The 144,179-nt window shown below is 40.6% G+C and overlaps 3 protein-coding genes and 2 long non-coding RNA genes across 10 annotated transcripts; 4 read left to right on the top strand and 1 right to left on the bottom strand.

The window, feature by feature from the left end:
* The first annotated feature begins 70,038 nt into the window (after nucleotides 1-70,038).
* Nucleotides 70,039-72,721, top strand: LOC120952915 (uncharacterized). Of its 2 annotated transcripts, none has more exons than XM_040372504.2 (4): nucleotides 70,039-70,513; nucleotides 70,586-71,000; nucleotides 71,115-71,422; nucleotides 71,478-72,721. In XM_040372504.2, exons 1-4 carry the CDS (start codon nucleotides 70,333-70,335, stop codon nucleotides 72,665-72,667), a joined length of 2,094 nt encoding a protein of 697 aa, XP_040228438.2. In that variant the 5' UTR covers nucleotides 70,039-70,332; the 3' UTR covers nucleotides 72,668-72,721. The 2 variants fall into 2 exon arrangements, with proteins under 2 accessions (XP_040228438.2, XP_040228437.2); XM_040372503.2 differs by having other exon boundaries at nucleotides 70,583-71,000.
* LOC125906605 (uncharacterized) lies at nucleotides 71,761-75,643 on the bottom strand. 2 transcript variants are annotated; one of them, XM_049606212.1, is made up of 12 exons: nucleotides 75,479-75,643; nucleotides 74,986-75,096; nucleotides 74,787-74,894; nucleotides 74,674-74,727; nucleotides 74,560-74,613; nucleotides 74,387-74,500; nucleotides 74,043-74,156; nucleotides 73,930-73,983; nucleotides 73,808-73,855; nucleotides 73,694-73,750; nucleotides 73,457-73,513; nucleotides 71,761-73,391 (listed from the first exon to the last, which is right to left on the bottom strand). In XM_049606212.1, the coding sequence occupies exons 2-12, from the start codon at nucleotides 75,092-75,094 to the stop codon at nucleotides 72,856-72,858; spliced, it is 1,305 nt and encodes a 434-aa protein (XP_049462169.1). In that variant the 5' UTR covers nucleotides 75,095-75,096; nucleotides 75,479-75,643; the 3' UTR covers nucleotides 71,761-72,855. The 2 variants fall into 2 exon arrangements, with proteins under 2 accessions (XP_049462169.1, XP_049462170.1); XM_049606213.1 differs by lacking the exon at nucleotides 73,808-73,855.
* A 15,024-nt stretch (nucleotides 75,644-90,667) lies between these two features.
* On the top strand, nucleotides 90,668-91,412 carry LOC120952324 (uncharacterized). Its single transcript, XR_007451977.1, has 3 exons — nucleotides 90,668-90,869; nucleotides 90,977-91,067; nucleotides 91,133-91,412. It is a non-coding gene; the product is annotated as an uncharacterized LOC120952324 (long non-coding RNA).
* Nucleotides 91,413-91,571: 159 nt separating this feature from the next.
* Nucleotides 91,572-92,199, top strand: LOC125906612 (uncharacterized). Of its 4 annotated transcripts, none has more exons than XR_007451965.1 (5): nucleotides 91,572-91,619; nucleotides 91,696-91,753; nucleotides 91,835-91,892; nucleotides 91,968-92,025; nucleotides 92,098-92,199. It is a non-coding gene; the product is annotated as an uncharacterized LOC125906612 (long non-coding RNA). The 4 variants fall into 4 exon arrangements; XR_007451963.1 differs by having other exon boundaries at nucleotides 91,576-91,619; nucleotides 91,696-91,739; XR_007451964.1 differs by lacking the exon at nucleotides 91,696-91,753 and having other exon boundaries at nucleotides 91,575-91,619.
* Nucleotides 92,200-122,100: 29,901 nt separating this feature from the next.
* LOC125908359 (uncharacterized) lies at nucleotides 122,101-122,883 on the top strand. Its single transcript, XM_049611073.1, has one exon. The coding sequence runs from the start codon at nucleotides 122,101-122,103 to the stop codon at nucleotides 122,881-122,883; it is 783 nt and encodes a 260-aa protein (XP_049467030.1).
* The last annotated feature ends 21,296 nt before the right edge of the window (nucleotides 122,884-144,179 follow it).

The raw sequence follows: 144,179 nt of genomic DNA, 5'->3' as shown, positions 1-144,179 counted from the left end.
GGTCCTTAAAATTCCACTGTCTCATATGCGACCCTTGCACCCAACGTCAACAAAAATGAAATTGCAGTCAGCATCCGCAACACAATACTAAAAAAATGTTTGTAGTTATAACATCCCGTTCCACTTTTGGCAGCAGCTTTGATGGCAACACGCTTTCCATCGATGGCACAAATAGCATGGGGAATCTTCCATTTGGCATTGAATGCATGCGACACCGTAAGCCATTCTTGCTGTGTCGACGGAAGCTGTAATAAGACATTTAGAAACATAATTTAAATTAGTTTCAAATTAATTAGCAACAAATGTAATAATTATTTTTTTACGAACCTTTACGTATTTGCGAAGATAAATTAGCAAACTGTTGCACACTTCTGAGATGAACAATGATATCGATTGTTCAGATACCTATGATGTGATAAAAATAGATTGCAACATTAATTAATTTACTCTTTTCCGCAATATTCAATCAATAACTTACTCGACAGGCGTATTCCAAGCTTTTGAAGCTATCACCAGAAGCCAGAAATCTTAGTTTTATAATAAGTTTGTTTTTTGGTGTAATCCTGCCTACGGATGCGGAGTGTTATAGCCGTCAACAGATAAGCAAAATCCCATCTCACTGGCCGCATAAAATTAATAACGGTATTGTCGAGCTCTTCCTCCAGAATCGCACGCATTAACTGGCTTGCATTTTGATTTAGTTCCAACAGCATTGGTCTTGCCCAAATGCGTGTTCTCGGTCTTCTTTGCTGGAGGATATGAAAACGAGCGAAACTGGCAAACACTTCGGTTCAATTTAACAGCGCTATTCTGTATCGCTCATCCATTTTTGATAGATTCCGCTATTTTTTTTTTTTGCGTGGTGGAGCAGTCTTCAAAAAATCTATACGTTTAATCTAATATTCAAAACTCATCCGCGTTCTCAACATAATTTGTAAAACTAAAACTCACCTGAATACGGTTTTCTTCAATTTGATTTTGGTTATGTTTATTTAACTGAATGACAGCACCGCATAGACCGCGTATACCAAGATATGTGATACAATCAAAGTGAGTAGAAAGGAGGTGAGCTTATCGAAAGATTTAGATCGACATGACGATTGTCAAATTTAACACTTTATAACCGGTATTGTTTATCTTTTCTTCCTGTGCATAACATCGTCGCTCAATCAGTTTTATTTCTAAAAAAGGTATTGTAAGGATTGTTTTATTATTTCAGTATTCTAATGTAAGTCCCTCATCAATGTAATTCCTTATCTTCATCGAATAGTTACGGGTTTGTATTATTTTCAGATATTACAAACAATTCATTACGGAATTCTGATATGCTGTTTCGCATGTTACTTTCGTCTTTAAAATATCTAATTTTACAATATACAGTCTCCTGGGATTCAGTTGAATGTGCTGCTTTGTGAACCCCAAAGAGATTGGCCCCTGCTGCCGTCTCATTGTTGGCGACTGCATTGGCCAGGCGGCTTCACACCACCCGCTGCAGCCGCACATCAAGGGAGGAAGTCATTCTCCCTCCCTTAAGCGCATCACCTTCTGCATCGGCGTCGGCGTATACCCAAGTACCAACCGAAGCTTTTTTCTCCCAGTTTCAACCCCCTCATGTCCAAAAACTTCCTTCGCTCACTATTCCTATCCCATTTCTACATTCCACAACATGACGAATTTTTATCATCTAATTGTTTGGGTAAGTGTCCTTTTCTAAGTGTCTAGTGCTATGTGACATTTATTTTTATTCTAATATTATTCTAATATGCAATGTTTTGCACATTACAAGTTTCAGATGTGTGCTGCTACCGCTAGCTGTTCCTCAAACTACCTAAAATGTGTGACACTGTGTGCACAGGCGTTCAAGTTTCAAGTGATCCTCAAGCACAAAGGTAAGTTTGTCACATCTTTAAATGAAGTGTAATCTTTTTAACAAAGTGTATCAATTAATTGTGTATTTTCATCAACAGCCTTCATACAACACCGCGGTTGAGGCGCGCGAAATCTGATGACATCTTTCCGGAACCAAGCAGGCTGAACACGCGCACCACCATGGGCTCCAGCGCGGTGTGAAGAGGGAAGAAGAAAAGACAGAATTGGAAACAGCCGCACCAGGCTTCCAATCACCGTGTGTGTGTATGTAAGTATGTGAGAACACATGTGTGAATCCTCTTGTGGGAACTGCAAAAAGAAGAGAATTAAGAATGTGAAGCAGCTAGACTGCCGCAACCAAATCAAGAGAGTGAATTCTCATTTCAATCCGAAAAACTGGGAGAGAGTGATGACATGCGAGAGAGAATAAAACTAGAAACACGAGAGAGGACACGAAGCGCTTTCGGGTTTTTTTTCGCCTTCGCGCACATTTTGCTTTATGCGCGCGAAAAAGTGAGCCTTGATGAGCGCGATGGCTCCCATACAAAGGCCTTCGGCTTTGCTATCTGGGACATTACGCCTCGGCTGCAGAAAGGAAGTCCCGCATCAAAGGCGACGAAATATTCCGACGCATATGCAGCACAGAAGCTTGACTGTAGTCTTACGAGCTTGATGATACTAGAAGTCCTTCATTTCTTACATTTCTATACAACTCATTTTTGGAATTTTTCCAGGCCAACAATTGCAACTAAACAGTTTAGGCAACGTAAACATAAGCAAAATCTAACACTGGAGCATAAGAACATAATAAGATAGCATAACCAAACTCTTACAATGCAACGATACCAAATGGTGATTGGAATTACATACGTTATTTGTTGAAAAAACAAGTGCATCGGTACAAGCTAGTGCTACTCAAAAGAATCATCAGAAGCAAAATACTATGCTCACAAACATTATTGTCACAAATATACTCAACATAGTTTTCTGAATTGGTCGCCGTACCAATCGTTTAACACGTTCAGCCCGATGGCAGGTTCCATGGCCTGCCAGTAAACTTTCCCACATGCCGGTGGCAGGCCCTGGCCTTTTGCTAGGGAAACAAACAACATTGTGAACAACTACATTTATTTATTTATATGGTCTAGTCAGAATAGTTATATTTAAAAAAATGTGCTTATTCACTAATATATACATTTATAATTTATACATCACCAAAAGTAAATTTATGTAATTCATATTTCTGTCTGTTTGATACATCCGTTAAACAAACAAAATATACTTTATTAATCCTCCAATATAGCATTGAAATGAAATTTAAGCAACTAATTTGTAATTTTTCGCATTTTTTCGCAGTTTTGGGATGTGATGGTTCTTTTCGTTTGTTAAAAGCCCTTTTTTCATTAGCTATTTTCATATTGAGAAATTTTATACGTACATTTATGCGATGTTTAGCAAATAGTTGTAGAATGATTAACGGTAACTCGGGGAATCCTTTTTAAGTCGCTTAGCTAATCTCTTTGATTTATAACGTTTTTTGTTAAAATTCCCATTTGGGTGCATTCTCCATCTTGTATCCTTGTTTCAAAAAAGCTTCTGAAGGAACAAACAAACCAGCAACCAACAAATGTTTTACAAATGAAGGTGGATGGCTATACGAATGGTCGCTATTCAAATTAAGACTGAGATTACCCAAATTAAAATGTGGAACCCATAATATACTCGAGTCCATCGCTGTCTTGTTCAGGAAGCTCGATAGGGGAATTGCTGACGGAGCTAAACATTTCATTGATTCTCGAACTCAGGGTATCGGCTTGTATGTTTTGTTTAACTGGGGGTAGATTTAAGGCCGAGGTAATGATTGATGCTGAAATTATATCACCGTCATTAGCCTGTTCAGAACCTTCATTTTCAATCTCAATCGATGTCCGAATTTGCGATGAGATATATTCAGCTGTACAGGAAAATGTAGATGGCTTCAGGTCTGTTTGATTTTTTAAGAACGTAGGTGCTTTTCTTAATATAATCATCTTAATACGATGAATGCAGCTCATTGGTGAGGGATGATCATATACCCCTCCTATATGCCTTAGCTGTGAGAAAAAAATCTCTAGTATATCTTGATTGAGCTAAATTAAAAAGGATGGTAGATAAATTTGAATATATGCTTTTTTTATGTCATTAATTACCTTGTGAGTGGATATGAAGGAAATGTTGTGTATTTTATGATGATCATCATAAAGCATTTTAAGAGACTTTATCAGCATCAGCATCGACTTTTGAAAAATGTGCAAGCTGTGTTTACCAATCACGGTCATATTTGAAACTAATTCGAACATTTCATCTAATGCTTTTATCTGATCATCGCTTGCTGTATAAGATTTTTATAGTCTAATTTGGCGAAAGGACTATAGGAGTTCGATATGCTGAACCATAAGTCTACTTTTTCTATGAAATTCGCCAAGACCGCAGCTTCAGCATTATTTTTAAAATAACGGCGCAAGGAAATAGCAGTAGTATGTGAGAGCAGCTGTGCGGCACGTCGAACATTCTGACGCTCTTGTGGCGTCATAACTAAATGAGTTTTAGGCGGCGCTCTAGCAGCAATCGAACACGACATCCGACACGAACAAACCCATATAATCATATGGAGGTGCACTTAGACACAAACAAACAAACAAGACAAACGTCGAGTCGAACATGTCAGTTGATTCTGTCTGTGATGTTCGATACCCACCTGTGCTGTGAGTACCTTGGCTGTCAAACGCTTCACAGCTACAGTAGATAGAATTCAATTCGGGACATTTTTAAGTTTGTTTACGTAGTTTGTCTCTTTTTCTTCTTAAAATTGCGTGCAAAATATTTAAAATAGCTATCAATAATTATTGTTAAACTTTTCAATCAATTATAACATCAAATATAAAGGATTGAAACGTATTAAACTATTGTGTGTACATAATCCATGTGTATGCACTGTAGGTGTTTTGGCATGGATGTTTGTTTACATTTTTCAATATTAAATTTGAATGATTTCTATGTTATTATGGGTGTGAATAACTAGTAAATTATGAGTTGAATCTTCCCCCTGTAGGTGGATATTCATTTAAACTATGAAAATGCTTCATTTTCGAGACGAAAAGAAAGGCGTATTGCAGTGGATCATGACAGGTCTATAAGACATCGAACAGCTGACAGAGCACCTATCGAACAGAGTCGTGTTTGTTTGTCTCGTTCGATTGGTCCCAGAGCGCCGCCTTACTCAACTTATGTATATCAATGGTTTTTTTTAAGACATTGCAGGCTTTATTTGATAACATAACCACGTCAAACCTACACTCTTAACGTACTGCGTTGCCCGCCAGGGATTTGCCCTACGTAAATCGACCCTTTCGGATGTCGCTATCCCATTTCTTTATTTTCGCTTATATCTACTTCCCACTTGTTAAAAAGGGACACTTCCCGAGTCCGCATGACTCCCTCGTGCTTAATTGAAATTGTCTCTCTGCTTAACGGTCCGACCATTCCGCCTCGCTAGCGGAAGCCTCCTCCGCAGGTGTCTATCGCCGACCTGCAGCCGAAGCTCGACGGCGTCCTTCGTTCTCACGTCTGTTCCGTCGTGACCGAATCAAGTCCGCCTCCGTTGGAATGGACCGACGACGGCGCGTTGTCGAAGGACCCTCTTGTTGAACACGAGCTCTCCACGCTCGCTGCATGAACAGACGCCGTTCGTGCCGAACCCTCACCGTCTCCGGGGAAGGTGGTCCACCCCTACTTCGTCGAGGAATTGGAGGGGGAGTTAGGCCCTCGCGCTCTGCCTCTACTGCCGCCCGCAGTATTTCGTCATCGCGGGCTTCCAGCGCTGCTGCGACGTCTGCCGCCAGACGCACTCTTGCCCGATCCTCAGCTCTGCCGCGACGCCGTCTGTTGCGGGCAGACCGCTGACGCGCTGCTCGGGATTCATTCACACGCCACGTGACGTCCATTATGACGTCATCTCCTATCTCTTCGCCGAAGAGTGAGGCGACTTCGGAAGTGCGACTTCGTCATCCTCCGCGAAAGCCGCCTCCGTTCGTCCGTTGGCGAGCGCTTCCTCATTGCATCACAACTGATGTAGCACTGTGGTGATGATCTTCGCTGCTCGTTAAATGCGGTCCCACCACCCCGCACTCTCCAGCAGCTTCTCGGCGATGTTATCCAGCCGGACTGCCTCGGGTGTCCCCCAGCCCAGCAGCTCGCGTCGCGTGTCGTCGAACACTGGGCTCTCAAACATGACGTGGGCCACAGACTCGGCCGACCCTGCGCACCGTGGACACTCCGGGGACGAAGCAAACCCGCATACGCTCAGATACTCGCGAAAGAACCCATGTCCGCTAAGCACCTGCGAAAGATGGAAATCCACCTCACCATGCCTCCGTCCCATCCACCGATGCACGTCGGGAATCATCCCGTGCGCCCACGTCAAGTAGCGGCTGGCCGATGGTGTTGCCGCCGCACGGTCCCACTCGTCCTGCCACTCGATCATCGTGGCCGCTCGCTCCATCGCTCGTACTTCCTTCCTGCGGGTATCAGGTTCGGCCAACAGCCACTATGGCACCTTGCGTCCTCTTGGATGACTAGACGGTAGGGTACAAGACCGGCCATCACCACTGCCACCTCGTAAGACACGGAGCGAAACGAACTCGTCACTCCACGTGCCAACGGTCTCTGGACTTGGGCGAGTTTCCTCCGTCACTACTGCAGGTCCGTTGCCTTGGCCCAGATGGGGGAGGCGTAGCGGATGACGGAATCAGCCACTCCAGCCAGCAATCCCCGCTTGGCCACCTGGGGGCCGCTGTGGTTTCTCATCACCGAGGTGACAACCGCCACCGCACGGAGGGCCTTGTCCGCGGCCGCTTCCACGTGCGGTCTCCACGATAGCTTCTCTTGAAGCTGAACCCCCAGAGAGCGAATCGATCTCCTAGTAGTGCAGGTCACCTCGCCGACGCGTACCGGAACCTCCAGTCGTCCTCGTCGCAGGCTAGAGATTAAGACCGCCTCGGTCTATGTATATTAATGGTGATAAATAAACGGCTGTTACCACGGATTCACACACAACACAGCAAACGATCACATACAACTTAGCAAGTAATGGACTCGAAACAACCGCTAATCACAAATGTAACCACGGAGCGTCAATACGAGCGTCTACTTCCAGTGAATGTTCCATTAGCGAATGCGGGCTAAGAGGAAAAGAACATTTTTTTCACTGAGAAGGAGTCCTGGGATAAAAATAGCCTGAGCGCGATCACATCTGCTTTCAAGTGATTCTAGGACCAGCATACGACATCTGACTACATAAGTAGGCAACTGGGCAGTGCGACCAAGGAATCGCCTGAAGACGATTCTGGTGGAGCAGCGCTGAACTCGTTCAATTTTTGCCGTCTAGACTTGGGCAAAATGATTTCAGACAACACAGCCATATTCAAGAATCGGGCACACTAGGGCGCAGAATAATCCCTTTAAACATTTTGGGTCAGTTATTAGGTTGGTAAATCTGCGGATAAGCCCAAGCACCTTAAACGCACTAGAAATGATTTGCTCGTATTGTGACGAGAAGGAGAGTTTTGATTCAAGGATCACTCCCACGTCGCGTATCACATTAACACGGGATAGTTGGAAGGAGTTAAGGAAATAGCACCAACAGAACAGAGAGTTGAGGATAGATTGAAGGTTGGAGCCTTGAAAATCCTTGGACTTGGTGTTGTCCATAGGTCGCAAATTATGTACTTCTTGGCATCTAGGCAACTAGCTTTTTGAAGCACAACAGTAACTCCTTAGCCGGCCCTGGACTGGTGGAGCCGGTGGTACGGAGTCGCTAAGACGAAGCCGGGTAAGGAGCCGGTCAGAGCCTGCTCCGAAATTGTGTTGTATTGCCCATCACTATTGGCAACAGCAACCAAGTATTCCTCATCTATCAGCTTCTGGTAGACAAGCGTTTTGCAGTAGCTCGTCGTGTACAGTCGGTAAACCTCTGAAATGGGTAGTTGTGCATTCGGCCGAACGCCCGCCAGTCGCACACATACGTTGTGCAGAGGTCCTTCTTAAGGAAGGCAACGTAGACGACACGCACAGTATCATGTACTTCGTCCACCTCTTCCACGATTCCCCGGTAGTACAATCCGTCACCACTATACCGAGCAAGGCATGGTGTTCCTTGCTTGTATATGTCTGCCTGCTGCTCGCCTACTACCTCTCTTGCTCCTACATTGCCTCGAGTTGCACTGCCTGGCTTATCTGATCGATCTGCTCCGCAAATTTCTCCACGCTGGGACAGACGTAGAGTGTCTGTTCGTCGCCCAATCGAGTGAAGTCGGCAATGAACCCTTCCACAGATGACGTGATAGTTAGAAGGTAAGGATGATGTCGTGATATAACTTCACCCTGAACCGTAACCGTCGACTTGTGCTCGGAGGACTCGTACTGCATCAAGATCTCCAGGTCTCTCTCTATCGCTGCACTGGGAGAATTGATTCTCATCATGCGCAACAGACTGGTTGAGTCAACAGACCAGTCCGCTCGTTATCAACTTTAGGTTGATGTTCGTGTAATCCGTTTCTTGCGGTTACAGCGCATGTACCATCGTCTGGCCCCAAAGCACAACGCAGCGCCCTCGCAAATCGTTGTTAATTGCTTGGCGGGTTGATTCGCATATAATTCAAACTGAATAAAAACGAGATGTAAACAAACTAAATTTGAAGATGGTTATTCTTTTCAGAACGATTAATTTTTTTTATTATAGCGCGAGAAAAACTTTATTAGAAGAATTGATTTACAAGTAGAGCTATGTTCCACACATGCACCACAGCAATTTAACTGCGTTATTAATAATTACAGGGTATTAAAATTAAGCGGTCACACATTTTATGTCAAACTTGCAGATTTCAGCTGAAAGTAACGCAATGAACTATCCGATTTTTGCTTTACACGGCGAATTACAGAATTTTACAAGTCGAATGTAAACATAAAAGTTAACCGCCTGCTAGATATTTTTCAACAGCTGTCAAATGGTGTATTTGCTTGCTAATGAAATTTCATTTTTACGTATGATTTTCAACAAATCGCAAAGAACTGTCATACTAAATTCAGCTTGCGAAGTGTTGAAAATCATGCTGAAGAAATTAAAATTTATTATGATGGAAATGAAACGTTAGATAGATGTGAAATAACATATTGACAATAACAACAAAAATAATGGAGCATTTAATATTAATTATGAAATTATTGTACAAACCTTGTTGTCATGCGGCATCAAAACCCCAAGAAAAAACGATGGCTTTATCCCTGTTGGAATCATTTGTAAGGTTCCAACATCTGTCAGACCAGGCGATGTTTTGATTCGGTTTCAAAACATATAAAAAGGGAGAAAAACCGCGAAATCAGCCCTTAACGACAAAAGCGAGCGAATTGTCCGTGTACAAACGATTATAAGAGAGAGAATAAAAAACACTATTTTTTTGGCACCGCGTTGAAGTAGCCTAAAGAATTTAATTCTCTCACTTTTTTACACGGGAAACAAACGTTTTCCAACATTCCAAAAAATTACTTGTTTAACAGTTTACAAGCTAATTCGTCGCGAGTCGTATATCCGAATCGATAAAGTACCGCGTAAGTGAGTTACACCCGCGTCCGCGTATTGAAAACAATAAAACTTAGTGGGAAGTTAACGAAGGTTGAGAACCGAACAATGGATCAAGCACGGAATTTGCATTACGATGTACAGGAGGCTTATTCCACTCCTGTGACGAGTCATGCGACAGGGCACAACGGCGTTCCAACTCCAAGAGCGTCGTCAAGCTCGGTTCCGGAACGCGATGCTGTGAAGAATATTCCGCTGGAAGCAGGCACAAGCCGGTGCGCTACGGGCGGTAATGCAATACCGGAAAGGCAGGAGCGGGACGAGACAGCGTTGGATGCAAGATCAAGGACATCGACCGTCAGTATCGGTGAGTCAGTGAAGGGCAACGGCGTTTCGAGCCAAAGTGTGGTCAAGGAGGTGCGTGAAAAGCCGCGAATGTCGTTCGAAGAACGACGGCAACGAGCTGCCGACATTAGGCACGAGCTTCAAGAGCTGCTAGAAATGCATGAGCTCGAAAAGGCGGAAGAATGGTGCCGGGAAACTGACCGTTTGGGGGCACCAAGATCAGCACCGCTAGTACACGAGCATGGTAGGGTACGCGAACCTGATTTCGACGAATGGGTTCGCGGAATGGAAAATTCGTTGCAAATCAGTGATAGGAGAGAAATCGGACCGGCTCGGGTTCAAAACCCTCCGATACAGGTTCACGACCCAAACAATGATGGCGTGCGGATGACGTACGGCAATGGCGACTACGCTGCACAGACGGCGTCATATGGCAGGCGTGGCGAACACGCAATATACAGAGAACCAGCAATGTACGAAGAATCCGGTGCTTACAACGAAGGCGCGGTATTGACCGAACGTTCGATGCTAGGAAAACGCACATTGCACGATGAACGCGTGATGTATAATGAACGCACAGGGTTTGATGAGCTGGGAATGTACGACCGAAGGGGAAGCGCACACTATGCCACAGGACGCTCTTCGTATGCGCCACACACCACTGCACACACTTACACACAACGAACACCAGCGAACACATTTCTTAACCAAAGCCAAGTAACAGCTCGAAACGGTTTCCCACGGGATCTGTCGAGTTTCTACGGATCCGTAGATGAGTGGCCACGATTCATATCGACATATAATCGAACCACTATTTCCTGCAACTACACTGATGGCGAAAACCTTGAGAGGCTGCAGCACTGCCTCAAAGGTACTGCGTTGGATATAGTCGGTCACTTGTTACTGTTTCCGGAAGGTGTGAAAGCGGCTATTAACACTTTGAAAGCTCGTTTCGGAAGGCCGGATTTGATTGTGGATCGGATGGTGGAGAAAATACAAATGATGGCAGCACCCAAAATGGAACGACTAGATACCGTTGTTGAGTTCGGTTTTGCGGTGAAAAGGTTGATAGCAACGGTGCAGGCTTCTGGATTGGTGGATTACATCCACGACGTTATGCTGCTGAAGGAGCTGGTAAAAAAGTTACCACCTGTACTGTGTATGGAATGGGCACGACTCCGAAAGCGATTGCGATCGGTGAACTTGTGCCAGTTCGGAATGTGGATCGGCGAGCTTGCGGATGATCTGTGCGCGGTTATCGACATGCCCGAAGCCAGCACGGAGCAAGCTGAGAGGAGCGCACCACCCGTGCGTCATAATGTGCAACGGCACGCGCCACATCGACCCACGGCAATGCAGCCTCACCGTACCGTTCCATATGTACGTACTACTCCTGCTTACTGTAACGCCGTGGTACTCCAGGATAAGTCCAGCAGCGGTGCACCGGTGAGCAGCCACCCGGAGTCATCGTCGTGTATCCTCTGTGGGGGGACGTGCGTGTCGTTGCGCGCCTGTGAGAAGTTTCTCAGGACTACGGTAGCTGCCAGGAGGGCGTTCATCAACGAACGCAAACTGTGTCGCAGATGTCTCGAATACCACAACGGAAGATGCAACATCACAACTCCTTGTGGCGTAGATGGGTGCAGTATCTTGCATAATTCACTGCTGCACCAGGAAGGCACCCATGGTAACTCCGGTATGTCTAATGAAACAAATAATAATTATTTTAATACACATTCAGGAGTGAACGAGAGCGTGCTGTTGAAGTACGTACCAGTGACGCTGTACGGACCACGAGGAAAGGTGGAAACATTCGCTTTCATCGACGATGGCTCAACGTCAACGTTTATGGACCATGGGTTGATGGACGAACTTGGTCTTGAAGGCACGCCCCACCCTATCCAGCTTCATTGGACCGGCGACGTTACGAGAGAGGAAAGGGACTCGGTACAGCTCTCGGTTAAAATATCGGGTAGACAGGGTTCGGCCACGCCGTATCTGCTAACCGATGTTCATACCGTGAAGGAATTGGCTCTCCCGAGACAATCGGTCAACACTTCCCAGCTTGCGGCAAAATATCAGCACCTACGGGGACTTCAGCTGCCGTCGTATGCGGATGCAGCACCACGCATCCTCATAGGGATAGACAATTGCATCCTTGGGCGTTCGTTGAAATGCGTTGAAGGGAAATGGGGGCAGCCGATCGTCTCAAAAACTCGCCTAGGATGGGTAGCGTATGGGCCCTGTCCGATAGCGACCAATACACCAGGAGTTTCTTTGCAAGCTTTCCACACACGGGTACGCGAGAGTTCCGTCGATCTCGTGGCTGTTGAGTTGAATGCACGATCTTCGCCGCGAATCATTGACGTCAAAGGTGCAGAGCGTAGAAAGGTCGAAATTAGGGAACCAATTCGAGTGACAGCGGTACCGTGTATAGAAATGCGTTTTATAGAAAATACGGTATTTGGTACTTCGCCGCGTTGTACATATCTAAGGAAAGACAGGATTGTTGTCTTAGACGGTTCACCAGGATGTAGTAGAAAACACTATACTCACTTGCCAATAGAAACGGCCAAAGAAGACGGTAAACAGGATAAACACCGGAGCGCCGATAACAATGCGGATTTGATGAATGTGGTGCGGTTGATTGAAGATAGCTACACGCATCGAAATCTTACTCAAATAGGCAGAATAGATGCGGAAAGGTCGAAGCGAATTACGAAAACACCAGCTGAAAAGAATTAGCGAGATAATTAACTGAACCGCGTATGAACTTACCTTTAGAAGCGTCGGCCGGGTAGAACCGCGTGTATGCACATTTCATTGTAGCGCGGAAGTAAACAAAGCAACGGAACAAGAGTCTGACAGATATGCGAGAGTGCGACAGCGATAGCTTCACACTCGGGGGGACAATGTTGGAAACATTTGTAAGGTTCCAACATCTGTCAGACCAGGCGATGTTTTGATCCGGTTTCAAAACATATAAAAAGGGAGAAAAACCGCGAAATCAGCCCGAAAGCGAAAAGCGAGCGAATTGTCCGTGTACAAACGATTATAAGAGAGAGAATAAAAAACACTAATTTTTTGGCACTGCGTTGAAGTAGCCTAAAGAATTTAATTCTCTCACTTTTTTACACGGGAAACAAACGTTTTCGAACAATCCCGTTTAAGTGTTGAAAATCCTGTTGACGGAATTGAGAATATTGTGAGAAAATATTTGACTGTTAAATTTGATGTAAAAGAAGAGAAAGCTTTAGAAATTTAAGAAGATGTTCCTGTTTCTGTGGATGGGCTGATAGTATTGAATCTATGTTAAAGTCAAGAGATCAATTATTCCTTAGAAGTGAGTAGCCGTGGCATTCAGTCAAAAGGTGGAAGATTGTTATGTCGGTACCGCAGAATTGCCATAGAGGAGGGCTGGATCATCCATGAGATGACTGTGGGTCAGTCTAGTATGGCCCATTCTTACTCGAGTAAGGATCTTCTGGTCTTGATTCTTTTCTACAGATGGCCATGATGTCGTTGTTGTTTTCACTAGACGAAGGAAGTTGTTCTAGGTTTTAAACCATTCCTTTTCCAATGATACTCTAATTACGCCGTTAATGAATTTGATTGCATCTCTCTTAGGCAGTGAGGTGTTGAAGGAAGATGTTTTTCTTCTGCCTTTGTTGGCGAGGCGGTCGGCGATCTCGTTGCCTTTGATTCCGGAGTGGCCAGGTATCCAGTAGATGATGAGTTGCTGGTCTTGGTTGATGTGCAGGCTAGTGAGCTGGTAGAGTTTTTGGATGTTCGGGTCTTTACAAGATCCATGCTCTAATGCTGAGAGCACACTCGCACTGTCAGTAAAGATGACGTTCTCTAGAACGGAGCGCAGGGAATCTTCTACTGCTTGGATTAGTGCCATTGTTTCTGCTGTTAAGATGGAAGTGGGATCCGGTAGTTAGGCCGCTGTTTTATCGATGGTCGAATAAATGCCACATCCTACCGCTGGTCCATCGACGGATCCATCGGTGTAAATTTGGTTGTGTTGAGGGTATTTGTTATCAATATGTTCTTTGAAATGTTTTTGGGCTATTGTGCTATTGCAACCTGCTTTTAGTATGTGCTTGAAATGCCAGTGTATTGTGGGGAGTTCATGGTACCACGGCCGAGGGCCGAGGTGTAAAAGTGTGGTCATATCCTTGATATTGCAGTTTGTCAGAGATAAAAATTCGGAATTGGTTCGATGGAGGAAAGATGGTGCCTGGATTAGTGTTGGGTAAAATAGCACAATTAAGTGTGCTGAGCGCACACGCACGCACATCTCAGTGTGCAGTGCACATTTCGCACTGTGCGCGCTCTACGCATTGTGCGCGCTCTACGCACTGTGCGCACACTCCGTACGGTGCGCGCACTCCGCACTTTTCGCATACTTCGCACAAGGCGAGCACACTTCGTCAGGAAAATATAATCACAAAAAATCCCGTCATCATTCTCCAGAACACCGCTTTATAGACAGGCTTTTTAAATTTATTACTTGTAGTCATTTTTGTTGTGTTATTCATTTTATTTTGTTGGCTTCATTTATGTACAGTTTTTGCCTACTCTAATTTGTTTTATTTATTTTTTATAAACAACATCTTGCCTAGCTTGCTGGGTTTCAAGTGCTATCTTTTACTAGTCTCCTACCTTGGATAATATGTATCCCAGCTACCTCACTTCCTTGCGAGCGTATAACACCCGAAGCATGATTTGGTAAATGTTTGGATATTGTAATTTGTGTAGCTTCCACCATCCCAAAGGATCGTCGTTTCTATGGGCCAAAGGTTCTGCTACGTAATTATCCAGTTCTTTTTGGTTTGACGTACGTGCATGAAGTACGGTTTGTGGGTGAACTACGTTCAAATCAAACTCTTCCCAGATATTATCTATTGAATTTTCTGATTCTATTACTACCGGGTCGGAAATATTTTCTTGATTGTTATTGCTATCTAAAACAATTGAATCCATTTCAATTAAAATGTTATCGCAACACTCTCTGTATAAATTTGCATTTGAAAATCCCTTTAGTTTACATCGCGGATCAAGGACCGTAGCTCTGGACATTATATAAGTATTTTCATAGTTAAATCTACGTTTTAATCCTGCTATCAGTTCTTTTAACATATTTTGAATTTGTAGCAAAAAAGCGTAGTTAAACATCTTGTTATCTAGTCTATTGAGTAATAATGTATTTAAAACACGTGCTTTTGAGAGTATCACATTTCTTCGGCAGATATTTCCTTTTTAAAAGATCAAAGACTTTTAAAATAATACAAGATTGCTCCATAATGGTCCAATCGTTTTCATTGAGCTTTGATTCTGTTCCCAGAAGAGCGAGATCAGAAATGATAGGCTCTTTGTTGGCTCTGAACCGGTCCAACGTGAAGTAAATGAAGTTCTAGCGTGTGGATTCATCTAGTGTGAGCTTCAGTTCTTATTGTTTAGATTTTTCTGCATTTAATTTTGCTTGTACAACGCAGTCGAACTCTTTATGAAATATTTCACTATTTTTCTTACTTTATTAACCCGTCAAACATTGCGAGGGTTGCAAGTGGTATTATCTGCTAGAAATCTGAATATCTTTTAAAAATATTTATGTTTTATTCATTAATTATTTTTTGCTCTGTTATTTCAGGATTTGCGAGGGCGCGCGAGGGCTCGCACGCCATACAAGTTCACAGCCCTAAAGCCCTCGCATTAAAGAGCTTGCGAGCCTAGGCAGATTTTTCGTCGCTAGTTTTAGCAGTTATAATTATAGCACCCCGAGAACAGGTATAACAGTGCAAATTGTAGCATACTAAACACCTGGATTTTGTCATTATAGTTTACAAAAATAAAAAAAAATGGAAAAGGGATCTTTTCGACAACTAAAACAGCTACAAAAATAATTAATGAATAAAACATAAGATTTTAACATGATCTCTTTGATGAAAAGTGAAAATTCATGAAAATTGATGAAAAGTATACGCAGGAAAAAACAATATGTGTAAAACAAAAATGGGGTTAGGATCATACATATCTGTCGAACTAGCTAGCAACCTAATGCATGAAGGACGTACATTATACATCGACCAATTTTTTACAAGCTACGAGCTCGCTATTCAGTGCTTGAAAAACAAACTCATGTTGTTGGTACTTTACGATACAACAAAAAATATATGCCAAAATGCGTCATGGATAAACCGCTCAAGAAAGGAGAAATGGTATCAAGAGAAGATCCGAATGGAATAGTTGTTTTAAAATGGAAAGACTCTAGGGATGTAAGAATGATTTCGACCAAACACGTTCCTAGGTTAATGCCCGTAAAAAGTGCCAAAAATCCTAAATCCAAGGAGAAAATGAAACGTTTGGCAGTCATAGATTATAATTTAGGAAAATGCGGTATAGACAAAAGCGATCAGATGGTATCTTATGCTACACATATAAGAAGGAGTCGAAAATGGTACCACAAGTTAGCGATGTACCTTCTCATAGGAACTTCCGTTGTGAACGCTCACATAATTTACCAAAAAATAAATAGTATATCCATAACTATTAGAGAATTTAGGGAGCTTGTGGTTCAAGAATGGTTGTGCTTAGAAAATCTGAAGCCAACACCGAATGATATCGTAGAAAATTTTGTAGATAATTATGTAGTTGAAGAAACGTTTGTTCCAGCAGCATGTATGGAAGAAAATGGAAGTGAAAATGTTATGTTTGAGCTACTCAAGCAAATAATTGAAAATTCAAGGCATGTTCTGCAACAATTGAAAATTCAGCCAGAAATTTTTTTCTTCAATGGAAGCAGCTCAGTACAAGTTCCAAGAAGAAATGAGATAAACATTAAGAAAGCAGGCATTGAACATTTTAGAAGTGCAAGTGATTTCCGAAGCAATATCATCTGTGAAATGCAGTGGAAAAGGAGTGTATCATCCTTAGTGATGAGTCAAGTACCACTTTTCACTGTGGTGTGCTGTGGTACCACGCACAGTCTACTGTGCTGTGTGCGCGTGGTACACCGCTGGACATAAAAATAGGAAAAAAATTGTGTGTGTTTTTGTTTTTTGCTCAATGCATGCGCTAGATGTGTCATCGGCAAGAGTGCGAGACGTACTGAAGTTGCAATCGCCAATTTTTGCCTTTTATACTCCCATTTTTGGTGCGCTACTAACCTGAGTTACGAGTGCCGATAACGTGTCGCGGCAGTATAAAAGGAGAGCCAAATCGGTTTGCACTTCATTCTTCAAGGTCAGTGGTCAAGGTTTAAGGTTGCTGTTAAAAAATTCCAAAAAATCATCATGGGTCGCGGTAAGCACTGCACACCAGAGGAGCGAAAACACATTCAGGGGCTGTTTCGTGAGAACGTCCCAATAAAAACAATCTGCAAGGCGTTCGGCCGTTCGCGGACGTTTGTGGACAACGCCATTCGTAGCGAGGCTACGGGTAAGTCGACCGGTCGTCCGCGAAAAACTACGGCTGACGTTGACGCGCAGATTATTGAAAAAGTCAGGGCGGACCCTTTCACTACGTGCACTCGAATCAAGCAAGAGCTTGGATTGCAAGTATCGTCGAAGACGGTGTCTCGCCGTTTACGAAAGGCTGGGTTTTGTGCCCGGAGACCACGAAAGGTTCGGAAGCTGCAGCCGCACCACGTAGAAGCGCGCATTCGGTTTGCCGAAGAACATCTAATTGCATCCATCACTTGGTGGATGAAAATAATCTTTTCGGATGAGTCCAGAATCAATCTGGATGGTTTGGACGGCATAAAATACGTCTGGCACTTTCCCAATGAGGCGTATCATCCGAAAAACACGATATAAACCCTTAGTCACGGAGGCGGCCACGTAATGGTGTGGGGTTGCTTCTCCTGGCACGGCCCGGGTCCTTTGTTCCGTATCATCGGGACACTGAACTCGGAAGGGTACAGAAAAATACTTAGTCGTAAGATGTTGCCATACGCTCGACAAAAATTCGGCGACGAAGAGCATTACATCTTTCAGCATGATAACGACTCTAAGCACACATCACGAACAGTTAGATGTTATTTAGCAAACCAGGATGTGCAAGTTCTACCGTGGCCTGCGTTGAGTCCTGACCTCAATCCAATTGAAAATCTGTGGTCAATTCATAAGGACAAGCTCAAGAACCAGCATGCATCCTCAGCCGATGACCTATGGGCACGCTGCGAGGATTTGTGGAAACGCATTCCTCCAGAAAGATGCCAGAATCTCATCCGCGATATGGCTACTCGCTGCAGGCAGTGAAAGACAATAATGGTCAACACATTGACCGTTAGAATGTGTTTTCGCTCTGTGGAACACCGCAACACCTCCTCCCAACCACCACTTAATCAGCTCTTTTCAGGGCTACCAAACAATTATGAAAAGAACTATCTATTTCGGTCAGAAAAAAAGTTCCTATTTTTATGTCCACAGGTGTACCACACTTACCCATATAACAATTTTCGCCACAAATTCACCTCAAAACCTCTTGATTTCAGCAAAACATGAGGTTAGCTGTCATTTTGAATGCATCAAGGTGAACATAAACCGAGGTACGTTTTTACCAAGGATTGTATAGTTTCACACATTCGAAATTGTTTTCGAATGTCATGTTCGATTCGAAGATTGCATAAAAAAGCCGCGCTTTTATGTACGCGCTTTGTCAATGTGGATATGTGTGTGTGTGTTACTGTGCGCACCCGGCTTGGCTTGCCATCTTTATTTACTTTTGTGAGTGCTGTGATTTGTAGGCGGATCTTCTCGCATCTCATCTGCCATGCTGTGATTTTGCTTGCTTGATTGCTGTATTTGGAGAAAAGACAGAGAAGACTGTAAGTAGAAATTAGAAGTATTAACCTTACCGGTGTTGCGCTGTTCCCGTGGTCATTGTTGTCGGCTACTGGGGGGCACACATCTTCCTACGCTATCAGTGAACAAAATAATGTTACATGTTTTTCGTTTCTTTTAGATATGGATTCTAAAACCATTGAACCACATCATGTGCCAGTTGCATCATCCAATGTCATTTCGCGAAGTGATAAAATAATGCCATCAAAATCGCTTTCCTCCTCCTGTTCCAGATCTGGCACACTAACTACATCCCGACTTCCTGTGCTGGAAATCAGCGAAACCAGCCCTTTAGTACAAAATGCATGTGTACCCCGTCCGTTAGACAATTTGCTCGACGCTGGTGCTTCATCGAAAACCCGTCTTGCTACTAGGCAAACAAACTCATCTGCTTCCTCTAGTTTTAAGGCACCCCATAAGCCCCTTCCGGTCCTTCCCACAGTCTACCGACCAATTGTGGAACCTTTGAATTTGCCTCAATCTTCTGGATCGATTTCTAATACCAGTGATTTGTCGAAATCCCGTCTTCCCGTACTTCCATCTGTACAAATAGAAACACCTAAAACGAATATGCCTTCATCTACTACTCCCTTTTCCGTGGAAGCTTTGACGGAGATTATGATAGAAATGTCCATGAAGGTAGATTTAATTTACGATACAATGTATCACAAAAATGCCACAGCCAGAAAAGTGTCAATTAAAATTTTTTTTGATGAAGCAGGATTGATTAATTTTAACGAAAGGTTAAAATCTGATAGAATCTTTATGTTAGAAACTGCACAAAAACTTATATTTTATGTTACAAGTGCTAAAGATATAGAAGGTAAACTCAACTTAGTTTTAGAAGTAATGTTCGATCGCAAATTTTTGTCCACTTGTAGTTTGTCAGGGAAAAGTAGTGTAGGTGCACGTAAGATAGATTTCAATCGATTTATATACGTACTTCACTTATTGAGAGTTGTAGGAGGTAACAATTATCTTGAGGCTACGGATACATTAGTAAAAAAGTTTCTTATGAAGAAACTAGGGAATGCGTTGACTGCAAGCGAAGCAAAAAAACGAAAAACCGAAGAATTGCTGTGATTTTGTGTTATTGTTAAAGGATGACAAAGATGAATTTCTTAAAAGATGTGATGGTTTGTTAACTAGTTATGTAAGTAATAAGAGCTATATAATTGAATAACAAATGAACTTTTACAACAAACGTTTACTTCGTTCTAATGAAACCATGATCTTTCATACCAATTGGCGCATATTTTATTAATGAAAATCACCCAACTGCCAGGTTCCAACTAGCTCCAATTATAGAAAACCCCTTTCTTTCAATTGTTAAAATCTAGTAGCAATAAGTTTAATGAAAAAACCGAACTGCTAGTATTTATATGGTTGACATGTTGTAATCATCGTTTATTAGTCCTTTATATTACCAGTTTTAAAAGCCCCCTTCCCTATTAGTTTATAAAAATTGCAGAATTAATGAAACAAATTCTGCAATAAATATAATCCAGCTAGCACCACGTGGAGGTTGGGATAGGAGTTTAAAGATGCATAAAAGCGTCAAAGCATTTGCTAGCCAGCTGAAAAAGAAAAAAAAAGGAAAATTGTCGAAGCATTGCTGCCTTGCATCGAACAATTAAAACGTCTTAAGCTATCTTAATGAAATCCTATCTAACCTATTCAGCTAAAGTATGTAGTAATGGACTGAAATGATACCCTATTCCTTCATCTAATGAAATTGCTACAAGCTTACACATCACACTATCTATAGGAACCCTACCTAATTCTTTTGATAAATCTGCTATTTCACCTTCGTAATTAAATATGATATCTGAACTACACGGAGTACTAAAGCTGACTTTCTTCTTCTTTAACAAATGTCCTATTATGTAAACCTTTCCAGATTCTTCTAATGCTGCACTATACCTGATGATCTCCCTATCCATCGTCAAAAACCATCCATTCCTATTACCTTTCCTTAACGAATAAAATGACTTCCTCTCCTCTGCATTTGAAAATGGGATACTGTTTTTCCTCCTTTCTAACTGCTACTTGTGTTTCCCTAAGCTCAGCAAGCCTGCAAACTATTTGATTTAATATTCTCGGTCCTGGTCTAGCTAGCCTTTTCATAAACTGCAGCGTATTCTCACAATCATATGTTGAAATTTCTGGAAGGGGACCTAAATTTTGAACATCTTTTGTGACGTGTAAAAGGTTATGGACATTACTAGTTAAATTATATTTGGTGTATATTGAGCTGTAGTCTAAAACAAATTTTTCTAATAATTGACCAGCGTATGTCCAATATTGTTTGAAGAAAGAATGCGAAAGGAAAGTATGAGCTACATAAATAAGTTTAAAATGATCATACGCTGAATCGTGGATTCTTCCTAAGAACGAAGGGATACTTATATGATTTAAAAAAGACCGGAATTCGGTCCCCTTCCAATAATCCACATATTTTAAAGACCTAACACCTCGATGTATCTCTGCTGGCAATTCTATTCTAGCTAAAATCTTGTTTATCTCTTCCTGCTCTGCTGCTGACCATGCTGAAAACCCTTTATAACCTCCTTTATAACCCTTAAGCAATTTCTTCAATGCCCCTAGATGAAACAAGTGTAAATCGTCTGCAATTGACATCTGAACTACTATATTAAATTCTTTTAAGTCTAATAACGGAGTATGGTGCTTCTGGTGTCCTATTGGGTAGTTTCCATCGCGAAAATTATCGTCGATCCTCTCCTCAGCAACGCTTTCAAATATCATCTTCCGTGCGCTCTTGTCAAATTTTCCTACGATTTTGCACTTTATGCAACCGCAAGCGCCGTTGAAGTATGTTACACCTGGAAAAAAGACACATAAATATTGTTAACTTATTCAGCTCTGTATTATTCTACATTGCTTACCTTTGATGAATGCTCGTGCTGGAGAATCTGCCAGGAAAGCTTTAAGGGTAATTTCGTTCACCGTAGGAGTCAGCTTCCTAAAATGAAACACAGTAGATGTTACCTATGCATTAGTTATTTACATGGTACATGTTATCAAGCAAAGCACAATCTGTCTTACCGGAAACAACTTTGCATACTTTTCGCAATGCCATGATACCACATTTCACCGCCAGCTACCGCGTATATTTCCTTGCCCACAGCAACCGGTGTCTTAAGGAGCGTTCTAGAATCGAGAGGAAGAGGAATGTCAGTTGTTTCGCGAACCAAGCGAAGAAGATCATTCAATACTAAATTAGGTAGCTTTTGAGATAAAGCCCAAACTCTCAACCGCTTGGCCATCAGATGTTGAGCTGGACTATTATTTTCCTCATTCAGTAGATGATCTTCTTCATCTTTATCATCCAATTCGCTCTCGTTCTCGATGTATTCGATTATTTCATCCTCATCTTCATCATCGGATAAAATGAATACATCCTCCTCCTCCGACAATGGGAAATCCATCAGGCACTCCTCAGCAACGCCATCAACCACAGCTTCCGGACCTGAAACTAAAAGACTTTATTACTAAATACGTCCATAAAAGCGTACATAAATTAGTGCATTTGTGATTTGTGCGTTCAGCAAAACACTTATGAGTTTGCGGTCTGACGCAAAACTTAAAAACGGTCAGAAATGTTTTGAAAAAACTCGCACGGTCACTGGCCCAGAGCGTGCATCAAAATGCACAAAAAGTATACGCACTTCGTAAACTCAGAGCTACACACAGCTAAATATGGTTTCTTTTTAAAACAACTATTCAAATTAAACTTGATACCGAGTTTAGCGTGCGTAAAACATGATGAAAATCGCTTACCTTGCACTTCCATACTCGTACTCGGACCGGGTTGATTTTCAGCCACCCATTTCTTCTTCATTTCACCCATCCTTGCCAGTGCTCGCTTCCTTAACAGCCCACTCTTCTTCAACTGCTTTATTTGGTCCATTTTCTTCTCTGAAACACTTTAAATCACAAAATATAATTTTCACAAACACCAACTCGCTAAGCGTCCTCGTTTGTTTTGAACGTGTTTCGAACGGTTTGTTTTGACATTTCTCGCTCTCCGTATGTGAGGCTCTTCGTTTCCCCCTTGGTTTCATTCCTCTCACATCAAAAATATCCTGCTTCTCCCTCGTCGCAACCTGTTTCTCTTTACCTCACACCCCGTTTGCCCTAGAAATAAATCCCCATTGTCATATGGGTAATGCGTGGTCGCACAGTAGCTGTGTTTCCGCACAATTTTTGCACAGTTACTGTGTTATCGCACAGTTAGTGTGCTTTGCACACTTTTTGTGCTCCGCACAGCTACCACACAGTTTGCACAGTTTGTGTGCTCCGCACAGTTTGTGTGCTCCACACAGTTATTGTGTGCTCCGCACAGTTTCTGTGCTCCGCACAGTTTTTGTGTGCTCCGCACAGTTTCTGTGCTCCGCACAGTTATTGTGTGCTCCGCACAGTTTCTGTGCTCCGCACAGTTTTTGTGTGCTCCGCACAGTTTCTGTGCTCCGCACAGTTATTGTGTGCTCCGCACAGTTATTGTGTGCTCCGCACAGTTTCTGTGCTCCGCACAGTTACACCGCGCTCTCGCATCAATCGAAACAGACATCATACGGACGTCACACGAGGCGTAAACTTCGACGTAAACTGGATTTAAGCCATACAACTCTATAATATTTTGACGGGAAGTTTATGCTCTCCCATACAAATCAAGCGTGAACTTTTTGAGTTTACGCTTCGTGTGCCGCTGGTATAACCAGCAAATCAGAGTCGAACAAACGTGAGGATTTCCCGTCAGAAATCTCGAACAAACAAGACAAACATCGTCTCGAACCGATCAAATCCACAAACAAATGTGGTGTTTTGTTCGATTGGTGTCAGAGCGCGGTGTAATTGTGCGCGCACAATAACTGTGCGGAGCACACAATAACTGTGCGGAGCACACAATAACTGTGAAGAGCACAGAAACTGTGCGGAGCACACAAACTGTGCGGAGCACACAAACTGTGCGGAGCACACAAACTATGCGGAGCACAGAAACTGTGTGGAGTACAGAAACTGTGCGGCGCACAAAAATCGTGCGGAACACAAAAAATGTGCGAAGTGTGGCACCACAATTTTATAAAATGTGCAATTATGCTCGCACATTTTACTGTGCTGTGTGTGCGTGGTGGCACAGTGCTACTTAACTCATCACTAATCATCCTCCCTCGGTTTAGTCAAAACCTGTTTCGACGAAAAAGGAACTCGATGAGCTGGAAGAACGATTGAATGACACAGAATATTTCAACAACATTACCCAGTGGCTGAATGAAATCAACACACGATGTGATAGCAAACATAAAATGCACGAAGCTCGAGACATTGTGTTTGATCCCATGTTTTTTTTTTTTTTTTTTTTTTTTTTTTTGTGCAACGTATAGTTGGCAATGTGGACCACCAAACAACCTTAAAATACCATTTATGAAGTGTAAAAAATATTTTTAATCTTTTTTAAAATATTGGAATTACTGAATATAATCAGCCAAACACAGATAATGTGGAAGCATTTTTTAAGCTGAAACTGCGATATGCTTGGGGTTGCATGAGTTTAAAGGGAATAAAGAAAACTAGTTGTCATGATCCTGTAAAATAAGAAAAAAGATTGTAAACATTAAAACACGGCTGTGATCGTGCATGTATTATTGATGCTTGAGGTATTGATAATTTAGTATTAAAAATGTACTTTCTACTACTGTACAGAATTACACCGGGTGTGAAATGAGAGGAAAGTTGTGATGTTTTGGGAATATGATGAAATAACGTGTAGGCGGTTGAACTTTCACTTCGCTAATGTGTATTCAATTGTCCGTTTGAGTTCATTTGTACACGCTATAATTCATTATGTAGTTCATCTAATCCTCATCTATTTCCCTGTTTATATTCTAGCCTTTAACTGTTGTCTGGTCCTAATCCCGTTAGCATAATCCCGTTTGTATAATAAAAAAACACTAAAAAATAAAAAAAAAGATTAAATGTTAATTATATAATCCACCAGTACGGTGTTATTTATATTCAACCAGATTTATTAATGAATTACAATCTTCTTCTTCTTCTTCTAGAAGAATTCTTCTTGCACGATCATATGATCAGTAAGATAACAAATTTAGGGTACTTTAATAAATAAGCAGGAATAATAAATATTATACTTAGTTTGCTTTAGAATCTATATCCTTATTTTATCTTCTAACCTTCTAATCGAACCTTCTTAACTGGCTATAAATACAATGCAAATTAGCTAAATTTAATTTACGCAACAAATGAGTGAAATGATATTAATAAGAATTGGATCGTGGAATTTTCATAGCCACCATTTTGCATTTGATATCTTGTATGGAAACTCTGCAGATAGTAGATGAAAAATCAGGCTCACATACATCGAAGTTCAAAATGATGTTTGATGATCATTATATAGTAAATGCTTCACATTGTTTCAGAAGCAAGTGTCCATAAATATGAAACGAATCAGCTATCATTACAGCTTCTACATAAATAAAAATGCTATTCTTTTTGGTTTAAATTCAAAAGTCCTCTGAATTGTTATCCGTAATAATAATCCTTCTCTTACGAATGTTATAACCTGCTCATTTTTTATCTTTACCCGGGAAAATTCTAGATTTTGATATTACCTGTCTACCTCAATCTCTAGAAGCAATAGAATTTTACCAATTGCCTGATATAAACTTCTATACCCGTTTTGAACATAATAATGTACAGTCTGTTCCCGAGTTACGCGGTTTCTGCGTTCCTTAAAATGAGCGTAGCTCGAATATCAGTGTAAGTCGAATTTCGCGCTTGTGACCAAAATGTAATTGTTTACTCGGTATTTTTTTTTAATTGAATTTAGTAATGGTATACACTTAATCATTTATTTGATCCGATTTTTGCAGATCATTATGATATTCATTACTCTTAAGTGGATTCAATTTACTGCCAAAAATGCAATTTACACTGCATTGGACAATTCTTGATGGAAATTGTATTGTTTTAATATTTGATCATTTAACAACGTATCTCCGAATCCACGTTAGTCGAGAACCGCGTAACTCGGGAACAGACTGTATTACCGCATGTATTTAATAAGTATTTGTAATTTATCTTCAAAAGGATATGTACGTTACTAACTAAATGATTACGATGATAAACTATGCTGTATCTTTTAACAGGCCAAGACCGCAAAGTGGTTGCAGCGCCGGTTAAACAATAAAATCTTTTAACAAAGTCCCTTTATCGAAGAGAAAATCCCCTGCATACTCCCAATATGATTTAAAATGATTTGAAGATAAAATAATAATTGCACAGATAAACAATTTGAAATATTCGTATGCTACTTTACCTATTATGTCCTTTAGTACTACCATACCTCCATATTTTTAAAAGTATCCTTACTCTGTAGCCTTCCAGAAATGCAACGAATCCAATGACCAAAATCGCCTGAAGGGAGTTTGATATTCATAAGCTATGCCGAAATTTCCTGCCTGTCTTCTTTAGACCACTTCTTAAAAGGCGCTTAAGTTCCTCTATCCCATTCTAATAACAGTTTAAGAACATTGCCTTTTTGCACCAGATGCATTTCTTTACCCATGGGAATCCTTATCACTACGACAAAGTGCTTCAAGTCTGTCAATGGTGTTGGACCTCTACGATGACCGGTAGAACCCCATTTTTCAGTTTGAAGATTTTGTCAGTGTTAAGTTCAGGAGTTAAATCCTCTTAAATTGATTTACGTGGATTGTCTGATGGAACAGCTTAGCATCTGCACTTCAAAGATTAGTGGACCATTAAAGTAACAAGCATCTTGAAATGCAGAATGATTTATGTTAATTTTTCCTTATTGTATATATTAATCAGAGCTTCTTACGTTCTATGAAAGCTCTTGCCGGAGAATCAGCTATGATGGCTCGAACTGACATCCCGTACAAGCTATTATTTATCATTAGCCCGTTTTCCTGAAGCTTATTAAGTTCTTTTATTAGCGGTAGCAAGAACGTTTCTACAACGGGTGGCTTTGTCGATCCACTGTAAATTCTTACAACCATTACCGGAATATTTGGAATTCCGTACAGCTGTATTAAAATGGGCCATATTTTATTGTATAGAGCAGCGATCGGCAAACTCCGGCCCGCGGGCCAAATGCGGCCCGCCGCAACATTCAATCCGGCTCGCGAAAGGTTTTGACTGATTTTGAAAGTTGGAAAGAAACTATTCGTATACAAATTACTGAATATCTTTTAGAATAACATTTTATAGCATCGTACTCTTTCAACTTTAGTTAAAGTACTATGGAATGTCGGATCGTTTGGTATGTTCGAACTCGTGATCAATATCCCCGTAACGTTTACATGGAAACAATTGACATTTTTTCGGCTGGCTGTAGAACAAAAACTAGGAGAGATAATTTCTTTACATGTACATCATTTAAGCTAATTTAAGCTTCCTTGGACAAATAAATTTAAGGCTTTGGGAGTTGCTGTTCATCAATTATTCGGAATTTTTCGCCAAGATGGACGAATACATGCCTATAGGCACCCTAAGTTTTCGCGACAGAATTGTTAGAGTAGAGCTAGGGTTTCATGTCGAAATTTTGTCGAAACTCACATAATACGAACACATTAAGTTTTGGCGTCACTGTTTGTCATTGCGAAATCAGTGGACGCGATTTCTGCTTCCTGATATATGTGTTTATGTTTCTCAAGTACTATTTCACTGTTTGGCGGGTTTCATCGATCTCCCGGCCCAGATAAGCCAGTAATGTAGCCACTAGTACCTCTGTCTTCATTTTTAGCGTTTTTGGACCCTCAAAAATTAACCTGGGCTCCCTTGCCATGCTTTGATGGTTGCCTAATAGTGTCAAAATGTTGGTAACCAAAACGCAGAAACGTTCTCCTGCAACGAAAAACTTCTGTACGCAGTCCATTTAAGACGCTACGTGTCATTCGTTCATCGCGCACGCTTCTAAGTTGGTTGGTTTACTTTTTTGGTCATCATGGTTAGAGTTTGACTGATAGAGGTGTCAAGGTGAAGTGACTGATAGAGGTTGCCTGTTGTTTCATGGGATACTACTATTCAAAGTGCAATCAACGATTTGTTAAAACGGGTGAAGATAATCCTGTGATAAATTTGACAATTTTGTAAATGCAACCGTTAATTACATAACGGTTAACATTGCTTCAACACGACAATAAGACTTACGGAATGAAAGAAATCGCACACGAAATTTTATATTGATGAGATGCACTAAAGACTGGTTGCAATAAACGTATTTAAAGTTTTGCATGCGACTTTGCAATGGGAGAGCATTTGACTTTCGCCAACGCAAAATATGCAATAAAAAGTTTTAAATATAGTGAAATTACATTTTTTTAGATATCTTGTTGTTGTTATGATTTAATCTTTCCTCTTAATTTCACACAAATCAGTTGGTTTCCCTTTAAATTAGTTTGGAGATATTTTCGATCTTATTTGAAAGCAAAAACCAATATTTAAAACACCTGTTGGCACGATATCATCCTTGTGCATATTAGATGCACCAAACAATATCAAAACAACGAGCTGTCAGCTGACAGCTCGAATAGCTATAACAAATAACAACAGATGGCGCTAGGAAAGGAGAAAAGGATGAAAAGATAACCCTTAAGGCGAGACAACAAGCTGATCAAAAAATAGGGCCAATGAGAAACAAGTTCGGCAGCGGTCACAAAACAGGGTAAAGCGGGGTCAAGACGGATCAGCTGACGAAGAATAGGCGCCATCGAGGAAGTTAGTAGCAAAAGTCAAGCGAGAGAAAACAGACCAATTTTTAAACATTGCGGCGAAAATTGATAATACGCGAGCGCCAGTTCTAAGAAGGTCTAGAACACTACTCAAATAAATAGATTGCTACAACCGTGGCAACAACACCCCTGTTGTTTAAACGAGAACGACGATTCTACACTATTGCTGTTTACGAGCACGACGATTTTCAATGTGCTTTTTCATAAGGAATCAGTTATCAATTGATCTGACATGGCGTGACTTGTCCATAACGCATTTTTATAATTACTGAATATGTGTTTGCTTCGATAATTTTTCAGCCTTTCAGACTTTTGTATCATCCTCGGAATATCTTCAATAATTTTTTTTACGGTGTGGGAAGAAGGGGTCTTCAAGAAGCTATATTGATCCTTTTTGTAGTGTTTTGACTGATCAAAATTTTTGCCATCTATTGCTGATTCTAAAGTGATTAAAGATTACAATTAGTTTTTAAAGAAGGTATCTTTAATTTTGAACTATACTTGGATGATATAATTACAGAAAAACAACAATAATACCTAAAATGTTTCTAAAAGATTAAAATGTAATAATTTAGGCGCAATAATAAAAAAAAACGCATTCTCCTGGCCCGCGGCACTCGATCATTTACTAACGTAGGCCCATTGCCTCAAAAGATTGTCGACCGCTGGTATAGAGAAATGCCGCCCAAGACAAGTTCAATTCGAAAGACTCTACGTTTGGAGTAAGATAACTAAAAATAATTGAAGATAAATTAATAAAACCTTGAACATATTTATTACAATAAAAAAAGTAATAAAAAATCTATGAACTCACCGATAAAAATGTTGAAGGCATGTTGCAACACCATGGTACCACATTTGACCACCCCCTGGAACAACGACAATTTGTTTTCCTACATTTTAACGGAGGTCAGTAGTGTTCTCACATCTTATGGAAGAGCGCAAGACGCATCTTGGTGCCAAATTTTCAATAGCTCGTAGGCAATCTTTCCAGATATTTTGCTGCAAGTGTTTCGTCTGGCAAGTTGATGAAGTACGAATGCTTTGCATCTTTGTGAATGTTGACACTGGTTTGATCGGACAGTAGTTGATTTATTGGTATAAGTTGGTGAAAATAGCCTAACTGTGACATACCCAAGATTATGGTAAGCGTTCTTGATGGTGTACTTTGCCGTAAGTATTTTTCGAATAGACGGAGAACCTGAAACTGATCCAGCGCACTAAGTATACGATTTTGATCAGATTCTTCCGATATGTAGCGGTCTCGATGCTGCCAATGGAAGTTTTCGCACAGATGATTTATTATTATTATTAGTATTTATTTAATCTTCAACGGGCCGTATGGCCTTATTAAGATGCACACTTTTACGTACCTACTGATTAGTCGGGTTAACCCAAACTCGCTGCACCCACAGGTCAAATTTGATTTCTAATGTGATCTAGCAACCCTTACTGCAACCATGGTTCGGAATCGATTCCCTCAGACTCCGGATCGTATCGTAAAATTAATCGTATGACCCACCCCAAGTATAGCTGAACCCACGAGAGCAGTAAGGACAGTTTAAACTTTTGTTAGAAACCTGGTTATGAATGCCCGCCTGGCTGGTTGAATGCGGTCTACAAGATGAGGGAGCATTACCAGACTCCTTGTTTCGTAATCTAGACGCTGATGGCAATTATGAAGAGCAAGCCGTGTTGGCCTCCGTCGGATGTACTCGAGTCACACCAAAGCCTGAATATTCAAGCGAGACCACAATACAATGCATGCATAAATTATATTATGGTATTACATAAACGATCAAATTTTATTATGAGCGTGATTATTACAATCTAAATTAAAACAGTTCGATCTGGATGTGATATAGTAAACTTTTAATAAATAATTTGAAATTTAACAAATCCTGTTTTCCATACAATCGCATGCTTTTAAATTGAACTGTCAACCAAGTATCAAGTGTTCAATTAAAAAGCATGCCAACGAATAAGCGTTCAACTACAGTCCGAATTCAATAGTTCAATAGAATGTTTTTTTTTTAAGTTGGAATGCTTTTTAGTTGAACGCTCGATAGTTGGCTGACAGTTCAATTTAAAAGCATGCGTTTGTGTGGGAATACCAGTTTTTGAAAATTTCACAAAATTCTCATGGCCTGCTGAAAAAAAAATCATTATTTTTTGTATGGAAAAACGTGCCAACTAAAAAGCACATATTCAACAGTCAGGATCCACGTATAGATCCATAGTATGCAATGATAAAAAGCATCATGCTGAATTGATTTCAGAGAGTAGTGAAGCTGAGTCAAGTAATATGCAGACAGCAACGTCAAATGTAAAGTTTAGTGAACACCCGCATTGTGGTAAGTGCAAAATTAAAAATTTAAATTTGTGACCAATGCAAATTAAACACAATTATAATACTTATTTTTTATCTACTCATTGCAGAGAACCATCCTTGTCCATTTGATGAATACATCTTGCAAGAAGAATACGTCAGTGATTTGGTTACTATCGATGCATTCGACGATACGGAAGAATATGAAGAGGCCGACGAAGATTAAGATGAAGCTGAGGAAACTATTCACAGTACACAAGAGTCTCAAAACGAGGAGGAACCATTTGATGAGCTTATTCGAAATTGATCATTAAAAACATACCAAACACATCAAGCTCTAAATGGACTATTAGACATTTTACGTAAAAATCGGACTATCAGCTGCCGAAAGATGCGCGCACGTTGCTTAAGACAAGGTAATGTGGAAAAGAAACGTACCTCCTATAGCAGGGGGAGAATTTTGATTCCCTGGGGTACGATCGGTTCTAAAGGATTACTTTCGGTAAGAAAGCAATAGTATTAAATACGATGGTTACTTTTTACTAATATTATATGTTTTATTTTCTGTATTTTGTATCTTTACAGCGATGTACCACCAAGAGTCAGCAAATTTTTGTTGAACCTTTTCGATTGATGGACTTCCACTGCACAAGAGCACTGGCAAACAGTTTTGGCCCATATTAATGAGCATTCAAGAAATGCCGGAAGTTCCAGTATTGATGTTTGGCAACTTTTTTGGTGAATCGAAACCAAAGATATGAAGTGTAAATTAGTAGCTAATTAAACAGGTAATAGCAGTTTAGTGTTTGTTCCATATCTTAGAACATTAACTAATTAGAGGTAAAATGTAATTTAATCTTTTTTTTATTAGAAATAAAATCGAGCATATGTAATTGTGTCACGCAAAAGCACAGCTGAAGCCAACGGTTGCTGTTGGCCGACAATACCAGTCGGTTCTGGTTGTGCAGCAGACACCGTCGGCTCGTTCTCGTTAAAACAAGCCGATGTGTTTTGCAATTGTGAATCAGCTTTCGCATCAATACTCATATCATCTGACACGAGTGAATCGAGCAGCTGTGCCACAACGGCATCATCACCACCGGAAGCCGCCGCTTGCAACGACGAATGGGCAGTTGAGCTCGGCTGCAGCTCCCCGATGCGTCGAGCGATTCCGGGCGGTCGAGCCGCAACAGCAACACCACCACCGGCAACCGCTTGCATCGTTGAACGTGCAGCTGAACTCGGCTGTTGTCCGTCGTTGCGTCGAGCGATACCGGGTGGCCGTGTCACAGTAGCAACTCCAGCACCGGAAGCCGCTTGCAACGACGAATGGACAGCTGAACTCGACTGTTGTCCTTCGATGAGTCGAACGGTACCGTGTGGCCGTGTCACAACAGCAACACCTACACCGGAAGCCGTTTTTGTGAATGATGCGCTGTCAAACAAATAAAAAATGGAAGTGTAAAAATGACACGCATACTATTACCTTAGCATGCGGCTCGAAAGAACACGAACACATTGACAACTGCAGAGCTCACTGTGCCGTGCGGGTGGGGTAGGGGAGTGCTCACCCACGCAAACAATGAGACCCTAAATTTTGAGTGATTCAGGCCAAGGGGTATGAGGAAGCTTGAGGAAGCAAGGAGAAACGCGCTGCGATGAGAGTTCGCATTCTGTTTTACACGCGCGCTTCACTAACACCAATACTGTTGTGGACAGACCGCTGCCTCATCCTGAGGGCTCACTGTTGACAGCAAGGCTGTCATCCTGTGACGTCCTCAGTGAGGATCGCGTCGCGAGCAGGACCAGTCGTCCTCTCCCCGCATTACGTGCGTGTGTTTAATGTATTACATATACCAAAGATAGTTGTTAAAATACATATTCTGTTTGTACCGTACACACCGTCTTCATGTCTCATTTGTGCGGACACAACAAATACAAATGCCGTGCTTTGTCGAGCCGTCTGTGAATGTGTGAGGCCACGGGGCTTTCTCAAGCTGAGAAAACATTCTCAAGCACTCATTTAAGTTTCTCAAGCACTCACATCTTGTTCTCAGACGCGAGCCCGTGGCCGTCGTCAGTTTTTCTCACTTTGAGAAACTGATAAAGTCACTCATGCTTTATTTGGAGCTTTAAATAGAAAATATATTTTTGATCGCATTTTTTTTTTCAATTACAAACATTGCATACATTTTCCAAAGTGATTACCGAAAAACAAATAGCACAATTGCTCATCTTTCAGTTAGCCGATAGCTGCATCGTCAACTTTCTCAAAGATTCTCAAAGATTCTCAAAACCGATTTTGTTCCGATTCAACAAACGCTGAGAACGAGGATTTCTCAAAAGCACTAATGAGTGCTTGAGAAAATGAGTGTTGAGAATCCCCATGACCCCGCGGCCTGAGTCTTCTTTCAGCGAGCTCAACAACTGGAGCTGCTCGTCACATCGTGTTGTCTCGCTTACACTACAGAATCGAACCATCGCTCTGTATGTCCCCCCTCCTACGCGTACAAAACTACCAGTACAGCGCGACACTTTGCCGGAGATGGTTTTGCGCGTTTCGTTCTAACTCCTGCGCGCAGTTTTTGTGCGTTGATGCGCATTTCGTTCAAACCCACCAAGCAATTTGACCAAGAGCCGACTGAATTGAGCGACCTTTTCCATACAAGCAACTCACAGCTGCGGCGGCTTACACACACATTCAAGCAGCGCTTCAGCGACTCCTATCGAAACCGATGTCAACCTTGGTGCTCAATCATTCTCTCTCGTTCTTTTATCAGTTTTATTCTCTCTGGCACAACTGGCGCACGCACCATTTTGAAAAAATCCGTTTGACAGCAGCACGAAGCAACACAAAAATATTTATTTTTTACCGTGATCAGTTAATTTTGGAAAGAAAACTAAAACTTTACGATGGCAGCACAGCGGGATAAAAAAACTGGTTCCTCGTACCGGAAGCGTGATAGCTTGTTGAAGCAATATGCAAGGGAATGAGACATGGATGTGGAGGAAGCAGGATGTAGCTACCAATATTCGGCACCGACTGGTAAAGCTTGTGTAAAGACGGACCGTGGCGGACTGATGCTAATATTACTAACCAAAAATGCTTACAGCAACACCAGAGCCACTTGCTCAATCAGCTGCTCCAGTGATTGAGCATGATATTCCATTGCCGGGGGATGAATTAGGTATTGTTAGCTATGATTGGATTTGTTGTAGTGTTTTTAATGTTGCTTGTTTTCAGCTGCACACTGTTCCGATAGTGATGCGTCTTTTTCGGACCCTGAGCATAATAATGCAACGGAATTTGACGATGGAGATGACGAAGGTGACCAACCTTTCCTTACCGACGATTTGTCTTTCAAGGATGCTCTTCGCGTATGGGCGTTGGAGGCCAATATTTCGCATCGCCGCACAAATGTGTTGCTAGATTTGCTTCGCAAACACAACCATCCTGAGCTGCCGAGCGATGCAAGAACTTTTTTAGAGACTCCCTCAGCGAATACCACACGGAGTCTGGTCTCTACTATCTCGGGTGGTCAATTATGGTATCAGGGGATTGCTAGCAGCCTTAAATCGTACTTTAGGTAATTATAATTGTTGTAGCACAAGCGACTGGTACGATGAGCCCCAAAATGGCACATTTGTTCAGTTCATATAACATGAATCCGGTTTCTTCGCTGTTTTAGACTTGTGACACCGGATGTCAATGAAATGGAGCTAATTTTCTTTGAGTTAAACCACTTCTGTGAAGTGGTGCCCATCCACAGTTTTGGCCCATCATAATGAGAATTCATGACATGCCTAATGTACCGGTAATGATGGTGGCAATTTTTTGTGGGGAAAGTAAGCCGGGAAGCCTTCAAGGTTACTTGCAACCATTTGTCACGGAACTAAACTACTTGCAAGCCAATGGACTACTGATAAACGGTCGCCCATATAAAATATGGTTCCGGGCCATGATAGCAGATACACCAGCTGGAGCTTACATCAAAGGTACGAATAGTTAGCTTCTACTTTCGCAACGATTATTCATGGCTGTATATCACATTGCAGGTGTTAAATCATTCAACGCTCGTTACGGGTGCATCAAATGCAAGACCCGTACCACAAAGGATCCAACAACGAAACGCACCTACTACGGGCAGTTTGGTGCTGCAAGACGGACCCATGAAGAGTTCTGCAATGGTGTATACGTCGACCATTACAAAACCGCTACACCTTTGGTTAAGCTAGACAATTGCGACATTATCAAAGATATAATTACCTCAGAACCTCTGCATTTACGAGATCACGGAGTTACGCGCAAACTAATGATAAATTGGACTGACGGAATATTTGGAACGAGTCGTAGGTGGACGGAACTGATACGCGAAACAGTTTCCAACGAGATTCGGGAACTGCTTCTGCCGTCAGAGTTTCTACGAAGTGTGCGTAGCCTAAAATTTTTACGCTATTGGAGTAGAACTGCTTCTTGCACAACATTAGCTTGATTGTCCGCAAGGGAATAATAAGCGATGTTAAGTATAACCATTTCATGCTGTACTTCTGTGGCATGACTCTGTTCAGCTCAGCTGAATACGAAGATGACTGGTGAATGGCAAATCAGACGTTGCGAAAATTTGTTATGGATTTTGCCACCGTTTATCACGTCACGTTTTTGTCTAGTAATGTCCATTACCTGTTGCATATTTACGAAGATGTTGTTGTAGATTTGGACCACTACACAACATTTCTGCCTACAAATTTGAAAGCCATTTTCAAGAGCCCAAAAATTTACTACGAAACGGTAGAAATTGTTTAGCACAAGCTGTGAACAGGTTAACCGAGCTGCAACACATTAAATACGCACGGCCTTCTAACGAGCCTTCGTTTCCGTACATAGTCAACAAAAAAAATGATGTTACTGCCTATGTGATGGCTAATTGCACATTAAAAAATGATTAAAAAAATTGCTGGTTTATGTTGAAAAATAAGAATATAGGAATGTACAGCACCGCATCACGCGAACAGGGTTCGATTGTTGTACATTGCCATCTATTTAGTGAAACCAGTGAACAGTTTGACTATCCATGCTCTTCATACATAATGAATATACGATGAGCAAACATGTTACATTTAGACCTTTTCATCGTTGGTACGTATACCAATTGAAGAGGTAAAGTTCAAACTTGTTGCGGTAAAAACCAAAACAGTTGAAATTTACATGTTCGTTCCGGTGCCTCATAGTATGGCGTAAAATATATTGTGTTTTTCTCAAAACTAAAAAGAGAAGCATAAGGTATTCCATGTTCAAAATTCATAATATATTTCGTTGCATATTAAAACTAATTTTTTTACAACTTATGTTTTGTCTAAACATTATTTTTTTATATTTACATAAATTCAAAATTCTCTCCCCCTCCCCTCTCTCTCTCTCTCTCTCTCTCTCTCTCTCTCTCTCTCTCTCTCTCTCTTTCTCTCTCTCTCTCTCTCTCCCTCTCGCTCACACACACACACACACACACACACACACACACACACACACACAAACACACACACACACACACACACACACACACACACACACACACACACACACACACACACACACACACACACACACACACACACACACACACACACACACACACACACACACAAACACACACACACACACACACACACACACACACACACACACACACACACACACACACACACACACACACACACACACACACACACAAAATATTTACATTATTTCACGCGTTTTCATCTTCATTTTCTTCGACATCAGATGGATTTGTGGCCTTCCGATTTTTTTCGGCTTTCACCTGGTCCGGAGCGTAGCGAAGCTTTTTGCCGATCAAATTTGCAACCATTGTTTCGTTTATGGCATAGAATCGATTGCTGCCAATCATTTTAAAAAGCTTTACCACTCTTCGTTGCTCGCGAAACGGATTTTTTTTTACTTGTCTGCCACCATCAGTCTAGCTGCTTTGCGCGAGAAGCTCCTTCGTGAACAAAAAGTTCAATGCTTCATGCATCCTCGTCTCGGGAGCTTCGCTGGCAATGCGCCCGTTCGCCCATGTAAATATTTTAACCTCGTACTGGGGATCAGACAGCTTTTCATTTAATTCTTTTAATTCTTCCACATTATTCAGTAGTTCAAACTCAAATTCTTCCTCCTGATAGGCTTGGAGTACCCTATTGCAAACACAATTCTTCACCTGATCGGTCGTTACCTGGACCAGCCCCACTGATTTTTCAATCCGCCTGGAGCGTTTATCTAAATTATCCACCGACATTTGCAGTCCATCTAGCTGTCGCATTATTGCATCGAGCTTGCTGTTAATCGTGGATGGTTGTGGCTCTGCCGGAAGTGGCTCTGTCGGAAGTGGTTCTGTCGGAAGTGGTTCTGTTGGAAGTGGCTTGGTCGGCTGTGGCATTGCTCGTGGTTGCACTACGGTAGATGTGAGAGTGGTTGGCTGCACAGGTTGGGGGTACTTTTTTCAGGGCCGATGTTGGTTGTTGTTTCAGTGGTTGGTACACGAATCGCTCTGGCACTTTTCTTGTTGGCTGATTAGGATTACGTGAAGATGGTTGCTGCACGGAGGGTATCGCTGTAGTGGTTTGCTGGATTTGTAGCGATGATTTGGTGGGCATTTATCTCCCTACCAATAATTTTTTACTTGCATTCTGCGCAACATTCATCGGTAGAGGAAGGGATGATTTTCCCGGAACTTTTGTTGTGATACGAGGTTGCGTGGGTAATTTTCGCTGCGGCACGGATGTGGTGGGTATAGTTCTAGCTAATATAAGTTTCGATTGCTTGGTAGGCACGGTTGGTTCATTTGACGACGATGCTCGTGGTTCTATTGTGCGTTTGATTTGTGGTATGCGGGTAGAAGTAGCTGGGATCGATATAGGCACAGATGTACGGGATTGTCCTGGTTGAATAAAAACATTTTTTTTTGCGTTTCTTGGGAGGTACAGCAGTTGAAGTGGGAGAATCTTCGAGGGATGATGGTGGTGTTACTGATAAATTGCAGAAGTCCGGGTCTAGGTCCTTAGACATTTTGGGATGTGTAAAACAGTTCACGTATACATCACACGTTGTTAATTCGCACTACCTTCTGCGCAACAAATATCACATCACAAAATTTTATTTCTCACCTACCTGCTTGTTGTTGGCAAAAAAATGACACACTTGAAAAATTTTCCCCACTGTCGACTGCACGTAGGACTGTACTGCTCGAGAGTCAAATCGTTAATGAACGGACACTAAGATGAGGGAACTAATGTCTCTTTTCCCCAAACCCTAGACACGTGTGGACAGCTGAATGAAAAATTCGGCGAAAATTGTGCTCCACAATGCAGCACCGAACGCAGGGATCCCTTTATTGCAAAGCGTATGCATCAATGAATGGACTAATTCGAGGAAAAACAATTGTGCCCTGTTTTTCAAAGACGCGCACAACAAACCTTCCTCGCTACCCCATCCCTTCCTCCCTTGTGGTGGATAGGGTCCCTTACCGTATTTGCTCGGTGTAGATCAATGAATGAAATTCCAAGAAAAATGCGTGTGTGTTGTGTGACAACCAGTGCGCGTTTGGTGCCCAATGCTCCTTCTGTAACATTTCCATGCGTGCCAAAGAATGGACTAATTCTAAGGAAAAAGGGTGCACAATTGTAGTTGGTTGCTCCAAAAGGCAAAAAAGCACACATACAAGAATATCAAGTGTGCCTTGTGTGCCCACCAGTGCGCGTTTTGTGCCCAATGCTCCTTCCGTAACATTTCCATGCGTGCCAAAGAATTGACTAATTCTACAGAAAAAGTGTGCACAATTGTACTTGCTTGCTCCAAAGGGCAAAAAAAGTACATATAAAAAAATATCAAGCTATCATGCAATCCATCTCAATGCATTATATTGCAATCCTAACACGCCAGCCGCACAACACTCGGATGGTCTACGCAGTATCGTGCAGGTATAACAATCGCCAGGATTGGAGGAGAGCTTTCTCATTTTCTCTGTATTGTTTTATGGTTTCGCATTGAAGTTATGCATCGCTTGAACTAGAACGGCGATACGATTTTTTAAATACTAAACTCCAACGGACACCACCAGCACTGAAGCAAGTGAGATTTGAGTAATGGTCGTTGGTGTTGATACCCACGTATCTTGACCACACGACCATTCATATAGATTTTTGCTCAGAAAGTTAGAAGGCTATATAGGTCATGATTAGATGAAACTTGTCGAAACACATTGCTAGAAAAGGACAGCATCATAAAGACGGGTTGTAATACGCCATCTATTGAGCAAACAAGTGAACCTATGGAGCTTTCATTTTTTTCTATGGATATTCAATTTTCCAGCCGTTTAAGCTTAATCTGTGGCGCTTGGGTTAAGTCATCAAAATGTCGTATAGGTCGTGTACGGTGGTGTTTTGTGGAAACAACAGTTAAACTGAAAAACAACGGGGCTTCGATATTGTTTTCCATAGTTCCTTCCGAAAACGATTTGTATTGGAAATTAATACAATTTTGCCACCGTGATGAAAATTGGACACCGAACAAAAGTGCCGCGATTTGTTCTCAACACTTTCGAAGAGAGGATTATCATTTTTTCAACACACCGCTCTCAAGCATTCCAAATACAAGGTTTCCCACGATTTATTGGTTGGTTCCCATCAATTTTTGGTGGATTCCCATATTTTTTTGGTACGCTCCCACAATGTTTTGGCCGTTTCCCAGAATTTTTTCGTCCAATTGTCCAATATCCAATCGGTAAATAGTAATAAATTATGGGAACGAACCAAACATCTCCGGGATATGATCAAAAACTCATGGGAACGCACCAAAAAAACATGGGAACTGACCAATAAATCGTGGGAAACCCTGTAATAGTCGACGTTTACCCTTAAAAGGTATTGGTTTTGTGTTAACACTCATGATCCTTGCAATCCTTTTCATCATTATTTTTTAGCTATCCGAACTGTGGTTAATACAAATATTGACCCAGTCGAACTAACAGAAAACACCGAAACATGCTGCAATGTAATCGTTTTAGAGCATGATTACCAAGACTCACCTAGTAATAATGCCTCACACGAAACATTTAACAAAAACATAGATAATGAAAAGGATGCAAAAATAGCAGCTTTAGAATTAGAGCTGAAGATATTAAAAAACGTTAAGAAAAACTAATAAAACACTGAGCATGAAACTTAGCACAACCGAAATTTAAGAAACAGTCTGAAACGTTTGAACACAGAAAACAAGATTCTGCTAAAGAAAATTTCATTTCTAAAATAAGTATACGATAAAAAACAAAACAAAAACAAACAAAAACAAAACCCAAAATTTGCTAAAAAATAGATTGTCAGCAAATCAAAATGATTTAATTTTAAACAGAAAAAAGAGAGTGATTTGGACTAAAGAAGAAATCACAGCAGCATTAACCTTAAAATATTTTAGCACAAGAGCCTATAAATATATATTAAAAGATTTAAAATATCCTCTTGTATCATTCAGCACTTTGCTGCGTTACGCGACAAAAATACACCTGTTCTCACTTTCCTCTGAATCGTTATCCGGTTGCTATGAATCGCAATCCATGAGATTGGATCGCAATCAACTACGTCTGAATCGTTTGCAACTACGTTTGGATCGTTTTCAGCAACGTTTGGATCGCTCTCAGCTACCTTTGGATTTTACGTTAGTTCGCGCAAATTTTGTTGCGGCGCATAGTTTATTTAGTGAACATTCGGCGTACCTCACGATTCTGTTCATGACAGACAATTTGAAAAGCAACAATTTCGTATTGTTCTATGTTTGAACCCAATTGAGAATATGTGTTAAAAACCAATTTTTGAACTATGAACAACATTTGACAGATTTGTCGGCTTCTACGCATCAGAACAGATTTCCTCCATTCTAAAGATGGAATATCCGGCTATACCTCGAAACCCTGAACAAGACTAAATGACCACGTAGGTCGTTACGCTAAAAAGAAGAAGATTGTGCTGGTTTGTTTGGAAAACTTGGTCTAATAACCAAAAACGTATGAATGGTGATGTAAGCTTCATATAAAAAATACGATAAGATTTTATAATTGAATGCATTAATTGTTTAGTTCTTTCTTTGGGGTGCAAATGTGTCCCGCGGTCACCAAATAAACGGTGCGCTAAAACGAAATTTGCGCGAGCTACCGTAAAATCCAAAGGTAGCTGAGAGCGATCCAAACGTAGCTGAAAACGATTCAGACGTAGTTGCAAACGATTCAGACGTAGTTGATTGCGATCCATTCTCATGGATTGCGATCCATAGCAACCGGATAACGATTCAGAGGAAAGTGAGAACAGGTGTAAGATAAGATAAGATAAGATAAGATAAGATGTTTTTTTCCATACTGTATAGAATTAGCTAGGATAAGCTTTTTTAAATGAATTTCAAACATTTTAAGTAGGATTTTTTTTCTTGCTTTATTTCGTCGTACTCTTTCTTTAACAATATTGATATAGGTAGTTAGTTGGAATAGTTTTGATGTTAAAGTAATAGCTTTGGATAAAACAAGAATTAAAATAATTTTGCGCTATAAACGCAGCGGGTTTTTAATTAAACAAAACTATCTTTTAAATGATTTTTTATGTTTTATTGCTGTTAGACGCTGTACTATATTTTATGAATATCACATAATAGGAACACATCACATATCATTTAATTAATGACACGACATCACACATCATGTTGTCTTTCAATTAGAGGAGGTTTTTTTTTATTAATACTTTGTGTATCCACTCTACACACTTGGGTAAGTGTGCGGTAATGGCACCACCTCATACTCACTCGGTTTGCTACCCTCGACAGCTGCTAATTTGCACAAAATTGCAGTCGAATTAGTGTACGGTGGCCAATAATGGCGTACGTGCTTATGTTCTGTATATGAACCGTACACACATTAATTTCTTCCGACGGACACGGGCTAGTGAAGGTGCTCTCCTGATGGGTGAATTGATGCCCCTCCACATGCAGTTCTTCGCCGACCAATTTTGCGTCATATTATAAAATAACATGGTCATCCTTGTCAGGAACCATTGATCGCGAAAATTGTCGCGCAGTGTAAACCCTTTTCGAATCATAGAAGCGTGGGGCACTAGACTGAGGCTAACAGTATGCCTTGTATTTGGCACTACTTGCTTCAGCCGGTTAGCTTCCACTCGCTATAGCTCGAAGATGCTATTAACCACTTTCCGATACGCACCAATTGCCGGATGTCGTGCAGCATAGCCTCAAAATCATAGGCCGATATGGTGCACTGGTCGCTAAACTTATCCACATCTTCCAACACGTGTCGCAAACTATGGACGTTACTGTTGACCAGTTTCAGGCTGTAGGCTTATGCATAGTCTGCCACAAACTGGTGCAACAGCTCGTCCGCATAGCCCCATCGTGCACGGTGGTATGATGTAGAGAACATCGTCATTGCAATGAATAGCAGCAAAAAGTGGTTTTACATTTCAGGTTTCAATAGGTCTTTCAAAACGGCCACTCTGGCGACCTGCAGTAACATTTTGTGCTCTGAAGCTTTCCAGTGCTTAATGTACCGCAGGTCCCGCAATCGTCGTTTAAAGTCCGACGGAAACTGACAGATATGCGCCGACAATTGTCAAAAACTCCTTTATCCGCGAAATACATTCGCTCGGAACCCGGAAAGCTTCGAGTCATGTTGCATGTCTTTAGTTTGGAAAGTGGCGTAGTTGCTTTATAATGGTTCCGCTACTTGTCTTCCCGAAACTCTTTGTCTGTCCTTGGCCGGGCGATAGCAATGTAACGGAAGAAACGCCGACGCGTTCTGGCGTCATACTCCGTTTGTATGGTGCACTTCTCGATCGCGTTGAACGCCTTAACACTTGAAAAAAAAAAGTCATTGTACAATTAAGCAGCATGTCCAGATTAAACGCTTGCTTTGTCCTGCCTTTGATGTACGCGCGCGCAGGTGCATCGGCGATAATTGCCCCTAAGCTTTACCCAGTACACACGACTGCTTATTTTTAAACCGTTCGGCTGCAAACGATTCATTCCCTTGACGAATTTTTCAAAGTATTCGTCCAGCGAGAGTGGCTTGGACTCACAACAAAATATTGCCACCGTCATCATAGGGAGACATTGTGCACACGCATCAAGATCGGCCAAAATGGCGGGTGGCTCCTTTTAAATAACGGCCGGCCGTCGACAAAAAATCCAGCTCAAAACCACCTTCAGATGGTGGTACATTACTGAAAAAGAAGAAGAAAACATATACAGTTACAAATATTATACTTATTGTCCTTATTGTGTACTTAATCCTTCATTTTAACATGTCAATTTACTTACGGAAAATAGAATTGAAGGAATTTTTCGATGCCTTGGTACCAAAATTTGCCACCAGCTATCGACGATATTGCCTTCTCATCCTGTGATATGCCGGCCGGTAACTTCAGTAGCGTACGTGCATCGCTCGGCAAATTGTTATGAGGCGGGAACTGCCGCAAGTGACGCAACAGCAACGTGACACTCCGTTGGGTTTGATTCGTCTAAAAGGCCCCATTCCGAAGACCACCCTCCTTCGAAATTGCACGACTGTGCTCACCGTCGTCGAGCACATCAGTTTTGTCAGCGCTGCTGTATGCCGACATCGTCTCCCCGCCACTCTCACAAAAAACTTATTAGCATAGCTCCATTACTAAACCAAAGCATACAACATACCCATCGGTTCCAATTGATCGGTCCAGTGGCGTGTTAAACGGTGGGCGGACTGGGCGGCCGCCAGGGCCCCCGGCGATCTAGCGGTCCCCGTCAATGTGGATGTTTGACTTCGTCTCAATTCACATTAAATGTTCTAAGAAATCTGCTAATACTTTTACCAAAGTCGCAAGTGAAGAACGCTGTGGCACGCGCGCACAGCTCAAATAAAAACAATTTTATCATCGTTGGCGCAAAGCATTGGGCAGAGCGAGAAACCGCCAATTTTTGTTGGTATGGATGTCCAGTGCACGAAACACCCAAACCACGCAGAGACACTTGATGCATCGAATGCACAGAACACTGCGCTTACTACCACCGAAACCCCGATACACAACCACAAACGCACTATAGTATAGCCTAACCGATCGACTAAATCATCCACTCCGATATCGACTTGGTTTAAATTGGAAAGAATTGGTTTAAAATTAACAGTCGTTAAAAATTAACAAGAGTCGTTAAAAATTGCTAGAATTTGGCATCGCGAACGCATTGAGTTCATTTGTTAATTTTAACGACTGGTCCTATGCTGTCGTTAAACAAACGACTGTCAAGAGCGTATGCGATACAAATTTACAGTCGTTTAATTATACTGCTCGAATTTTTTCCCCGTGTTTGCCTATATGCGATATCGAGCAGTCGTTAACTATTTTGACGATCGTTTATTTTAACAGGAATGAACAACAAATGAACTCGGTTAAACCAAAATGAACTTTAAACGACTGTTAAAATATGTTCATTTATTCGCGATGCCGGCTAGTGTTGGGAGATTCAGGATTCGGGAGATTTTAAGATTCTTTCCCTAGAAAGATTCGATTCGGATCGGATCCTGTTTATAGCATTTGAATCCCTAAAAGATTCATTTGCGATTGGGATTTAATTGCGATTCGATTGGGATTTGTTTGGGATTCGATTGGGATTCTGATTGGGATACGGATTGCGATTCGATTGGGATTGGGTTTGCGAGTTGATTGGGATGGCATTCTGATTGGGATTGAGATTCCATTGTGATTCTGATTGCGATTGCGATTGGAATTGTGATCGCGATTGCGATTGGGATTGCGATTGAAATTAGAGCGCGAGTTAAGTGTATGTGTTTCGGATTCACAAATAAGAACGTCTGTTCTCGTTGGATTCTACTTACAGATTGATCTTTATTAGAAACGCTCGCTTAGATTTAACCTATCAATCCTATGTGCATGCATATAAGCAAAATAGTATTGCTAAATAGTATTGGTGTTAACTCCTCCCAGCTTAAAAGAACGATGCCCACATCGTAAGGAATCATATGATGAAACTATAACATTACAGGCATATAACCAAACAAAAACAGAGATGGGAGAAACATTTTATGCATAGAGCCGATGTATGAAATGCCAGGGTGTTCGTCCATAATCTCGATGAAAAACTCCTGTTTGGAGTTGGGTTCTTATGGTTTACCATCCCTTTTTTGCAATCTTTCTTAGATGTTCTACCTGCATCCGATATCAAGCACGAAATAATGCTTTTTGTACATACGTTGCAAAATTTTCAGGTGATTGGCATTATAACCATATTGTATTATCCACCATAGAAACATTACAGTTTCACGGATATTTTGTGTTCGAACGATAGTGGCCTTTTTCATAATTTTCAATTCTCACTCAAATCTGAATTCACAAGTGTTATATGTCAGCAATGCTCACTCAAAATATAAAGCCTTATATGGGACGAGAGCATGGGAGTTTAACGTGAAACTGTAAGATAGTTTTAAATTTCTGTTTCACATATTCAGCTGGTTTGAGTTATTTAATTTCTTTTTTTTATAACAAATTCTTCCACATTACTAATTATTAGTTAGATATTCTATCTAACTGCTAGTAGCCTGTGCAATACATGAAAATGTATATGAAAAATGGTGCATAATTATTTAAATTTCAAAATTGCTAATTTCAGAACTCTTTTCTTCAAAAGAGACAAAAATAAGATTTCACATGCATCATTTCATTGATCAACTCAACTCTAAACTATCTCACAATTTTCAAATCATTTTTGTGAATTTTTCTATTTTCTTCAAGGTTTACTGTACTATTATTTACCTTAACAACTGTTTTCTTTTTAAATCTGGGTTTGTGCTTTAATCTCGCTTTAGTTTTTTCATAAATAGGTTTGTTTTCTGCTATTTGTATCACCTTTCGTGATTTATTGTGATACTTTAAGTCCTGTGATTGTTTTTGAATAAGATTTTGATAAACTGTTTCTATTATTTTAGATGAGTCTATGGAAGGTAAGATAATCTCTTGAGGTGTGTATTTTGTGGAGGAGTGAATGGTATTATTGTATTTTTGAACTGATATCTGTATGATATCAGGTGGTGATAACGTCGGGTTTTCCATCTTTGAGATTCGATAAATCTCTAAAATGGTTGAATGAAACCGTTCTATAATACCGTTGATTTCACTGTGACCAACAGGTGTGACGTAGGTAGAAATTTCAAGAGATTGGAAAAAAGTGTTCAATTCACGACTGCTGAAGGTCTTTTCACCGTCTAAGACTAGTATTTTTGGAGGATGGTATTTTGTAATCAATTCTTTAATAATAGGAACTACATCTATAGCAGCCCGTGTTGGAGTCAATTTAATTTGACCAAACTTAGAAAACTTATCTATGTAAGTTATGAAATGATGATTTTCTATAAAGAAGATATCTATATGTGTAATTTCAAATGGTTTATGAGGAATAGGAGTTTTTTGTAAAGAGTAAGATACAGGCTTTCTATCGTATTTATTTATGTGACAAATTTCACATTCTTTTATAAATTCAATAATTTTTTTTCTTATTTGAGGAAAATAGAATCTTCGAAGAATCTGGCTTTTATTTTCTTCGGCACATCTATGAGCTCTAAAATGCTCTTTTTTTATTAAATTGTACTGCTCCTCCTCATCTTCTATATCTTCTAATATTTTTTGAGAAAAACGAATTTTTAAAAGTCTTTGATTCCCAAAATGGGTCCTATAGACTTCTTGAATTTGACCCATAATAGCTTCAGTAGTAAATAGGCCATTTATTTTGGAGTGATCGAAGTTTTCTTGCAAAATTTTAAGAATAGAAGCTTCGTTAATATTACTGATGGAAATAGTAATTCTTTTATAACTATTAAACAAAATTTTAGTTTCAATATTATCAGGGCCCATTTTTAAAATAATTTGTTGTTTAAATACGTTAATTGGAGCTTCTGTAGCAATAATAAAAAAATCGTCAGAAGTATCTGCTGAGTGTTGCGTACCTGTCATCGAAAATGCAATTCTACTTAGAGCGTCCGCAACTACATTATTTTTACCGGGCCTATAAATTAGTTCATAGTCGTGCTCTTCCAAATAACTTTTCCATCGTTTTAGCTTTGCATTAGAATTTTTCGATGACAGTGCAAAAGTTAAAGGTTGGTGATCGGTAATGATTTTAAAGGTGGCTCCATACAAATAGTTTCTGAAAGTTTTAAGTGCCCAGAAAATCGCCAACATTTCTTTTTCTGGTACAGAGTATTTTTCTTCTGCCTTTGATAAGGTACGTGAGGCAAAATGAATTGGTAGATCTTTTCCATCTTCATCCTGTGATAACACAGCGCCAATAGCAAAGTCGGATGCGTCTGTGGCCAAAACAAAAGGTTTTTTATAATCAGGATAAATAAGTATATCCTCTGATGAAAGTATTTTTTTCATCTTATGGAAACATTCTATTTCATTTTTTTCCAATTCTATTTTTTTGTTGGATGATGGACTCTCCTCTCCCCTTAAGAGGTTTGTAAGAGGTTTTGCAATTTTTGCAAAATCTTTTACAAATCGCCTGTAATAACCCATCATCCCCAAAAATCCTCTTAGTTCTTTTAAGGTTTTTGGAATAGGGTAATTGCTTATTACTTCTATTTTTTTAATGTTTGGTTTTATACCATTACATCCAATTACGTAGCCTAAAAATTCAATTTCAGAGTGCAAAAACTCTGATTTGTCGAGTTGAACTTTTAAGTTTGCTTCATTTAATAGTTTCAAAATTTTATCTAAATTAATTAAATGATCAGTTAAGTTTTTTCCAAAGATAATAACGTCATCCATATAAACATAACAAGTTTTACCAATTTCTTCTCGAAGGACGTCATCAATTACCCTTTGAAATATGGAAGGACCGTTTTTAAGCCCAAATGGCATTCTAACAAATTCATATTTGCCGTTGTTGATAGCAAATGCCGTTTTTTCTATATCACTCGGTCTCATTTTTATTTGATAAAAGCCAGAGGCTAAATCTAGCGTCGTAAAAAGAGTGTGTCCTTTCAGTTGATCAATAACATAATTGATTTCAGGCATGGGATATCGATCAGCTATTGTTTTTTGATTTAGCTTGCGATAGTCGATCACCATGCGAAATTTTTTTTCTCCAGAGGCGTCTGATTTTTTTGGAACGACCCATACAGGTGCCGTCCAGGCAGAGTGCGAAGGTCTGATAAAACCATTATCCAGCAATTCTGTTATCTGTTTATTGACCTCTTCGGTATACGCTGCTGGATAAGGATATACCTTTTGGTGTATTGGTATATCGTCAGTGGTATTTATACAACACTCAACTCTAGTAGTGCATGTAAGTTTTAATTTGGGCTCATAGAAAACAGACATATTTGAATCTAACACTTTTTTAAGTTTAGTTTGTTCAAAATTATTTAGGTGATTTAATCTAAATGAAGAATTTGATGACTGTGATGAAGAGGTATAAAAATTTAATGGTATTTGTAATGTTTGAGAAAAATTATGTAATTTAAGTACCCGTTTTTCTAAATCGATACTTGCATTTAAGTTATACAAAATATCTGTTCCAATTATCCCTACAAAAAAATGATGAAAAGAATGTAACATAAATCTACAAATGCAATTAATTTTAGGATAGAAAAAATTTAAATCGATAGCTGATTTCAATTGAAATTTAGCCACTGCAAGCGCTGGCTATATTTTTTAAAGGTATTTCAAATGGTTTAGCTGTTTCGCAAGATTCTGCAATTTCAGGATTAATAAAACTAACGTTTGCACCTGTATCGATAAGGAATGGAAATTCTCCTTTTCTATTTTTAATAACAATGTATGGGAGAACAGGTTCTACCATACATTGTTCATTCCTAAAAAATGGTTCGGTTGCTCTTGTGTATTAATATCTTTACCAGGTGCTTGGTAATTAGGTAAATATGTCATCTCGTTGGTATGAGTGATGCGAGCTTCTCTTTCTAACGGATGAATTTGCTGATTAAAATTTGATGGTGATGGTGATAATGAGCTATTAGTGTATTGATTATATAATGTATTCGGATATGTGTTAGTAAACTGGTTATAATGAGCATTAGTGTGCTGTGTAGGATTAGGGACGTACTGGTGTGGGATCGTGTTAGTTGGTTGGTAGAATTCGTTAGTAGAATTCGAATCACTGTATTGTACAAAATTATTGCTTGTATTTGGGTTATGTATTGCATTTGAATAAGTATGTGTGGAATGATTATTGTATGCAATAGGGTTAGCTGAAGTATATCGGCTTCTAATACTTTCATCTACCTCCATGGGTACGGGTAGATCTCGTCGCATTTGATGGCTTCTGTTAGTATTTGTGTTACCGATCTGGTTTGGATTATAGTGATTGTTAAATGGTTGCCGGCGAGGTAACGGTACCGGGGGTTTTTGAACTTGAAAATTACCACGTGGAGTGGTAACCGGCAAAAATGGTACCGATAGCTCTTTTGGTTTGGGAATCGGAATAGAAGTATTGTTCATTCTATTACCACTAATGTATGATCTACAATCCATATTTTCATACTCTAAGCAAAACTGATAAGCTTTTGCTAATGACGTAGGGCTAGCAGTTTTAAGCAAAATTGACAAAGGCTTGTCCAAGCCTCGAATGAAAGCATCCAATGCTTTTTCTCTAAAAAAATCAATATGAACACTTGCGTTATTTTTATAACTATCTTGTGTCTGCACTTGTGTTACCAAAGATGCTAATAGTTCGTTAACCCTGCCATAGTATGAATTTAATGGTTCACTTTTTCCTCTTTTAACGGTTGTCAGCTCAAAATCTAATGTTTTTAAGTCTCGTTTATCGCAATAATATAATAACAACGTTTCTTTAATCTCTGACCATTTAGAAGTAATATTGTTAGAATTTAAGACGTCGGCAGCTTGGCCGCAAATTTTACGTCGGATTGTCTTTTGGATCAACTCATACATCAAAGAAGTTTCTCCTACTCGACACCGTTCGCAAAGATTCATGATGCTTTCTACATCATCTATCCAGTTATTCAACTCGTTTGGTTGTCCATCGAAATTGCGAAGATCTCTCACAAAATCGGGCACCTTACCGAGCTCCAGAATATTTGGAGCCGGTTGAACAAAACTCTGGCTGCCGTTGAACATTTTTTCACTTCGACACTGTCACTTTGCACCACACACTATGAATACTTACAAAATAATACTCACACAGACACTATTGTTGCTTACCAACGCTGATTTTCGTCGTGCTCCGTCGGTGATGCTCCGTTGTAACTCGTTGGTGATACTCCGTTCGGGGGAAGGTTAGGCAGCTGGTGGAGGGGAATCCTTTTTACCGGTCCGGTTACTAGGGGTCTCGTACAGCGATCGGGTGATAACCACAGTGTCCCAAGCTTCGCTTCGCTCTTTTGCAGTAGTGGCTCTTTGGACCACTGTTTCAGAGAGTATTGCTCTCTGAGATTTGTGAAGACTTTTTTTTCTGCTCTGAGCTTATCTCTTCCCGTCTAGGGCTCTCCTGATTCGGGCGCCAGTTAAGTGTATGTGTTTCGGATTCACAAATAAGAACGTCTGTTCTCGTTGGATTCTACTTACAGATTGATCTTTATTAGAAACGCTCGCTTAGATTTAACCTATCAATCCTATGTGCATGCATATAAGCAAAATAGTATTGCTAAATAGTATTGGTGTTAACTCGCGTTTCTAAGGGACCTGTACTCATTATGACATAAGTACGGCAAATTTAAATAATTAACAGTAAAGCAGAATTACCTCGTATTCCAGCTTTAACTAAATCCACCCCCCACCCGCTACAAACTAGAATAAAACGCTATACCACATCGGGATTGGGATTGGGATTCAAAGATTCGAATCCCATCCCAGAATTGGGATTCGAAAATAAAAATCTCTTTTGAGATTATCCAACACTACACTATACACACTGACAAAAATTTGAAGGCCCCTAAACACAATTCCAATACACCTGTACGTAGCCAGTAAAATTACGAAGAAAAAATGACAGAAATCCCGCTACGCAATTGATAGCGATTTGCAAGGGCACACAAGGGCTCCCCGTCTAACATTGCGAGGGTTGCGAATGATATCATCTGCTCGAAATATTATGGTATTTAAAATTATCTTTGATTTTTATTCATGAATTATTTTTTTGCGGTAGTATTTGTCAAAAAGATCACTATTTAAATTTTTGTGGATTTTTTTAAAATAACATAACAAAATTCAGGTTCACAAACAAGTTCACAGCCCCAGAGTCCTCGCATTAAAGAGCTTGCGAGCCTTGGTGATTTTCTCACCCCTAGTTTTAGCAGTTATCATTATAGCACCCCAAGAGCAGGTTTAACAGTGAAAATTGTAGCATTTTAAACACAAGAATTTTGACATTTAATTTGCAAGAATCTACAAAAAATTAAATAGTGAACTTTTCGACAACTAACAATACAAAAACAAAATTAGTGAACAAAAAACAGATTATTTTAACGTACCATAAGATTTCGATCAGATTATACTACTCGCAAGCCTCGCAATGTTTGACGGGAACAAGCCAGCAACAGTGCTCCAGTGGAAAGAGTTTTCATTCGAGAAACGATTCCATCGATATCGATGTGTGCGCTTTTCAATTTGGCTTTGATGAAACGTGCCTGTGCTTGGCTGGGCGCCCCTCTACATGTTTTTCAATTATCTACCACAAGTTGTGTGACACCAACATGTTCACACGGGGTCCTAGTGAACTTCGATTCTCAACGGAGAATAGGGAAACATTCAGCAAATTAATTTAAAAATAACGAGTGTGGCAAATTTGAAATGATGTTTTATTCACACAACATCAAATAGTGATTATTTGGACATCACAACAAGGTAAAACGCGTTGCTGGTGCATATGCCCGGTGCATGTGCACTGAAACTAATAGGGGAACATTGCTGCGAACTACCAAAGCCGTGTTAGTGACCAAAGCCACACAACGGTCACTATAATATTTTCTTCAGAGCCCCGAGCTGCACATGTAAAGGATGCTTTGATATCTTCAAAAAAAAAGAGGAAATGGTCCGGACTTGGTCTTACTATCCGCCGCGGAACACTTACACATTGAAACCCACATTTGTCCACATTGTTACCTATAAACGAAGCACGCGGCGCCACCAACATATCAACCCCCTCCCACCCAGTTGTTTTATTTAGGTATTTTCCAAAGGCTGTTCAACTGTTCAAAATGTACCCAGATTTTTAACCCATGTTAGAGCGTTTCTACATACACCGAGAATGCAGCTGAGAAAATAACTGACAGCATGCTTTGACAGCGACTGACAGTATTTTCGGTGAGAGAATTCTCCTCGGCACGCAAAGAACGATGGTGCTGAGAGAATTTGACATGTTAAGATTGTGTCATATGACAATCGAGTGTTTACTTTTTACAGCTCCTTCATTTCAGTTGAAGCGTGCGTATACCGACTGCATGGTTGATATTAATTTTGATAATTGCAATTGTTTGTTTTTTCCAGTTCCAAAATCGATTCCACGCAACACTTTAAACGTAAATAACAAGAGCAATGGAGCAGAAACAGAGTAAAATAAAGGTTTGTATAGTGAAAATGCCAACAAAAATGATAAAGCTGGTATTGATGCTAGCAGGCAGGAAGACGCTATAGGCTGTTGTCTAGTATAGAAATATAATTGGTATCCAAACATCATTCCTTACAAAGCGAACAATATCATTGGTGCTATGTGATATTTTATAATAACTTGGATTGATGGTATATTAGTTTTATACTACAACCGTAGCCGTTTACACTATTTATAATTCTCTTTTAGTAACAACAAAATATCAAAGGTCATCAATATCGATTTACGCAATCTCATAACAAACAAGAGTAAAAATTGGCAATACTTATTCGTTTTACTTTTATTTTCAGTCTGTAAAAATGACGGAAGACGCCACTCTTATATTCATTGCTGAGGTCGAGCAATATCCTTCCATATGGAATCCAAAGTCGAAGTATTACAAAAATAAAGACATTCAGGACGATGCATGGCGCAAAATTTCGTCGTCATTTGACATTCCTGTTGATAAATTGAAATCGAAATGGATTTCTTTGAGAGGTTCATTTCGACATTACAACACAAAGCCGCATAACTGGCTCGGGTGCTGCGGATGTGTTAGAGCCCACGCGGCCTTATTTTAATGCCATGAAATTCGTTCTGGGCACCGTAGATGGTGGTAGTCGTCTAACTTCTGTAAGTGTTTACCTATTTTTTACAATTTATTTATTTATTTATTTATATATCGACATACTAATTCATTCCACGACTTAACCTGCAGTCGGATGCGAGTTAATCAGAATCGAAAGCGATTCCATGGGTTTAGCGAGTTTGGGTTGAATTATAGAGTAAGTGCTTGAAAACATTAGCGACTCCGACCCGTTGGTGCCGTAATTTCTGGTAGGGTCGGGCCAAGGTAGTTTCAGTCCAACCTCGGGTGCAGCAATTCCAATCTGGGTTTTGAAACTACCTTGGTCCGATCTGACCCGAACTCGCTGCACCAATGGATCGGATTCGTTTATGCTCTCTAGTATGTACTGAACCTGCTTGCACGTAACTGGTATATCCAAAGAACTCCAAGTCATTTACCGATGGCTTCGACCCGGTAGGTGCAGGTCGACCCGTACATTGCTAGCGTCTCATTTGTTGCACAAAATAATCTCTAAGTTGGTCTCTAACTGCTGTCATGCCTTCAGTTGTTTGTGGTGGAATTCTGTTTAGCGGTACTGTTGACCATTGGTCATTGTCTCCGGGTGTTTGTGACATATACGAAGTATGCGCTCTAGCTCTTAAAAAATTATGGAGGTATACCGTGGCCAACACAACTCTATTGGCAACTTCGGGTTGCAACAACATTGTATTGCGTACTAATCTGAACCTTCCACTCCATATTCCAAACGTGGATTCCACTACTTGCCGATTTTGAGACAGTATTGTGTTGAACATTCGGTCAGCTGAACCATTGGGTGAATTGCGAGTGTTATAAGGCCTCATACAATAGGGTTTTAATGCAAACGCTTTATCTCCTAATAGCATGTACGGAGTTTTTATAGCATGATTGGGCGATAACAAGCGCGGTTCGGGAATGTTCAGTTCATTTATTTCTAATTTGTTGTATATTGACGATTGACGAAGTACACCTCCGTCTGATATACGGCCTTTACAGCCGACGTCGACGAATAAAAAGTTATAGTTTGCATCAACTATAGCCAACATAACGATGCTGTGAAATTTCTTGTAATTAAAATAATCTGATTCGGAGTTATATGGAGCCTGGATGGCTATATGAGTCCCATCGATGGCACCAATCGCATTTACAAAGCCCCATTTTTCTTCAAACCCTTTTGATATGTTGAGCCATTCTTCAGTTGTTGAGGGAAGCTGTAAGTATAAGAGAAAACTAATATGTATTTTACATGTTCTTTTTAGCTTGTCGAGCCACGGGAAGAAGTGTCAACTATGAACGACGGTAGTAATTTTATACAATTAGATGAAAACGCTTGGGAGGTGGAATACTTAGAAGATTCTTTTATGTCTCCACAAATTGAAATGTCACAATCGACACCAGTAACCAGCTCAACTAAACGCCGAACATCACGAAAGAGGAAGAACGTGGACGATATTTGTGACGAAACAATGAATAATTTTTTAAAGTCTGTAACCAAAATCAATGAAATAGTTGCTGAGCTATCCCAATCTGAAGACAGTGTTTATGTGGCGGGATTCCACGATAAACTGAAACAATTATCTCCTAGCACGAAACAAAAACTAAAATTTGAATTTGATACTCGACTGCTAAAGGAATTAAAAAAAAATACAATAAAGATAATTCAGGCTGAAATTTTCAGTAATACAGGGGTTCTCGTAGTTGTGGGACACTTTTATTTCATTCTTATTTGTAGTGTACTTTATATGACAAGAATTGGACTCTATGGCTGTCACGTGGCATAGATAAAACAGAGAGAACATGCAATGCGGTTATGTTGGCCCCCGCAAAAATGCGGGTGCGCTCGGTTGGAGTCGGAATCAAATACGACCCGCGGGTGCAACGACTTCGGTAGGTGCAAGAAAGCATAAGCGACTCCGACCCGTTGGTGCAACGAGTTCGGGTCGGGTCGCGTCAAGGTATGTTTAATCCGACCCGACCCGAACTCGCTGCACCATCCGGTTGGAGTCGCTTTTGCTTTCTTGCACCTACCGGAGTCGTTGCACCTACTTGTACCTTTCGGGTCGACCCGAACGACTCCGGGTCGCTTACGGATGGCTCCGCCCCGATAGGTTCGGGTCAACCCTTCCATCATTAATACCTACTAATAACATTTATTCTGATTTATAAAATGTTCCATCAACCAGAGAGAGCTAAAAGAGGGGGTACGGGTATCGGGGGCCCTAGGCGGAACGAATTGAGGCCTCTTGTATATGGTAAAATGGTAAATAGTAAAAGGAGAGCAAGGGGTAGGGTAGGTTACTGGCACTCAGCTTGGGAGATTAAACAGTCGACTTAAATAAAGAAAGGGGGAGGAAGGGTGGAGCAGCGTTGGGGCCCAATGTCCATCCTTCCGGGGCCCATTGTCCATACTTCCACGGCCCTTGTCCCTAATACGCTGGCCACTTTTATATAAACTGTACACTACATACTAGCGATCTACGGGGCCCCTAAATCGGCGGGGCACCAGGCGATCGCCTAATCCGCTTACCGTTAGATCCGCCGCTGACTGGTATCATAGTTTTTAGTGTTAGCGTATCAGACTTAAATGGCCAAAGGTCCAAAGGTCAAGATTCGTTTTGACCAATCCAACAGCAATTTTTCAAAAAGTAATTGTTAGATGTAATCGGTGAGTAGTGCACCGACCGCTATAGACGGACATCGATCATCCTCGCTGGATGCTATGACAGCGAGATCAATAGGACAGGTGTACGCGTCAGACCGATAGCGAGGACAAATGTATGTGTGCGTTAGACGGAAGATAAAAAGCGAAGCACGCGGTTCAGGCAGGGAGCAGTTGTGAATTGTAGAGATGGAATAAAAGTGAGCTGAATTGAAATATTATCAAACATTTATGGTCCTTCGAACCGGATAAGGTGCAATAAGTGATAAATTACAACGAAAAGTAAATATAAACGCGTAATATGGAGCGTTTATTGATTAAACGATCACTGATAGATGCACGAGTGCAGCTGCTCAAGACAACGGTCGAGGAAGTGGTGGCGAGCGAATACGACAGTGTAAGCGTTGCTGTGTGCTTGAAGAGAGTCAACGACCTGTCCATGCAGTATGTGGAATTGCAAGAAGCGATTGTGGATGAGTGCGAAAACGAGCAGCATCGAAAGGATATTGTGGATCATCAAATTACATTCGATGAAATTACATCAAATATGCGAACCGCTTTACTAAAAATTGATAATCGTTTTAGGGGAGCTGCTGAAGAAAAAACGTCGGAACAAAATGAAGGCAACGAACAAAATGGTGCGGGCGCCATCAAATTGTTAGCTGAGCAGCAAACAGAATTGTTAAGATTGCTGTCGTGTTAATTTAATCCAGTAATTATAACCCAGGATGGACTTTTACTTTTTACTTTCTCCTCGATCATCTGAAAGTCTTATAACGCTGTAATCTCCAGAGGCGTTCGCGTTGATATCCGGGTGCAGCCTAACTAAGTTTCTCAATAGCATCCACCACCAGTTAACAATGCAGTTAAAAACAGCAACGTTATAATAACTTACTTTAACGTAATCACGAAGTGTCTTTACAATTTGATCACACACTTCAGGTACAATTTTCGAAATAGATGATATAGAAACCTTAAAAATAAAATTATTAGGTCGGTTATTTTTAAGAAGATTGTAATTGATGTAATTAATTACGAAGAATTGCAAGGTTATAAATATAATGAAATATACTTACTCTAAATACAAATTGCAGGTCGGAATAAGTGCAACCAGTTGCTAGAAAACGTAGCCCGATAGCCAATCTTTCTTTAGTACTTATAGCCAATCGCATTTGAGTATTCATACGGGATATTTCGGGGTGAATAGCCCTAAGAATAAAATCGAATAACGCCCTGGGCATTCTTATAAACGTTTTAATCGTAGTTTGCACTTTTTCTTCGGCTAGCAGCTCCAAGAGGTGGTTGCCATGCTCATTGCGATGAGCTAACATAGGTCGTTGCCATAAACGTTTTCTAGACGAATTTGTCCTAACAGCGTTGTACAGATCAATAATATTTTCAATGTCTTTATTCCACTGATTCAAATTTGCAAGAATTGCATATTCCATTTTGAAACCAAATGATTGTTTACAAATCAAATCGAATTTGACAGACAGTTTCGAAAAGTCTCATCTCGGCGCCCATCGGAGCTTCTACACACACCGGCGTGAGAAACCGATTGTCAATTCTCTCACAGCCATCTCTCAGCTGCAGTCTCGGTGTATGTAGAAACGCTCTATGACACAAAACACAATTTTTCTTTCATTATTGTATGCCTCCACCCTTTATCTATGGATTGAAATTGCCACATAGAATGAAAACAACTTAAAAACATGTAAATAATGTAAAATAAAAGCATTTTTGACACGGGGGTAAAATGGGCATATCCCTGGGGCAAAATGGGCATATGTAAACAAACTGTGAAACGTCAAAACACTGGGGCAAAATGGGTCACAACAACGGCGCTTAGGTGATGGTCTATGCTTTTGCGCACGTTTTGTGAAATGTATTTTCGTTCTATCTTTTGTTTTGCTGGTCAGAAAAGCCCTTAAAATTCTTCCAAAAATATGTTTTCGACATTTAAACAATTTTTACACGTTGAAATCTACAAAATTGAAACTTTTCAAGCTGTGGCTGTCATCATTATTGAGGCGACAAATACAACACCATAGCCTCACCAAGCGCCAGATGTCAAAAGCATTTGCCCATTTTGCCCCAAGCGTAACTGTCCATTTTGCCCCACGTGAACATTGTCACGTGTACAAATTGTATAGAAATATCATATCTTTAAAAATATATCATGAAAAACTCCAACGCATCCCTGTGACACACGTTTAAGCTTATTTTCGAAGTGGCAAAAATTACATCAATATGCTGCTAAACCTTATTTTGCATTTTTCTTAGTTATTTGTTATGTAAGGGTTATGAAAACTACATGGTGTTCATAGAACACTCTAATGAATACATTTTGAGCATTGGAAAGTATCTTTGTAGTCAAAAATGCTTAAATAGAGGGTGCCCATTTTGCCCCGCTTTCCCCTACCTTAATATTTTAAAACTGGAAAACAATTTCTTTCCGTCACCCACTATGAAGATTGTTGATGATGCCAAAAGGTAGGCGTTGATGAATGGCGCATGCACCTGTAACTTTGAAGACGATAAGCATTAGTTGAATTAGTACATTGAAGCACATATGAGATTGTAGGAGGCGAGCTGAACTTAGGGACATAAGGACGTAAGGACGGCAGACACAGATTCACGTGTTTTTCTGTTAACAGTTCAGCGTGAATTAACTTCCCCAAATGACAATGGGACCCCCTAAAAATTGGCCAAAAAATGACAGATTTTTGACAGGATCGGATTTTGATTCGGATTGAATTAAAATCCGATCTTCTCATCGCGAGGCGACCCAGTGATGAGATGTGAAGAATGAGAAGTGAGATAATATGAGCTCCGGAGCATGCGGACACAAGGTGATTTGATAACAAGATGAAATTAAAATAAAAACCTTGAACGGAAAGGGTAAGAAAAATGATCTTGATTTTATTACCAATCTTGCTTGAGATATTGATTTTGCTACATGGGATTATTGTGTATGTGTATGTGAATGTCAAGGATCCATATTGACACTTGTTTTCCAAGGCGTTGTGCATCGTGTGGAGAGAGCTGTAGAAGAGAAGAAGAGCGAATTGTTAGATTATTGTGAGAGAGAAGAGCATTATAGTTTTACCATCACATCATCGCTCGATCGAATCGAACTGTGTACGCCCGTCTTGGTATTCCACCATCATTTGCGTGAAACCATCTCGGGACTTGCTTACCATTCTGTATAGAGCGGTACAAAAGCAGAGGACGAACAAAAACACATACAAAGCCAAACTGAAAAATTGTACAGGTGTGTATACGGAGTGTGAACTTGAGCGCTTTAGAAAAATGGGTATAATATCTTTCATTTCTTTAAATTTTAGGGAATATGGATATTCAGCAAAATAATAAACGCCTGCGATGCGAAGGCGAGGAAATTATTTCATCAATAGATGATTTTATGGATGAACTAATCCCGTATGAGGAAGAGCAGCAAGGGCAAGCAAGTGCCAGTGAAGCAAGTGATAAATCATATAACGCATCAAACGCAATAATGGAAATGTTGAGGAAAATTCAAGAAACACAAAACTCTATCCTTAGCGAATTGAGCCAACAGAAATTAGAAATTTTAGAGATCAAAGAAAGCCAAAATCTATTTCAAGAAAAGATAGCTAAACAATCGAAAAACATTTTCCAGCTACAAGTTTATATTGAGAAGCTAAGCAGTGTAGTTTGTGATGGAAAAGGAGTAAAAACTAACCCCCCTGAGGGATTTAGGAAGCTAGAAAATAAGAAGGATTTAGATGATTTCAACCAAAGAATAGGATCAGACGAAGATTACAAAGTTAAAATATATCAGTGGTTGGATCATAACATGATGAAAGGAGATATGAAAATTCCTTTAGCTTCATATACAAATCTTTTAGAACTTTTCAGATCTATTGGTAGCAATTCATTGAAAGAGGCAACTGAAGAAGACGTTGTTGATTTCTTCAAATTGAAATTGCGATACGGAAAAGATCGTTTAAATTTAAAAAACCCAAAAGCTACTTAGAAAAGGTTTTAAATATGAATCTAAAAGATTTATGGGTAGGACCGCTTTTTTTGCTGCAATCTGCAAATAATTTTGTCACAATTAATGAATTAACGTGGTTCATTCCTCGTGTTTTTGTTTATTCATCACCTTATTCATTATTTCATCCATCCTTCACATTCACAAAAATATAACGTTTAACGTTAGAACTGTATTGAGCCAGAACATATGTGTGAATTTATGTTTATTGAATAAGTTGCGAATAATGTTACCAGGTACAGGCATTACAATGGAATTATTTAAATTTGTTGATCTTTGTACTAAGATATTTTGTTACCATATCATTAAAAAAACATTGAATATAAAAGAGAACTCTGGCAAAGAAAATTGATTTGAACACATAAACTTACATGTACTTATATTATATTTTTAAATATACACCTTATATTCTACTATCATTAAACTAATCTTACAACAAATTTGAGACAGAGAATTTAATTCTGCCTCTGGATTAAGTCCGACCTTATACCGGGTCTACTCGGTTGCTTATGATCTATAGCTTAATCTACTTAACCTTCTTAACCTACTTAACCTACTTAACCTACCTAACCTACCTAACCTACCTAACCTACCTAACCTATTTAACTTACTTAACCGTATTAACCTAACCAAGGCTTTTTATGTTAAGGTATGTATTAATGGCGTAAAATGTACTTTAGCCCCTGTTCGTAATGTCTTAATTGCTACCATTTTACATTTAATATCAGTTATTGGAATAGTTCGAAGCGTTGTTGAAATGTCGTTTTCGTATCCAATATAGTTATAGATTTTATCGGAGGCAATAGGAGTAGTAAAGGCTTGAAAACGTCTTACCAAAGGATGCCCATGTACAACGACTGATCCTGATTCCTCGATGGCTTTTTCGTACTTAACTATGATATTTCTTTTTGTTAAAAACCAAGAATCCTTAAAATTTTTTCTTAACAAAAATCCTTGCCTAACTTGCAAAATTGTCTCATCCTTTTTTACTTTAAGTGTAGGATACGTCATACTTTCCTGGTTTCTTTGTGCTGCAGTGTCTATGTCTCGCAACAATATAATTTTTCCTATCGCTTGATGCAAACTTCGGTAGCCAGATTTTTCGTAACTATGTTTGATTATTTGTAACATATTTTCACAGGAATGTGTTGACAAAGTAATCAGAGGGCCTAAATTGTTAACCTCTTCGTATACATGAAGCAAGAGATGAACATTACTCACTAGATGTATGCGATCGTACACAACACTATAATCCACAACAAATTTCCTCAACAATGTACCGGCATACTCCCACTGGTCCTTAAATGCCCATGATGATAATATAGTTATAGCGCAATATAATAATTTAAAATGTTCGTATGCTAGTCTACCTATTCTATCTTGCAAAACAACTATACCTGCGTAATGTAAAAAACTACCGAATTCAGTACCTTTCCAAAAGTGAAGATAATTAAGAGACCTAAACTTCCTATGAATTTCTGTGGGCAGCAGTATATTTATAAGCTCTTCTGATATTTCATCTATGTCTTCCTTGCACCATTTTTTAAAGGGGGCAAGAGCTCCTTCGACCCAGCCTAGCAGAAGCTTGAAAACAATACCCAATTGTATTAAATGTAATAAATCGCTAGTAGCTATACCTTTTATCATGTCGAACTTTTTTAGATCTGTAAGAGGGGTTTTCCCTCTTCGATGGCCTGTAGAACTGGGTTTTTCTTCTCTAAATTCCTTATCTGTTCTTGGTGGAGCTGTTGTATCCTCGAAAATAACTTTTTTTGGTGTTTTTAGGGAAGTACCACAGCATTTACATTTTAAACACCCATGTACTCCGTTGTAGTAGCAAACTTCTGCAATAAAATTGTACAACGAAATTCATACACATTATTAAAATTAAAATAAAAGAGCGATTCCAATTACTCACGTTTAATAAATGCGCGTGCAGGCGAGTCAGCGATTATGACTCTAACCGAAACAGTTATTTTTTTGCCGTTAAGGTTCATTTTGTGATCATGTAGCCTATTTAGTTCCTCCACCAAAGGTCTCAGGAAAGGCTCAACATCGTTTGGTTTAGAAGTGCCGCAAAATATTCCAACCACCATAACAAGAACATTCGGCATATTGTGCAACTGCATTAGTATAGGCCACATCTGTATTGCACTGCGGTTATATATTGGTATTCCGTCCACTGAAAGATTCAGCTCAAACACATCCTCTAGTACGTCCACATCGCTGAATAAAAATAAAAGAAAATACTAATGTTAGAAAGGTATTACACGATTGCTTAAACAATAATTAGTTTACCGTAAATAATGTTGAAAACAACATTCAACGCCTTGGTACCACATTTCACCTCCACCTGGAACCTTAGTAATCTGCTCGCTGACGTTAACCGGAGCTTTCAGCAATGTCCTAACATCCTGTGGAAGAGATGAAAAAGCAGAAAGAGAAGACGCTTTTCGCAGTATTCCTAGTAAATTATTACTCTCGCTACGAGCAACTTTATTGCGAATAAACCATGTTCGCAAAGAGTCTCGTAGCTTCGCGCTTTCTGGATCAGTTTCCAGGCTCGCCTCCTCCAAAAACTCTGCCTCCAAAAACTCTCCCTCCAAATACTCTTCCTCTAAATACTCTTCGCCATCAGTATCTTCGTTGTGGATGGATCCTTCATCGCTAGCACGTTCGTCATCTGTATTGTTTTCGTCCAAATACTCCTCTTCCATTGATGCCACAGGACCTTCACAGGGTTCATTCATAGCAACATCTACAATTAAACAATTAAAAGAGATGTTAGTTGATTTTTTGATTGATTTAAATCAAGTAAAACCATAATAAGTCTAGCAAATACCCTCGGCAGATTGCTGAGCTGCTGGCTGGCTGCTGGGTCCGGCAGGATCATTTTGCAATGCCCACTCCTTTTCAAACTGCTCTTCCAGTTTCGCGGCTTTTTTATAAAGCTCTCCACTTCGCTTTAACTTTTTCGGGAACATTTTCGACGACTAAATCTTCCGTCTGAAATGGCAAATAAAAAAAAAAAACAACACTTCTACGGATCTTTTAATGTTCAAAACAGTTTGGCTTTGTTGAACGAATTTTCGATGAGCAAAATCAATTTTGTTTTGCTTTGGCGCAACGTAAATTCGTTCAGCAATTTTTTATAACTTTATCACTCCTAAAACTGTAAAACGTTATAGAAAATTTCGAGATAAACGTAAATTGATTCGCAGAGCGACACATGCAGTTCGTGAACAACAAGTGTTTTGGCGCTTTAAAATACCGCGGCTGAATGTCTCACCTCCCTCGGGTATCCACATACACCACACAACCCCACACCTCACCATGCAGCACGCAGTTCTACTCACATGAGCAAGATCGGCAGCCGATCCAAAATCCGACCTCACTATCATGTGGTAAGGCATCTCATCCGATCGATGAAGCGCGCCAGATCGTCTCATGAGAAAATTTGGCGCTAGCCAGAATGCTCACCATACAAACCTCTGCAGCTCACCATGGCGATGAGAAAGACAATGCTCGCTCAGTACGGGGGAGGCAGCCAAAGGCAGCGTCTCAGTATGAAAACGTCAAGATGTCATCGGGCTCGCTATAGTGAGATGCTGTCCGATTGTCATTTGGGTCTTTATTATTTTTGACAGTTCACATCTTTTTGACATTTGTATAAATGCAAAGGTATGTACATATGCAAAGTGGGTTTATTATACAGGTGGGCTTATCCCGAACAAATTGACAGCCGTACTGTAGAAAAATGAAAACGAAATGACAGGAGGGGATTCGATCATTTGTTGATGTATGTGTGTGAATTCCAATGGCTATTTTGGATGATGTGTCGTAGTGTGGGTGAAAAACTACGTATCACAATCGAATCCCCTCCTGTCATTCGTTCGTTCAATATGGCCTTCCCGCCAAACCTATAAGCCCACCTAGTCCCTATACCCACTTTGTACATATGTGTCATTTGACGTTTAATGCCTACACATGACAGTTCGGATTCTGTTTGTCTACAACTCGGCTATCCTGAGTATTTAATTGCCCTCAATTAAATCTAATTTTAAGTGGATGTTGCCGTTAAGTTTCGTTGGTCTCAATTACCACGGAAGGTTCTATCCATTTTCTTAACTTATTAGCTTCTAAAACTCCATCGTATGGAATTTGGGTTATCTGACAACCTTCTATATCCTTAATAACGTAGCGATCGTTAGGTAAAATCTTATGTACTATGTATGGCCCTTTAAATTTTGGAATTAACTTTTTGTTTTGGTTCACAGTGGTGTCAACGTTTCTTATCACGACAAAATCACCTATTTCGAATTCGGGAGCGGGTTTGTGGTTTTTACGGAAGTAGGTTTTATTAATTTCCTGAGATCTTTTTATGTTTTCTGACGCTTTATTACGAATTTCATCTAGGTCTCGAGCTATATCGGTATTTTTTTTCTCATCAAGAAACTCGGTCAATTCGTCAACATCATGGCCTCTTTGTTCGACGCCAAAAAGGAGAATAGAAGGGGCGAAATTTGTAGATGCGTGCTTGGTATTATTCAATGCATATTCGGCTGCGCGTAAATGTGAACTCCAATCACAATGATCAGGACTATTTGAGAGTTTACTAAGAATTGGGCGAAGAATGCGATTAACTCGTTCGACCTGTCCATTCGCTTGAGGTGAACATGTTGCATTTAAGACGTGTTTAATGCCATTATTTTCAAGAAAGTTTTCAAAAAGATTGGAAGTAAAGCATGTTGCTCGATCGGTAATAATTCGCTTCGGACGACTGTAATAAGACATATATTGATTGAGAATGTTACAGACTTCTTGAGCATTTGTCGAGCGAGTAGCATAAATTTAAGTAATTTTGTAAAAGCGTCGATGACCACCAAAATATATTTCCTCTGCGACCTTACTGATGGCAAGGGACCCAAATGGTCAATATGAAGTGTATCAAATGGTGTTCCTTCCTTAGGGATGCTATGCAGGTTTCTATTATTGATGCGAGGAGGGGCGGAATATACAATACATTTCAAGCAATTTCTTATAAAATGTTCCACTCGAGGCTTCATACAAGGAAACCAATAATGATTGCTTATCTTGTCACATGTCTTATCTACTGCTAAGTGGCCGATCTTTTCATGGGTATGTCGAATGATGTTATCTATCATCTCATGAGGCACATACAGTTGAAGTCCCTTGGTTGGAGATTCTCGATACACTAATCCATCTTGCAATGTATAACCATCAACAGCTCCAAGTTCCAACTTGGACTTCATCTGTTCAATAGCATGATCTCTCGCTTGAGCTAATTGCAATTGAAAATCTAAATCAATTTCATGAACAGCACAACTAGCTTGCAGTCTGCTCAGGGCATCGACATGACACATTGAAGCACCAGAACGATGTTGGATGGAGTATTCATAATTTTCGAGAAAAAGCGACCATCGAGCAATTTTTGCAGAGGAATTACGATTTTTAAGGGTTTCTACAAGTGAATTACAGTCTGTTATGATTTTTATCGGAATTCCGTGGACATAAACGTGAAATCGTTTTAATGCGTATATAATGGAAAGCGTTTCCAATTCATAACTGTGAAGCTTAGCTTCATCTTTTGTTGTGTTTTTAGAGAAAAATGCTAGAGGATGGAATTTTCCATCATCTTGTTTTTGTAATAGAACTGCTCCAAAACCAGAAGTACTGGCATCGCAGTGTAGTTCCGTTTCACGCTTCGGATCAAAAATTGCCAAGACTGGAGACTGTATAAGTTTGTCACGTAACGAACAGAATGCTTCTTCACATGATGAATCAAACTCAAAACGCTTATCATTTTGCAATAAATTGGTCAAGGGTTTTGCTATGTTGGAAAAGGAAGGGACAAATTTGCGAAAATAGGAGAAGAGTCCCAAGCACCTTCGTACTTGTTTGGTATTTGTTGGCATAGGATAATTTTTTATAGCCGTTATATGCCTATCGCTAGGGCGTATTCCACATGAGTTTGCTCTATACCCCAGGTAATCCAGTTCTTGTTGAGCAAACTGACATTTGTCTAGTCGAAGCTCCAATCCATTATGTCGTATTTTTCTAAGGACGGCACTAAGTGTGTTCAAATGAGACTTAAAATCCGTTGAGGCAACTATAATATCGTCTAGATATACAACTAGTTTATCTGCTTCGATAAATTCCCGGAGTATCGTGTTGATGAAACGTTGAAACTCAGAAGGAGCATTTTTCAAACCGAAAGGCATTTTAAGATACTCATACTGGCCATCAGGAGTCACAAAGGAAGTATACTTAGTGGAATCCTCGTGCATTTTTACTTGGTGAAAGCCGCTTTTTAGATCCAGCAGAGAAAAAACTCGTTTATTACTCAAATGCTCTAGACATGTCTCGATCAACGGCAAGGGGAAATTATCTCGGATCGTAATTTTATTAAGAGGTCTGTAATCAATGCACATACGGATTTCTCCGTTCTTCTTTCTGACTAAAACAAGTGCCGAGGCATATGGCGAATTACTGGGACGAATAATTTTTTTTTCTAAAAGATCGTTTACTATTTCTCGTACTTGATTCCGTTCTCCGTAAGACAATCGGCGAGGTTTTGTATATAGAGGCATATCATGAATGAGACTTATTTTCATTCTATGATCGGGTGAAATGATTTTATCAGGCGGGTAATTAATGTAATTTTGATGAATGGAACTTAATAGAGCAGTATTTTCATCGCTACTAATATGTTTGCCTATTTTTAATTCTTCCACGTCATTCACGTCAGGTAAATCAATAGCACAAATTTCTGCAAATGCCTCACTTTGAGTGTCATGATACTCTCCAGGACATAGTCTTTCTAGCTTAGTCGGTTTTGATTCTAGAGTATATTGAGCCAACGAAATACTGTGAGCAGGTGAAGACATGCATACATCGCTGTTAGGAGTGAGATTTTCTTTATTGAGTTCATTGTTTAAATTGCGTTGACGAAGAAAAATATTAAATTTTTTTAATAGATCACGACCTATGATCATCGGCCAAGCAATACTTTCACTGGGTAGGATAATAAATGGATGTTCTAATTGATTCTTCTGAAAATTGACTTGGCATGACACCTCACCACAGACGACTAATCTCTGGTTTCCGAGTCCCTGATATAGTGAAATTGAAGGTGGTTGCAAAAGAGTTTTGGGCACTAAAGCAGAATCTATAAAGCTCACTGGGCTTCCTGTATCGAGAAGAGAACGTATGCATGTCATCACACTACTCTGACCTTTTTGATCTTTAAAGGCAACACTCACCTGTTGAAATTCTTCTAGATCCGTATTAAATGTTTCCTGCTGTACGTTATCCTGAACTGAGTGATGAGCTGCTGCCGATGGAATGATTATGTTGTTCGGGCAATTACGAGCAGCGTGTCCAGCTTGGTGACATTTGAAGCACGATCCTGGTGGTCTACGCGGCATTGGGCAGGAACTTTTATAATGCCCGAATTTCGAACAGTTGTAGCATCTTACTTCACTTTGTTGGTTGCTCGATGATCCTAACGGCTTGCAGATGGACCCTGATCATAATGGTGTGGCAGTATTACGTGGACGAATCTCCTCATATCTTTTCAGCAGTTGTTTTAAATCGTCCATAGATTTTGCAGAAAATCTAATCCATGCCTCGTTGATGGGATCACCGAGTCCATCGATGATAATATTAATTAAATCCATTTCTGGGATGGGTACATCGCATGCCATAGCTTGCATGTCCAAAATATACCTTATGACGGGTTCGTTTCGTGCAAGACGTCGTCCTCTCAGTTGTTTGTACACATTCTCTAAAGATGTGGTTGTGCCGAAATTTTGTATCAGATTGTCTTTCAACTCATGATATGTTGTAACGTCTAGGGATTTAGCAAAAAAAGCAGCTGTACCGGTAAGCAATTGGCGTGTACTGTGGAACTTCATAGTATCATCCATGCGATAGGGAAGAAATGCACGCTCAAGTTCCTTGAACCATCGCTCAACATGCTCTCTTTTATCACCGCTGAACACATCGACAAATTCATTGAACTTGATGAATAATGGTTGTTGCGTTGTATGTGTAACAACCGGAGCTTCGAGGAGACTAATTCGCTGCTTTAGTTCAAGTATTTCGAGTTTTTTCTTGAGAAGCTCTATCTCTTCATGTACACTTGGAGCGGTGTTTACTGGGTTTGGAACCAAATGTGTGGCGTTTTCCAGGGTTCCGACTAAAGTTGAACTATGCGATACCGCATTGTTCTCAGCATGCCTTACAACACTTCGCAAAATGGCGGCGCCATTGTTCTCAGCATTGACCGAGCTGGTCGACAATGCTAATTTACCTTCTGCTTTCGAGGTTTCAATATCCGCGGGCACATCACTTAACACGCCTGGTTCATCGATATTTCCAACGTTTGCATTGTACAATTTACGTAATTCTGAAATTGTAGCAGTCGGTGGTACATTTACTTTGGCGTACTCGAGCGCGCACAGCATTTCCTCTTTCGTGGCCATTTCGAACCGCAGGCTTTCAAACACAATCACAAACACAGAAACTGCGTGGTATTTTATCTAGTTATCGTATCCAACTTCTGAGATGTAGGAGGCGAGCTGAACTTAGGGACATAAGGACGTAAGGACGGCAGACACAGATTCACGTGTTTTTCTGTTAACAGTTCAGCGTGAATTAACTTCCTTATTATTTTTGACAGTTCACATCTTTTTGACATTTGTATAAATGCAAAGGTATGTACATATGTGTCATTTGACGTTTAATGCCTACACATGACAGTTCGGATTCTGTTTGTCTACAAGATCAAGAAACTTACCTCAACAAGTTAGCTAGGATAAATCATTCCACAATGAAATAAGAAGCAACACTGCGCAAAACGTAAACAACGAAAGTAGGGGACACAAGAAATCGCAAATCACTCCCGCACATCCTTCCACAACGAAAGTTCTGGACAGACTGAGGATGCCTAACACCTGGATGAGTGCGATAGCAGAAAAAATCATGGTAGATCGAGAAAGATGGGTAGACACGGTGAAGCGCAATCCGCTGGTAGATGGATGTGTGTGTTTGACCAACGAAAGACTTCAGACCCCGCTCCTCGCGTTTTTCATCCATCGTTTTTCGTCACACGCACACACCTCTACACGCGCAGCGGTTTGCTGTCCAAAATCTAGAGAGAAACGACAGGGCATCTCGCTTTGGCACACAGAAAAATCTCTGAAAAACTTCGGCTCTGCTACTTGGGTATGGAACTAAACCAACACGTTCTCTCGTTCTGCAAACGTCATATAGCGAGCTCGCTCTATCAGTTTAACAGAACGAGAAAGCGTGTTGGTTTTGTCCCCTAGGTTTTTTCTTAATCTGTTTTAAGAGACCAAATAAAAAAAAATCTCTCATGTAGAGTTTTTGGTGATCTCGCGCTCTTTCGATTTGAAATAAAATCACACACATATAAGTATACATTACACGTGCTTTTATTTTTAACAGCACAAGGGTAAATAGTATTGATGAGCTATGATGAGATGTCATTAGCATTGATAGCTATACACTCTGTTCCCTAGTTACGCGGTTCTCGACTTACGCGGATTCGGAGATACGCGGTTTTCTAAATTTAACATACCATATATATGTCAAATCAGTACAATTTGCTTCAAGTTCGGTAAAAATTTCATTGAAAAACCCGAACCCGCCACCGTTAAAATATTTTAATGCGGTATCATCACAACGGCAGGCCTGCGATGTACCGTGTAAAGTTTTAACGGTGAATAACCATACATTGGATGCTTCATCGAAAAATCAGCAGGAGAAGGTGTCCCGTGGCGTTACTGAGCCGCCCCCTTTGGTCTTTTTTGATGGTGTTTAATGCAATTCAAAACAGAAGAAACAATTCACACCAACACTCCCGGTATCTTGCTTTCCTCCTTCAAACAATTCAACTGCCAGAAGTTTCTCAACTACTAATTTTATGCATAATGATGTCAACTGCATAAATGTGATCCCACCAACACACACAACACAACATAGTCCATCACCGAGCCATCATCTTAAAAATGCAAACTCACCTGAAACTCACCTGACTCAAAATAATTCCTCCGGTTCGACTTTTTTAAGCCAACATTAAGTCATTCAACTTTACCTATGGAGCCAGTACTAAACACATTCAATATCTTTTATCAAAACGTCAGAGGCTTACGTACTAAAACCTCTGAATGTTTTGCTAATACTGCAATCGCCGACTGGGATGTTATCGTTCTTACGGAAACGTCGCTACACCAGCAGCACCGAAGCTGTCAAAACACAGATTTGTGAGCCTTTCTGTCTGAAACAGTGTCGAAATCCAACAAAATCATACACTTTTCAGAGCTTTGTGCAAAGTCCGATAGGTGACGCTACTGAGAAACTTGGCAGCAAGGGAAGAGGGAGAATATGTTTGGAAGAGAAGAAGGAAAAAATCAAAACATTTTTCGTAGCGTCTTTTGCATGTTTGTGGTTCGCAGCTTCGTGGCGTCTTTCGCAGCATTTTAGCAACCTTGTACGCATTTGTGTTGATATTTAAGTTAGTTTTCTTTATGAAAATGGACTCAAATGAGAAAAAACTCTCGGTTATAAACAAATTGTGTGGCAAAAATCGCCATTTGCAGGCTCTGCGTAAGTCTGGCGTTTTATACCGAAGAGCCGCAAAACTGTTAAAGCAGTATAAAGAATCGGTGGAAGATATTGTGAATGTGGTATCGCCATCAGAACTACAAGGTAAGTATTCTAATGTAACAGCTATTAAGTTTACAGTTCTATAATTAGCATTTCTTGTTGGCTTTGTAGCAGCGTCGACTTCACCGGAGCTGTTCGATGGCGAGAATACCGATATGGCATCATCAGTTGATCCCGAACTCATGCTTTTTCAAGAAACTCAGGATTTGGAACTGAACCTAAGTGAATCGGAAGATGAAGCATCGATGGACGACGATCAGGACATAGCATCTGAGGACGATGAAAACGATCCTGACTACACCAAAATGACAAGCGAAGAGGGCTTACGGTATTGGGCGCTAGCTCGATCAGAATCGCACGCATCTTTAAAAAGTTTGTTAAAATATCTTCGAGCCAACACAGATCTCCGTGTGCCTAAAGATCCAAGGACATTGCTGCGGACACGACGAAATCCTGCTATCCTTTCGTCCATAGGAAATGGCAAATTTTGGTATAATGGAATACGCCACTGCTTGACAAGTGAAATGCGGTAAGTAAATCTACATTGCTTATGAATACGAATATATGCATTTGTTTAGAAGGCTCCCGAAAAGCTGATGTGAGAATACTAAGTAATAATTTAAATAACCTTCTCTTCTAAAAGAAAACATACTGCAGTGCCACAGACGCTTCAGTACGATCTTAACATCGATGGCCTTCCTCTTCATACGCGATCTAAAACACAGTTCTGGCCAATTTTGTTGAAGATTGTTGACCAGCCGGATTGGCCAGTGATGATCGTGGCTATCTATTGCGGACCAACAAAACCGGAAAGTAATGAGCTTTATCTGCGGCAGCTAGTCGATGAGATAAATTTATTATCGAGCACTGGACTGATGGTGGGAGAAAATGCCATCACGTTAAAATTACGAGCCATCATCGCAGATACACCAGCACGAGCTTTCATTAAAGGTAAAATATAAGCATTTATGACAGGTAAAATTTTCTAAATGTTATTTCTTTGCAGGTGTCCAAGGTCATACTGGAAGACACTCCTGTTTAAAATGTTGCTGTGAAGGAGAATCGGTGTCACAACGAATGGTCTTTTTGGATACGTCTGCGGCAAAGCGCACTCACAAAGGATTTTTAGATGGAGATTATATTCTGCATTGTACGGGGTCTACGCCGTTGATTGATTTGGACGAATTTGACATCATTCTGGATATGATTGTTGTTGATCGTCTCCATCAAATAGACATTGGTCTTACAAAAAAACTACTTCACATTTGGTACATGGGAGTGTTAAAAGAATGGAAAAGATGGAATCGCCAGCAACGTGAAGAATTTAAACAAAGACTCCTAAAACAAAAACTCCCCTTTGAAACGAACCAAAAAATGCGCCCGATTGACGACCTAGCATATTGGAAAGGATCAGATTGCAAAACGTTTCTCCATTACGTGGCTCCCGTAGTATTGGAAGGATTGTTGAGTGAGCAGGAATATAAGCATTTTATGCTTTATTTCTGTGCTATAACGATATTTTCATCGACCGAACATAAAGAACACTGGAAAGCTGCTGGTACTATGCTAAAAACTTTTGTAGAAACATTTGCCGATGTATATCATAAAAAAGCTGTTACGTCCAATGTACATAGTCTAATCCACCTCGAAGAAGAAGTAGAGCGGTTTGGTCCTCTGGACTATCACTCAACATATGCATATGAACGCAAGCTAGGAAATATAAAAAACAGGCTCATTAGAACTAACTATAGATGTTTAGAACAGGCAATTCGTAGAATATCGGAATTTGAAAATTTTACAGGAGCTCAACAAAACGATCAACCATTTCGTCAGCCGTTTTATACGCAAAGAGGGCAAACTATTACTATGAATGTGAAGAAAAATTTAAAGCTGCGAAATGATGATGTCAACGATTTATTTATGACCAACAAAAACGTAATTTTAAAATTTGTTTCAGTAAGACAAGAGCAGGATAAGTTGATGATAGTTGGAAAAATGTTTTCCCGTATTTTCGAATATTTTGACGAGCACATTTCTTCCACAAAGCTACATATATACTCTGTTTATAAAGATGATTTGAAAAATGACGAGGTTTTATTAGAATGCTCCGATGTCAAACTTAAATTTGCTAGAACTATCAAAGAAGCTGATGGAAATATGGTATTATTTCCATTATTAAATACACTCAATGACTAATACAAAATAACTTGATGAGTGAATAATAAAAACTATTATAACTTGTTAACAAAACATCGATTTCATTTATTTTGTACTGCATTGTATTGTATATATAAGAGTTCTAAGATATCACATGAATTAAGAGGCGAAATTCAATGAAGTGTAAAGTCAAAGGCTTTTAAACCTCAATTAAACTTAAAGATTCCTCAACTATTTGTTTGGTTGCATTCCTGCCGGCTTAGATAGTATGTAGCGTATCTCAATTTAAGGATGAAGAAATCTGCAACTTCACGGTCCCCTACTTTGGAAAGTTCAGTACTTCCTACAGTTTTAAACAAGTCTATTATTCCTTTATAATTTGACAAAGTGTACATTGCTCTTTTTCCTCTTCCACTCCATGTCAGAAGGCAAAGAAATTTGGGTGTAAATAACGCTTTGAGCAGTTTCGACATCCTTTTTGTACTTATTGGCACGTTAATGTACCTTTGAACCCATGCAACAAACGTAGTTTTATACTGATCATCGTTTTTAAGTCGCTCGTCAAGTTCAGTCAATGCTTCGCCACTGTCGATGGTATCAAACTCGAAATTTTCCAACACTTTTGGATCAACATTCGTTTGATTGGTCTGTGACGAGATTTGATTATACAGTGAAGCAAAAGTCGCTTCCATTCCGGCCATGCGTCGAAACATTGGTTCCATGAAACTATCCCTTTGTTCCTGGAATACGCTAGTAACTTCATCTAAAATCACAAATAAAAAACAAATTACCATATATTCAAGTCACCCTTCGGACCCATATAAGTACCACGAATAAGCTGTCGTAATATGTTCTTGGTGATTAAGAATGGAGTATCGTCGGGATCTGAAATAAATATGGAAGAACAAACCAAATATTAAAAATAAAACAAATATATTTAACACATGCCTTATTTGGTCTTTTGTTTCTACGCTCTGAATATGTTTGCTCATAATAAGTTGTATTGGCTGCTGTACAACAAGTTAATTAGGTCTATGAACTAAATTTTAATTCTTTTTCACTCACCAAGCAAACCACCAGATAGTTCGGTATTAACCATTTGCAGACTCGGTTTGCTCGGACCTATAAAATGAGATAGATTACCACAATTATAATTAAAACATGTTTCAATTTGCTTACCCGGAGTAGCGTAAGATGTTTTGGAATGCTGTTTTAGTTTGCTATACTCTGAATGGAAAACATATTATTTGTCACGAATGTAACGAACTCATATTTAAAGAAGGTGTCGTCAATTAACCTACCCATAATATCTCCTGACGTTTCCAAAGACGTTTGTTGGATTGATTTACTATAACCTATGCAGGAAGAATATGGTCATTACAAAGCGTACGAAATTGGTTAAAATAAAACTTACTCGGCGTAGCTCCAGCAGTCTTTAAAAAAATAGTTTGCTGTGTTTGTGTAACGGGATGTGGCTTTCCAGCAGACTTTTTAACATCTAATGGCTGTTGTACAGGTTTGCTAGTACCTGCAGAAAAGATAACGATTATTAAAAAGGTTTAGGGAAGGGTGTTCATGAATCTCACTTGGAGTAGCTTCAGCAGTCTTTAAAAAAATAGTTTGCTGTGTTTGTGTAACGGGATGTGGCTTTCCAGCAGACTTTTTAACATCTAATGGCTGTTGTACAGGTTTGCTAGTACCTGCAAAAAAGATAACGATTATTAAAAAGGTTGAGGGAAGGGTGTTCATGAATCTCACTTGGAGTAGCTCCAGCAGTCTTTAAAAAAATAGTTTGCTGTGTATGTGTGACGGAATCTGGTTTTCCAGCGGACTTTTTAACATCTAATGGCTGTTGTACAGGTTTGGTAGTACCTGCGAAAAAGATAACGATTATTTCAAAAGGTTGAGGGAAGGGTGTTCATGAATCTTACATGGAGTAGCTCCAGCAGTTTTTAAAAAAATAGTTTGCTGTGTTTGTGTGGAGCCTGTAAGAAAAAAAGTACTGTTAATAACGAAGTAACATAAAGGATCTTGAAATAACTCACTCGGATTAGCATCTAATGGTTTCGCACATACAGTTTGATCCAGATTGACAGCACCTGCATGGAAACGATAAAATTACTCATGAACGTAACAACGAATTCTCCATTACACTCACCACAAATAGTGCCACGAATTTCTAGTTTTTGTCCATTTGGAAAAACAATATAATTCTTCATTGTCCCAGATGGTTGCTCTTTTTGCTGCTTTTTAGCGTTTCCAGAATCTGTATAAAAGCAACATCGAAGCAACATAACGCAAATTAATTACAAAGTTTAAGAATGGTGAAAATCGAACTATAACATTTAAATACATACCAAGTGTTGTTTCTTCTTCTTCTTCAAAATTTCTTAGCATGCTTAAGGACCGCTTACCAGGATTCCCATTTTCGTCTACGATGCTTACGTTTTTGTTTTTGTTTTCCATATCTGTGAACAATACTGAAACATTACCATCGCATCATGAAAGTGGTAAACACAATATTAATTTCTATATGTAGCAACGTAACACACTCGTATTCGATCCAGACCAATAGATAAATGAGAACGCCGACTGTAGCGAAAGGCCCTACTTGATGTCGTCGATGAATCGAATACCAGCAGCGCCACGGTAAGTTTAATTGAAAAAAGTCTAACCTCTCTCTCTCTTCTCTCACACAGACCAAGTATCAAAAGAGTACGAGAGTACACGATGGCATACGAATACACACAACACGCAATGGCACACAACGGGAGCACACGGTGGAATACCAATACACAACAACAACACGAAATGAAATGGTACACAAGTGTGGGGGACAATATCACCTACTTTTTTTTAGCCAAACGATCCACAGTCAAATAGGGCTTCTTTCACCCACATTTTTGACAGCAAGCGCTCCCCCGCCCTTCGTTATGAATGTCAATTTGGACTGTTTTTCCACACTCACTCCACACTCACAGTGAGGGCTCAGATGACACTCGGGTGAGCCTGAATTTTGACACTGGTGCTGCTGGTGTAGATGACAGCTTTCCATCTGAGCTTTTGTTTGATAACAACCGCTTTAATACATTCCGTACGGATCGTTCTGCAGCAAACAGTAACAAATGTAGAGGTGGTGGTGTCCTCGTTGCGATCAATGCAAATTATGCTTCCTCTCTGTGCTCGACAAACACATCTACAATTTAATGCCTTTGGGTTCGAGTAAAAGTTCTTAATGTTTCGCTAATAATCGGATCATTTTATTTGCCTCCTGATCAATCAGCCAACATGGACACCATAAATGCATTCTGTAATTCATTGCACTTAACGAGAGAGAAATATAAGAATGACTTTTTTATTCTGTTCGGGGACTTCAATCAACCTAATCTTAAGTGGGGTATCAACGGCAAATTTCCGACACTGAATCTTATGCTTACCCGACTATCCCCTACCAGTCAAGCTCTACTCGATGAACTAAGCTTTGAAGGTCTTCGCCAACTTCACACTGTTCTAAACCACAATAACAATATGTTAGATCTAGTGTTTGCGAACGACAAAGTTACTAATTACATGAGGCCAATCGAATTATGCATCGACAGTATTGTTGAACCTGATGGACATCTTCCAGCTTTACTTACATACTTCACGCTCCCGCAATACAGTGTACCGTCATCTCAACCCCCACGTCAAGCAGATTTCAATTTTAGACGAACTAATTTCACTGATCTCGTTTCTGCACTTAACCAAATCAACTGGGACTCTATCGCTGATTATGACGACATCAACGACAGTGTGGTTGAATTTTCTTCTCAAATGAATGAACTCTATGAACAATTCATCCCACGGTTTAATGTTCGTGCTCATCCACCATGGACCAATTCTGCACTACGTTTGACTAAACGTCGAAGATCACGGGCCCTTAAAAAACTACATCGACTAAAAAACAGCACTAATCAAATAAATTTTGCTCGCGCCTCAAAAATATATAAGCAGCTGAACCGAACCGCCTACGCCAACTACGTCAGGAAAATTGAAATCAATATCAAAAGACATCCCACATCATTCTGGAAATTTGCTAAAGATAAGGAATCCTGTGGACGACTTCCTTCCTCGATGCAGTTTGAGGGAAACACCATTACCGGAGATGAAGAGTTTTGCAATGCATTTGCCTCATATTTTTCTTCTGTGTACACCAACAATTCCTCGGTACCGTCTAACTCAACATCGGCTTTATCCTTCATAAATGATGAGGTTAATTTATGCACACCACTAATCAACGATGATGAGGTGGAATCTGCTATTTCGTTGTTGAAGCTTTCCTACGCACCTGGGCCTGACAATATTCCCAGCTCAATTCTCATTAACTGCAAGGCTGCTTTCATTCCCATACTGACCAAACTATTCAACAAATCCTTGCAATCGAAATGCTTCCCGCGTCTTTGGAAATCATCGTGGATGTTTCCTGTTTATAAAAAATCTGACAAAAGTAATGTGTGCAATTATAGAGGAATTTCAATGTTATGTGCGTGCAGTAAACTGTTTGAAAAGATAATGTCTCGTCATATGCTCCAAGCCTTTTCACCATTAATTTCTAATGTTCAACATGGCTTTATGCCGAAACGATCGATTGAGACCAATCTAATATACTTACTTAACTTTTGCCACTCCTATATTGACAAGGGCTTACAGGTTGACGTCATTTATACTGACTTCTGCGCTGCTTTTGACAAGGTCAACCACTTTCTATTGCTATCTAAATTATCAAAGTATGGTGTTCACACAAATGTTGTTGAGTGATTAAGAAGTTATTTAACTGATCGTTGCATTAACGTTAAGATAGGAACTAGTTTATCTGCCACATTCCATAATTTATCTGGTGTTCCTCAAGGGAGTATATTAGGACCTTTACTATTTATTATATTTATTAACGATGTCGTGTTTGCTATTCCTCATGTTAAATTGTTATTATATGCTGACGATCTAAAAATGTTCCTACCTGTTAAATATTCTGACGACTGTGAAATGTTACAAGACTCGTTAAACTATTTTTCTGCATGGTGTTTTAATAATGAAATGTTACTTAATGTTAGCAAATGTAGTTGTATATCATTCTCAAAGAAAAAAAAATCCTATTATTTATAACTACAAAATCAATGAAGACAGCGTTCCACGTTTTTCTCAGGTTCGGGACTTAGGAGTTATTTTAGACAGTAAGCTTAGTTTATCTAGCCATTATCAAACTATCGTCACTAAAGCTCTTAAACTGTTAGGATTTGTCTTACGTGTCTCGGCCGACTTTAAAGATCCTTTCAGTTTATAAACATTATACTGTTCTTTAGTCCGTCCCATCCTGGAATTTGCCAGTGTAGTTTGGTGTCCCCATCAAATCACATACATAGATAAAATTGAAAAAAATCAGAAAAAAAATCACACGTGTTATGTTTCATCGTCTTCCCTGGTCAAACCAAATTCCACGTCCTTCGTATAATGTTCGGTGTTTACTATTTGGCTTAGAGACTTTTATGCATAAATTATTAATTGTAGATTTTGATGCACCTGACATTTTAAATTTTATTTGCTTTTCTACTCCCTCTAGAGGTCTTAGAAGTAGAGAGCTACTAAGAAACCCTTTTAGATCGACTGGTTTTGGTGCCAATGATCCACTGCTCAAAATGATTGATGTGTATAATAGGTTAGGGTTATCAGCAGATTTCAATCAATCCGTTAGTCAGCTGCGTCAGCATATTCAAGTTAGTTCTAGGGCCATACTTTAAACTTGTACTCTGTAAGCATTAAGTTATTTAGGCATACTGCCCGATAACTTTGATTTAAATAAATAAATAAATAATAAATAAATAAATAAATCTGCGGCGATAAACGACTGCACGTCATCATTATCCTGCGTTGACGTCCGTGAACCATCTCCGGCAATTGGGGAAGATGAAATTGTCGAGAGAGCTGTGGAAAGCTCAATAGAGTTGAACCGTGAAGCTTCAAGCGTCAAGGAGCTTCAAAATAATAATACTGTGGAGAGAGAAATTTGCATCACATGCTGCGCACAGCTGGACACATTGTCGAAACTGTTAAAAGAACAAAACATGCATTTGTATAAGCTAACGAAAGCTGTTATCCACAATAATGTTAAAAATAAGTCCTTTACCTGTCCAAATTGCTCTGCTAGTAGTGCTAGTTGTTCTTCGAAAGAGACTGTCGATGAATCGCCAAGACCGGCTGAAATTGAAAACAAAGAAGCGTTAGACAATTTTGAACGATTGTTGAGCGATAAAAGTAATTTTATCGCTACTGCTAAAATAATATCTAATTCCCTTGCTTCTGTTACTCCAGAAAATCGAATGAACGATGCAGTAATAAAACTATTTAGTGCCACTTTCTTATGTAAGTGCAGCTGGCTGGGTGGAGGTAAAAGTAGTGCCAAGATCCCTATGGGCCAGTACAAACACGTGCATCGCCTTCTAATGGTCATTGGTAGAACTTCTGAAGTAACTGTAACGTTGGAAAACGCAAAACTGTTTTTGAAATCAAAAGTATGGAATGCAAAGAGCCGTCTCGCATGCAAGAATATACGAAAGAGCCTTGTTCGTAAGCGAATTAAAAAGAATGAATAAATACATACCACCATTCTTTTTCCTTGTGTCAACCTGTGTGATGTACGTTATTCAATCTTGTGTTTCTTCGCCTTCCTCTTTTTGTCTTTGCAATATAATTGCTTTCGTCCGGCTCTGGCTTACACATGCAAATAAAAAATAATGTAAAAATATGTTAACGTTAAATGACTTTATACCCAATAGCAACACTGTACTAAAACTATTACCATAGAATGGTACACTAATGCAGTGTCTTAATCCAATACATATAAAGTATTCTTACCTTGAAGAGTTCGCGTGATACAAATTTTTAACGAAGCGGAAGTCCTGCTTTTGTGGTTCCACCATATAGTATGCCATCTTGTTGTTGAATTTATGTAAACCGTTTAGTGTGTCTGACGGTAGCATTGTGCCTGTGCATTTTGTGTTCTGTAAATTTCAAACAATAGCGTTAGAAATGGTAACAATCATATCTTACCAATTAACTTACCTTTTTGTGAAGTGTTTGCCTTGCCTGTTTGCTAACGTCGTTTGCGGATGTGATGCTCAAAAAAGTTTTTATAATCTACTTTGCTATTTTTACTATTGTTATGTCGATTAACACAGTTTAACGCAAAAGTTGATGTTGGGTACATTGTAATATAACTAAGGTTTTGTCATGTTACATATCCTGGCCTCAGGGCAATTAGCCATTTAAGTTAAATGCACATTATATGAAATGCAATTGGTTATATTTTGTGCTCAAATTTCACAATATATACTTCCTATGAAAAGCTTTATCATCAGCCATCCGTGTGTAGCAATCAACTTTACATAACTAAATGCTCTCTAGTGTGATCTACGCAAGAGAATTCCTAAGTTTTGTGTGTATTGTTTCATATTTTATGTTATATATAATAATGAGTCCAAGTAGAGAGAACCTGTTTATTCTAACTCCAAATTACAACTGCCCGTAAACACGCTTCAAGCCCAGGTGGCCTGTGGGAGCCGCGTTGCGCTGACTTGCAACTGGAGACCGCTGTCGTCTGGTCCCACGGTCGATTGTCACTAGAGATCGCTGTCGTCTGGTCCCACGGTCGCTTGTCACTGGAGACCGCTGTCGTCTGGTGCATTAAGCGATGGAATGTGTGACTATATGTTATACCAATTGAGTAAGGTTAAAACCTTACTTCGACGAAACTATGGTTCTTTGTCATGGCTAAGCAAAAATGAATGAATTTAGATGTCGTGGAAAGGTATGTTTACCAAAAAAAACATGGTGCTGAAGTAAATAGCAAAACGAATTCACTGGCAATATTTTACAACACATCATTCTATGGTTCAAGCCCCGTATGGACTGACCTACTAGTAGCAAAGACTGACTATCATGCTGCGTTGTAGTGATGGGCGTTTCGGAGCGCATCAACGGCTCCGGAGCCGTCGGAGCGGAGCCGGCTCCGGGAAAAAGTCGGAGCCGGCTCCGGAGCCTTTGATGCGCTCCGAAACGCCCATCACTACCACGCAGCATGATAGTCAGTCTTTGCTACTAGTAGGTCAGTCCATACGGGGCTTGAACCATAGAATGATGTGTTGTAAAATATTGCCAGTGAATTCGTTTTGCTATTTACTTCAGCACCATGTTTTTTTTGGTAAACATACCTTTCCACGACATCTAAATTCATTCATTTTTGCTTAGCCATGACAAAGAACCATAGTTTCGTCGAAGTAAGGTTTTAACCTTACTCAATTGGTATAACATATAGTCACACATTCCATCGCTTAATGCACCAGACGACAGCGGTCTCCAGTGACAAGCGACCGTGGGACCAGACGACAGCGATCTCTAGTGACAATCGATCGTGGGACCAGACGACAGCGGTCTCCAGTTGCAAGTCAGCGCAACGCGGCTCCCACAGGCCACCTGGGCTTGAAGCGTGTTTACGGGCAGTTGTAATTTGGAGTTAGAATAAACAGGTTCTCTCTACTTGGACTCATTATTATATATAACATAAAATATGAAACAATACACACAAAACTTAGGAATTCTCTTGCGTAGATCACACTAGAGAGCATTTAGTTATGTAAAGTTGATTGCTACACACGGATGGCTGATGATAAAGCTTTTCATAGGAAGTATATATTGTGAAATTTGAGCACAAAATATAACCAATTGCATTTCATATAATGTGCATTTAACTTAAATGGCTAATTGCCCTGAGGCCAGGATATGTAACATGACAAAACCTTAGTTATATTACAATGTACCCAACATCAACTTTTGCGTTAAACTGTGTTAATCGACATAACAATAGTAAAAATAGCAAAGTAGATTATAAAAACTTTTTTGAGCATCACATCCGCAAACGACGTTAGCAAACAGGCAAGGCAAACACTTCACAAAAAGGTAAGTTAATTGGTAAGATATGATTGTTACCATTTCTAACGCTATTGTTTGAAATTTACAGAACACAAAATGCACAGGCACAATGCTACCGTCAGACACACTAAACGGTTTACATAAATTCAACAACAAGATGGCATACTATATGGTGGAACCACAAAAGCAGGACTTCCGCTTCGTTAAAAATTTGTATCACGCGAACTCTTCAAGGTAAGAATACTTTATATGTATTGGATTAAGACACTGCATTAGTGTACCATTCTATGGTAATAGTTTTAGTACAGTGTTGCTATTGGGTATAAAGTCATTTAACGTTAACATATTTTTACATTATTTTTTATTTGCATGTGTAAGCCAGAGCCGGACGAAAGCAATTATATTGCAAAGACAAAAAGAGGAAGGCGAAGAAACACAAGATTGAATAACGTACATCACACAGGTTGACACAAGGAAAAAGAATGGTGGTATGTATTTATTCATTCTTTTTAATTCGCTTACGAACAAGGCTCTTTCGTATATTCTTGCATGCGAGACGGCTCTTTGCATTCCATACTTTTGATTTCAAAAACAGTTTTGCGTTTTCCAACGTTACAGTTACTTCAGAAGTTCTACCAATGACCATTAGAAGGCGATGCACGTGTTTGTACTGGCCCATAGGGATCTTGGCACTACTTTTACCTCCACCCAGCCAGCTGCACTTACATAAGAAAGTGGCACTAAATAGTTTTATTACTGCATCGTTCATTCGATTTTCTGGAGTAACAGAAGCAAGGGAATTAGATATTATTTTAGCAGTAGCGATAAAATTACTTTTATCGCTCAACAATCGTTCAAAATTGTCTAACGCTTCTTTGTTTTCAATTTCAGCCGGTCGACAGTCTCTTTCGAAGAACAACTAGCACTACTAGCAGAGCAATTTGGACAGGTAAAGGACTTATTTTTAACATTATTGTGGATAACAGCTTTCGTTAGCTTATACAAATGCATGTTTTGTTCTTTTAACAGTTTCGACAATGTGTCCAGCTGTGCGCAGCATGTGATGCAAATTTCTCTCTCCACAGTATTATTATTTTGAAGCTCCTTGACGCTTGAAGCTTCACGGTTCAACTCTATTGAGCTTTCCACAGCTCTCTCGACAATTTCATCTTCCCCAATTGCCGGAGATGGTTCACGGACGTCAACGCAGGATAATGATGACGTGCAGTCGTTTATCGCCGCAGATTTATTTATTTATTTATTATTTATTTATTTATTTAAATCAAAGTTATCGGGCAGTATGCCTAAATAACTTAATGCTTACAGAGTACAAGTTTAAAGTATGGCCCTAGAACTAACTTGAATATGCTGACGCAGCTGACTAACGGATTGATTGAAATCTGCTGATAACCCTAACCTATTATACACATCAATCATTTTGAGCAGTGGATCATTGGCACCAAAACCAGTCGATCTAAAAGGGTTTCTTAGTAGCTCTCTACTTCTAAGACCTCTAGAGGGAGTAGAAAAGCAAATAAAATTTAAAATGTCAGGTGCATCAAAATCTACAATTAATAATTTATGCATAAAAGTCTCTAAGCCAAATAGTAAACACCGAACATTATACGAAGGACGTGGAATTTGGTTTGACCAGGGAAGACGATGAAACATAACACGTGTGATTTTTTTCTGATTTTTTTCAATTTTATCTATGTATGTGATTTGATGGGGACACCAAACTACACTGGCAAATTCCAGGATGGGACGGACTAAAGAACAGTATAATGTTTATAAACTGAAAGGATCTTTAAAGTCGGCCGAGACACGTAAGACAAATCCTAACAGTTTAAGAGCTTTAGTGACGATAGTTTGATAATAGCTAGATAAACTAAGCTTACTGTCTAAAATAACTCCTAAGTCCCGAACCTGAGAAAAACGTGGAACGCTGTCTTCATTGATTTTGTAGTTATAAATAATAGGATTTTTTTTTCTTTGAGAATGATATACAACTACATTTGCTAACATTAAGTAACATTTCATTATTAAAACACCATGCAGAAAAATAGTTTAACGAGTCTTGTAACATTTCACAGTCGTCAGAATATTTAACAGGTAGGAACATTTTTAGATCGTCAGCATATAATAACAATTTAACATGAGGAATAGCAAACACGACATCGTTAATAAATATAATAAATAGTAAAGGTCCTAATATACTCCCTTGAGGAACACCAGATAAATTATGGAATGTGGCAGATAAACTAGTTCCTATCTTAACGTTAATGCAACGATCAGTTAAATAACTTCTTAATCACTCAACAACATTTGTGTGAACACCATACTTTGATAATTTAGATAGCAATAGAAAGTGGTTGACCTTGTCAAAAGCAGCGCAGAAGTCAGTATAAATGACGTCAACCTGTAAGCCCTTGTCAATATAGGAGTGGCAAAAGTTAAGTAAGTATATTAGATTGGTCTCAATCGATCGTTTCGGCATAAAGCCATGTTGAACATTAGAAATTAATGGTGAAAAGGCTTGGAGCATATGACGAGACATTATCTTTTCAAACAGTTTACTGCACGCACATAACATTGAAATTCCTCTATAATTGCACACATTACTTTTGTCAGATTTTTTATAAACAGGAAACATCCACGATGATTTCCAAAGACGCGGGAAGCATTTCGATTGCAAGGATTTGTTGAATAGTTTGGTCAGTATGGGAATGAAAGCAGCCTTGCAGTTAATGAGAATTGAGCTGGGAATATTGTCAGGCCCAGGTGCGTAGGAAAGCTTCAACAACGAAATAGCAGATTCCACCTCATCATCGTTGATTAGTGGTGTGCATAAATTAACCTCATCATTTATGAAGGATAAAGCCGATGTTGAGTTAGACGGTACCGAGGAATTGTTGGTGTACACAGAAGAAAAATATGAGGCAAATGCATTGCAAAACTCTTCATCTCCGGTAATGGTGTTTCCCTCAAACTGCATCGAGGAAGGAAGTCGTCCACAGGATTCCTTATCTTTAGCAAATTTCCAGAATGATGTGGGATGTCTTTTGATATTGATTTCAATTTTCCTGACGTAGTTGGCGTAGGCGGTTCGGTTCAGCTGCTTATATATTTTTGAGGCGCGAGCAAAATTTATTTGATTAGTGCTGTTTTTTAGTCGATGTCCGGCTTCAGAGCCGTTTTGCCAATCACTACTGCGTGGTACTTTATAAGCCTCGTAAGCCGTAGCTATGCCATATACAATAAACGGAACGTGCTGATCGTTCCGTCAAATAGAAGAAAAAAATCCTTTTCACTGGCAACCAACTATGGTACTAGAGGTATACAAATAGTTCAATCAATCAAATCTAAATTCACACTACAATGGTATCGTTAAGACTACCACTACTACTAAAAAGTTCTAAGTAAGTTTAAATGTAAACGTAAAATTACATCTTAAACCTACTTACTAAACCTAAAGAAAAGAAAATTCAACCTTAACTTAAACTAACCTATAAAAAATTCAAGATAGTTAAAAAAAGGAAAGTAAAAACTAGGTGCCATGTCAGCCGCATGCACCATTGCCTGCCTTTCATATAACAGGCCAACAGAAAAAAGCACAATTTACATTTGATTGTGCCAAAAAAAAAAACACACACACACACAAAACCCCAACCCGCTTTGTTCCATTTACCATGGGGAAAAGGCAGCTGGCCTGGAGGAGGCCTGATACGGATACGCAGTGTCCAGCACGGCAAACATGTCCTAACATTGCCCGTAGTGCTGTTAAAAAGGTCGTCCCCCCCCCCACCCTTAATATTCGCTTTGTCCACCTTCCCGTCCATATCACAGATGGATGGGCACGAATTATCCGGAGTTTCGATGGAAGTTTACCTGTAACAAGAGGAAAAATCAGACCAAATTCTTACAATTTCATTACAATTTCATCAAAAATTCTTGCAATTTCATGAATTTTTTATTTACCATGTGCAACCATACGTCGTCTTCGAGGGTGTCGCAATTTTCTCTATGTAAGGGAGGAAATTAATCAGGAATAAAGGTGTGGAGAAGAGGAAAAAAGGCTATGGCGGAAGGAGTTGTTGAGTTTGGTGAAGGATCAATGGGAGGGAGATTAAGAGGACGAGTGGGTTGCTTCACTGCAACCATTTTGCATCTGATTGCAGTCCATGGAACCTCCACCACCACAGCCGGCGCGTTTTCCATCGTTTGGTAAACGTGGATCTCAGCAGAAGACATTGGTGCAATAACACCGCCTTCTGCTGAGATCTCGTAAAGCGCGGCCATGGTTAAAAACCGGATCGCAACTACGGTGATATCGTGCGAGCTTGATGTTTTCGCACTCAAAAATTCTACTATGCCATTGTCCTTGGTCAAAAACCATTGGTCTTGAAATTTTGGCAGCAAGACAAAATCGGCGGTCACATGTAGACCGACACCATTTGCCTTCAACATCGGATACTTTGGAGCTGGCGGGGTATTAACCAGATCAAGGCTCATTAGATCGCTTGATCTGTTTGCAATTTACTCCACACATTTCGTGCCCGTTCGAACCCAGCGTGGAAAATTTTGCAAAAAATGTTCTGTTGCGTAGGCCGAAAAATCGTCAAGCGCTCCAAATTTTTCAACATCTTTATAAATGTGAACGAGAAGGTGGACGTTGCTTGTTAAATATTTTCGACCGTAGACCTGGCCGAATTTCTTCACAAATATGCGAAGATAATCTCGAGTACGGAGCCACTAGTGCTGGTGAAATTTTGTCGAAAAAATTGTCACTGCACTTAAGTAGAGCAGGAAGTGACCATAGGCGACTGGATCAACCAGGTCCTTCAGAACCACAACTGATGCATAATGTAGATAACGACGCCACTCGGTAGCTTTCCAAAAGGCGTGATATCTGAGAAGCCGAAATGATCGATGGATCTCAGTAGGAAGCTTCGTCTGCATTAAAAATTTAGTCGCAGCTTCCATTTAGAGAGGTGTCCACTTTTTATTACGGGGAAATTTGCCGAACATAAATGCCCGTTGCATAAAACGTGTACACCCCTCGTCACACAGGTGTTCACGCTCCGACGTGGGAGCGTTATCGACTAAATCAAAATTGTCTAATTCTTCTAAAGGTGTACGCCACTCCTGATGATGGTTCAATATGACTCTACCACGAAACCCTTCGTCCGTACGAAGGGGAGCATCGACGGAATCAAAAATATTTTTTTTCCCTCTTCACACCCCTCGCCATGGCAAGTGCACTTTAAACAACTGTCGTATCTGTTGTGGTTCGTCGTTGCTGAAAATAAAATATATATTGTATTTAGCTAAAAGGTTTACGATAATGTTATTTACTTCGTTACCTAATATGAACGCTCGAGCCGGTGGATCAGCGATAAAATTGCGTACCCGTAACTGCAACGTTTTATCGCCGATGGTCAAGCCTCCTCGCTGAATGATATTAAAATCAATAGCGGCCGCAAAAATTCTTCCACACTTACCGGCTTTGTATGGCCACTATATGTGGCCATTAACATGAGTGGAAGCTTAGGCAAGTCTACCGCTTTCACCAGAATAGGCCAGACCTGGGTCGGCCCACCCTTATGTAGCGGTAGCCCGTCGACCGATACGTCTAGCTTGAAAGGATCGTCTCGGGGTTCGATGTTTCTATAAATAATAATATAAAGGATTTTTTGTAGCAATTGAAACATAACTCAAAACATAATATACTTACTGAAAATACTTGGTCAGGACTGGCGAAAATCCTCCGTACCAAAAGTCACCTCCCCCGATTTTATAAATGCTGCCAGCAGCACGAGGAGGTGTTCGCACCAAAGTCCGGCTATCTTTTGGAAGAGTGGCATCTACCTTCTTCCGTAGGATCGCCAGTAGCATATTGACCACCGAACGAGGGAGCTGACTCTTAATTGCAAAGAATCTAAGACAATCCAACAAACTTAGATGGTCAAAGATCTCATAAGAGTCATTCTCAGCGGAAGCGCCGTGATAAAAATCGTCGCTGTTCTCCCCGTTCGGATAATTTTCCCCGTGGTCGTTTTCAGCATCATCCGCGACGTTTTCAGCACTTGTTCCGGCAGTGCTTGATGTCGTAGATTGGTCTTGCGGCACTTCCGGAACCGTTCCGTCATCCGACAAGTCTTGATTGGGAAGATAATTTATAATCAACAGTATAATTAAATAAAAGACATGTAAAACAATTACAACGTTTCTTTCGAACTTGTTAAATGTCGGATTATGTTAAGGAAACAAATCACTTGCTGTGTGTAGATATTTTTTAAAAAATTTATTTATTCGAATTATAGTACGAATATAGTTTCTATGAGCACGCTGTATTATCGAATATTTGTTTTCTGCTTTCCGATCCGACATTTGAATTGTTGATTAGGTGTTTTCCCGTCGCCACACTACAATAGCTACCTGCAATAATAGGAACGGGTCAAATTTTTGCCCGATTGACCAGTGCAACTAATAATGTATTTGATCATGATCGCACGGTTTTTAATTTACATTTGGATCGTGTCAACCGCAATGGCTTGTTAAAGGCTTTTGAGAATTTATGGTAAGAGAAGCAGGATAGTCAGTTCTGGTTTCGTACGGATAGTCAAGAATCGATTCACGTCCGGTCTTGTGGCATTTGTCATAGTGAACCTGTGGAAACCTTATCCGTTTTGCCAGTCTGAACCACTTTTCTTACCCTGCGCTACTGCTCTTAACCACTAATCTAAGCCTTTTTTATCTTTTTTTTTTTTGTCCAACACAACTAACCCTGCCCTGCTTATAGGATGCTCGGCTCATGCGGTCCTTAAACCCATGACGGGCATGTTCATAGGTCGTGCTCTTCACGACTAGCGGCAACATTAAATAAATAATGTTTTTTCAAAACTAATTTTTGTTTTGAAACACTTCTTCATATTTTACTTGACATCCGCGACCTGCGCGGTCATGCTGGACTATTTAAGTTTTTGATACATAATTTGTACCACGCAGCCGGATGGTCAGTCCGGCTACGGAAGGACGGTCCATACGTGGCTTGAACCCATGACGGGCTTGTTGTTAAGTCGAGCGAATTGACGACTGTACCACAGGACCGCCCTTTTGAAACACATTTTTACACATTCACTGAACACTCAACACATTTACCACACTGAACACCGAAATTGACGGAAATTGTAGGACGATTATTAATACAAAATATAATGTAATTGATTCGCACATTTTTTTCTCTCATTCCGTTTTTCACACCGCCCAGTCAGACAGCCTTCTGTTAATTTACCCATTCGAGCAGTTTTGTGTCTGTCATAACAGTAATTAAAGAGCAATTTAGCGGTACGAAGTGTTGTCGTTTGTTGTCAGTGTAAAGATATAAATTAGAATAAAAAGGGTATTGTTTTAATGCTCTTTTAGTGGAAGAAGACGTCAGCGGTGTGTTTAAAACTTTAAAATGTAAAAAAAAACAGCCGATAAATTGCGTTTATTAGTGCTATTTGTGCACACCCTTCTCCGGGTGAAGCGGCTGTTCAAGTTGAGTTTGCTAAAAAATACATAGTAATCGTTTGTAAAAGTTAAGAACAATGATTGAACAATGAAGAACAATGATAACCATTAAACTGTAATATAATACATTTCGTGTTATTTATTAATAACTTGGCCGAACAACATAACAACAAAATAGAGGATGGAATAGGATCTGTCAAACAGCTCGAATGGGTAAATTAACGAGGACTTAAAAACTGGTAATTTACCATTAAATTACTCTTAAATTACCGGTAATTTAGCGGTAAGATAGAGGTAAATTAAGTCCGAATTGTCTGACTGGGCGCGGCTTTTTGACACACGCACATACATCCCGGGTATGATAACATGTTTTTTTTTCTTGCACCGTTTCGCACATAGATATATTTATTTTGGTGCCCTTAAATCAATGAACATTATTCTTCTTCTTTTGGCACAACAACCGCTGCCGGTCAAGGCCTAGCTGTACCCACTAGTGAAGTGGCATTGGCTTTCAGTGACTTTTTTTTGTTACCGTAGCAGGATAGTCAGTCCTACGTATGGGGGCACGGTCTATTCGGGACTTGAACCTATGACAGGCATGTTGTGAAGTTGTATGAGTTGACGACTGTACCATCAGACCGGCCCGACCGCTTTTAAACCGAATTATTGTACACCAAATTATACTGTACTATTTATATAATGTTAAATATTATAACATGATATGCACTGACAAATAACCACTCACTTTCTTTTTTACATACCCATGTTTGGCAGCGGGACAAACCCATCGTTTGCCTCTTGGACGAGATTGAGCTCTCGTACCAGGAAGCTCTCCATCAGTTTACGGCACTTTGCATAAAAATGCCCATTTTTGCTGCAATTTTGCGACATTTTAGCACTTTTCTAACACACTTGTCTATCACACTTGATGAACACTTGCACTTGGCACTTGGTAAACCTCACAGAATGCCAAAAATTTTGACAGCAGAAACGTAGCACCACTACAATTCAAAATATACCTACCTCACACATACATTCTCATGGCTAAAACGTTGGCGCGTGCTCGTAACACCCCGCTTGGCAAAGAGTAACTCATTTTGATGCCTCTCGCTACCCCTGGCCCTAGTTTTAAAGGAATCATGCGACACACTCGTACTCCACTACCCCATCCCATGGAAAAACGCTCCCACCATCGAGGTGTTGACCAAAATTTCGCTGTGTGCATGAGACACACACTCGAACTCCTCCCGCCCTCCACAGATGAACGCACCCACCGTTGCGAAGATAGGAGAATTTTTGCTCTGAGCGTGAGACCCTGAAGCGTAAGAGATGACACTATGTGTAAAGGCGATCATAATTCGATATGGTCAAAATGCGTCGATTGTCGTTTCATTTATCTGGTAATGATGTATTCACTTCATCAAAATTTTTAACGTTAACAACTTGGCTGATAACAATAGTTGAAATTTAAATCAGAATAAAATCAATTCATGTAAAGTAAAATAAATTCCATTATACTTTATTTTGACCACATGACCACATCAACACTTGTATATAGTGCCATTTACTTTGTGTTGTTCACTCTCGCGCTGTGTTGTGATCGTTCGAAACTCATCGCCAGAACGAATGCAAATTTCATATGGGAAGGATTGGTGCCGGTAGATGCAGCGAAAATTATTAAATGATAATAGAAAAGTGGTTAAGTAAATCGTGAAAGATGTCAACGCAGGCGTAAATGCAGTATGTTTTGTTACATGATCTACGGGTAAGTGTATGCATAAGAAGAAGAATCTTCCAAATGATGTTTGTGTTCTAAAAATCGTACTGCTTTTATTGTTTGTTTATTCTTCTATTATTTTCCATCACACCTAGCTATTTCATTGCCAAAGCTCCTGATAACATATCAAAGCAGATGGATCGGGCTTACAGAGTCGCCATTTAACTTAAAATATCTTCGTGATCGGTAAGTTTTAAATAGTCCTAGTTTTGTTCACCATTCTAATGCTCGATTTATCTTTCATTCCTTAGGAAAACGCATCAAACAGCAAGTGTTTTTCTTCCAACAGCACGCGCCATCGGTGGAGCAAGCAGCCAACGTTTTGATCGCCAGTACGCGCCATCAAGAATTGAAATATTCCCGAATAGCTCTGTGAATAAAAAACTGCACACTTACTGTCCGAATTTCCTGGAATTTTTTGATCGGTCTACGCTCGCGGGAATGGTGGGTCCGTTTGGGAGAAGGAAAGAAAGGGTGGGAGCGAGGATTACCCAAAAACGCGGCATTGAGAATGCCTCCCCTCATTCTCAGCTCAGTGCTCAGCGCTCACGCTGGGTCATTCAGGGCGCTGGGTCTTTTTATGAAGGTTTGGTTTAATATTTTTGTAATAATAATTAAAAATGATTATTAATTCGTGTTTTAATTTATATTCTTCCATACAGGTAGCTCGCAACAAACGATCGACAGCACGGTTCGTGTACGTGTACGTGTGGATTGCTGGAAGGTTGCTGGTAGCTGGTAGGTTTTCTATCACAAATAAGTTTTATTATTTCCTTCATATTTTAAAGTGTTTTGTTTTGTTTTTTTTTTGCAGGTTGCTGGTAGCTGCAGCTGCGGGAAGGGCTGTATTGCTGGAAGGTAGCTGGTAGCTGGTAGGTTTTCTATCACAAATAAGTTTTATTATTTCCTTCATATTGTAAAGTGTTTTTTTTTTGTTTTGTTTTTTTTTGCAGGTTGCTGGTAGCTGCAGCTGCGGGAAGGGCTGTATTGCTGGAAGGTTGCTGGTAGCTGGTAGGTTTTCTATCACAAATAAGTTTTATTATTTCCTTCATATTTTAAAGTGTTTTGTTTTGTTTTTTTTTGCAGGTTGCTGGTAGCTGCAGCTGCGGGAAGGGCTGTATTGCTGGAAGGTTGCTGGTAGCTGGTAGGTTTTCTATCACAAATAAGTTTTATTATTTCCTTCATATTTTAAAGTGTTTTGTTTTGTTTTTTTCAGGTTGCTGGTAGCTGCAGCTGCTGGTTTTTCATCGTTCCGGTACGCCACGAAGACCTCAAAGTTTTTTGTTATATAAAAATAAACAAAAAGAAAGAAAGAAAAGTGTTTTTTTTGTTCGGATAGATGGGAGGCTTGTCCTCGCCCCTTTTAGGTTGCGATTGGTGGCGCGCCGTGGCTTACAGATTTTTTGCTAACGATTAGCGCGTTAGTTTAGCATTACATTAATTATTTGATTATTATAGCACGGTACCGAGCACAAATTGCGTATGTCGAGTTTCACACGTACGTGCGGATTCCTATGGAAAGAATAGTTTACACTGCCGGCTTCGAGGGTTGAAATGTATCGCCACAGAATTTTGCATTAAATGTTTTTTGTTGTTAAACAGGTACTGTTACACGCAAATTTAATGCAAAATTTATTAGTTTATTTTAGCAATAAAATTCATTATCTGATATACGCTATAGTACGGTACCGAGCACAAATTGCGTATGTCGAGTTTCACACGTACGTGCGGATTCCGATGGAAAGAATAGTTTACACTGCCGGCTTCGAGGGTTGAAATATATCGGCACAGAGGTTCGCCGCATTAATGTTTTAGAGTTTGCCTCTAAAACTAATTTAACCGTTTTATACGATTCTTACTGAATTTAACACAGAGTTTTTAGATTCAGAATAAATTTTTTGAATTGAATCAAACCGGAGGTTCGTTTTTAATTTTACTTTCGTACTTCGAATTTTTGTTCAGTGCAAAATGCTATGCTGGTCAAACTCGCCTCGTGGCCCACTGTGAAGCTGTCAAGCTGTCTTGTTGTCATAAAACACGAGGCGTCTTTTTGTGAAGGTTTGGTTTAATATTTTTGTAATAATAATTAAAAATGATTATTAATTCGTGTTTTATTTTATATTCTTCCATACAGGTAGCTCGCAACAAACGATCGACAGCACGGTTCGTGTACGTGTACGTGTGGATTGCTGGAAGGTTGCTGGTAGCTGGTAGGTTTTAGCCGGTCTCGTAGTACAGTCGTCAACTCGTACGACTTAACAACATGCCCGTCATGGGTTCAATCCCCAAATAGACCGCGCCGCCATACGTAGGACTGACTATCCTGCTATGGGGGGGAATCAATCAGTCACTGAAAGCCAAGCCCACAAGTGGGTACAGGCAGGCCTTGACCGACATCGGTTGTTGAGCCAAAGAAGAAGAAATTTTCGCTGCATCTACCGGCACCAATCCTTCCCAAATGAAATTTGCATTCGTTCTGGCAATGAGTTTCGAACGTTCACAACACAGCGCGAGAGTGAAGAACACAAACTAAATGGCACTATGTACAAGTGTTGATCATATGGTCATGATAAAGTATAATGGAATTTATTTTACTTCAAATGAATTGATTTTATTCTGATTTAAATTTCAACTATTGTTATCAACCTAGTTGTTAACGTTTAAAATTTTGATGAAGTGAAAACATCATTACCAGATAAATGAAACAAAAATCGACGCATTTTGACCATATCGAATTATGACCGTCTTTACACATAGTGTCATCTCTTGCGCGAGTGTGTCGCATGATTCCTTCAAAACTAGGGCCAGGGGAGGCGAGAGAGCATTAAAATGAGTTAGTTAGTTTGCCAAGCGGGTTTAATGTGGCAGATTTTGGTACAAAGGTTGGCAAATGCCTTAAAAATGCGTTTTGGTGAACATTGATTTGTTGATTTGTTTTACATCAATTAAAAGTTCCAAATCCCATACTAATGTGTGAAAAGTTGTGTAAATTTGTCTATAATGTTGATGTAATATGTTTGTTAAATTGTTTGGTATTGTGTTTTGAGAATATTATTTTAATGAATTTTAGTAGCATGAGCAGTTTGTTTCCCAAGAGTGGTTGCTCCGTCTAGAACTAACGAAAGGTATCGAGGCATGGGCCTGTCCTGAACCCAATAAGAAAACATCATCTCTTGAAATACTTCTCTATTTTGACATGATGTTATGATCGCCGACCGTCTGCACCTCATCAATTTAGGATTAATGTGAAATTTTTAACACACCTATATGTTTGGCTTGTTTGGAGCTGAGCAGTGGTCGTCCGAAGATATTTTTGGCACTATGCTAGTCTTGTTATCCTAAAAGATCGAATAACCCCTAAAGCATACAACCACTTTTTGAAGTAAAAGCCGGAAGACGCCATTCCCGGGCAACGAGGAAGGAAGAAGGGACTTTCGTTGGCGATCAGGCCCTGTGCCCATTATGACACAGGGTTTTACAAGTCAGAATCGAATGTCAACAAACTAGTTTGATTTACTCACGGTCAACTTTCACTCGCAAACATTGTTGTTTTCACTGCACTGCAGCTATTTTTGCCAGCGCAAAATGATTTTTCACGACGTCATATTTTATTTTAACGAGGGAGCCTGCAAAAGTTTTTACACCGGGCGGACGATTCTTTCTCCACTTCGACAAGTCCGAAGGGTGACCAGAGTTTTCTTTTTTCTCTCCTTAATTTTGTTCCAGAAATCTTTACTTTTTGTGAATATGCAAATAATAGATCGAACTTCTGGTCACTCTGCTGTTCAAGTCTCCGACGTATACATCATAGGGTTAACGGATTGTACCATACATTTGCAATGTAATCTTAATCGAACAACAGGTGGTAAACGTTTTTTTTTTATTTTTCTGTTGTGTTGTTGATCACGAAATATACAAACCCACTGATTTTCGGCGGACACAACGCAAAGAGTAAAACACGCTCATTTCCATTTAAAAAAAAACTATAAATTTGCTGACGTACATAGGAATTTGTTTTATTTGCGCTACAGGTATTGCCTTTTATTTCCTTTCTGTAATCTATTAGAACTTTTGTAGCTTAACAGTTTGAAAGTGTACCATGAGCTGCATTAGTGCTGTTTCAACGCTTTGTTAGTTGTGGTTATGAAAAACATATTTTATTTTAGTTTTTAGAAATGGCAGACGTTATCGACAATCCGATTAATGCAGAACCTTTATCGAACGAGGAAGTAATTGAAACAGCTCCACAAAATCGGCGCAAGAATAACACTACTAGCAAAGCTGACCGCGAACGAATACTAGCCGCGCATGAAAATGGTGCAGATACGACGATGATCTCGAAAACATTAGGCATAAAACGAGGTACGGTTTATGCAATCCTGAAAAAATATTGGAAAACTGGAGACATCGAGGCTTATGTACCTAAGTGTACCAAAATTATAAAAACCCCCGAGCACCCCTGCTTATAATTAGAATTTTAATATAAAATTTATATCATCATCCTCTCAAGAATAATGGAGTTTTTTCCCAGGGAGCCACAAACATATTGTTGCTTCGAACTCGTGAGAAATTTCTTTTGTCTCAATCAAACATAATTTACTTATGAAATAAGCTCAAAGCGAATTTAAAAATGAATTGTGATACGACCTGGCCTAACCGTGGATTGTGGAAAATAAATGAACTTAAAAGAACTTAAAAATTGCACATTTTCTTTCCGATCTTTAATTCTACAACTAGACAATCCGTTACGATTTCCATTTCAAATCACATTACAACTTTTATTCGGGAAATTTATTTATAAAAAGAGAGCTGATACATATTAATAGGAAAAAAATAGGTTTTTTATTTCAAGCCATTATTATACTAAAAAAAAGCTTTGCTAGAGTGCCTTCTAGATACATGGACATTGTCCAAATATGACGAAACTTTCTTAGCCGCGTTAGAGAGAAAGATGCTTAGAAGGATGTTTGGCCAAGTATGTGTGGAGTGGCAAAGGAAGAGCTGATACAACAACAAGCTGTACGAGAAGTACGGCGATCTCACTGTCGCGTGTCGTATCATACTAGCCAGGTGGGCTGGCCATATTGTACACAAGGAAACGGATGACCCAGCCCGTAAGATTTAGGCTATTAACTTTAACATAGAAGACGATGTAGACCCGGTTAAGGGAAAGGAGCTTAAGCCAAACGAAATGTTGGCCGCTTCTTTGCGATTTCTAGCTGAAGGCAGCTATCAAACTGGAACAAGAAATTATTACAAAGTAGCTATTGCCCAGCCTACTTTCTCGGTAGCCTTTGAAATGTGCTTGAACATAATCGAAGATACTCTTGAGAACAAATGGATCTCTTTAGCGATGGAATCAAATGAGCAACAAGATGCACGACGATACTTTTTCTCCAAAAGTAGTATCGCTGGTGTTGTGATGTGTGTTGATGGAACACACATAAAAATTATTGCATCAGTGGACGATTACGTTCAGCATTTTAACCGGAAGGGCTATTAAAGCCTAAACGCGATGATTGTAAGTAAAGCTTTCAGTTTTTTTTGTCTTATGTTGTGTACTTCAATATTATTTTTCTTCGTACCGGTAGATTTGCAACCATCTCATAAAAATTCGTTATGTGAATGCCAGATTCGGAGGAGCCAATTACGATTCATATACATTTATATATCTTGAGAGATTCATGAACCTTTGGATATTCCTGAATATTTAGAGAATCATGAATCTTTGAAGATTCGACTCGAAATTCGAATCACTCATCACTGAAGATTCATATGAATGAATCTCAATGAAACATTCATGAAACCCAAAAACTACATCAAATAGCTCTCACTCTAGCGGGGCGGAGTAATCATCGCATGAGCTTCGCATCTGCTGTCCCGGACTCTCACTACCATGCGCATTAACCACAAGAAACAGAATACACGAACATCAACCTGAAGCTACCAGCGGACTGGCGCACTCCACTAGTCTATTACGCATGATGAGTGTTGTGGAGACGGACAGCGTAGCGCAACATTGTGACTCTGGGTTGCTCGCACGTCACCCGCGCTGTCTGTCGAGGGCAACTGTGTGACGGAGCGAAAGGGCCGCGCCATCGCGGCTAGGACACGACGGCCGTTCACCCGCCCATTCGGTTCTCGGGTCATCAACAAGTGCGGTTACCGTTACGCGGCTGCGCCGGGGTTTTACTGTTCAACGAATATTTAATGTGTTAGTAATGAAGTTTGCTTGTTTGTTTGTAACTATTTAGTTGTGCGTAATTCAGTGTGTAACTAAAATAAGTGAACGGACATCCGAACACAACAATGAGGATCAATTCTCCCAGTGCAGCGATATTGGCAGCGATCGTTCATGCAGAACGAGTCCTCCGAGCACAAGTCGACGGTTACGGTTCAGGGTGAAGTTATATCACGACATCATCCTTACCTTCTAACTATCACGTCATCTGTGGAAGGGTTCAATTTCATGTGAGCGCCGTACGTCCCCGCTACGAACGGATTCAATAATACCATCCTCTACGTCTGTCCCAGCGTGGAGAAATTTGCGGAGCAGATCGATCAGATAAGCCAGGCAGTGCAACTCGAGGCAATGTAGGAGCAAGAGAGGTAGTAGGCGAGCAGCAGGCAGACATATACAAGCCAGGAACACCATGTCTTGCTCGGTATAGTGGTGACGGATTGTACTACCGGGGAATCGTGGAAGAGGTGGACGAAGTACATGATACTGTGCGTGTCGTCTACGTTGCCTTCCTTAAGAAGGACCTCTGCACAACGTATGTGTGCGACTGGCGGGCGTTCGGCCGAATGCACAACTACCCATTTCAGAGGTTTACCGACGGCTGGAGCAGCAACTTTATCGAGCGTCGTTTTACGTGCGAAATATCCATCGCTCTGACATGGAGAAAGGTAAGACACTAGAGGTAGAGCTGTACACGGCGAGCAACTGCAAAACGCTTGTCTACCAGAAACTGATAGATGAGGAATACTTGGTTGCTGTTGCCAATAATGATGGGCAAAACAACACAATTTAGGAGCAGACTCTGACCGGCTCCTTACCCAGCTTCGCCTTAGCGACTCCGTACCACCGGCTCCACCAGTCCAGGGCCGGCTAAGGAGTTACTGTTGTGCTTCAAAAAGCTAGTTGCCTAGATGCCAAGAAGTAAATAATTTGCGACCTATGGACAACACTAAGTCCAAGGATTTTCAAGGCTCCAACCTTCAATCTATCCTCAACTCTCTGTCCTGTTGGTGCTATTTCCTTAACTCCTTCCAACTATCCCGTGTTAATGTGATACGCGACCTGGGAGTGATCCTTGAATCAAAACTCTCCTTCTCGTCACAATACGAGCATATCATTTCTAGTGCGTTTAAGGTGCTTGGGCTTATCCGCAGATTTACCAACCTAATAACTGACCCAAAATGTTTAAAGGGATTATTCTGCGCCCTAGTGTGCCCGATTCTTGAATATGGCTGTGTTGTCGGGAACCATTTTGCCCAAGTCTAGACGGCAAAAATTGAACGAGTTCAGCGCTGCTCCACCAGAATCGTCTTCAGGCGATTCCTTGGTAGCACTGCCCAGTTGCCTACTTATGTAGTAAGATGTCGTATGCTGGTCCTAAAATCGCTTGAAAGCAGATGTGATCACGGTCAGGCTATTTTTATCGCAAGACTCCTCAGTGAAAGGGATGTGGTTTTCCTCCTGGCCCGCATTCGCTATTGGACGTATTCACTTCCGTATTCACTGGAAGATGACGATCGTATTGACGCTTCGTGTTAACATGTGCAATAAACGGTTGTTTTGAGTCCATCCCGCTGCGCAAAGCGATCGAAAACTTCTCAGACTCAAACTGCAAAGATATTTCACAGCCCATGACTGTGAAATATTCAAAATTCAAAATTGTTGCAAATTTATAAATGAAATATTTCGAAATTTTCAGCGCTGAAATTTTTGGACTGATATATTTCTTCGATCGAAATCCAAGCGTTTTCCCTGACATTTCTGCTCGCTTTTTGATCGCTCCCCCTGTGCAAAGCGACGGAAGAAATCATTCCCTTTCGCGCATTTTCTCAGGCCTTCTTTTTCCCTCCTACGGCAAATTTGACGAGCAGCGTTTCGAGCTACCCGTCCCTGGCTCCGCTTCCTACCCCTTGCCTGAGCGCGCTGTCGAAGGTTTGGATGTGTTGGTACGTCAGACGGCCAATCGCTGTCAGCCGTCGTCCGTGCTTTTTCCCTCCATAGCGCTATCTCTTTCACGCGTGTGGTCAATGCTCGCGAGCTGTTGTGGCGCTTAAAAAAACCGTTAACAAAAATTGCGGCGCTGCATTTGATTTTCCACAAATCAAACCAAAAAAGCGCAATGAGTTCAATCGCTGCAATGTTAAAATAACTAACGAATCGCTAGCTCACGCTGGAGGGTTTGCTATGCAACGCGCAGAACCCTAATTCCAAGTAGCGCACGCAACACAGGTGGCCATGGCCGTGCATAGGAAAGCTTAATCCTAATTGCATAAAGCATAACTTTATGTGACACTATGCTTTTCCTTTCGTATGTCGTAGATTACATAGATAGGCTGAGCCGTCTGCGCAAGGGTGTGAGTGTGCGTGTGTGTGCAACACTGTCGCCAAATGTGTATTCTTCCGGAATGTTTTGATCCATCGGTCAAAGAAAAGGAAGGTGTTCATGACGGTGTTTTTTTTTTATTGTGGAGCTGCATCCTTCCCCCTGCCTGCAGCGTATGCATCGGGCAGGATACGGTGTGGCAGTATGCAAGTTGCCCGCTGGATAGGAGCGGGTCCGCGGCACCGCCATCATTCCGGACATCTTAACAGCATGCCCGTCGTGGGTTCTAACCGCGTATGAACCGTCCGCCGTAGCAAGGGGTGACTATCCGGCTACGAGGTACTCAAGTCCTGAAAAGGCCGGCATGATCGCGTAGGCCATTACGCCAATAATAATAATAATAAGAAGAGGAATAACATAGCATAACAGCCAACACCCGGAGAAGAGATTGGCTTATCTTTGTTGCTGCCGTGTTACCGCTGTGACGCGACAAATGCACGGAATGCAATCGATGAAAACATTAACCTACCGATCCGAACCCATTTCCAAGGCGGTGCCGGTCGCTCGGCGTCATGATATCGACTCCAAGCCAACAAGCCGCCAGATTCTGGACGGACAGGTGCAGCACCATACGCGTACCGTAATAAACAAATCCAGAATCCTCTTTTGTATGGATCCAATTCAAAATGTTGTTTCCACTTGCATCCGCTAGCGGAATTGGAAAGAAATGTGCTGCATATCACACGCACGTTTGCTTCGATCGTGTGTCTTTTTAATACCCCCAACAGCAGAACCGGTCGAAAAGATGGTGGTGCCAAGTAAATGGTTGTATTGTCTCGTAGGTAGCGGTGATCGATCGGGCGGCGTGCGGTGCGTTTTCTAAGAATGCATGGAGTGTGTAGACGCAGCCGGTGACAATGCACGCATTAGAATCAAACAGTTTTGGGGTTCCCGCACGCACACACACACACACGCGCACGCACGAACGCATGCACGCATGCACGAGTGCACGTACGCGCGCACGCGAGCACGCACCCACGAAAGCGCGCAGGCGAGCACACACCCCCCTTCAACCCCCCTCCACCCCCCCCCTCCCGCATGATCGATTACGGCTACCTTATCAGAAGAAAGGCTGGTTTCCTACCCATCTTCAACAGTACGTATCCTAGTCTCGAAGGGGAGTACTGTAGCAGCCCACTGTGCAGTTCGCGTGGTTCGTACGCAGAGTACGAGCTGTCATCAAGAGAGCTGTCAGAATTCCTTGGCGTAAACGACCATTCTGTTTGGCGCCCATTTTTATTTATTGAAGATAATTGCGTGGCGCGCGCAGGGGCCTTTGCAATATTAAAATAAAGTAATACTTAAAATAACCTTACTTGCTATATATTTGAAAACAGACATGAACATTTAAACGTGGCAACTGTAGTGTTGAAGTCAAAAAAGCAGTAGAACTTATTGAAAGCTTTACACATTGAAATAATTGGATCATGAGCTCCTCTGGAAGTACGGGCCCGGTCTATTTTGATCAGAAAATTTCGAGGACGAAGTGCGTGGTCAGGGGCGTACAAATTTATTTTAAGAAGAAGCTCGGGAGCATCAATTTCGCCTTTTATTAGTTTTGCTACATTTTGAGAGCAGACCGATTTGGAAAAGTAAAAATAAATAAAATTGAACTAAACGCTAAAGTGGTGACCCCGACGTGATCCGTCAATATTTTTCACAAATACGAACTAATACAAACAATGGAGAACGAGAACGCAGCTGTACCGTGTGCTCAGCATGTTTATGCTGGTGAAGGTGTAGCATCATCATCATCATCATCCGCGGCTGTTGCAGCAATTGCTACCCTGCGTCTTAACCCACCAGTTATGGCCGACACCAACATTGACGCATATTTTATGTCCCTCGAGTTTTGGTTTGCTGCATCTGGAATCACCGCCCAACATGACTCTCAACGGCACAATATCGTCATGGCTCAGGTTCCCCCGCAGAAACTTGGTGAACTTCGCACAATTGTCGAGAATACTCCAACTAGTGGAAAATACGCATATATCAAATCAAAGCTGACGGAACATTTCGCTGACAGCCAGCAGCGGCGTTTGCATCGTGTGTTGTCTGAAATGCCCCTTGGAGATTTAAAGCCTAGCCATCTTTTTAACGAGATGAAGCGAGTTGCCGGCGATTCTCTAGGGGACACCTTGCTGCTAGACTTATGGGCAGCTCGACTTCCTGCTCACGCCCAAGCAGCAGTAATCGCTTCGCGTGGTGATGCCGCTGACAAGACGACTATAGCTGATGCTATTGTCGAATCTATGAGCCTGCGAAATATTAGCTCTATCGGTCAGGAAACAACTACAACTGCTCTCAATGTAACATCGAGTGACCAACAGATTCAGGATCTTAAATTGGCAATCGACGCATTATCGAAACGACTCGACAAGATCCATCCTAATAACCCCCAAGGTCGATCCCGTTCTCGCGCACGTAGTACGGATGCTGATCCCGCTAGAGACACATCAAATGGGCCATGCTGGTATCATCGTACTTACGGAAGTAATGCTAGAGTATGTCGCGCACCTTGCTCTGTAGGTAATTGGCCTTCTTCCAGCCAGCAATGACGCCACTCTGCTGATGCTGTGGAGGAAAATGGCGAACTTTCCTCGGCAGCCACAATCTGTCGACTGAAAATTGCCGATTGTTCTACTAATATGCAATTTCTTATCGATACTGGAGCGGATGTTTCCGTCGTTCCAAAAGGATTAAAATCAGCCAGAGTAAAGCCTTCGTCCATCCAATTGTTCGTCGCTAATAGAACTGCTATTGAAGTATACGGTGAAGTGTTACTGAAAGTAAACCTCGGCCTTCGTCGTGAATTTGTGTGGTCGTTTCTCATTGCTGATGTCTCAACGGGTATCATCGGAGCAGATTTTTTACGGAAGTTTGATCTTCTTATTGACTTAAAACGTGACCGCCTCATAGACAACACTACCAATTTAGAGTCACGTGGTTTTCTTACCAGGGATATTGACATTTCGGTGAAAACTTTTTCCGCAGCGTCGCCATTTGTAGATCTACTAACTGAATTTCCACAAATAACACACCTCGCCCCTATGGGTACAACAACTAAGTCTTCTGTTATGCATAGAATTGAAACGACTGGCCAACCTGTATATGCTAGACCTCGAAGACTTTCGCCAGAAAAATTCGAAGCAGCCCGTAACGAATTCGAACTTTTTATGAAATTGGGAATATGTCGTCCATCAAGCAGCAATTGGGCTAGCCCTCTCCACATGGTCAAGAAAGCAGATGGAACATGGCGACCATGTGGAGACTATCGTGCTCTTAATGCTCAAACTGTTCCGGACCGATATCCGTTGCCGTATCTCCAGGATTTTACATCAATGTTACAAGGTAAATGCATATTTTCTAAAATTGATCTACAAAAAGCATTTCATCAAGTTCCTATACATCCGGATGATATTCCGAAAACAGCTATTACGACGCCGTTCGGAATGTACGAATTTTTATTCATGACGTTCGGTTTGCGTAACGCGGCTCAAACCTTTCAGCGATTGATACATGAAGTTGTGCGTGGCTTAGAGTTTGTGTTCCCTGATGTCGACGACCTTTTTGTAGCGTCCAATTCTCCCGATGAACATAAACAACATCTGAGACAGTTGTTTGAGAGACTAAATGAACACAACCTGACCATTAATGTAGCTAAATGTGAATTTGGTCGCGATAAGCTCAATTTTTGGGGTCACGCTGTGTCTGCTGAAGGAATTCGCCCATTACCTGATCGTGTACTAGCCATCCAAAACTTTAACCTTCCGTCGACAGTAAAGGAACTTAAACGATTCCTGGCAATAATCAATTTTTATCGAAGGTTCATTCCTCATGCCATCGAAGCTCAAATTCCATTATTGAACATGATCCCGGGAAATAAACGAAACGACTGCTCTCCTTTGTCCTGGACTGACAACACTCTTGCAGCTTTCGATCAATGTAAACAACAACTCGCACAAGCCACCTTATTATCTCATCCTGCTAAATCTGCTGAGCTTTCTCTTTGGGTTGATGTCTCAGACATTGCCGCTGGTGCTGTATTACATCAAATTGTGGAGGGAAACGTTCAACCCCTGGGATTCTTTTCCAAAAAAATTGATAAAGCGCAGCTGCGGTATAGTACTTACGATCGAGAATTATCAGCAATATATTTGGCAGTGCGTCACTTTAAGTATATGCTGGAAGGGCGCAGCTGTCATATTTACACTGATCATAAACCCATTATATATGCATTTCGCCAAAAACTCGACAAAGCTTCTGATCGGCAAGCCCGTCAACTAGATTTCATAGGCCAAATAACTACTGACATACGCCACATAAATGGTACAGAAAATATCGTCGCCGATCTGCTGTCTCGCATATCAGCATACACACATTGCCTTCGATGGATTTTGTTGCGCTGGCTAATGATCAAAAAAATGACGAGGAACTCCGCAAGATATTGCAAGGTACAACTGAATCGTCGCTGCAATTAAAATTAATTGAGATTCCAGGCAGCAACACACAATTATATTGCGATTGCTCTACTAATCGTATTCGGCCGTGTGTCACACCATCATTTCGAAATATTGCGCTGCGAGCGGTACATAATTTATCGCATCCTGGGACACGAAGCACAGCCAAATTGATGACCGAAAGATTCGTTTGGCCAAATATTCGAAAAGATAGCATTGCCTTTGCGAGAAGTTGTATACAATGCCAACGTTCAAAAATATCAAGGCATACTCAATCACCATTATCCCAATACCCTTCTCCAGACGATCGATTTTCCCATATTAACATCGACATAGTCGGTCCTTTTCCAATCAGCAGAGGAAATAGGTACTGCTTGGCTATAATCGATAGATTTACTCGATGGCTAGAGGCTTTACCTATTCCGGACATGACTGCTTCTACAATAGCTGATGCTCTAGTTTCGGGATGGATTGCGCGTTTTGGCGTACCCAAATATATTAGTTCTGATCAAGGTAGACAATTTGAGTCATCACTCTTCTTGGAATTAAACCGCCTGTTAGGTTCAACTCACCTGCGTACAACTGCATACCATCCTCAAAGCAATGGAATCATCGAAAGATTCCATAGAACATTCAAAGCAGCTCTTCTCTGCCACGATAATGAACACTGGTGTGAAAATCTCGCAGTGATACTACTTGGCTTAAGAACAACATACAAAGAAGATATTAAAGCATAACCAGCTGAGATGGTTTATGGTACCACACTTCGTATCCCCTCTGAATTTTTCAACGATATTGGCAAAACAACAAATGAAGCTGAGTTTGTAGCTAATTTACGAAATGCCATGCGATCATTACGCCCCAGACAAACCTCATGGCATGGTTCTCGGAATATTTTTATTCCCACCGAACTAAAATCATGTAAATTAGTCTTTATTTGCAATGATTCCATACGACCAACACTTTCACCACCGTACGAAGGGCCTTATGAGGTTATGGATCGAACAGAAAAAATATTCAAGGTCAAAGTGAAAGGTCGTACAGTATCTATATCAATAGACCGCCTCAAACCAGCCCACATCCTACAAGAATCTTCTGCAAGTGTTCCTGCTCCACCTACCAGTTCTTCTGAGTTACCACCGACTAGGACCACTCGTTCAGGCCAAAGAGTGTTGTTTCCTACCCATCTTCAACAGTACGTATCCTAGTCTCGAAGGGGAGTACTGTAGCAGCCCACTGTGCAGTTCGCGTGGTTCGTACGCAGAGTACGAGCTGTCATCAAGAGAGCTGTCAGAATTCCTTGGCGTAAACGACCATTCTGTTTGGCGCCCATTTTGAGAGCAGACCGATTTGGAAAAGTAAAAATAAAGAAAATTGAACTAAACGCTAAACCACTTTACACCGTGCTACATGATGCTTAGAAGGTCGTTGAAGCATCTAACATGTTCAAATTAAAAAAACATATTAGATTAGTGTTAGACGTAGGCTTCTTCACCCTCAATTGGCAGGGGCATCGAATGGTCTCATCAGCAGCGGCACGAAATAAAATAAACCATCAATACACCGATAACACTTTAAATCCCAAAATGAACCAGCTTCTCTCGCATCGTCAAGGTCACACACAATAAATAAATGCTATACCCACCAAATACAATACACAACCGCAATTTACATATATACCAACGCATACACACAATCAGCTGACGGCGAAAGGCACGGGCTGAAGCGCAAGTAAGGCAAGGCAGGGAGAGGAAAGGGAGTGAGAGGAAGAGGAGGAAGGAATAGGCGCCAATATTTTTTGAATTTTTCGGCCATTTTTTTGCTCCGCCGTCTGAAATAGTTCATCCATTCCTTCAACAGATGGCGCTCGTTCCGCACCTAAAAACTGCAATAAATATGCTGGCTATCGTCCCGCTGCGCAAAGCGATCGAAAACTTCTCAAACTCAAACTGCAAACATATTTCACAGCGCATGGCTGTGAAATATTTCGCATTCAAAATTGTTGCAAATTTATAAATGAAATATTTTGAAATTTTCAGCGCTGAAATTTTTGGATTGATATATTTCTTCGATCGGAATACAAGCGTTTTCCCTGACATTTCTGCTCGCTTTTTCGATCGCTTTTGGCGGAAAGCGATCGAAAATCCGAGCTACAGAACTGCTCGATTTTGTCGTGCGGGGTAGCCCGCTGCGCAAAGCGATCGAAAACTTCTCAAACTCAAACTGCAAACATATCCCGCACGACAAAATCGTGCAGTTCTGTAGCTCGGATTTTCGATCGCTTTCCGCCAAAAGCGATCGAAAAAGCGAGCAGAAATGTCAGGGAAAACGCTTGTATTCCGATCGAAGAAATATATCAATCCAAAAATTTCAGCGCTGAAAATTTCAAAATATTTCATTTATAAATTTGCAACAATTTTGAATGCGAAATATTTCACAGCCATGCGCTGTGAAATATGTTTGCAGTTTGAGTTTGAGAAGTTTTCGATCGCTTTGCGCAGCGGGATTTCACAGCCCATGGCTGTGAAATATTTCGCATTCAAAATTGTTGCAAATTTATAAATGAAATATTGCGAAATTTTCAGCGCTGAAATTTTTGGATTGATATCCACGCAAACAATGAGACCCCAAATTTTGAGTGATTCAGGCCGAGGGGTATGAGGAAGCTTGAAGAAGCACGGAGAAGCGCGCTGCGATGAGAGTTCGCATTCTGTTTTACACGCGCGCTTCACTAACACCAATACAAATACCGTGCTTTGACGAGCCGTCTGTGAATGTGTGTGTGTCTTCTTTCAGCGAGCTCAACTTGGAGCTGCTCGTCACATCGTGTTGTCTCGCTTACACTACAGCATCGAACCATCGCTCCGTATGTCCCCCCCTCCTACGCGTGCAAAACCACCAGTACAGCGCGACGCTTTGCCGGAGATGGTTGTGCGTGTTTTGTTCAAAGTCCCGCGCGCAGTGTTTGTGCATTGATGCGCATTTCGTTATAAGTCTCGTGCGCCGGTGTGTTTTGGTGAAGTGTGCAGTGAATAAACAGTGTGCACAGACGCACATGCAGTGCGTGGATCCACAGGTAAGAATTTGCTGAACAGAGTCAACGCAGATTGTCGACAAGTTTCCCGCAGCCTGGCTCGACCCGGTATGACGTCATTGGATTCTAAATGTGTACTTTAGTGTGTACTTTATGTTTCAAAAAAGTGTTTAATGTAATAAAAAATGACAGTGTTTGTGTTTAGTTTTAAGATAAGTGCATGAAAGAAAACGAAAAACGAAAGAAACAACTATCTTTACATGTGTTGGTAGCATGGCTCGAAAGAACACAAACACATTGAGAACTGCAGAGCGCACCGTGCGTTACGGGTGGGGAGGGGGAGGGCTCGCGCGAGGGTGTAACTCATTCGTCGAAGAGACACTGGCTGGTATTATTGAATCCGTTCGTAGCGGGAACGTACGGCGCTCACATGAAATTCTAGGGATGGCAACACATCTCATGAGCCCGGCCTTACAACGCCGCGGTGAATAACTGTAGCAACCATCTAGTACGTTAGGAAAATGAGTGTCGGGACGTACGCCGCCGCTACGAACGGATTCAATAATACCAGCCACTGTATTTCGACAGCGTCACTCAAATCACTCAAAAAATACACTCATTTTGCCGGACGGGATATTTCTTCGATCGGAATCCAAGCGTTTTCCCTGACATTTCTGCTCGCTTTTTCGATCGCTTTTGGCGGAAAGCGATCGAAAATCCGAGCTACAAAACTGCTCGATTTTGTCGTACGGGAGTTTTGGCTGAAGTCTAGCGTGTTTTATTGCGTATTTTTTGACACAAAACGACGCAAAAAACTACGCAGAAAACTGCTCGAATTTGCGCAGCGGGGCTTTTAGCGGCCCGCAGGGTGTGAGTGCGTGCTTGCGCGAGCGTGCTTTCGTGGGTGTGTGCTGGCGTGCGCGCTTTCGGGCTCGCGGGCGCGCGTACGTGCGTGTGTGTGTGCGTGCTGGCGTGCGCGCGTTCATGCATGTGCGCGCGCGCGTGCGCGCGTGTGTGTGTGTGTGTGTGTGTGTGTGTGTGTGTGTGTGTGTGAGTTTGCGCGCGTGTTTGTGTGTGAGTTTGCGCGCGCGTGTTTGTGCGTTTGTGTGTGTGCGTGCGTTTGGAAACCCCAAAACTATTTGATTCTGATGCGTACATTTTCTTCCGCTGCGGCTACAAAGTCCACGCATTTTCGATCTCGCTACCTGAGAGACAACACAACCATTGGCATTGGCATCTTTGCGATCGGCTCTGCTGTTGGGGGTATCAAAAAGACACACGATCTAAGCAAACGTGCGTGTGATATGTAACACATTTCTTTCCAATTAAGCTAGCGGACGCAAGTGGAAACAACATTTTGAATTGAATTCATACAAAAGACGATTCTGGATTTGTTTATTACGGTACGCGTATGGTGCTGCACATGTCCGTCCAGAATCTGGTGGCTTGTTGGTTTGGAGTAGTTATCATGACGCTGATTGACCGGCAATGCCTTGGAATGGGTTCGGATCGGTAGGTTCATGTTTTGGTCGAGTGCATTCCGTGCATTTGTCGCGTCACAGCGGTAGACCCGGCAGCAACAAAGTCAAGACAAACTCTTACCCGTGTGTGGACTGCTATGCTAAGTTCTTTTTATTATTATTATTATTATTATTAGCGTAATAGCCTACGCGATCATGCCGGCCTTTTCAGGACTTGAGTACCACGTAGCCGGAGCCGGTGACTAACCCTTTGCTACGGCGGACGGTTCATACGCGATTAGAACCCACGACGGGCATGCAGATGTGCGGAATGATGGCGGTGCCGCGGGCCCGCTCCTATCCAGTGTGCAACTTGCATACTGCCACACTGTCTCCTGCCCGGTGCATACGCAGCAGGGGGGAAGGATACACCTCCACAATAAAAAAAAACACCGTCATTAACCAGCGGTGGATCTAACGGTAGGCGGACTAGGCGGTCACCGAAGATCTCTAGTCTGTAGTATGCCGTATGTCTAAAAGTGGACAGTTTATTAGCGACAAGGGCCCCCGGAAAGATGGTCGTTAGGGCTCCGTGGCTGGAGAACCATTTGCACCTCCCCTCCCCCCATGGCGGCTACAATTTTAGGGCCTGTGACCGATGATCGTTGGGGTCCCATGGCCACCTTCCTTCCCGCCGGCAATTTAAAAATACTGTTCATTCTCCCAACAGCTGTGTGCCTCTACCCCTTCCTCCCTGTCATCAGTTACCATTGACAGGGGCCTCAATTCGTCTTTCCGCCTTTCATGAACACCTTCGTTTCTTTGACCGCTGGATCATAACATTTCGGAAAAAACACATATGGCGACAGTTTTGCACACACACGCACGCTCATACGCTTGCGCAGACGGCACAGCATATCTGTGTAATCTACAACATACGAAAGCAAAAGCTTAGTGTAACAAAGTTATGTTTAATGCTTAACACGTTCAGATCAATGGCAGGTCCCAGGAACTGCCAGTGAACTTTCCAGCCTGCGTTCTAGGTGCTGGTGGAAAGGAAAGTTGATGAAAATCAGCGCCGGGATGAACGTGTTAATGCGAATTAGGGTTCAGCGCGTTGCACAGCAAACCCTCCAGCGTAAACTAGCGATTCCTTATTCATTTTTATATTGCAGTGTTTGAACTCATTGCGATTTTTTGGTTTGATTTGTGAAAATGCAACTTCATCGCCGCAATGTTTTTTAACGGCATTTTAGGCGCCACAACAGCTCGCGAGCATTGACCAAACGCGAGAAAGAGATAGCGCTATGGAGGGAAAAAGCACGGACGACGGCTGACAGCGATTGGCCGTCTGACGCACCAACACATCCAAACCTTCGACAGCGCGCTCAGGCGAGGGGTATGAGGCGGAGCCAGGGACGGGTAGCTCGACGAGCTGCTCGACAAATTTGCCGTTGGAGAGAAAAGGAAGGCATGATAAAATTCTCCGAACGGCATGATTTCTTCCGTCGCTTTGCGCAGCGGGTTGTGTTACGAAACGGCGCGTGCGCTAAAGCACACCCTCGGATCAAACGATCATGCAACATTTTTTACAAAGAAAAATAGGAAGGAGGCAGAGAAGAAATGCAGAAAGTTCAGGATGGCTATAGTAAAATAATTAGTAATTCAAAATACTATTAAAACATATATATATATATATATATATATATATATATATATATATATATATATATATATATATATATATATATATATATATATATATATATATATATATATATATATATATATATATATATATATTGTAAAATCGATTAAATTGTAGTCACTTCGATTTGGCGTCCTGATTCGTTCGCTTTTTATTCTGTTCTAATGGCAGCTGTCAAAAATAACCTAATGCTAATATACACGTACCGTGACATCAAGTAGCGTATATACATTTTCCAAACTTTTACAACTCGGCCTATCCTGACAAATAAATTGTCCTCAATTCGTTAAACATTCTCATCATGTAGTGTCGCATCACATAATTCTGGGGCAAGATCAGCATCTGGCGCAATCCAATGTCTAAGCTTATCAGACTCAAGTATACCATCATATGGGATTTGAGTATGTTGGAAACCATCGATATCTCGAATTACATAACGGTCGTTCGGAAGTTGTTTGTGAACTATGTAAGGACCTTTGAACTTGGCAATAAATTTCTTGTTAGAATTTGCTGAATTATCGACGTTTCGAATAACAACAAGATCCCCTTCCGCAAATTCTACCGCTGGGTTGTGTCTTTTGCCAAACTGAATCAGGTTGATTTCCTGTGATCTTTTTATATTTTCAGAAGCTTCAGAACGAATAGTTTCTAAATTTCTAGAAGGTTCGTTTTTGTTATCTAGATACTCTTTGAATTCGTTTATAATGGTACCACGTTGTTCGACACCGAATAACAAAACCGAAGGAGCAAAATACGTTGACGAGTGTGTTGTGTTGTTCAGCGCATATTCGACTTCAGATAATTTGGAACACCAATCTGCATGATCCACGGAATCAGTAATTTTGCTTAACATGGGTTTGATTACTCTGTTAACTCTCTCAACCTGACCGTTGGCTTGAGGGGAACAAACGGCATTTTGAACATGTATTATGTTACGATCACTGAGAAACGTTTTAAACTCCTGAGATGAAAAACAAGTTGCACGATCACTCACTATTCGTTTGGGACGGCTATAATAGTTAAAATATTGTCCCAACACAGAACAAACCTCCCTTGTGTTGGTCGTAGTGGTGGGGTAAAGTTTTGTGAATTTAGTAAAAGAATCGATCACCACTAAAATGTATTTCTTTTTAGATTTTATGGATGGTAATGGGCCAAAATGGTCGATGTGAAGGGTATCGAAAGGTACTGAACTTTTGGGGATGTTGTACAAATTGCGCTTGTTTTTTCTTGGGAAGGCAGAGAAAAGTATACATTTAAGGCAATTCTGAATGAAATTTTGTACCTGATTTTTCATACCTGAAAACCAATAGTGTTTGGCGATTTGTGAACAGCACTTGTCAACACCTAAATGGCCTATGCTTTCATGAGTGCTTCTAATCACATTTTTTATCAGTTCTTTTGGAACGATCAATTGCAATTTGCTTTCAGGGGATTGACGATATATCACACCATCCAGTAGTGTGTACCCTGGAATTGGTTTTGTTTCTAGTTCGGTTCTTAGATGAACTAATGTAGGATCTCGGCCCTGAGCTATCTGCAACTGAATGTCGAGATCCAACTCGTCAACAGCACCTGCCATTTTGGAGCGACTAAGTGCATCAGCGTGACCCATTGCTGTTCCAGGGCGATACTGCATAGTGTATTCATAGTTTTCTAAGAACAGGGACCACCTTGCAATTTTGGCGGAGCAGTTCCTGTTCTTCAAAGTTTCCACTAGGGAATTACAATCGGTTACTATCTTTATAGGGATACCATGCACATATGCATGAAAACGCTTCAAGGCGTAAATCACTGACAAAGTTTCTAACTCGTAGCTGTGAAGATTGGACTCACTAGAAGAAGCAGTTTTCGAAAAATATGCCACTGGATGGAATTTCCCATCATCTTGCTTTTGAAGTAAAACCGAGCCAAATCCAACTGTGCTGGCATCGCAATGTAGTTCTGTTTCTCGAGAAGGATCATAAATTGCCAACACAGGAGCATTAATTAATTTGGTTTTCAATTCATTAAATGCGTTCATACATGCTTCATCAAATTGGAAAGACACTTTTTCTTTAAGTAGATTGCTCAAAGGTTTTGCAATGTTCGAGAAAGACGGGACGAATCGTCTAAAATAGGAAAACAAACCAAGACAACGCTGAACTTCCTTTGAGGTTTTAGGCACTGGGTAATTTTGGATAGCCTTAATGTGGTAGTTGCTTGGTTGAATTCCCTTTGAGTTTACATAGTAACCAAGGTAATCCAAGTTACTGCACCCAAATTTGCATTTGTCAATACGCAGTTCCAATCCATTCTTCCTAAGAGTTTTTAAAACAGCACCTAGAGTTTCTAAATGATCTTGAAACGTCTTTGACGCTATGATTATGTCGTCAAGATAGACGACTAGTTTGGCTTCGTCGATGAATTCTCGCAGTACTGAGTTAATGAATCTTTGAAATCCTGATGGAGCGTTTTTTAGCCCAAATGGCATTTTCAGATATTCATACTGTCCGTCAGGTGTTACAAAGGCAGTGTAACTAATAGAATCTTCGTGCATCTTAATTTGATGAAAGCCGCTTTTGAGATCTAAGAGAGTGAAATACCGTTTACCGCTTAGGTGTTCGAGGCAAGTGTCAATCAAAGGTATTGGATAGTTATCACGAATTGTTATCTTATTTAACGGACGGTAGTCAACACACATTCATACCTCACCATTTTTCTTCCGTACTAACACAATAGCAGATGCGTAAGGTGAATTGCTGGGTCGAATAATTTGTTTTTCTAATAAATTTTTAACTATATCACGAACCTGATTGCGTTCGGCAAAAGACAACCGCCTAGGTTTACAGAATATTGGAGTATCATTTGTAACACTTATTTTCATTGAATGTTGTGATTCAAGAATAGTTTCATTTAAGGGCTGAAGATAGTTATTTTCCACACATGAAGCTATCAGACACATCTGGTCTTCACTCAATTCGTTTCCTATATCCAATGTGTTCGCTTCCTTACTAATATCAATAGCACATAACTCTGAAAAAGTCCTCAAAATACTCTCAGCCTCCGTACCACTATCGTTGGTCTGATTATGTTCATCAACACTATCGTATCTTTTCTGGTCTGATTGGAAAATAGATTGCGTCCAAATGTCTGCCTCATCCTTCGAATTAGTTTTAAAAATCCCCAATGAATTAAGGCGCGCTTTCACGTGTGTTGCAAGAGTAGATTTATTTTCTTTTAGTAAGTTCATCAGATTGTCTTGAGAATAACGATAACAAAGGTAATGTAAATGGATGTTCATCTTTTTTAATAAGTCCCTTCCTGCAATCAAGGGCCATGCTGTTTGTTGTTTTGGCAGTATCATAAAGGAATGGGAAACGTTGATATTTCGAAATTTTATTCTAATGTTCACATGGCCCAAAGATGTAAGCTGCTGGTTGCCTAATCCACAGAATCCCGAAAATTGAGGAGTATGTTTGATGTTTGGCACAAGTTGTTCACTGATGAAACTTTTAGGGCTGCCAGAATCAAACAAACAAAACACACGTGATTGCGTTGCGCTTAATTCATTATCATTCAGCAATGCGACACTTACCTCCTGAATTGGATCGATCCTAGCTCCTGAACCAGTCACTTGATTTCCATTATCATCTCCGTTATTGTTTTCTGCTGCAGCAGCCATCGACAGGTTCAGATGTGAGTAATCATTGCCACCGGATTGAGGCAATCGTGATGCCGGACACTGATGTTGGAAACTCTGCTGACCGCACGGTACAAATATAGCGGCAAGCATCCTCTGGGCAACGTTCGGGCAGTCTTGTTTCTTGTGATCAGGGCTTCCACACAAGAAACATAGTTGGGCAGACTGACGTGGTTTTCGGCACTGGTTGGAAAAATGGCCGAAACTCGCACAATTGTAGCATCGCACCATTTCTTCTCGCCCATTGGCTGATTTGGTGTTGGTTTTCAGCATCGATGTAAAACGGCTTGAAGGTTGTGGACGAGTGGGGGATGACGGTGGTTCACGCATTTGGTAATGCATCTCGCATCGGTTTACATGATCAATCAGATCATACACATCACGATATTCTTTCGCCACTAAGTTGTCATACATGGGATCGCGCGATAGTCCTCGGATGATGTATGTTATAATCGCTGCGTTACTCACGTTCCCAGTTGTTCCAAGGGCATGTACATGAAAGATGTAGGCGGCGTAGGACTCATCATTCCTTTTGAATGTATGCAACAGCTTCTTGTGAATAGCAGCTTCATTATGCGTGTCTGGGAAAGCTTTTCCCATTCCTTCGGCAAATTCTTTAAACGATGTTACAGAATGCCGGAAACCACTGTACCACTCCTTTGCAGCGCCAGTTAGCTGACTGCTAGCGTACATCAATGTCATTTGGTCGGTCCAACCATAAACTTCAGCTCTGTGTTTTACCGTTTTTATCCACTGCAAGAAACTGGCACCCTCTCCAAACATCGGAATAATCTGCTTAACCTCTTCCGGATGAAGCAATCTAGCTGTATTGGAGTATTCACGACTTTGGCTCTCAAGCGCTGCTAATTTGTTCCGCAGTTCAAGTATCTCACATTTTTGCTTTAGGAGCACAATTTCTGCTGCAGCTTCGTCGTTTTCTTTGATCACATCAGTTTTCATGATCTGGGTGACGCTCTCTTCTTTACTTTCGGCAATGGCTGCGTTGCACATGGTGTCGTTGGAATCGCCATTTTGTTGCGAGCTAGGGTACGCTTCCTTATAGAGAGCACGGATCTGCATCAGTGTTGCCGTACATGGCACGGTTATTTCGGCCGACTGGAGTGCGCACAGCATCTCATCCTTAGTCACTCTCTGGTCATCTACGGACATTTTGGGCTCACTATCCCACTTCTGAGATGTAAAATCGATTAAATTGTAGTCACTTCGATTTGGCGTCCTGATTCGTTCGCTTTTTATACTGTTCTAATGGCAGCTGTCAAAAATAACCTAATGCTAATATACACGTACCGTGACATCAAGTAGCGTTTACACGTATATACATTTTCCAAACTTTTACAATATATATATATATATATATATATATATATATATATATATATATATATATATATATATATATATATATATATATATATCTTTGATGCAATGATACCTCTTTGATCTCTACCTCTGGAAGGGCTAAATTTATAATAACATAACAACAAAATAATAATAATTATGATATTGATATTATTAATTATTAAAAAATCATATTTAAACAATAAATATATTGTTAAAAATTATGATAATAAGTAACAATATTAAATATAATAAAAAAAAAAACAAAAATTAAATAAAGACAGAATAAAAGTTGTGTTCTGCCATCAAAATTATAAATCAATAGACATCGGCACAGAAAGTATGCAGCTAATGGAACAACTCCTACACAACCACATCATAAGTCAACAAACAGCAAGCGAGGTCACAAAAATATGATAAACTTTTATGTAACATTATGTAACCAAATCACAAGCCGTGTCGATTTAAGTGATTCTATTCTTATTCATTTTGCGATATTGGATTCAAATCATGTAGCAAACAGGAAATTTGAGGCAATCTATCCATTGCTAAACATGTTCCCTAACTTGGTATCAGAAGCAGAACTACAAGTCGCCGATATGGAGTATCGGGAAATAAGGAACATAGGGTTAAAGGATTTTCAACCAGAGGAGTTGACTTATAATGTAGCTTTTTGGAATATAATAACGATTAAGCAATCGTACGGCGCTCTGATGGAAATTTTGCTTTTCCTGTACTGCGAAGAGTCTTACCAGCTTTGTTATCTCTTCCACATTCTTCGGCTTGCGTGGAAAGACTTTTTTTCCAGAATAACCTTAACAAAAAAAAAAAAAAACTAAGGGACCGTTTGTCACCCGAGGTATTGGAAGGATTATTGGCTTCCAAACTACATACTCTTTGAAAGTTACTTACAACTTCGAATGGAGACATCGAAATCACCAGCGATATGAAGAAGAAGTTTAACAGTGTATGACATGAAAAATAGGTAAGATGTTTGAAAGAAGATATATTTTTGATTGTCATTTCATTAACTAAACTGAGTGTTGTTACATAGCGCAACACAGGTACTGAACGAGCACTATTAAACCAGAAGGATTAACGTACACGAAGCGCAATCCGATTAGGACCTGAAGTGACGCAGGAAAAGAGGCTATAAAAAGAGCGCAGCATAAGATTTGCGCTCTTTTCAAACCTCTCGCGGAATTGAGACAAATTTTTTGGGTAAACTTAAGTATATCGTTTCGGCAAGAAATTATACCGCGTAAAAAAAAACTGCAGAAACCCGCGAGCAAAATTAGCGAAAATGTTAATCCTGTGAGTTTGGAAAGTAAGTTTTGTTGCTGTTTTGATTTTGATAGACGAAAGCAAAGAGAAAATCTAAATCAGAAACACACAAAAATAGGTTAAAATGTGTTCAAATCTAATTTTTTACGTTTGGCATTAATCTGGCTAGTAAACAAACTAGATAATTCGATTATTTCGGATGAAGCAATAATGTCGCGCGAGACGAGTAGCTCTGTTTGCTAAATTGAGCTACTTTTTGTCGCGCGCGACGTTGTCGCTCTGTGTCTATTTGAACGGTAACTTACGACGACATATGAAGAGAAAGCATCATTCTACTTCCATAAATAGTGCCGAACCAAATTCAAATAACGAGGAAAAAGGTGATTCGGCTTGATTTCTGCAAAAATCGTCTCGCACCCGCCTCGTATTCTGCAAATTCATCACGCTCAATAGACAATTATTTTGTTTCTAAGACCATTCTGTCATCAAACGCAGTTAAAAGTTTAGATAAACTGCTCATATTAATAATATGTAAAGAATATTATCCATTTTCTATTATTGATATTCACTATTTCAGAGCATTCATAAATAATTGAATCCAAATTATGATCTACCAACCAGCAAAACATTTGCTATTTCCGCGTGACCAAAAATTTATAACGAAACTTTGGAATATGTGAGCGCCAATTAAGTATCAGATAGTTATATTGCTCTAACTGCATGGTTTAGTCTAAATGGAACCAGCTTCCTTGCCATAACAGTTCATTTTATAAATGATAACTTCGAATTATCTACATTCCTAATAGATTGCTCGGAATTCTTAAAAGAACACATCGGGAGCAAAATAGCAAAATGTTTTGAAAATGTTACCAAAAAAATTGAAATTCATGGACGAATAGAAACTATAGTGTGATAAATATCACTTAAAAGCTGGCTGTGTTATACGGATTGCCGAAAACCGAAGAGAATGGATAAAACCGCTGTGTGCTTTGCGCCAATCAATTTGCTACTGTTTATTCACTTGTCATTTCATTACATAATTCATTTGCTAGTTCATTTCACCCTAATCCTAAGAGTTCATTCTCCAATTCCAATCCGTAACTGATCTAGTTCAATTGAAATATTTCACCATTTGAAACAATTCACGAACACATGAAACACGAAATTTCAATTAATCATATTTTCTAAACTAACTACAATGCGATTCAATTCAATTTCCAACATATAGTAACAGACAATAAATCTTGTTTAGGAATGTATGTTACGGTTACCCATAGTCCGTGTAATTGAAATATTTCAACTGCGTTTTTACGTAATTGCGTTTTTATCGGACTGTGCGTATATTTGACAGTTTCTGTTTGTATGTATTGGTGCGATTAGGATAGCGGGAAAAGATCGATTGAATACAAAAACCGACACACCAAGAGCAACGGCTTTGCGTAAGCACACAAAAGTTTCGCGTTATAATTCAATAAAGCAGTTTTAAGTAAAACATATAGAAATTAACACAACGTAGGGGTATGCGCGATAAATCTACTATGATAGCATCGACAAGAGCACTTGGCATTGAACACCTTCCATGCGGTGCACATACCATATATTTAGCAGTTCAAAAATCTATTAGCAATATTATAGAAAAAACAATAGAAATAGTTAAATGCATTTTCGTAGAAGCAACAAAGCAATGCAAAAACTTTCAGAAGTGCAGCAAATTTTTGCATTCAAAAGCGCAGCTAATTAGAAATTACCGCAACAAAAACTAAAACAGGATTGCCCCACACGATAGAACTCTACGTATGAAATGCTAGATCGCTTCTATAAAAATAAAATCATATATAAAATCTAAAATCACTGGGAAATCAAAAAAATATAACATATAAAAAATATAAAATCACTGGGAAATCATAAAAGAAACTGCTAAAGTGCTTCGATATTTGGATTCAACCACTAAAGAAATAATGGCGGAAAAACAGTTGCATTATCAAAATTGGGTGTGCTGATCAAATCTTTGATTATACCATTAAAAGCGCTATCATGTCATTTACATACAAACGCCAAATAGCTTGCAACAGAAATTATGTCAGATATTGAAGATAGCTTCAACACTTATAACTATAAGGACGTTTCATCATTAGCAATACTATTTGATCCTAGGTTTAAAAAAGAAGGGTTCTTAGGAAATTCAACAGAATACGAGGAGGCGTATGCTTGTTCATATGAAAAATTGATACCATTTAAACTCAATGCGCAAATGACACACCTACTGTAGAAGAATGTACAGAAATTATAAAGGACGATGATCTTCTTCTTCTTTTTTGGCTCAACAACCGATGTCGGTCAAGGCCTGCCTGAACCCACTTGTGGGCATTGGCTTTCAGTGACTAATTGATTCCCCCCCATAGCAGGATAGTCAGTCCTTCGTATGGCGGCGCGGCCTGTTTGGGGATTGAACCCATGACGGGCATGTTGTTAAGTCGTACGAGTTGACGACTGTACTACGAGACCGGCTCGACGATGATACATGGGGCGTATTTCAACAGCAAGTTCAACCACTATCCAGCGGTGTTTCCTACAATCACATTGTAACAGCTACTGTTGCCACTGGTGTAGCTTTCTGTTTATTTCAGTTGCTGCTACAGAATTTTTGTAACTGTCGCTCGCGTATGTAGGGTTTCGCCGATCAGCTCAAAAATTGGTCTGTCTTTTCTCGTATCTAATTTGCAACTAAGCGCCGTCTTCAATGGCGCTATGTTTCTGACCAGCTGATCTACTTGACCCCATTTGACCGCGCCTTCCAGCAACTTTTGTTCCCTGCGAGAGAGTTTTTTCGAAAACAGGACTGATGTTGAGTCAAAAAAGAAGTCAACTTGGAAGCAGGAAAGTAAAGGAAATAAAGGAAAGTAAAGGAGAAATAGGCTTAAATGTGATTTAACTTCTAATAAAACCAAACGACGAATTAAAAAGAAGTAATGTATTAAATTATAATTCAACTTGACTTTGTGAACACCAATTGTTTGTATTGAAATTCTAGAAATGTAAACCAACAATAAACAATCAAAATTGAAATAACCTTACTTCTTTTGACTTAATACGATGGGAATCATACGGGAAGTAGAAGGAAAAGAGATTTTCAATGAGACGGTAAATATTTAAAAGGTAAATATTATTGCAAGAAAGAAATATTTAAAACATAAAGAATGTTTTATACTGAATCGTAAATTCTCGATGCATTATTTGAACACAACACAACACAACGGAACACATTCATCAAGAATTGTCTTAACGATAGTGACCAGTCATGTTGAGCATTAGTAATTGCATCGCCAACTTAAACTACTGGCTCGGTCTCGACCGGATTAACCCCAACCTTCTGGACTAATCCAGACTCATACGGACTAATCCGAACTAATTCGGACTGATCCGGAGTGATCCGGAGTGATCCGGAGTGATCCAGATTCATCCGGAGTGATTCGGAGTGATCCGGACTGATCCGGACTGATCCGAACTGATCCGGATTGATCCGGAGTGATCCGGACTGAACTGGAAAGATCCGGACTGATCCGGACTCGGAGTCGATGAGATGGACTCGGAGTTTTTCTCGTCAGATGTCGTATGTTGACACCAAAATCGATTGAAAGGAGACGTGGTCGCGCTTATGCTATTTTTGTCGCAGGACTCCTTCTCGGTGACATTGATGTGCCTTCCCTCTTATCCTGCATTCCCTTGTGTGTGTCCCCTTTCCGTTCCTTCCATTCCCGTCCATTCCTAGCTGGTCTTCATCCTTCTATTCCCTGTCCTTACATTTTATTCAATCTTCTTTCTTTCTAGTACAGGCACTGTGTTAAGTTTTGTTTCGTTAGGCTAGGGTTAGCGGACAATAATAAAAAAGAATCAAACAAAATAACAAACAAACAAATAAACAAATTCTACTTTTTTTCCTTTTTGGGCGCATCAAATTTTGTTATCTTACCAGAATGTCGAGACAAATCATTCTTTCAAGACAAATTCAATCATGGCAAGCGTAGACTTAAAAATTATAGAAATATTCAAACTTCTTTGCCTCACGTTCGAGGAGAAAAAAATCACTCAAAGTAATGATAAATAAGTAAAATGTGCGGGACATAAATAAATAGAAGTGATGCGCGTTGCGTTCCGGCCAGGTGCGATCCGTTCCAGCATGCAAGCATCTGGACCGCGATCCTTGTTTTTAACCCAAGGAGATTCAAACTGAACCTGTTGCTCCCACCGTTCTTTGCGATCCGACCTGAACCGGCTGTTGAGTCGTTGGAGTTGACGACTGTACCACGGGACCGCTTCAACTTCCAGCATAAATTGGCATCGTAGAATAATTCACATCTACCAACAATACACACCTCAGTTTAATAGTTTTAATTTGCGTTGAGTAACATGTTCTTCAGTCAAAGCACAAAAAGGAAAAATAACATAACAACAGATGCAGACGGAGAACATGTGTGGCATTCGTATAACAGTCGAAAGCTCCCAAAAGAAGTTGCCGAAATTTGAAACATTGAACGAACTACAGTTCTTTTTATCGTGAAAAAAATATCGTGAAAAAGGAAATGTCGACAAAGAGAAAAAGGGTAATCTATCCGTGTCTAAAGTGAGTGAAGAGGCTCAGGAATATAAAGGAAATTGTTATATGAAGATTGCTGCTTATCCGTAAGGGTCATCAAAATAAAGCTTCAAAATGAATGCAATCTTTTATCGCATCTCCACAATACAGTGATTCATAAAAGGTTTTAATTTAAAGGTATACAGGTTTTAACGCACCTCAAGAATACCTGAAAAACGAAACTGTAGTTCTACGATTAGCATAAGGAAGACATATACTATGGAGTTTAGCGATAGCGTTCCGATGCAATCTGGTATTTGCGATCAAGGAATATTTTAATTTGTTATGCCATCAACAAGTATGATATTGTGTTACCTACTCAGCCCAACCATTCCTATTTAATATCAATTCATTTGTAAGGCCGCAAACACGACGCGCATTTTCCACGCCCGCGTTCAAACGCGTATAACTCAGTTGTCAATTATGTCAACCTATATATGTGTCAATAAAATGTCAATCCATGTCAATGTGTTTATTTACACTAAGTTAATTGTGAAAAATTACAGCGAATCATGAATCGTGAACAAATAATGGCCAGCTTGCGACTTGCGTGGCCCACTTTCATTAGGTTGCATATGGTATCTCTTCGACAACCTCCAAAAATTAGAGAATGAGCGCGCTCCATGCTTCTGGAAAGAAACAATCAGGCTAGTCGATTGGTTAACACCATGTAGGGAACTGCTCGATAGCAGGAAACAGAAAGTTAGGAAACTGCTCGATAGTAGCACGAACAGCCCAACTCGTGGGCATAAACAGAGCGCATAAGGAACCGTCCTTATGTAGCTTGTTAGGACAACCGAAATAAAAATGCTCTCTCTTATAATCTGAACTCCAACCGAACAAGTCGTTTCCATCAATCCGAATTCCACACGTGCTATCAGTGACCCCGACAGTTTAAAGTGATACGCAAAAACCTCGTTTTTAACCTGTCCGCGAACGTTTGTACAATAAAAGTGCTCGCGACCGCTGTACGAGATGAATCCCGAAGGAAGTGCCCCCATCGCACCGAAGACGACTCCCCACGCGCCACCGGCTAACATCAAAGCGGAGCACGAGGAAAGGCATGCGGTTTCAAAAATCAGTTTTCCAGATTTCGATGTGGATGATGTGGACACCTGGTTCCTTTGCCTGGAAGCGGCTTTCAACGTCAACGACGTAAAATCGGACAAGCAGAAATTCAATACGGTCATCGTGTCGCTCGGCAACCGAGCCAAATACGTTTACACTGCCATTGCAAAGTGTAACAAAAGTGAGAAGAACGATCGTTACATCACGATGAAAAACGCCGTACTGGAGTATTTTCAACCCTCGGAAAACCAGCGGCTAACCAACCTCCTTTCCGGTGTTTCGTTGGGCGACCACAAGCCCAGCATGCTGCTCTCCGAGATGCGAAGACTGGGCAGAGAAGGATGCTCCGACAGCGTCCTTCTTAACATCTGGCTTCGTGCACTACCCAACACAGTGCGGTCCATCGTTTCCGACTTGCCCACCGCTACACTCGACGAGCAGGCGATCGTGGCTGACAAAATCATGGAGGCGCCACGCACGGAGATTGCACCTGTACGAAGAGAGACCTCCCACACGCATCACATACCGAGAACATCATCGGATATCGCAGCACTAGAAGAACGGATCGAACAACTCTCCCGGAGACTGGACGAAGTTCTCTCGGTTGATCGACGCGCAGCTCATCACACACCCAGCCAACAATTTCCGAAGGCGCCCCGTGGAAAAAATTTTACTTTAAGCTTTCCTTAAATTTTTACACTAGCAGCAGCTAAAGTAAAAACTTTCAGCACGGCACAAACCGACGCACACATTGGATTGCTGGTCCTGCTCACGCATACATTTGTATTTATCCCTCCTCTTATATTTTCGGATTGGTTGTAGTAGTGACGCTTTTTCTTTTTGCTTTATGCACACTTTCGCATGCTATTTATTGGACCTCCTCTTTCCACATGCGTTTTGGCACACTCACACTCTGTACACGGCTGGATGCTTCACCCCCTACAATTGTAGCGGTTCCCGTACCCTTCCTCTCGTTCCTCCTTCTGCCCTTCTCGCTAGGACATCCTCGACTGGTGCTGCGCGTGTTCAGCCGGCGCCTGTCTGGAAATGACGTCACGGACTGGTGCTGCGCATGTTTAGCCGTATCCTAGGCGTCCTTGAAGTGCACTCTTCTACGAAAGAGCTGTGATGAAATCTGTTGATGAAAGTTAACCAATAAGTAATCCATGTTTTTTTATAACAAACTAACCAATGTTTTGCACATAGGATTATAGAAACGCTTACCTTTATATTTTAAAACCGGACACCGTTTTCCTTCTGTCGATCGTTTTGCGGGATGTTGGCAACCGTCGATTAACATGCGCGTGCACTGTAACTTTTTAGACGACAAGCGTTAGTTTAATGTATCCATTGAAGCACACACGAGGATGAGAAACTTACCTTAGAAATTGACAAGGATAAATCATTCCATAATTGAAGAAGAAGGAACACGGCACAAAACGTAAACGAGCAAAGTACGGGGCACAAGAAATCACACATCACTCCAATACATCCTTCCACAGTGAAAGTTCTGGACAGACTGAGGATGCCTAACACCCGGATGAGCGCGATAGCAGAAAAATCATGGGAGATCGGGAGAGATGTGTAGTCTCGGTTCAGCGGAATACGCATGCAGATGCATGCGTGTGTGTCACTCGAAGGATATCGGTTTCTCCTTCTCCCGTTTTTCGTTCATAGGCCACACGATCGGCGTTGTGCCGTCAAAAATCTAGAGAAAGAAGACATGCTCTCTCGCTTTGGCACACAGGAAAGTTTTCCAATAGCTTCGGTTTTGCTGGTTGGGCATCCCGTTTCCGCTACACATCAAGGTCAAGGGACAGGAGAGGACAACGACCTACGCACTCATCACGTGATCATTGGAAGCCGTCCTCGTCACGCAGATGGATTTGCTGGTATCACTACCGGCACGGAGCGAAAGCGGAGAAATGCGAGAAGGAGAAAGAAGGCGACAGCACCATCCAGTGCATTTTTTTCGAAGAAGGCATACCGGTTCAAGCCAGGAACAAACCGTAAGTAGTACCACCCGCAAACGCGTAACATTTTCTTTCAAGACACTATGTAAACCGAAAAAACCGCTCAACACAAATAATTGTAACACATTTATTATTAAGAAGAAAGGTCACACTAATCACTTCCCCGGTAACACTCCAAAGCGCACTCACGGTAACACTCCGAATCATACACTCCCCGAAGCGCCCGTACATATTCAAAGAATTCACTTAGTGGACAATAGTTCGTACAATCGATACTTGATCGATACAGGCGCCGAAATATCGGTTATTCCCCCTACTATGCGTGAACGGTTACACGCATGCAAACGCACACTATTCGCCGCGAATAACACTACGATAGCAACTTTCGGCACAAAACGTTTAACTGTTGACCTTGGGTTAGCACGAAAGTTCACGTAGGAGTTTGTAATCGCCGATGTGGGCAGCCCAATCATCGGTGCAGATTTTCTCGGGCATTTTGATTTGCTCGACGACGTGAAAAGAAAGAGATTAGTAGACAATAGAACGAAAAGCGAGATTCTCAACATAAATGCAGCTGATACACCTACCATTAAAGCTTTCTCGACCCAAAATCCATTCGTCCCAATATTGCATGAGTACAGCGATATCACCAAGCTAAACCAGTTGAAAAAACCTTGCCACAAGGTCGAGCATCAGATTTTAACAACGGGCCCACCAGTATTCAGTCACCCGCGCAGGTTGCCTTTTGACAAATTGAAGGAGGCTAAGGCTGAGTTTCATTTCCTCGTGAAGCAGGGTATCTGTCGACCGTCAAAAAGCAACTGGGCAAGCCCGTTGCACATGGTTAAAAAATCAAATGGCACTTGGAGACCGTGTGGAGACTACCGAAGTCTTAACGCCGTTACAATACCCGATCAATATCCCGTCCCGAACATACAGGACGTGAGTAACATACTCAGCGGTGCTCACATTTTTACGTGTATCGATCTCCAGAGAGCGTGCCACCAAATACCTGTAGCGAGAGATGAAATACCGAAGACGGCCATAACGACCCCGTTCGGACTGTATGAGTTTATGTTCATGACCTTTGGTTTAAGGAACGCAGGGCAAACGCTTCAACGCCACCTTCATGCGATTTTTGGAGACTTAGACTTTGTTTTCCCATACTTTGACGACATATGTATCGCATCGAAAAGTGCCGAAATACACAAAGCTCACCAGAGAACTGTTTACCAACGCTTACGCGACAATGGCTTAGCGATCAACGCAGAAAATTGCCAAATTGGACAATCTTGTGTGAATTTCCTAGGGCATTGCATAACTGCCGAAGGCATAAGTCCAAAAAAAGAAAAAGTTCAAACCATAATCGATTTCCCTAAGCCGACGATAGCTAAACAGCTTAAACGATTTCTCGGCGCGATTAGCTTTTATCGCCGATTCATGGCACACGCCGCACACAAACAAAACGTTTTGCAAAAATTGATAAAGGGAAACAAGAAGAACGATACAACAAAGCTAGTCTGGAATGATGAAGCAGACGCAGCCTTTACGAAATGCAAAGAAGATCTGGCAAACGCCGCAATCCTTGCGCATCTTTCACCGCACGCTAAGCTCGCTCTAAATGTAGAATCATGCTATCGGCGGCGTACTACAACAGATTGGCAAAGAGGGCCCAGAGCCTCTAGCATTTTTCTACAAATGTCTTTCTCCTTGTCTACAGAAAGCCAGTACGTACGACAGAGAATTGTATGCCATATACGAATCCATACGCTACTTTAAAGATTTGCTAGAGGCACGAGAATTTTGTGTGTACACAGACCACAAACCACTAGAAACCGCGTTTCAACAACGCCCGGAAAAAGTAAATCCTACACAACAGCGCCGACTCTATTTCATCAGCGAGTTTACCACAGACATTCGTCACGTTTCTGGTGAACAGAACAAAATCGCAGACATGCTTAGTCGGGTTGACGCGATTAACACTGATACGATCGATTACGAACACATGGCGAAGCTTCAACGCACTGACACTGAAACGATACAATACATGAAACAAGCACCTGCAAACTCAACATTAGCACTGAAAGAGCTAATAATGCCTGGAACAAAAACAACACTTTTTTGCAACTCTTCTACTGCAAACATAAGGCCATTCGTACCCTTGCACTTCAGGAACCAAATTATAGAGAAACTGCATAACACATCACACCCGGGAATACGAGCCACCACTCATTTGGTTTCCGAAAGATTCGTTAGGCCTTCTATTCGGAAAGATTGCAAGCACTTCGTACCACACTGCCTAGCATGCCAAAAAAACAAAAATAATTCGCCACAATCACACGCCGATAAATCACATAAACGAACCAGACCACCGATTTTATCACGTGCACATCGATTTAATTGGGCCACTTCCACCATCAGAAGGGAATCTTTACTGTCTAACAATGATAGACAAATTCACTCGGTGGCCAGAGGCGATTCCACTAGCGAATATGACCGCAGAAACCGTGGCAAAAGCTTTCGTTACGCACTGGGTAGCGAGATTTGGCGTGCCTTCTAAAGTCACAACCGATCAAGGCAGGCAATTCGATTCGGATTTATTCAAACGAATTTTTGAAACGTTGGGAATAGATTTCCTAATTTCAGTTTCCTAACTTTCTGTTTCCTGCTATCGAGCAGTTCCCTACAACCATTATGGAGGAAGAATTGGATACCACCATTATACATTTTATGAGGTTGTCCAGAAATGATTTCAACTATCTGCTTGAGCAAATTACGCCAAACATTTTAAAAATGGATACGAATATGCGCCCGAGTTTGTCACCAAGGGACATGCTAATTGTGGCATTGCGATATTTGGCATCGGGAGACCAATATCAGTCGCCTAATACGCTTTTCGGGTAAGAATATTTTTTTTTAAGTTTCCAAACGTTTCAAAATAACTCATAAACCTATTTTTGTTCTTAAATTTCTGCCCAAGCGATATCTAAATTCGTACCTCAAGATTGCCTTGTTGAAGTCTTAAGAAATTATGTAAAGGTAAGAAACAAAGGAGCATCATCTTATTTGCTGGATTAGTTGCTCTCCATTGCCAGTTATAATGGTCTAGGACAGGCATGTCAAGCTGGCGGTCCGAATCGATTTTGAATGCGGCCCGCGATAATATTTTGAGAATTGCTAAAGCACTGCAAATAGCAATACCGTCTTTTTGGACCATTACTCCTGAATAAAAACAATAAAGCACTGCAAACCAAAAAATATTTTATTACTTTTTGTCGAAGTTTATTACATTTTCCAGAAAAGAATAATAATTGTGTTGCTATATTTTTCGAAACTATCTTTAATGTACCTCTGAAAATTAGCATAATTTTGTGCAGACTCAATTATATATTCTATATAAAAAAACAGATTTGCGTCAACTAAAAAAGGAAAAGAAATAGAAATGAAAATAACTAGATACACTCAATTGGAAACTTTGCAACAACTAGTGATGGATTGTCGAAATCTCATCCAAGGCTCAAAACCATTTCCGATCTTAGCTACTCCGACTCCGATCCCGGCCGAATCAAAGCAACAGTTCCCCTTGGTGTCTTCCAAAGTTTACAAAGCCGTCTAGTCATTCGGAACCGTTGGAGTCATCGGTTGTCGCACGTAGCGGCTAGTCTGCAGTCAGAAATGGCTCTGATCGGTTCCACCGATTTTCCGACTGCCGAGAAAAGATTTCAGTCCTGATTGCGTTTTTTTGAATGCCTTTTTTGTGTTTGGTTACAATATGACGGTGAGGGTGTAATTAAATCCAGAAAAAGTATTTCTATTAGCTGTCCCTGGTTTTTTAACCAGATTGTTGCGGAAATTGTGTCAAGCTGTTATTTTCAGCTGGTGCTACTTTTTACACATTTTTAATGATTAACATGGAAGCTTTTCAATCATTTAAAAAGTGTAAAATGTATCTTGATTGATTTCATTGATGGCTGGTCGAATCACAATGCTGGCTTTACCTTTCATACATATGGATGAATCCCGTTGACTGCAGTAGCTCATATCAATATATCATATCAATTTTCAGAACTATTCAATCAAGTAACTGATAATGCACCCATTTTTGTGTAAGACATGCATAGAGTTTCAACATTTATTGAGTAAATTAAGAAGAAGATTATCGGTTAGGATGCATAACTAAAGTGTAGTTTAATTTCCGCTGTAATTTTTTATACATGTTTATACTACATGCTTATGCTTTGTGTTAAGATGTCGTTATCAGTGTTGTTAGCGGTGACGTTCTTCGACATGAAACTGCCTACTTTGACACGATTTGAAGCTTCGCATTCAGTTTTCACTATTTCATTCCACAGTCATGTCAGCAACTGTCGTTTGATTCGACGATATTTTTTGGCGACATTTCTTTTGACATTTTCGAGTGCACTACATCGCCTTCTCCTTTGATTTTTTTTCTTTTAAATTCATGTACTCCAGCAAAAACACACTGATTTTTGCACTGGAAAAGTGAAAATATTTAATTTTTCAATCACTTACGATCGGTAAAGGCAAGGCTGTTCTGAATTCACAAGATGAATCTCAATTGACATTCACACTACATTTTTTTTTACATTCATCGCAAAGACACTGACGGTAACTACAGAAATGAAAGTGGCCCGCACGACAAAATCGAGCAGTTTTGTAGCTCGTTTTTTCGATCGCTTTCCGCCAAAAGCGATCGGAAAAGCGAGCAGAAATCCCGCACGACAAAATCGAGCAGTTTTGTAGCTCGCATTTTCGATCGTTTTCCACCAAAAGCGATCGAAAATGCGAGCAGAAATGTCAGGGAAAACGCTTGGATTCCGATCGAGGAAATATTTCAATCCAAAAATTTCAGCGCTGAAAATTTCAAAATATTTCATTTATAAATTTGCAACAATTTTGGATGCGAAATTTTTCACAGCCATGCGCTGTGAAATATGTTTGCAGTTTGATTTTGACAAGTTTTCAATCGCTTTGCGCAGCGGGATGTCAGGAAAAACGCTTGGATTCCGATCGAAGAAATATTTCATTCCAAAATTTTCAGTGCCGAAACTTTCGAAATATTTCACTTATAAATTTTGCAACATTTTTGAATGCGAAATATTTCACAGCCATGGGCTGTGAAATATTTTGGAAGATTGAGTTTGAGAAGTTTTCGATCGCTTTGCGCAGCGGGAATATTTCATTTATAAATTTGCAGCAATTTTTAATGCGAAATATTTCACAGCCATTGGCAGTGAAATACACCTGTTTCCATCTACGTTCGAATCTTGTGCCGTTTGCATCGAATCGCAAACCGCCTGCTTCGAATCGCATGCCACTACGATTGAATGCGTGCAACCATGGTTGAATCGCGTGCCAGTACGGTTGAATCGCGTTCCACTATGGTCGAATCATATCCCACTACGATCGAATCTTGTGCCGCTACCATTGGATTGCTGAAAGCAAGAGCATAGTAAAATGTTTGTTTACGTTTGAAAGCTGTTTCCTTTTTTGTCGGGCGCTAAAATTCAAATAAAAGGTAATTATTCTCTGATTGTAAGTATAATCCTTGTTTTCTACTAATATTCGTGCTTTTTGAACAAATTTAATGTATTGTATGTAATGCTTACAGGGTTTTCGAGCATTATATAGACATGTTCAGCGAGTTGTAGATTCGTTCGAGCATATAATAGACTCTTTCAGCGAGATATAGAATTGTTCGGATATTGTCATAGACTTGTCTGACAGTGCTATAGAATTGTTCGGTTGTGTTGTAGAATGAAGAACCGAAGCCCGTTTATATGTACGTATTTTTTTCACTGGGTGGCAATGTCAAAGGTCCATGTCAAAGATTGATGTATGTAAACAAACGAGTACATGCTCACGCAAGAGCGATTGGATTGTAGACCAATTTTAAGCAAATATTTTGCTAAATGTCCCACGTTTTGTACATTCTGTGCATTTGTAACTTTGGTTCCCATTAGTGCGCATAACATTTCACAGGTAATTTCATCGAATCAATCAATGGTATACGTAGGATTCGCTGATTAAATTCAGGCCTCACGCTGTTTCTACACACATACCACCGTATTTACATACTATCATCGTGCTTCTATTTTAGGGTACTGGTGCGTTTCGGTGATACCAAACGGATTTGAAGACTAACAAATCTAGCTCAAATCATTTTTGGGTCTGTTGTATTGGAATAATAATACAATGAATACAAATAAACGACGCACAATATCTCACGAAGAGAAATTAAGAATCGTCCAAGCATATCACGACAAAATTCGGGTTACCGAAATTGCACGTGTAATGGGACACAAAGTTGGGACGATATCACAAATTATACAAAAGTATCTTAAAACCGGCGAGGTGGTAAGCAACACTCAGCGACGTGGAGGGACTAAACCCAAAAAGCTGAATAATGATCAGATTGCTGTATTGCAAGGTTGGATTGATGACGATTGCTCCATTTCGTTGAAAAAAATATCCGAAAAGTGTCTACGGGAGTTCGATATTCATGTAGCGCCATCCACACTCCACGCGTACATCAAAGAGTTCAACTATTCTCTAAAGCGAGTTCAAATCATACCCGAACGTCGTAATGCAGAGTCTAATTTAGAGGTGCGCCAGGAATATGCAAATAGATTTACAGAGTTGCAAATGGAGCTGGATCCAGATACTTTCATTTTTCTGGATGAAGTAGGCTTCAACGTGTCGTTGCGAGTGAATAGAGGCCGTTCAAAAATAGGTACCCCGGCAACCCAAACAGTGGCATCAATACGGTCACGCAACATTAGCATATGTTGTGCAATGACACGCAATGGCATATTAGCTTATTCTTCCCGAAATGGAGCTTTCAACACTGCAGCGTTTTTGCAATTTTTGGAAGAGCTTAAAATCAAAATAGACGAGAAGGAAATCGACAGTCCAATAATTTTTATGGATAATGTTGCATTTCATAAGTCCCGTCAAGTGCATGAGTTTGCTGAAGCTAACAACATTCAGCTAAAATATATACCACCATATTCACCGTTCCTTAATCCCATCGAGAACATGTTCTCCAAATGGAAAAACACTGTCAGCAGAGCGCGTCCTACAAATGAAGATCAGCTAATGGAGGCTATCAGAGAAGGCGCAACTCTTGTAACAATGGAGGATTGCAAAGGATATTATAAGAATATGTTAAAATATATTAGGAAGTGCAGCGCGGGGGAAGCAATTGTGGATTAGCGCATTTTGCATGTGATGTTATTTTCATATGTCATAGATGAAATTATGTAACGAATTGAAATGATTTATAATTTTGTTGAACTATTTGTATGTAAGTGAATGTTGATTAAATGTTGAATTCTTGAACCATTTATAGATTCATTTTCTTAATACCAGCATTCTGCAATGGATTTTTTTAACATGGGGCCCCGCCGATTTAGGGGTCCCGTAGATCGCCATTGTATAGTATGCCGAATGGTCAAAGTACTAGCGACAAGGGCTCCCGGAAGGATGGCCGATGGGGTCCCGAGTTTGCGATGATCGAAGGGGGCCCCGACGGCATTTCAAGTTTACTGTTCAATCTTCCAACAGCAACTTTTGTGCCGCTACACACCCCCCCCCCCCCCCCCCCCCCAACAACATTTACCATTTACAGAGGGCCTCAACTCGTCGTTCCGCCTAGGGCCCCAGATACCCTTGATCCGCCACTGGGTTGAGGCGAGTATCATGAACCGAGTGACCTGTTGAACCAACGTACATCATCAGTGGTTCACTGTACAAGAAGTGTTAGCTTTTTCGCAAACATTCGGCATTTTACTCGTTTTATTTTTTACTTTAAACACATTTTGAGGGGTTCACAACAACAGTACAAATATTAAATATGGTTAACACGTTAGCCCAGCCCGTAAAGTCTTTTTAGGCCGTTCGCAAGGGCAGAGGAGGCGTGGAAGGCCCAAATTGAGGTGGCAAGATGGCGTGGAGGCGTCCGCCATTAAGGCCGGGATAACGGACTGGCAGAGGAAAGCGCGAGACCGTGTGCGGTTTCGGACACTCCTGAAGCAGGCCAAGACCGCAAAGTCTTCAAATCCGTTTGGTATCACCGAAACGCACCAGTACCCTAAAATAGAAGCACGATGATAGTATGTAAATACGGTGGTATGTGTGTAGAAACAGCGTGTGGCCTGAATTTAATCAGCGAATCCTACGTATACCATTGATTGATTCGATGAAATTACCTGTGAAATGTTATGCGCACTAATGGGAACCAAAGTTACAAATGCACAGAATGTACAAAACGTGGGACATTTAGCAAAATATTTGCTTAAAATTGGTCTACAATCCAATCGCTCTTGCGTGAGCATGTACTCGTTTGTTTACATACATCAATCTTTGACATGGACCTTTGACATTGCCACCCAGTGAAAAAAATACGTACATATAAACGGGCTTCGGTTCTTCATTCTACAACACAACCGAACAATTCTATAGCACTGTCAGACAAGTCTATGACAATATCCGAACAATTCTATATCTCGCTGAAAGAGTCTATTATATGCTCGAACGAATCTACAACTCGCTGAACATGTCTATATAATGCTCGAAAACCCTGTATCAATGTGAAAAGCATTTTAAATAATGAAACAACGCTGATAATTAATGTTACGTGCCCAAATTCATAAATATGTATGTATGTAATGAGCATACTAAACTCCATTCTATGGCACAACAGCAAACTATAACTAGACTATAAACTATTCAAAATCTTCTTCTCCGTTTGCACAGCGACCAATATTCGACTACAAATGACGAACGAAGCCTTCACAATCATGGCGTGTTATTAGAGACGATCCATTCGAAATAGAAGTCATAAGATGGTCTTCGTTTAACGGCTGTGATCGTTTGACTAATGACTTCCATTTACTGAACAGATTTTCAATTGGGTTGAAAAAAGGGATGTACGGTGGAAGTAGCATTATGGTATGGAAGTATGGTTATGGTGGAAGTAGCTCCTTCTTCTATAGCATTCCGTACATCAATGCTGCGATGGAATGGAACGTTGTCCATTATTAAAATGCATCTACCGATGCCCAAATCTGCTATTTTAGTTTTGAGATCGCTGAGGAACTCAATAAAAAATACTTTGTTGATAGCTGAGTTGCGATGTTGGTAGTGTACGATGCCCTTCCTCGTCATAGCGCATACAATAGAAATATTGCGTGAACGAAGGGCAGGAACAACCTTCACTGCTCGTTCACCAACAGGCGATCGTCCATAAGCAACACGCATGTTCACCTGGAACCCAACTTCATCGATGAAAATTATGGCATCATCGGCGTATTCGTTCGGTAACTGCAGGAACCTCTCGGCATACATCTTCCGATCTTCTTTCAATCCTGGCAGTAGCGCTCGCTCAGCAACTTTATAAACTCTTTTGAAAGAGTAGTGGAATCCTTTAATGGCTCGAGCTACAGTCGTAGTAGAAACTACGACTTGGTGATGTTCCCTTAACTTTGCCACCAGCTCCTTCAATGATTGTGAGCAATCCTCGTCAATCCATTCTCGGATACTAGCAATCTCACGCTGTGAAAGCTTTTTCGTATTCGGTGTCGTTCGTTTTGTCGCCTCAATTACACCGGTTTCTCGGTACTTCTTTACGATGCCGTGTACCGTAGAATGCCTCAAGTGCAGCATTTCGGCAATTTCTTTCATATTCATGCATTGGTCGCAGGCTCGAACAATGCGTTCGCGGTCTTCGTTAGATGTTATTTTTTTAATGACCCCACGTTCCATTTTGTAATGCTGCATGTAAAAAGCACGAATATTAGTAGAAAACAAGGACTATACTTACAATCAGAGAATAATTACCTTTTATTAGAATTTTAGCACCCGACAAAAAAGGAAACAGCTTTCAAACGTAACCAAACAGTTTACTATGCTCTTGCTTTCAGCAATCCAATGGTAGCGGCACAAGATTCGATCGTAGTGGCATATGATTCGACCATAGTGGAACGCGATTCGACTGTAGTGGAACGCGATTCAACCATGGTTGCACGCATTCAATCGTAGTGGCATGCGATTCGAAGCAGGCGGTTTGCGATTCGATGCAAACGGCATGAGATTCGAACGTAGATGGAAACAGGTGTATTATTCGTATGTTTGTTTGAGGTAAACATGGTTGTCGTTTTACGTCACACGCCTACATCGATGAATCGCTACGTCGGTGCAAAGTGTGCGAGAAAACCAACACGGTACAAAAATCATCCAAGCTATCCGCACTTAACATCAACTCATTAACCAACATCGTCTCACTATGGAGTGAAAAAGTAACGCTCTATAGTGAGAGATTGAAAATGAGAACCTTTTTGTAAAATTTGTTATAGGATAATACCTTATACAAGAATTGATTAAAAGAAAATACTGTAACTGTTAAGGTTCATAAGTAGGTTTATTATTAATGTATTTTAATACGCTTTTTTGATTGTTTTTCTTTGTCCTTTTCTGCCTTTTTAAGCAACCGAGCTTCTTTCTTCGCCTTTTACTCCACTTCCCGCAATTCTTTAGCATTCTGACGCTATGCAGCTTTTAATTTTCTTTCTTCTAGCTATCTTTTTCTTCTTCTTCCTTAATGTTATATTGTTGTAACCGTTTTCCTGCTGTAAGAACTGGATGGTATCGTAACTTATAATTACCATGTTTTTGGCTACGGCCAGATGCAGAAGGCAAATCAAAATCTTGCGAAAAGGGCAAGTTTTCATTATGAGGAATAGAATATTGAAATGGGCTTGGTCCTTCAAACAGTTTTTTCCTCTAGGGCTTCAACTTCGATGTTTTGTTCTGCTCTTGCTGGTTCAACTAGTTCCATAGTAAGTGCTTCTTGCTTAATGCATTGTTCTCTGAGATGATCTACTATGGTGGAATAATTAAAACTATTTTAAATTCGACGTGTTTTACAGGGCGTTGTGTATGTGTTGAGCTGGATGTGGCTGATTATCCGTTGCAGATGATGGTTCCATTTCAATGTTGTAATAGTCTGGGGTTTGTATGTGAAATGCTTCATTGTGTTAAACCGAAGATGTTCAAGTCTTCAGTATCAGGTTCTATTGTTATGTATTAGCGCGTGGCCACGGAGCTGAAAAAATGTTGAAACATTTTTCAACTTTGTCAAAATTGCTTGTCAACTGCAAAAAAGAGCTTTTCTCGTGGCCGCACCAAAAACTTACACAAGAGCGACAACAAGCTCCAACATCTGAATATCATCGATATTTTGTTTAAGAAGCACTAACTAGGTACATAAATCAATTAGAATCATGCATTTTAGCATTATTATCATAACAATGGGTCACAACTGCGCCAAATAGCTGTTTGTTTACGCTTTTTCACGAACGTCAGATTTTGTCAACTTTTGTCAACTTTTTTTCCTGGCTGCTCCAGGTTACAAAATTTTGACAAAAGCTCAAAAAAGTGACAAAAGCTCACATTTTGAAAAATTTGTCAGCATTTTGTCACTCCCGTGGCCTTTCGCTTTATGGATTGATGCATTGTATGTAGAAGTATTAAAAACATCTTTCGAGGCTAGATAATTTAGTGATTTCTGTCTCTGTAATCTTTTTAACTGTATCTTTGCCTATCATGTCTAATGCATGACATAATTTTGGAATCGGAATCGAATCAAATTTTTCAGAAGTTTTGGAGGGGAGAAGTCTGACGGGTGTGCAATTTTCTGCATGTACTGAAATATTTAGAGTTACTTGTTTCATTATCGGTATAGGTAGATGATGGCGGTATTTTGTTTAAATATTTGGTAAAGTCTACGTGATCAGGATCAAAAGGATACAATTCGCATGCACGGAATCCGTTTTTTATACTGTTTGTTTTGATAACTGTTTCCATTGCTTTTATTCGCATTTGGCCGAAGTTATTGAAGGTGAAATTTTGCGATAGATTTTGAAAACGCCATTGTTTTAATAAAGACCTCCAAGCATCTTTAAGGGGTTTGAACACAGCTACATCAGCGGGCTGGGTTATATGAGTCGTGTTTGGATAATAAGCTAATAAAATTATACCAAGCGATTGGCAAACGTCAGTAACTTCATTCGATTTGTGTGAGACATGATCATCAACAAATAAAAGAACTGTAAAATTTACACCTTGTTTCACTAAACATGGATGAAAGACCTTTTCAATGTAGGATCTAAAATTGTGAATATCCATCCACGCCCGTTCACTTTGTACTATACCCCATGCAGATGGAAACCCTTGCAAAATGTCTTTTCTCAATAGCTATCCCGGAAATATCACATGTGGATGCACAGGTAATTCACCGGCGTTGAACAAACCCATCTCTATGATATTTTGTTTTCCTGGTGCCTTTTCGATTTCGTATACATTCCAGGATCCTTTTTGAGCGAGAACTTCTTCCGGATGCATATAAAAAGAGGTTTCGTCTCCATTGAAAATTCTTGAAGGATCTTGCAAAACATCACCCAAATCATTTTCTATCAACCACGTGCTAACTCAATTAAACCAGCCTCTTATATCTTTTTACTCATTTTATTGTTTGCTGACCATACAGATTCAGGTTTACGAAACGTTATTCCAGGTATCCTTTACCGGGCAGTTATCCCAATAATAGGTTTGCAGTGACGGAATCGCAACCCCGTATGCAAGCGGAGTAAGTAAACACTACACTGTTCTTAGGAAGAACGGAATTAACTTTGTTCATTTGCTTCGGCGTAGCCGTTCTACGCCACTATCTTACTTAAACGGTGCCTAATCCTAGTTTCCTTATGCCCTATGTCCTTATGATTGATACCCCACCACCCACCCTTATTTTAATGTGACTTAAATCTATGCCCACGCACTTTACGCACGCATTCTATCTACTAACACTACTTAATCTGCTTATTGCACTAGGTGTCGCCTTAAAGGATTTCACCTTACAAATGCATCAAATTATTTTCGTCCTGTACAATAAAAATGCACACATCGTAAATGAATTTAAAAAAGTATAAAATAAAATAAATATAATGAAAATAAAGTATAAAAAACGATTCTATTTTTAAAATTAACATGGGATGGACAGGGCTTACACCCCAAACGTACCCGAAAGGTATGCATGCTTCACCCATCAGGATCTAAAGGCAAGGATAAGGCAAAAGAGACACAGAAAAATTTCCTTACGACTACACATGTCCTTTTGATGCGTTGTCTATGCGTCTCGCTCGGTATCACAGCGGCATACGGCAGGTAAGCAGTACAAATGCTGCTACCTGATACGCACACATGTTTATCGAACACAATTATTCGGTTCGGCTCGATAAACAACACGAGGACGCCGGAACAAAAAGGCGCAGACTTTTTCATGATTTTGTATGCCTTTGGCTGTTTTGGACCACGCGTGTAGGCGCTGGCATTGGTACCGCGGCCTACTAGATTAAAAATTGCATGCTGGCAAAGCCCACAACATTGATCTGTCAAAAATCAACATTTACCTTTTGTACCTTTTTTCGGCAGCATTTAAAGTAAAAAATACTTGTTTATCGTCATTTTAAAATTACTAGCGGGCTATAATAAATTCTGCAATCATAGAATCTTTCATAAAAACACACTTTCATTGTTTTAATGCTCTGGTTCTCTTAATAATGAAACCTGCCGAATTATTGGCTGACAGCAAATCTGTCGAAAAGTTGTAAACTCTGTACATTTTGTTTGATATTTTGAAAAATATACATGTAAATGATGTGAAACTTTGTATATGAATAACAAATGAGTAAATCTTTATTTAAAAAAATATGTGGAGGTTTGCTCTGTAATGGGATGGGATCCAAAGCCCCAGTGAGGGATAAAACAGGCTCTCCCATCCAACTCCTATTCCGACACGTCCTCGTCGTGCAGAGTGGTAACATGTGCCTCCATATATCCTAGCTTGGGTACACGGGCTTGACCTAACCCCTTGGGCGGATGGTGGCATATGGCGAACCAGGAGGGGGGTGGGTATCCCGGGAAACCGGCTGCCTGAACGTCGGGGGGGCAACCCGACGCTAAATAAAACGGTCACGTTAGCGCAGGACCAGTCACCCAGTCTCACGGAACAATCGACTACGGAAAGCAACAGGAAGTTACGAAACGGACCTAACGATACTGACCCAACGCAATGCCTCCGGACAACGATCAAAATGGGCTCATGGAACGTACGCACTCTTAGCAAAGCCGGAGCCTTGAAACAACTTGATGACGCCCTAGCCACACAGAGCATGGACCTCGTAGCTCTACAAGAGATTCGGTGGCTAGGGAACGGTATGCACAACAGGCGTGGTAAGCAATGCTACGACATTTACTACAGCTGCCACGACCGCCACTGCGTGCTCGGAACGGGTTTCGCCGTAGGTCTCCGGTTGAAACCCGCAATCATGGATTTCAAGGCTATAAACGATAGGCTATGCACCCAGCGCATGCGAGGCAAATTCTTTAATATAAGCCTCATAAACGTTCACGCCCCTACCGAAGAGAAAGAGGAAGAGGAGAAGGACCTTTTTTACGGCCACCTCGCTAGAATCGTAGATGCGTGCCCCAGGCATGACCTCATAATCATCCTGGGGGACTTCAACGCAAAAGCCGGTAGGGAGCCAATGTACCGCCAATACACTGGTTGTCACAGTCTACATGAGCACAGTAACGATAATGGTAGTAGATTGGTCCAGTTCGCCGCAGCGAACAAACTGGTTGTAGGAAGTACCAAATTTGCGCGCAAGAAAATCCACAAGATTACATGGGCGCACCCTGGTGGAGAATCCTTCAACCAGATCGACCACGTGTTAATAAGCCGCCGACGACAGTCGAGTCTGTTAAATGTCAGAACATATCGAGGAGCCAATATCGATTCCGATCACTACTTGGTTGGCTTAGTGATACGTTGTAGAATCGCTCGTCCCCGCGCCAATAGGGACGGAGAAAACACGCAGCCTCGGCTCAACACGGACTCTCTAAGGGACATTACTGTCCAACAGGAATTCAAAACCGCTTTAGAAGAGTCTCTACTACCAGAAGACAGATACGAAACTACGAGCGAGAGGTGGAACGCTCTAAAAACAAAAATAATAAACTGTGCAAGAAATATACTCCCACCATGTCGTGGCAACACCAAATCTGGCTGGTTCGACGATGAATGCAGACAAGTGACCGAACGTAAGAATACTGCATACCGAGCAATGCAGCAACAGCATAGAACGCGGGCATGCGCAGAGGAATATTCACGGCTCAGACGCGAAGAGAAACGAGTTCACCGCCCCAAGAAGCATGCTTTGGAAGAGCAAAACATGCGGGAGCTCGAACAAACCAGAGAGGCGTACGGACCGACACGAAAGTTTTACTAAGCGATAGCAGGTCACCGAAACAACGTTGTACCTAAGGTAACCTGCTGTCGCAACAAGGATGGAGATCTGGTTAGTAACCAGCCAGAGATCCTCTCGCGGTGGGCTCAGTACTTTGATGCATTACTCAACGACCAGTTAAACGAACAGCTAGAAGCGCCACTAGCAGATAGTGTCATGCTACTGCCACCTAGCATAGAAGAAACACGAAAGGCTATCCGTCGGCTGAAAAATAACAAGGCACCCGGAACCGACGGAATTGCAGCTGAACTGGTCACGAATGGAGGTGCACGACTAGAAAATCAGATTCATCAAATAGTTACTGAGGTGTGGGATAGCGAATCGACGCCTTGTGATTGGAATCTCGGCATCATCTACCCCGTATACAAGAAGGGAGACAGGTTGGACTGCAACAACTACAGGGGTATTACGGTGTTGAATACCGCCTATAATATATTCTCCCAGATCCTTCAGGATCGCCTTGTCCCGCACGTCTAAGAGATAGTCGGAAACTATCAAAGAGGATTCCGAAACGGAAAATCTACCACTGATCAGATCTTCACCATGCGGCAGATCTTGGAGAAGATGGCTGAATACAGACTAGTGATGGGAAAAATGAAGTTTTTGTCGGAATCGATTCCGGCTAGCTCCGCAGTTTTCTGGAATCGAATCCGGCTAGTAGGTCCGGAATCAGTTTCCGGAATCGATTCCGGAATCGGCTCCGGAATCGGAATCGACTCCGGAATCGGCTCCAAAGATGATTCCGGAATCGGCTCCGGAATAGGAATCGGTTCCGGAATCGACTCCGGAATCGGCTCCGGAATCGGAATCGGTGCCGGAATCGAAGTCGGCTATCGAATCGGAAATGGCTCATAAATTAGAATCGGCTACCAAACGGAGTCAGTTTCGGCATCGCCATAAAAAAGGGGTTTGGGTCCAATCATACTACGTATTGATAACCGCAAAAATCCAAATTTACTTGTAAAAGATCCATTCGCATGGAGATTTCCGGACTGATTTCGCTCCGGAGTCAACACCGGAATCGGCTCCGGAGCCAACTCCGGAATCGGCTCCGAAATCGGCTCCGGAGTCGGTTCCGGAATCGGCTCCGGAATCGGCTCCGGAATCGGCTCCGGAATTGGCTCCGGAATTGGCTCTGGAATCGGCTCCGGAATCGGCTCCGGAATCGACTCCGGAATCGGCTCCGGAATCGACTCCGGAATCGGCTCCGGAATCGGCTCCGGAATCGGAATCGGCTCCGGAATTGATTCCCAACACGGAATCGGAATCGGGTAGGTCCGATTCCGAGCTCCCACCACTAATACAGACACCTCACATACCATCTCTTGATAGACTTCAAAGCCGCATATGATAGCATAGCCAGGGTAAAACTGTACGACGCTATGAGCTCATTTGGAATCCCGGCCAAACTGATAAGGCTAGTTAGAATGACTATGACCAACGTCACATGCCAGGTTAGGGTGGATGGAAAACTCTCAAGACCTTTTGCTACCATCAAGGGTCTGCGCCAGGGGGACGGGCTTGCCTGTCTCCTATTCAACTTGACGCTAGAGAGGGCCATCCGCGACTCGAGGGTGGAGACTACGGGAACCATCTTCTATAAGTCAACCCAGATCCTGGCATACGCTGATGATATAGACAACATTGGTCTGCGGCTCTCCTATGTAGCAGAAGCCTACCAAGGGATCGAGCAGGCGGCAGAGAGCCTCGGATTGCAGATAAACGAGGCAAAGACCAAACTGATGGTGGTAACATCAGCGGACCTACCAATAAATAATCCGAATCTACGTAAGCGTGATGTACAGAAAGGTAAACGCACTTTTGAAGTCGTCCCAGAATTCACCTATCTTGGGTCAAAGGTCAGCAACGACTACAGTATGAAAGCTGAGTTGCGCGCAAGGATGCTGGCTGCCAACCGGTCATTCTACAGCCTGAAAAAGCAGTTCACCTCAAAGAACCTGTCGCGACGGACGAAGCTGGGACTATATAGTACCTATATTGTACCAGTACTCACATACGCCTCTGAGACATGGACACTGTCCAAATCTGACGAAACCCTCTTAGCCGCGTTCGAGAGGAAGATGCTTAGAACGATACTTGGCCCCGTATGTGTGGAAGGACAATGGAGGAGCCGATATAATGACGAGCTTTACGAGATGTACGGCGACCTCACTGTCGTACAGCGTATTAAGCTCGCCAGGCTCCGGTGGGCTGGACATGTTGTACGCATGGAAACGGACGACCCAGCCCGTAAAGTCTTTTTAGGCCGTCCACAAGGACAGAGGAGGCGTGGTAGGCCCAAATTGAGGTGGCAAGATGGCGTGGAGGCGTCCGCCATTAAGGCCGGGATAACGGACTGGCAGACGAAGGCGCGAGACCGTGAGCGGTTTCGGACACTCCTGAGGCAGGCCAAGACCGCAAAGCGGTTGTAGCGCCGGATAAGTAAATATATTTGTATTGATTTATTCTATACGAACTATGTAGTTCGATTGTCGTGGTAATTGTTTATTATTATATTCATCCCTGACAACTCAAAAACCTAGATAATCATATGATATGTGGTTTTTGTTTAACTTGTTTAATATATGTAACTTATAATTAGAGTCATTAGTAATGTTCTTGCGTACAGGAGTTATAAAAGTTTATTTTATTTTATAGCCTAAACTAGAGCATGTGCTCTTTCCACCCCCCACTGTATTTAAAACGAATAAATGATAAACTATAAATTAAAATTAGTAAATTATTAGTATATTAGACTTCAGTTAGTTCAGACCTACCTCTATTGGACTCGATTATTAAACATTTATTGATTTATCCATACCAGGATATTCACTTTGCATATAGAAGGCTCTGGCCGTGCGAAACCTGATCCTTTATACGTTCATCCTTTCAATTAAGCTCTCTATCAGCAATTCGGAAAAGCTTTTACTGCTATAATCATTTGCTCAACTGTTTCACATTAGTTTCACTTTAGTTTCACATTCTAAGGTGCTAAATTAATTCTAAGTTTCTTCTTCATCTTCTACTTGGCGTAAACGTCCTACGCGGAAATGCCACGGGATCGCCTCAATATTCTTATAGTTTATAATCTTACAAAAATCTAATTTTAAAGTATTAAAAGCATTTAGAAGTTAATATTAAACATTTAACATTAAGCAATAAACATTAAGACTAAATTAAACATAAACATACTTAAACCAAACATATATTATACATACGGTATCCTGATGGTTCACATCCTCCATCGTGTCCTCGACGAACGCCATGGCTTCATAGGCAAACCATCTTGGCACGTACACCTCCGATGCGCCTAAAAGAAAAACAAAATATAAATAATATAAATAATATGTCTTTTAATCCTTAATTAATCATCAATTTACCTGCCCCACTATGCTTTGACTTTTTCACTTTACTCCTGTACGTCCTATAGGAGTTGAGGAGGTTTTTCCACACTGTTTTAGCTTCAGCATTTGGAAGCCCTACCTCACTACCTATAGCCGTCCACCCATCATTTTGGACGTTTCGATTGTTATAGCTGTCCAACTTTTTATTCCATAAGGATGGATGGTTCCTTAATGCCTCTATCACGGCACGGCATTGCTCGATATCCTTAAAAAATATATAAATGTATACATATCACTTATACAAAAATAATAAATGTGTGGGTGTTGGTCCGAATATGTAAATACAGTATAGTAAGATATCTAGCTATTTTTATAAATAAGTACCTGTTTTGTGTTCCGGATTGTTTTTTTTTGTGTTTTCCATTGCTAAAACTATAGTGAAATCATTTAAAAATTTAATTTTCTGATTCTTTTTAACATACACAAAAATTGTATACATACCGCTCGCTTTTTGTTTTTCGTTTGTTTACCATGTGCTAATTTATCTGTCAAAAGTTTACGCTCAAAGTTTACGCCAAGATTTCACCCTCTCGAACCTTAAATCTTTTTGACATGAAGTTTACGCCTGGCAACCCAGTTTACGCGTAAACTTTTTGAGTTTACGCCTTGTGTGACGTCCGTATAAAGGAGATGACCATCAGGAGGTGGGGCATTACAAACATCATTGATGAACAAAGAAAACAGAAGTGGACTTAGCACACAACCCTGAGAGACACCTGACGTACCATATAACTCTTCAGATAAATACGACCCGGTTTTAACCCTACTCGATTACTTAATTATGAGGACAGCCAGCTAATAATGCCATCACCAAAACCAAGTTTAGACAAATTAGCTAATTATAAATAGTGAGGTAAACTATCAAATGCTGTATGAACGTGAGTGTTCATTGCATCAAGTTGGGTAAAAAATGGTGGTCTCAAAAGATCTAAAAATATTGGAAACAAAAGACATGAGATTAGTTGCATTAGACCTACCAGGCATAAACCCATGCTGTTTAGGGATAGTAGCGCAACTACAGCTATGAAATATTCTTGGAAAGATACATAGCTCAAAAGTTTTAGCTGTGGCGCAAGTTTGGGTTACCCCACGATAGTTAGAAACAATGCCACGACATCCCTTTCTGTGTACTGGAAAAAGCCAACAGGATTTCCAAAGAGCAGAAAAGACCCAGAGAGAATGTGAAAGGTTGAAAATTTTAGCAAGGTGTGGAGCAAGCACGT

This window comes from Anopheles coluzzii, chromosome 2 (assembly GCF_943734685.1).
Source record: "Anopheles coluzzii chromosome 2, AcolN3, whole genome shotgun sequence".
NCBI classification, from domain to species: domain Eukaryota; kingdom Metazoa; phylum Arthropoda; class Insecta; order Diptera; family Culicidae; genus Anopheles; species Anopheles coluzzii.
The sequence above is the reverse complement of the archived record's forward strand: the minus strand, read 5'-3'. Positions and strand labels throughout refer to the sequence as shown.

Bases quoted from the DNA above. Each gene is read 5' to 3' on its own strand.
- LOC120952915 (XM_040372503.2), top strand. From the start codon at position 70,333: ATGAAAATGGACTCAAATGAGAAAAAACTCTCGGTTATAAACAAATTG. The intron at 70,514-70,582 runs GTAAGTATTCTA...TTGGCTTTGTAG, and splicing joins ATCGCCATCAGAACTACAAG to CAGCGTCGACTTCACCGGAG. The intron at 71,001-71,114 runs GTAAGTAAATCT...CTCTTCTAAAAG, and splicing joins TGCTTGACAAGTGAAATGCG to AAAACATACTGCAGTGCCAC.
- LOC125906605 (XM_049606212.1), bottom strand. From the start codon at position 75,094: ATGGAAAACAAAAACAAAAACGTAAGCATCGTAGACGAAAATGGGAAT. The intron at 74,614-74,673 runs GTGAGTTATTTC...TTTTTCTTACAG, and splicing joins ACCATTAGATGCTAATCCGA to GCTCCACACAAACACAGCAA. The intron at 73,514-73,693 runs GTGAGTGAAAAA...TATTTATTTCAG, and splicing joins ACTATCTGGTGGTTTGCTTG to ATCCCGACGATACTCCATTC.
- LOC125908359 (XM_049611073.1), top strand. From the start codon at position 122,101: ATGAATCCCGAAGGAAGTGCCCCCATCGCACCGAAGACGACTCCCCAC.